Genomic DNA, 142,094 nt, shown 5'->3' on the forward strand with positions numbered 1-142,094 from the left:
AGCCAAATAAACCCCATCTAGCTGACCTGGGTGGCTGTGCTAGTGGCAGAGATTTCTGCATCAGGCCAAAGCAGGTCATTAAGAAGGATATTCAGGACCAGACTTAGTCCCTGGCAGGTGGATCATATATTGGTATGTATGGGAGAGCGTCCATCTGCGTGATGGGCAGGTCGGAGAGCGGGGTCATTGGTACCACTATCCTCACGTCCGAGATGCTCGTGCAGTCCCCTGATCACAGCCCCTCGCTGCTGATACATAGCTTTCTAAGCCAAATGGGGTGACCTACCCTCCCCTGCTCTTTTATTCAGCAGCCATGATGCCTTTTTTTTTTTTTTCTGTAAGCTATTGTTTCCAGCTCTCTGGTGGCTTCCCAGAAGCCTATGCATGCAACCTGCAGCTAATGACAATCCATGAAGCCACACATCCTTCCAAAAGTTTCCATGAAAGGAGAAGTCCAGGCATCGTGTGAACTATGCTCAGGTTTCTCTCTTATCCAAAAAATGAGAAAGCTTAAACAAAATAGCCCCTTGGCATTGTTCCTAGGAAACCACTCACCAGGCAGTCTGAAATAATCATACAGATAATTTACTTGAACGCTGCCGATATGCACATTTTAGACTTCTCTTTCCATTTCAAAAGAAATTGGAAAGAGGGGCAGTGTTACTGTCTTTTGAGAAATAATGGAGGCAGAGGGTTACATAGGCAGCAATTCTTCAATTTCTTTTGTGGTATTAAGAAAAAATTGCAGAAACTTCAAGTAGCAGTAAGCAAGTAAATTCTGTTTTTCTTTTTCTTTTCTTTTTTTTTTTTTTTTCTTTTTTCTTTTATACATAAGAACAAAGTTAATTGATACTTTTTTTTTCTCTGTAAAAGTGTCCAAAGGGTATTTGAAGTTCAAATGAGAAATCTTATTAGGCTCTTGTTTTGTAGAGGGATTAACAGAGAAGTTTAGGTGAGAAGCAGATTTTGGCTGACACGGCTGCATTGTTGCAGTCTTTGCCCCCCCACACTTCCAAAGTTTTCATCTTCCAAAACTACAGATTTTAATTAAAAAAAAAAAAAAAGTGTGGGGGGGAATTCTCGGCCTTTCAGCTCGGCAGCACATACAGACAAATAAATTAAAAAGTGGGAGAAGTGGAACTAACCCAATAATCCGTGAAAACCTAATTTCCCTCACAAGCGTCGCTGACGCAAGCATCTCCCCTCTCCCTTCCCATTCTCCAGTTCAGGGGCAGTGATTGGAGAAATTGGCTAACAAGATCAGAAAATTTAATTACCGTTCTGCCTCCCCTTCCCAAGAAATTGGATGTCACACTTCCTTGTAGCCTGTTTTTAAGATCCGCTATAGCTGATTTTCATGGCCTGAACCTGACTCCCTACCCTTTTCCCTCACCTTCCTCCCCCTGTTCCCCAGGGGAATGTCCATCGCATGGTACAGCTAATCCTCAGTCCTGAAGTGCAGTTAGAGCCCATGGCCCTGTTTAAAGCCATGCTAAAGCTCTCCGTGGCCTAACCGAGCCAGCCTTCGTTCCCGGTGTTGGAAGGAGCATTGAAGGGAGAGGGGAGGCTTTAGGTTGCTTCGCACCACGGAGCAGCAGCCTCAGGTGTTCCTGGTCCCTCTGCTTCATGGTGATATGCAGTGATGTTGCGTTATCGATGCTATTGTCTGTCTGGTCTGGGGATCTCTCTCAAGCCCGGGGCTCAGTTGTGTTGCAGCCTGTGAAAGGAGATGGGACTGCTGCCTGCAATGGCTTAAAGTTGTATCTGACTAATGCTACCTGCTGAAAGGAGTTCAGGAGTCCCAGACCCAGCTTACGTGGATTTTGCTTGGCAGATATTGGCACTAACAGAAAGAAGAGAGACTGGAAGGTCCCCAGTAGTGCTATGTCCCCAAACTTGGTCCGAGTGTGCCAGCTGGCAGTCATAGAGTGTCTGCGCTGCCCTGAATGCTCCTCCTCAGCAGCCCCGCACCTCCCGGGGGTCTGTCCCCCCATGCCCGGCCTCGGGTGCTCTGCTCATTTGCTCTTTCTTTGGCTCTTTGATCAGTACAGCTGTATCAAGGCAAAAGGAGACGCCAGGGTGAGGGAGGGCTTTGGATTAGCATTATTCTTGCTCCTCTGATTTTATGCCTGGGCCACAAACTAGCACATGGAAGAGTTTCCCTGCCTATTCAAAATGCAGGTCTCAGACCTAAGCTCCTTCTTTTTCCTCCTCGCTCCCAGGCTTTTGTGGGAGCCCTGTGGATATAGAAGAGCTGAGGCTGTTACTGCTTGGCTGTTGCAAGGGTCTGGGCAGGGCAGAGATGAATGCAGCGCAGAGGAGAAGAAACATGGCTTGCTTTGTAATGTCACTTCTATCATCGGAAGGGATCTCAGACACGTAATTAACTAAAAAGGAGGCTGTTCTGCATAACACAAGCCCGTTGTATCCAGCTCAGCAGGCCTGGTGACCCAGGCTTTGGTCTCATGGCTGGCGATGTCACCAGAATCCCCTGGTAGCAGAGCAGCCTCACTGGAGACAGCTGCTCTATTTATTTTTCGATTTGTATTCCCAGCATGTCCTGTTCTGTGCGAACTGTAAGCTGGTTTAGAAATTCAGTGCAAGCGCCTTATCAGATAATGAATAATGATTTATTGAACATATGGGTAAACAGCATAGATAAGGTATAAATACACTTCGGAAATGCAGTTGCATTTGTTAGAATGTATACTGAACCAGCCCCGTGGCTCTCGGCACTCATTGCAGCTGCCACAAAGGCATCTCTTGCATGGGCTGCCACGCGTCGCTGCGGGGCCCCGTCTCTGCCCGCATCTGCACCAGGAGACACCTTGGGGTGCTGCGTGAGGGCGAAGTCACCTGCAGTGAGCCCAGGCGTGAGGTTGGATGGGATGTGAATAGAACTGAAGATGTTCATCCTCTGTAAATGAGCCAACGCTGTGGGAGCAGTGGGGTTTATGCTGGCTGGGTCTGGGCTTAAGCTACGGAGCGTGGTGCAGGGACCCCAAAATTAGCATTTGGGGACAGCGTAAGGGCTGGTGCTGCCTTGTGGCCAACAGCCTCGTGTCACACAGCCCGTTCACATGCACCAACCAGCTTGCTGGGGTACGTGGCCACGCTGTGCCTCAGGTGCCCCCAGCAGCAAGCTTAGCTCTCCGAGCACGATGTGTAGGTACCCGACTTTTGTCTGTAGTGCTGTGACTGCCTCTGGAGGACAGAAGGTAGGATTCCACTGTTAAACACAGGGTTATGTCTACAAACATGGTGACTAGGTTTGTTTGCGATGCCCTGTGCGTGGAATAGCTGACTTTCCCTTTGAGGTAACTCCTCCTCAGCAAACAGCAGCTTGCAGGCCCTGCTCCCTAAGCTAACAGCTGTCTGTGCTGCCTGTAGTCTGCTGCATGCTTTCTGCTGAATTGGCAGCTCCCGTTGGTGAAAAAACCTGCTGGAGATCCAGCATGCTCCTGGTGCTTCAGGAGTGGTCCAAGACTTGTTGTGATGCTCTGCCACCACTCCTCTGCCATCCTCAGGTATGTGCCATCCTCCCCTCTGTGCTTTCTCCTGCGTCTCAGCGGCAGCCTCTGCCTGTGGCTGAAAACCCAGTCGTGCCGAGATGCCTCCAGCCCCAGGAGGCGGTCAGGCTGCCCCCCTTTGTTATTCTCACTGCGGCCCTTCAGAGCGGATCCGCCACTTTCTGGCCAGGAGCTCTGCTGTTAAATGAGCCCGCATTATTTGCAGCCCCCTTGAGGTCCCAGATAAGCGATAGCCATGCCTCTCCCTCTGCTCTAATCAGCAGTCACCAAAGGCCGTGGCACTGAAATATGTTGAGAGGAAAGTCAAAGCTCATGGAGCTGGTTGTTAGGTGTCTGAACCACGAGCGGCAGGGGTGTGAAAGACCTGGCTAACCTGGGGTTATTGCAGAACAGGACTCGGCGTTTTGATGGTTGTGATACCACCTCTCAGAGTTGGGAGAGATAGAGGTGACACAGGTATTTTGAGGTTAATATGAGAAACTCCTTTAAGACACAGAGGGGACACAGTTCGGGGCTCCTCTGAGATCACCTTTTGCGTGCAGGAGGGCTGTGTGGTGAACGGGTCTGAGCATACAGCTGGGGTGGGTTCTCCAGCTTCGGCTCTGCCTGTGGAAAAATGTTTTTCATGTGCTGCGTAGCAGTGATTGTGGCGTTGCTTTCCCTGAGGGTCTTGTGGAGAACTGGGGAATTGTTTCTTTTTTGACTTTAAGATTTTTTCAGCGTCTTACAGCATGAATGTGCTCCTCTCACTTTCCCTGGTTTGTGCTCATCAGCCCCTTGTTTTTCCCCAGCAGGCCTCGTTCACTGTTGTGTGACTTCTGGGCTAAAAGGTAAATTTCAAATGCCCTGGGACTGAGAGCTTGATAAAGCTTTGTGATCCAATCTGTTGGCGAATATAGCCACAGAGAGAATTCGATTTGCATACATTTCCTACCCTGAATTCCTCCGGTGCTATTAGGAGTCACCATAGCTAACACAATCTCTGAACTGTGGGGCTTATGTGCGTGCCGAAGCACACCTATTTGCCTTCTTGGAAAGAGATTTACTGAAGCGTTTTTCATGTTATTGTCCACCCCTCCACCCCCCTTTCTCCCCATCAGAGGATTTCGTGCTGCTGTAGAGACTCTTTGATCTGAGTTAATTCTTTGATGAAGCTCCACGGGACAATGGAGGAGCTGAGCACGCTCTGGGGAGAATGCTTCCCTCTCAGAAGGAGTAGCTGATAGTGGTGCGAGGTGGTGTGGCCCCAGGGCAAAGAGCCCCTCTGCTGCTATTTCATGGCCGGACACCAAGCTGTGAGTACTGGGCAGGGGGGAGATGGGGAAAGAGTCCTCGCCTGAGGGCTGGTGGTGTAAACGTGGCGGGGAAGTGGGGCGTGTGGTTATTGAAGTGACACTGGGGAGCTGCCGGGGCTGAGCAATGGGGGCTGTGTGTGCCGTCCTTGCTGGAAGGGTTTTAGAGATCCTGGTGGTATGAGGGCCAGGAGGACAGCCTTGCTGTCTCTGGTAGGTTTGGGGGAGACCCCTTCTCTTTCAGCTGACCCAGGCACGTCTTGAAGTTTCCAAGCCGAGCTCTTTTTCCAAGCCTGTGTGCGAGAGCAGGGCGCAGGGTGAGAGGGAGGGCTCTAGGCTTTCACATACAAATCAGAGTGGATGCAGTCATGGATTCGGGTCCTGCCACATCAGACTCCTCCTAGCTGATCTTCCCCTTGGTGAAGCTGCCACGAAACAAAGCTATGTGCCGGCGCGTGAGTCGTGTGCGCTGCGGGATCAGCTCCCGTGGGAAAGTTACCAAGCTGCATCTCGTTGGCTGTGGTCGTTCCTCCTTCCTCTGCTTGTCTGGCTGCCCCGTTAATTGATTACTCCACTGTTCTGCTGTTGCTTCTGGAGCTGAATGCGTTGAGTTAAACTGAGAGAGCAGAGAAAGGGAACAGTGATTGTGAGTGCCAGGCTTGCATCTGAAAGATTACGGCACAATCTAATGAGCTCATTAATTTCATTTCATTAACCAAACAGTGCTTGTGGAGAATGGCAAATATTTAAAGAAGCCCAGCAGGGTCAGAAACACATTTAATTAATGTTGTCACATGATACTGAGAACAGGAGGGGGGAATAAATCCTGATGCTATATATTAACATCCATGCTGACTTCTCTTTTGCGTTTTATGTGCTTCTTGGGTGAAAGTCCTCCCTCTCTTGTCTGGCCCCTATTGTGGCAGTGCCTGAGCACCTCCCAGGCTTGAATGCATTTCCCCTTCCTCCAGGCTCCCCGTGGGAGTGAGGCAGTGCCATTATCCCCTGTTTATAGGTAAACACTCGAGGCGAGAGCAGGAGAGATGACGGTTATGCCAAGGGTCAGTAGCAGACGATCCTGGTTTCCCTCTATTTCCTCTCTTTGGTGGCCCTGCTCATCCCTTGGGACTGAGACTTGGATGTTGAACGAGTTCACCACAGAGAAGAGATGACCTCCTGTGCTGGGCAGGTATTGGTTCCTTCAGAAACGCACCCTTTGCCTTGCAGAAAAATAACACCCCTAGCTGCGTGTACCATGGCAAGCACTTGAAGCCCCTGTCTAGACAAGGACTTGGTGATGCTGGGTGACTACACTGTGTGATTATCCCAGTAAATTAGTCTGAGCTCATCAGCTTCTTGTTTGTCCAGCTGGGTGCCCTAGATGCCACAGCATGAGCAAAATCTGAAATGCACACAAACTGGGAAGAGAGGGTCAACCCCTTTTTCAAACCCTTCCAAGTCTGGTGCATTGGCTTGGCTATTTGTAGAGGCTGGTGTGTGTCACAGCAACGTGGGATCTCATCTGATTCTCCCCCATGTCGGAGGCAATTTGGACTGGGGATTATGTAATCAATGAGCTGTGAAATTATTAATCTCCATTGTTGAGGTGGGCTTTACTAAAAGTTTGTTTTGATTTGGGGGAGGCTATATTCCTTCGTAGTTCAGCAGCTGGATCTGCTGTGAGGCGTGTTGCTTTCTGGTTGTCCTGGTACGCTCTGCTTCTTTGTGAAAATTGAGTCCTGATGGATACCTGTAACACACCTGAAGGTCTGACTTTCTCATGGGCAAATTATTTCTGTGGTTTCTGGGTCAAGAAAAATCCCAGCTCAAATAATCCCAGAGGGTGTAGAACTGTTTTTTACCCCAAAGTCTCCCGGTGCTCCTGTGTTTGTGTACGTATGACTTGGTGGCATATTAGTATATTTGTAGTTGTGGTGAGGCACCCCACTGTTGAGAGGAGGAGAAGTTGGCTCAGATTTAGGGCAAATGGTCACCTGAGTCTGCCTGGAAGATTGCTAGGGCCAAGCCCCTGCAGTACCATGCAAACGAGCTTGTCCAAGGCACTGCAAAACCAAGTCAGCTTTGCTGCTAATGGCAGGTTTGCAGCGTGCTAGGAAGAAGTCCTGGCCTCCCGGGACAAAGCTGGCGGAGGGGGGGCTGTGCCTGCACAAACGGGGAACGCTTTTTCCATCAGCATTTGCTTCTTATGGCAAATGTGCTGTATGTGGCAATATTCCTGAGCGGTGATTATAGCAGAGTTAAAGAAGTGTGCGCTGTTAATGCGGTATTGATAATGTGAGGGGTTCAGAGGAGCCGTGCCTGCTGGCTGAGCAGGTAGAGAGCCGGGGGGGTGAGCGGGCTGCTGTCATTAATTGCCGCAGCTGGAGGAAGCAACCGGCTGGAAGGCTGAGCGTAAATCGTGAAGTGCCTATGAATTAGTCCTCTGGTGACAGCTCTCGGTGTGGTCTGGCACTTCCGCAGGCACTGCAAGCGGCTGGGGAGCGGCGGAGGGCACCGGGCAGGAGGAGAGGGTCTTCCTTCACCCTGCTCTGTGGCACTTTGCCCATTACCCCGTCACTCACCCCTCAGTTTCTCACGGTGTGATTCTGCTTTATTGCAATAAGATGAAGCTGCACTTGGGGCTGGTGAGTTCATCCTCCATCACGGAGCACTAACTCTGTGCTCTCGGCCAGAGGGAGCCTCACAGGGCAAAGCCTGCTGCTACTGCTGGGGGTGCCCCTGGGGAGAGGGGCCTGGCACCAAGGGGTCTTGGCACTGCTCTGGAAGCACTCAGCACCCCAGCAGGAGGCTGTGCTGGCAGCAGGAGGGATTTTTCCCCTGTGCCAGGGGTTTAGCAGTGCTGGTGGCCTGGGTGAAGTCCCTTGGGATGCTAAGGGACCTAGCAGAGAGGAGGGCGCAGTGCTCATAGTCGCATTAAGACTAAGGAGAATCGTCTGATGTAAGTACCTGCTGGTTGTCTGGTGGTGACCTGAGTGTCCCTTTTTGTTGGCCTAGATGGAAAGTCACTGAAACGAAGCAGTGGGGCCTGTGTCCTTGGCAGGCAGGCGTTGTCCACAGGGAGCCCTGGGGCTTGTGCCGGATGCGTTGGATTAGTGTCCGAGAGGCAGATCGCAATGATTTCCACAGTGAGTTGGTTGGCTTGTCCTTCACGTTTCTGCCATATGGGCCTTGGGCAGGTCCAGCTCCTGCCTTGTCCTTGGGTGGATGGGCATGGTATCAGCACAGCGTGGGAAGAGGCAAAATCCCTCCCTGCTGCGATGACCTGACCATGCATCGGGATGAGCAATAGTGCAACGTGACCTGGGGAGAGGTCCTGCAGGTCTGGCCCAGCCGTGGGGCAGGAGAGGTTCTTGTCGGGGCTGAAGCCGTGGCCCAGAGCAGGAGGTGCGAGCAGCAGGAGATCTGGCAGGGCTGAGCCTGGCCTGGGGGCTCTTGCCAAGCACTTGCGGTGCTGAGAGGCTGATAGCATTTCTGTTGTCTCGGTGACATGCGCTGCCCTTTCTCAGGAGGCTCCGTTTTTGTCCGTTCTTTGTTCGCCAGCTCCAAAGTCTGTGCGTGGGCTTTCTCTCCCACCCTGTGGAGTGGCCGCCCACAGCATCCTGTTGAACCACTTGTGCATGGGAAAAAGAAAAACGTGTCCTCGTGCATGAAATCACAGGGACGAAATCTCCAGTGCCTGAGGAAACCGCTGTGCCTTTAGTCGCTTCTTTGCAGCCACGCTGCCTCCAGGATGGCAGTTTGCTTTATGGCAGTCACACATATTAAAGCAGTGCTTCCCCGTCGCTTCCCCACTCCCTGAGAGTCAGGTCACACCAGGGATGTGACAGATTGGCTGGTGACCTGGAAGGACATCAAATGGAAGGATTTAGTTTCTGGAGGGGGCTTGTCCAGGGAACTCGTGGGTGGAAAAACAAAAAGCTTTCCAATTCCAATGCTGTCTGTCCTGCTGTTTCTCAGAGGAAGAAACTGGAGTGAAAGGAGCACCTGACAACAAAATGCTCCCTGAACTGCAGCCATTTCATACAATTCCCATTCCCGGTCTCTTTGAGTAAGTGTTTGGCCACCTTTGAAGGTGTTTTCTAGTTTGCTGGTGTCATCCTTGAATAGATTTTCTGGCCCTACTCTCTGAAATTTGGACCGTGACCGGAAAATTGCTTATCCCTTTTACACTCAAGGTGTTTGAATCTTTGTCAATCAACCAGCTTGCGAAAGTGGAACAAACTTTTCCTCTAAACCTTTCCAGCCATACCACAAAAACAGAATATTTATTATAGGATCAAGAAAACCCAGAGTTGCCAGTAGAAATCTGAAAGGTAGAACATAAAAACAAAATTGTGGGTTTCAACAGAACTTAAAACAATACTGTTACATTTTTATTATTGTTGTTGGTTTGTTGTTGTTGTGTTTTTCTGTTTTTTTTTTTTTTTTTTTTTTTTTTTTTTTTAGATGGAGGTTCCCTTCTCACAAGCTGAAAGGCAAAGATTTTTTCCCAGCTCTAGCAGTTGCACCTTCTGCTGTCAGAATTGATAGCTTAGATTCTCAAGATACTTCAGGCTTCAATAGTTATGCTCCCTTAACTGAGGTATTACAGATACTATGGATTTTCTGAGCACATCCTTTACTTTTTGTTGCTTTCTATGGTTCAATGGTTGCCTCTGTGGGCGAACTTGGAGCATGATCCAGAAGGTAAACAGAAATCCTTAAAATAAACAAATAAATAGAAGAAAGTGAGTCTAAATATAAGTCTGTCAAAATCAGGCTCTTCTCTGCAGCAGCATTAAAGTAGACCAATTGATTGCTGGTGTCTGTGTCCAAAGTGCTGAATGAGCGAGCCAGGGGGAATATCCTCCTGGTGGCTGTCAGCATCGCGCTTGGCAGCTGAGGTGCCGGGTGTCCATCGTGGACCTGGAGACAGATCAATGAGCTGCACAAGTGAGGTTCTGGCTCTGCTGAACTCTGGGGCAAAAAATCTCACAGGCTTCCATGGACTTCATGCTTGGGGGAAGAAAAGAAAAGGAAAAAAAAAAAAAAAAAAAAAAGCATGTACTTTATCTCAAAATTTGACCTAAGCATTTACTTATCTTCCAGCTCAAGTTATTGGTTGTCAGCAGTTTTCAGTTCTAGAAGAGGCCTTGTACCTTCCTCCAGAAAACCAAGCTGCTTTACTCCTTGTAGATGTGCACCCAAAGGCACTAACAACTTTTGAAAGTCTTGACCTTGCAGGAACCCACAGGAAATGGTAACTTTTGTTAGCCTGACTCTGCTTCCCTGCTTCGATTCTCCCGTTGCAGTTCTGCTTAGGCACTCTGGCAGTCATCTGAATTCACAATATGTTGGGTTGTGGCTGAAATATTTTAGTTTCCACTTTTCTTCCCTGGTAAAAAAAAAAAAAAAAAAAAAAAAAAAAAAAAAAATCTTATGGAAAAGTTTAGACAAAAAGATTTTTTTTTTTTTTTTTTTGTTAGAAATTCTCAAGGGAAAGGACTAGGAGACAAATCCTATTTTCTGAATAACTCTTCTTTCAAATACCAACGCAAAATCTTTTATAAGCCCTTTTAGAGGAGTGGTTGTAAACAGAATTGTCCATGAAAATGGAATATGTCTTGCACATCCTGAAAAGCACTGGGACGTTGTTGTATAGGGGCTGCTACTGCTCCATCTCCTTCTGGCTGAGATGGAGGCAGCAACACTCTACATTTAAGCACAGCCTTCAGGCAAGCTTTCCATATTCATAAGACAATGGCTTTATCAGAAAGGGAGGCATTTTGGGGAAATGTCAATATAAGTATTACAATCTCTTTATATTGTCCCCTAAATCGTCAAAGTGAGGTTGTAGGAGATAATGTGCGATTATGCTGTCACTGGAGTTTGTGGATCCATACAGGAGCTTTTGAGAGAAATCCTTTCAGGCGTAGAGGGACCGCGTGCTCCAGTTTTCGTCTTCTCTCTGCTGTGCTTCAAAATGGGCTGAAAACTGCATTTCAGTGCATGTGAGAGACTGGCTGGTATTTGAGAGCGAGGTGTTCCCACTGTCCTGTTTGGTGATGACAGTGTGAGTGGCACTGGGATTAGGGGATTCCAGAGGACCAGCGGTGGCTGCAGATGAGGAGATGCTGATATCTCACGTGCCCACCTTCAGGAATGTCCTCGAGTCTTGGGTTTCCTAGCAGTCCCAGCCTTCGATGCCATCCTAAGGGCACAGTAACAGTGCTCCTGCTCCCTTAGCTGGTGTGTGCTGTCTTTGCATGGACAGAAAGCTGGGCATCCCATCCTGCCTGGCTCCTCCTTGCACAGGGGTCAGATCTGGGAGAGCTCGGAGGGGACAGGCTTGGGGAGAGGAGCTTCAGAACTCAGGAAGGAGGGATAAAATCACCCTGGAAGACAGATTTTGGGCATCTTGATTGATTTCTGATGGAGGTCTTTCTCTCATCAAAGGCTGCGTTCCTTGTTTTAAGTTTCCGACAGGTTCTGTGGAGTGTTACCCCTGCTGAGTAGAGGAACTGAAGGCACAAGGCAGAATTTTGGCTGCAGTGACTCACCGGCTCCCAGAGGCAATTCTCTGAGTGGTGAGATGGGGCCGTGCCTGCCCTGCCTGCCAGCACGTCGCAGCAGGATGGCACCGCATGCTCGGGGAGTGGAGGTAAGGCTGGCACCTAGTGCTGTGGAGTGTTACGGCCCTGGGGACAGGCTCCTCTCACCTCTCCTTTCTGCAAGTGATGTCTCCATTTAGTGATAAATTTTATTTTTTCATTGTATTTATTATTCATTTCCCCCATTTAATATTTAAACACGCGCAATCTGTAAATCACGTATCCTGTAATGACAGGAGCTAGGAAAGCTGGAGCGCTGGAGGCGGCATCGATACAACACAAACATAGCCAGAGGGTGTGGGAGAGCACTTGAGGGATTGGGTTTAACTGCCCTGTTGCTGATGGGGTGGGCTAACCTCTTGTTACTAGATAAGCCAAAGTGTCCTGACGAGTATTCCCTGGGCCTGGTTCCAGCCCTGTAGGGTGCTGAGGGCATGGTGCAGCCAGCAGGGCAGCGTTTGGTTTGTGTCCATGTGGAATTGCACAAGGCATTGCTTGCTGCAGCAAGGACCTGGTGTTGCTGACCCAGGAGGTCTCCCCCACCTCTTCATTTCCCCCCTCTGAGAAGGCAAAATCCATTTATTCTTGACAGGCCCATTTGTACAGCAGCATGGAGCCCAGCTAATGCGTAGTGGGGATCGTTCAGGTCTGAGATGAAGTGTCTCCAGGGCTGTGCAGTCTCCCAGGGCCTGGGAGACTTTGCATCAAGGAACTCGTCTGCCTTATGTGGGGCTTGAAAGCTCCTGGCTGGCATGCTGGGGCCATGTTGAAGTGTCCTGTGAGAGGGGTGATCTGCTCATGAACTTGGTGCGTGGGGCAAAGGCTGCAGGCGCTGCCTCCTGGTAGCCAAGATGAAGCTGCTGTGCCTGAGCGAGAGAAAGTGAAGGAGCCCAGAGGAGCAGTGGGTAAGAAAAGCCTTCTGCTGCCAAGTGGAGGAGTTTTATTGCACGTCTTAACGGTATTTACTGTGTTTTCCTAGAGCCCCAGAGCCAGATTTCATGCAGTTCAGCTGTCACTAAAAAGCAAATGTACATTTCTAGCCCTCCTGGCCTTGTTGACATGATGGAAAATACGATTCCTGCATGTGGAAAAGCCAGCAGGCAAATACCTGCTCCCTGAAGCATACTGTCCTCTGATCCCACAGCGAAGCCTCGCAGGTTGGGAGGCACGCTGCCCTACGCTTGGGTTCATCAATACTGAACATCTGTCCGAATTCTCCCTGGCTTGTTCAGGCTGTCTCCAAGACCCACAAGGCCTGGCCTGAAAATGTATTATTCAATAAAATTGATCTGGGTGGTAGTGAGCTGTTTTATTTAATTGCTCTCTCTTTGTTTCCTTGGGCGTTTTCGTTCGTTCTTTGAAATGCAAGTCTGTCCTTGCCGGTTTAACCTTACAGAGAGGAACCCAGGGGAATCCTCCTTGCTGGGATGTGGCCAGGGAGCGTGGTGGGGGCTGCGTGATGGGGACGGGTCGTGTCCTGCAGCCCTCCCAGCATCCCAGGACCAGGGAGCTGCTGCTGGCTTGCAGGACCTGGAGGAGGTCGGGGAGCAGCAGCGTGGGTGCAGGCGGGCAGCTCGGCTGAGAAAAGTATCTGCTTTCCCTCAGCCTCTTCTGTTGTTCCTGCCCCCCAGCCCCCCCCCCCCCCCCCCACGCCCAACCCCTCCAATTCCCATTAAGATAATTAAGTCAGAGGTTATGATCGCGGGTGGGGGAAGGAGAAGTGTCAGACCGCCCTCCCTGGGTGGGGTCCCTGTACCTTCCTTCCTCCCACAGTGCCACCTTTGAACAGGCGTCCGGTCTTTTTTCCTTTTTTTTTTTTTCTTTTCTTTTCTTTTTTCTTTATTTATGAATAAATAACTGCTTCAGCACAGAATAAATCAAAAGTCTCTCACTGCACTGATGCTTTCGGCGAGCTGGTTCCTCTCCCTTTATCCAGCTCCGGGTGATGCCTGGCAGAGCCTGCAGCCGCAGCGCGCTCCCCGCTGCTCGCCCTTGTCCTCCCGGCCCCGTGCCCCCTGCAGCAGGTGCTGCCCCCGGCCACACAAGTGGCAGGGTTTTCGAGGCTGAGCAGCAGTTCCTGAGGCGAGGCGGGTGGTGGAAGCAGCACAGAGGAGCCGTTTGTTGTTCCTTACGGAGCTGGTCACTTGGTGCAGTTTGGGGAATTTGCTCCGGGATGGTTTTGTGTTTTCCTTGCGGTGCGTGGAGCAGGTTGAAACGTGTGGGGTGCACAAAGTGGGACTGGGGTGGGGGGGAAGCTTTGCAGCATGTGATGGGGCTTCAGGAAAAGCAGGTGTAGATGGGTTGTGAAGAGGTCAACGCGCTCTGTCCTTGTTCCCCAAAAGCTAGCAGGTATTTGCAGGAAAAGATTCCCTGCTATTTGGTATCAATTAAAAATAAAATTAGATAAAATAAGAGCTGTTGTGCTGGGCATGTGCTAGTTTGAGGAAGCTTTTGTCGATGTAAACATGCCTTCTGACAGCACTTGTGCAAACAGCGAGGAGCAAAACTTTTTTCTGACCTGTGTCTGCACAGAGGTGAGCGGGTGGGCGTGAGGATGGCAGGAACGGACCAGTGCAGCGGGGACTCAGGTGAGGACTGTCTGTGTTTCTCAGCCTGCCTGTGGGTCTGGATCTTGCTTTGGGCAGAGATTTTCGGTGCCCTGTGTCCCCAGCACCACCTGCCCTGCAAAACGCTGAGCAGGCTTCTCCCAAGGCCCAGCACCAGCACCTCTCCTTTGTACATTTGGATTTTTCACCGCAGGGCACTGGTGTCAGGGTGTCCCTTAGGCAGCAGAGGTTTTACAGTGGAGGGATTTTGTGTTTTGTAGCCTTCCTTCTGGCCACCTCTCCCTTCGGTCTGGGGTATTGCGTAGGACCAATAAGTAATGCTGTGAGACCCAGGAGCTGAGAGGGGGCTGCTTGGCTCCAGCATGCTGCAAGAGGCCACCTCGTGCCAAGCCAGGCGCGTGCTGCTGGCTGCCCTTCCCGGGGCAGCATCCCAAATGGGCTAGCCATCGGCCAGCAGCTGCTAAATGAAGTGTAGGTGCATAAATCTCTGTTTGTGGGTACTCAGCAGCTGACCCCAACAAGGAACAGGTCTCTCTGAAACCTGGGCAAGCTCCTAAAGCTGTCACACAGCTACCTGACAGGCTGGAGCAGTCGGCTGTGGATTATGTGGGGCTTGAGTCGTCGGTGGCTTGTGGGTCAAGCCAAATCTGGGCCTTAGCATTCTACCCTGTTGCATGTTTCCACGGGGTGGTGGTGGTGGTGTGAGATTCTTGTCTCAAATCTCTATTTTGCTCAAGGGCTTTGCATCTAATTTTGCAGTTCTGTGTAAACTTTGATATCATATGATGGGTTCTCAGGGAGTTGCATCTAAATCTAGAAACAATCTGTTTTTTAAACATTGCTCCAATCAATTTTGGGTTAAGTTCTTAGCTGTGTTAGTCTTCAGCTTCAGGAAGCATGACAAACATGTGATGTCATCAGTTGTGTACTATCACATGCTTCTAAAATGCCGTCAGACTTGCTAAATATTCAGTGTATATTTTCTGTCTCAGCAGACTGTGTTGGCTGAAACTGCTTATGCAAATGAAAAGCTGTACCTCTTCAATAGGTTATTATGAGCTGATCCTGAATAATTGGTGTTGAACTGAGCAGTAGGTGGGAGAAGTCAGCAGAGGCAATAATTAATCAAGTGGCTTCATGTCTAGCCTAGATGCGGATCCTAGAAAACCTTCTCTGAAGACAGAATGGGCTCCTTGGAGCCTTGTGTTCGTGCCTAACCATTGCAAACTCCTTGCAATAACATCTCTCCCATGTGCAGCTCGAGTTCTGTGAAAAACTCGTTTAGGTTTTGCCCAGCGACTCCCAAGGGAAGCTTGTCAAAAAGTCTTTCTGCTCTGAGCCTCTTAGCATGTATTTCTAAATTCCAGCTTATATTAATTCACAGCTGCTTTGTTCCCATTTGTTCTTCGACTGAAATGGCTTTTTTTCACCCTTGTTTCCTCTCCCTTTTTTCTCTCCAGTTCTCCATATATTTCTAGACCACAGCCATGTTTCTTCTTGGCTTTTGTTTTGCTAGACTAAGTGAGCGGAGCTCTTTTCATCTCCTCTCAAAAGGCAAAGCTCTCCATTTCCTGTATTACCCTTTATTTTGCAGCTTTTTCCAATCTGAATTGGACCCAGCCGCCTAAATCACAGCTCTGAAAGACAACAGGGCTTTCCATTGAGCCTGAGCAAGTGAGAGCTAGGAGCCCACTTTCTGGCCATGAAGAGCAAGCCCCAGAGGGAGGTAGCAGCACTACCAAAAAAAAAAGAAAATTAAAGAAAGAAAAACCCAACAGCAAGGAGTTCACGCTCAGGCAAGTTCACTGCTAAAGGAAGAATCTTTTCTGTTGTAAAACAAGGTCTATGCAAAAAAGAAAACGTGGAATTGATTTATCTTGGTGGCCTGTTAAGAGTTAATCGATAAAATAACAGTTGCTACCTTATTACGAGAAACTAGCTGATTAGAAACTTGATTAATGGGATGATTTTTCATCACTATAATTAAAGCACTGCATGGCTTCTCTTATAATTGATATTTAATGTTTACAGGGAAGGCTGGTTGCCTATAAGAAACAGATCTTTTTTTTTTTTCTCTAATTGTTCACCTGTGGGTCAGGCAGAGAAGGCCAAGTGGCTCCTTTAGCAGTGGGGAAGAAAGGAGAAGAAGATGGGATGCAGTTGGTCAGGATCAAAAAGCAGCCTTTCTATTACTAGAGAAATGGAAGATCAGTGTTTCATAGGCTAGGATACAGCTGGATTACAGTCTATAAACAGGAGAGAGTTGTTGTTTTGTTTGTTTTTCTGACAGCGGAGGTCTTGGTAGTCCAAGTTGCAAAGACCCAATAGAAAATCCAAACCAGAAATAAGATCCCACCTTTTACCAGAAGATACAAGAAGGGCTCTGCCTGCTAAAGCCCGGGAGTCATCCATCCAGTATCATCTCTTGGACACCAGAAAGCAGTACACGTTAGCAGATAGTGAAAAGTTAGAGGAAACATGGTAAAGGGGCTGTGGTGCTTCTCCTCGTATCCTATTCCAGCTCCAGCATCAATGTCAGAGAGGCTTCATCAGCCAGAGGTGGTACTTCTGCGTTTAATTGTCCTGGAGGAACTTTCTTCATTGACTTTGTCCACAAAAGTTTGGGCCACTTCCCAAGAGAGGCAGTGGAATCTGCCACATTGGATGCTTTTTCTGAAAGATCTGCCCCAGTCCCTCCAGCCTGTGTTCCCTGGGCATCAGCCCGTAATGTCAGTCATCTTTCCTGGCCTTGATGTCTGTTAACTCTTCAGCTAAAACTAATGCATTGGATTGCAAGGATGCAAGTCCTTCTGCCTAACAGATCCTTCAGCAGTGCTCATGCCCAGTGTGATAAAGGCCTGACCCAAAGTCTGTGTCAGATTCTGCGCCAACTTTAGCTGCTTTGGGGCAGGACTGCAGGACATAGATATGTGTTGGAGATACAGAGCTATGCCAAGTTTGCATACAAGTATTTAGACCATAGTTCATACCATGTTACCTGATCTAAATTAGATTACTGGGACATACTATATGCATTTTCTCCACTGAAGAGCGGCTGTTAAGTCCTAACCACCACATTCTGTCTCTTTTAATTACCAGCATTAATCCATTTTTTTGCCTCTAACAGAAGACTTCAGCCCTCGCTACAAAGAAACTGTCAGTGATCGTGCCAGCATATGAGCACCAGACTTGCTCCTGCGTAAAAGCAAGTCTCAAAGTCTCTGCGCATCCCAGGTCCTGTCTTTGTGTCGGCCAGCATGGGTGGCAGCTGTGATGGCAGATTGGGGATGGGCCAAGGTTAAGCAGCGAGGCCGCCGGCACTGTTCCAGCTCTCAGTCTGGCATCCTTCATGCGGGGAGGTCGTGCTCGCTCCTGTCCCCTGTTGAGTGCTGGGCTCCTCTCTTCCGCATCAATCCGCCCGTCGCTGTCAGGATGGCGGCTTGCTTGGGGTGGCTATGTATGCAACGAACGTCACACCACCCCGAGCGAATCTGCAAATCTAATAATCAAAACCATCGCTGATGCATTATTAAAATTGTTTTGTTTTTCTTTCCTGCGAGCAAGAACTGGAGTATTTGGAGGTGGGTAGATAGTGCTAAATTGTGTTTATTGCACGTCTGTTGAATATATAACACGTCTCTGCGACCTCCCTGAAGAGTTATACAAGCCTTTGCACAACATAATAATTCTTAAACACTTAGAAATGCATACAAATACCCTGGTGCGACGACAGGAATCTTAGACCTCACATGCTGGGTGACGGATGCTGCTGGGGGGGCCACAGCTGCCCAGATCCACAGAAGACCTCTCTTGCTGTCCAGGAGCAAATTGTTAATGCATTCTCCAGGAGCGACAGAGGAATCAGCGGTTGGTTTTAAAGCTGATAGCCCCAATTGCTTTTGAGAGAGATGCTCTGGAAACTCTTGATGGCACCAGCCAGTCTGCAGACTCTTTTACCTTGTAATCAGCCAAACAGTAAGAAATCTTCATCATAGAAAGTTTTCTTGTCAGTTTTATTTTGAAAGTAACGTAATGGAATGTGTGGGCTATGCCAGATCTGATTTGTTAGGATTCCATTAAAAATTCATTTTTTAAATCTGGGAGTGCGTACAAATTTTTATTTTTTAACTTTAAAACACAAATGCTTTTACTCTGGCTTCAGATGACATTTTTTCTTTAAACAAATTAACTGAACCCCACCAAACAACATTTTATCCTGAAGTATTGGCTCAGAGTGCTGACTTTTTATTTTGGTGGAAAATATTTCATTGTCTCACTGCGAGTTAGGAGATGGCAGAATTTTTCAGGGTTATGATGATTGATCCAGATTCAGAAAGGAGGCTAAATCCAACATGTGTGTTTCTGGGAAGGGATGGAGCCTGGGGCAGAATTCTCTTCTCTTAATAGCTCCTGCAACTCTTTTCATGGGCAAACTGGGGTGTGAAGCTTTACTATACTGTAATTGTATATAGCATGCACTTAACCCTGATGTTAAACTGTGTTAAGCCCCAGAGACAGTTAGACCCCTTGGACCAAAATCAGTAAGAGTCAATGATACAACTTTTGGCAAATTGAGTTTGCATATACCTGCGGTTATTTGGTTACATTCATCATCTCTCTCTGGCTGGCAGCTCGTGTTTACTGAAGTTGGCTGACTGAGAGTCCACTTCCATATCACGGAGTTTGCTCCTTGGCTAATCTTATTTGGATAGCTGGCAGATAGATATGCTGCAGGCTGTCATTGCCTCTGTTTGCTTTGCTAATATCAGAACAGTTTCAATATTACTTGCTCTGGAATGTGTGTTTTGACAAGATCAGAGTGCAGCTTGCTGTCGAAATGGGTCAGATTCCCACATCTCCCAAATTTTGGCTTGGGAAGGCTGTTTCACAAAAGAAGAATTTGGCTGAAATAGCCATGAATATAAACCCAGTTGTGTATGTATGTGTCGCCTGTAAAACAAGCCACCAGCACGTATTGCCACGTATGGTGGGTAGAGATCTCTCTCCTGGGGTGGTGGCTGGTGTCTACCCGCCAGAGCTCTGACTGGAGAAACACAATGCAATGGAAAACCTTACTGGTCTGAGCCTTCTGCCAAATATCAAGTAATTAGTGATGAGAAACAGGTTTGGAAGTGTCCCTGAAATACTTACCATGGGCTTATGTCTCCCACAGAAACCCGGGATGCTGCAGGTGGACTGTATCTCAGCAGAATTTTGGTGAGTAGGCTAAACTGGTTGTCTAGACTCCTGCTTGCCATGTTTACTGATGTGGTCTCCTTGAGAATGTGCTTGCTACTGGGAGAAAGGGAGTTGTTAAAGTCCTCTGAGGGAGAGCAGAGAAACCAGAGAGCTTAGAAGGCTTGTACAAAGCAGGACTTGGAATCTGTCTCCAAGATGTGGTTTATGGCTCTTGCAATGAGCTTCCCTGTGGTTGTTGCTTACCTTGACCATATTTGCCTAGCATTTCCCCTTCATTTTTGGGTTCAGCGTACAGATATGAGCGTCCATAAGTTGGAGAGCACTCTGACTTTGCTGGGAGGGCTTGTCCAGGTACTTGTATTACCTCATTACAATAAATTACCACGAAGCACTCATTGCATCCCCCCGTATTTCCATTGCAAACGGGAGGTTTTTCAGCATTGTAGGATTGTCAGTGGTTATGGCCAAACTGCTCCTGTATGCCTGTACTCCAGGAAAGCGTGTGTACATGAACAGTGAGAGCAGTTTGTGGGGCCAGCTCGGAACGGCTCGGGCATGTGTTCAGTTGTCCTTCCAGGAGCTGTGACAGCCAGAGGAGCGTGGCGGGGACAGGACACCCTGCGGCAGCCTGCCTGGCTTTGCCCTTTCAGCACAGCCGCGTTCTCCCTCTTTGGCAGTGCGAGAGAAATTTCTGGCTGATCACAAAAGGGCGGGAGGGAAGAATAAATTAATTTAAAAAATTTAGAAAAAAAAAGCCCAGCTACTTTTCATTTTCCAAAGTACCCATTTTCTTAACTATTCCTCCAAATTATCATCTCATTAGATTTATTCTGTTTCCTTGATGTTGTTGTTATTCTGTTTATCCCACGTCACTCAGCAAATGTCTCCCGTCTCCTTCCAGCCAACTTGCACAATACATTACAATTACATAATTACGCCATTGTAATCAAATAATTAAGTTGCACATTAAACACGCATTAGAGCTCACAAAGGAAGGAGCTTCAGACATGGGCATGGAATAGGAGGGAGTGAGCCAGTCAGTGTTGGCACTAATTGCATCTTGCTTTTAATGACTCAAGGACTCCTGTTTTTTGGTCTCAGGTGGCAAAATGGGAGTGTGTTGAGGCTGCTGAGTTTTAAATAAGCAAGCAGGTTTAGTGAGCAGACTCCCCTGTGGAGAGAAACAAGGCTCAGTGACCAAACACACACAGAAAGAAAAAGGGAATAATTGTGAAGCCTACTGCCTTCAGGTCTATTGAAATCTGCTTTAATTGAGGCTCCAAATCAGCTCTCCCAGGAGAAAAAGAAAACCTGTCTGTTGCTGTCATGGGACACAGCCAGTCTAGCAGGAGAAGGACGTGGTTTCTTTGGGATGTGGTTATTTTAGCAGCGGTAGGGGAAGAGTGAATGAGTCTGTGGGTTAGTCGTGTGTGTTTTTTTCCCTTTTTGTGTTCATTGATTTGGGTAAAATAATGCCAAGCAGATCCAGAGCTGTTGTTTGGCCTCATCCTTACTCCTTTGCTCACCACAGAGACACAAGGAGGGAGTGTTTGGGATTCACTGTTTGGTGTAGGTCCTAGAGGCAAAACTGTGGGGTCACTGCTCTTCATTCAGACCCTGTAGGCTGAGCTCTGGGAGAAAACCTGGCCCTGGTCTCATCATGCCACAACCGAAGAGTTGCAATCTGTTCTTTGAAACAATTTTCGGTCATCCTTTTGAAGGCTCCTGTGTGAGTTTGGGGCAATAAAACTCCCCTGAATCCTCTGTCTCACAGGTGATGCCTACCAAAGCCAGGGAGTGAGCAGCACAGGACGCTGAGGTGACATGGCTGCTGCTTGCCAGGTTTCGGAGGTGGGATGGAGAACAATGTGCAGACTTTGCCTACATCTCTACACCCGTGGTTCTGGGCTATGGATATTAGAGGTCAAATTCAGATAGAAATTGCAGACATGGAGGAAGGAACCTCTGGAGAATGACAGCAAATGCGTGGCCAGTTTGATACAGGGAACTAAAAGGGTTTATCTGGTAGGCTTTTGCAAGTAGGCTCATGGTCCTCTCCTAAAACCTTTGGTTAATTAGTCTCTAAGATATATTTGTAATGATATCTTTAAACTTGTTATTAAAAGCCTTAGAATTAGCCAAGGTATTTGCTTTCTAAGTACGTGTGGATGTGTGGTGGAAGGTAAGATCTCTGTGTGAATAAGCAATATGGGGGAAAAAGCGTTTATAAATCAGGAAGCAGTGAGTTGCAGCAGCCTGTGAGGCTCCCTTCTTCTCAGTGACCCGAAGGACAGCGTGCCAGCCGTGTCCTCTTGGGAAGTCAAAGTGGCTGAAAGCTGCAGAAGCCAGCTGAGAAGTGAGGAGCAGTGAAGTACTCTTCAGAGGTCCACCGTGCTGCCTGCCATTGCTCTGGTACCATGCTCACCATGCTACAGTAGCTTTTCGGGTGCTGGAAGACATGCAGAGCTCTTCTGGGTTTCTCGCTGTGCCACAGCTGACTTACACACCTCTTCTAGAGAATCGGACTGCACTGTGGCCCTTTTTCCCATTCAGAGGTGCCCATGTGGCATCAGATAAGCCATGCCTATCCCAGGCAGCCTCTTTCCTCAGGGAGGAGAAAGGTTGCAGCAGGATCTCTGCTGCATGGGTCGTGAAGTGGAGAAGGAGACATGGTGGCAAAATCAGAGAATTTCAGACTCCACCCAGCCACAATTTAGCCCCATGTTTTTCCCTAAATCTCAAGGAAAAGAATGTGATTCAAAACAGCTTTCACAAATCTCAACTTTAAGCGCAAATATGCACGCTTAAGTAAAAGATTGTTGAGCTTTAGATAAGAGCTCTTTGCTCCATTAAATTCGATTTACTGGGTTCCTGTACCACGTACAGACTTGACAAAATGCAAATTGTGCAGATTAGATAAGATGGTGTTTAAAAGGGGTGGGGGAGGGGGGGATAGGGGGGGGGGAAAGTCTGGCTATTGAAAGAAGATGTGATTCGATTAGCAGAACCAAGGCTGTAAGTGGAGATCGAATGGGCTATAAACAATTTAAGGCTTGGGAGGAGGCCAGCACTGGCTGGGTATTCATTTATGGTCCAATGTGCTGGCTCTCTAATCCACTAGGAGAAAGCAAGCCAGAATGGGAAAAATATTCTGGGTAGAGTGATCTTTCACATTGAGAGGCCATCATGTCACCTTCAAAGATTTCTGAGCATGTCCATCTAATATTGTATACGTACTTAAAATACTAGAGCCGTATATTTCTTCAGCCCTTCTACACCTATCGGCCCTGTGTGTGTATCTGTCTTGTTTCAATCTCATTCTTTCTATTGCACCCACATCTAGGTGAACTGTTGGAGATACCTGGGTGAACTATCAGCGTGCCTCGCAGTGTTATGGTTTAAGTGTGGCTTTAATAGCAATGTTTCCACCAGCTGCTTGCTTATTTCATTGACCTGCTTCTGGAATGCTATTTTGCATGCAGTGACAGAGTTTACTTAAAAAAAAAAAAAAAATTAAAAAAAAAATTGAGGTTGTGCTACTTGAGATTTTTTACTGGGTGCACGAATACACTGCATTGCTCCTTTGAGCTTCCTGTGCTGCTGACCGGAGAGGCATGCTAGTGGCTCTTACGAGAATTAATATTTTCTTACAGCCCGGTTTCTGGGAATTGACTGTTTATATAGCTTGCGCTAAAGGAAAAAAAAAGTTGCTGAGAAAAAAGCCTGGGAGGTGAAAGTTGGATGTACTCTGAGGCTGAGAAATTAGGCCAACACCCCACCCCCAGGCTTTTTGGATGCTAAGCAGTGGGACTGCATTCCCCCCTGAGTGACTTACCTTGGGGAATAAATACTGAGGTTGTCTGCAGGACCCTCATGCTGAATATCACTTATTCAGGAGTGATAGGAACTGTTGTTCCTCCTTTCCTCTATTTTCTAGACAAACAAGCAAGCAAAAAGGGGGTTACATATGGCTCTTTGAAGGTTAGATTTTGACATGAGCTGGTCAGTGATATTTTTTCAGAAGTTTTCCTTTGGGAAATTTCTTTTGGAATGGAAATGTGGCTAAAATTTTGTTGTGAAGGGAGCATTCTGACAATATTGAAATACCCTCTTTTGATATTTTTCAGAGCGGAATATGTTATGTGTATCCTTTCATAGTGACTGCCTTTTACAATGTTTTAATTGTGTTGAAGTCAAAGGAATGCTGTTTCCCCAGGCACTTTATTACGGGGAAAGTTTTGGGTTTTGCTTAACAGCACCTACAAATTTGAAATACCAAAATCCTTTGCAGAGCAGAATTTCTGGTTGCTTGAATGCTTTTGATCCACTCTGTAAATCTGTCTGGACAGACATTTCTCTTCCCTGTTCTTTATTTTCCACCCTGATTTCTAACCTGTCTTCTAATTTGTTTTATGTTCCTGTCCTTCCCTGGTGATGGCAACACCTCCTAATATAGCTTGGTCTGCCAATTCTATTATTTGCTCTTTACTTCTTTTTCCAGCTCGTTAATGTAGAGGTGACAAAAGATGGGTCTAACAGTGATCTCTGCCGAACCCCACCAGGTACATCTCCCCATCTTGACAAGTTGCTGTTTATCATTTTGCTTGGTTTATGGTTTCTTACCCACTTTCTGAAGCACACAACATCTCTCATGTCCTAGCAGATTTGAATGGCTTCTCGGAGTGATCTTTCATAGGTTGATGGATCAAATGTCTTCGTAAGGTTGAAATACAGTTTTTACTCTGGCTCTGGGATGGAGAGGTGAGAAGTTGACCGGGTAGAGGCTGAAAAATCAGTGGTGTTATTTAAAGCAGCATAAGTATTGATAGAGGTAAGAAGTGCTTCTCCACAATGTCCCGATAGCAGGGAACGGGCTGTCCAGGTGGAGTGGTAGTGATAGACATGAGGCACAATGTGGAGAAGTTGCAGACCTTTGAGAAAACAAATCGAGGAGGTAAGGTTATAACACAGTGCTACCCACCCATCATATCCCAACTGTGAGCTTCCTTTCGTGAGGGAACTGGTCTCTGGCCACCTCATTCCTTGATAGGCCCTTTCAGGGTGCGGTCGTCATCACTGGGGCAAGAGAAAGGCAATAAATCCCATACGACATGCTTCAACCAGAAGTGTGCGTTGACTTTCGTTGACTTTCCTCCCCTCCCTTGCCTGGGACAAGGCTTGGGCACTGTGAGGAGGTCTTGGCCTGGCCCTTCTCAGACCCACTGGGATATCCCCGCCTGACTGTGCTCCAGAATGGCCTCTGCTCATAGGTTGGCACAGCCAGGACGTACCTTATGGCATCTGATTATTTTTTCCTCCTCCCTAATTGGTTCCGTTAATTTATTGTGGACAGGAGCTTGCTCTGCCAAGTACTAATTACAAAGGTTATTGTTTCTGCCCTTTTTAAAGCGCAGCAGGAAAACCTACAATTCCATCACATGAAAAACAAGACAAAAAAGGCAAAAAGTTTTTGGACTGCATGTAACCCCCCTCCAGTATGTGCTGCTCGGCCACTGCCTTCCAGTCACAGAAGGAAGCCTCCTGTCTCTGGGACGCAGGCTTGGGGTTTTCACCCTTTTCCCTGCTGTAAAGCCCCATCAGCTTGAAACATGCCCTTGAGTAGAGGTATACTTGATCCTCAGAGCTCTGGATTTTGGAGGCAGGATGGGTGCATTTGAAAGCTGGCTGGTGATGAAGTGGTGCAGTGGCTGATGTTGCTGTCCTTCCTGTCCCTGTGCACGCTGCAGCCTCTGGCCAAGGAACAAGCCTGGGCTCACACAGCGTAGTGGCAGCCTGTCCCCAGCTCCTGTTCAGTGTGCTGTCTGACATTGCCTTCTCTGCTCTGTTAATGATGCTCACATTGTTCTTAGGCTGGCTGAGATGACTGTAGTCCATCCCCTTCCTGGCGAAGGGAACTAGACATACTTTGCCCCATGGAGCTGCTCAGGAATGTTTTTCCTCTTTTCCTGGCTGGAGAAGTTGGGTGCCTTGGCTGAAGAGGAAATTCTACAAAGCCAGGCTTTTGCCTAGCACGTGAGAGGAGGAACAGTTACTTCTTGGCTGGCTTTTCTGGAGCCACCATTTGCTGACAGAGCCGCAGCATCTGCCTGGATTAACCTGGATTTTATTGTCAGCTGAAGCCATCTAGACCAAGTACCCAGCCTTGCAGTTCTGTTGTATTTTGAAGGTGACAATCCCCTTTTTTGCTATTTTGCTTTTTTGTTATAGTAACATTGCTATGTTGCTCTAAAATGTGGCTTGGTTCTCCACATTGACAAACCTAGTGTTGCAGCCCTCAAGGCTGCAGCTGAGTTCTAACCTTTGCTTGACAGTAGGTGTTCACACCATGCACGAGAGTGTGCTTCGCTCGTGTTTTGTGTGGTATCTGTCCCTTGTGGCTCTGTATTTGCTATCCCAGGCTTTGTTCCCACTGCAGTATTTGCTCTGGCTTGTTTCCTGTTTATCACATATCATGGCTGGAGTTTGTTTTTGTTCAGCAGCTCAGAAGCCTTTGGAAATGAGTGTTTATAAACAGAGGGATGTTTGGGACCACAGTTATGTCCACCATAAATCAGCAAACTTCAGCATTGTTTTATACTGATTATGAATATGACTTTGTACTGTTCCTTTTCTACTCCAGCCTCTGGCACAATATCATTCTCATTCAGTCTTTTCTCTTTTATAATACTCAGCCCCACTCACTGGGCAGCTTTGTACCAGAGTATGTACTGGAGTACCAGATAAATTAAACATACGGGCAGTACTTAGTTTCCTCTGGGTGGCAAGTCTGGATGGCATCTGTGGGCAGTACTTTCATGTGAAGGAAGCACAGTTAAAATCTAGATTCGAAGGGAAGGAGAGTGTATATCATATTTAAAAGAGCTTTTGAGCTTACCATATGAAGGAGAGTTATGTTTTATACTGTAATTTTAATAGTTGAGAAGCTGTATCTCATAGTGCTTTACGAAGCAATGAGGTAGATAGTGATAGTTCAAGCAATGTGTAGGAAAATGTGCCAGCCATATGTGTAGCCATATCTCACATGCAGCCTTGGAAATCATTTATTTTTATTGAAGGGATGAATTTGCCAGAATGTCAAGGCTGTCTTCTGCACTTTTGAAGAAGTGCCATGTTCTCTTTAATCTACAAAGGCTGGAGATGAGAGGGGAGCAAGCATTGCCTCACCAGGTATCTCCTTTTTCCAAAATGTTCCTGCATGTTGGTGAACAGAGACCAGGCTCAGCTTCAGCACATGGCCTTTCTGCTGTTTAATGAAGATTCCTTTTTTTCCCGTCAGACTTCTTTCTTTCTGTCCATCCTTCCTTCCACTTGTCCTTCTGCCGAGCCATCCTTCCTCACAAAATCGCGTATCTGTTTTCCTCTTCTTCCCATATCTTGGCTGCATTTCACTGCATCCTGTGATGTGTGCTCTCATAAGGCTTAATAACACCTGGCCAAGACAAAAGTTTGACCACGTGCAGCTGCCTGTGAGAGCCAAAGGGTGCAGCAATTTCACCATGTTGGCCAGAAGACACATCCATGTGCAGATCTTTCAGGTGTCCCAAGACTTGTTCTAGGACTCTTAATATATTTGCCAAAAGCCAACTGTAAAAGAAAAGCAGCTCCATGTGGTGCATTAAATGTTTCATTTTATGTGCCTCAAATTGAGCAAAAAAGTTGGAAGTCAAAAATTCTATCACAAAGAAATCTTTCTTAGTTATCCAATTTGTGCAATATCATATTATAGGGAAAAACAACTGCTATCTGCCTCATAAAGGTTAATATAATAATAAGCAGATACTGACTTCTATTGAGATGAACATGATGATTTATTGACCCAAGAGGTAAATATTCAGTGAAGCGAGCCAGGGTCAATATTTACCACGAGGAGAATAAATTCTTATATTCCTATGGTATGGAAACCATACAAACCAGTCACCAGTAAAATGTCAGCTGCTTTTATGGTGATTGTTGCCATTTGCAAGGAGACAGCTAAGTATGGCAGACTACTGCCAGGTGCTTCACCTCATACTTTTGTAGCAAAAGTCAATTTAAAAGCATTTTATTTCCATACTTTTAAATACTTAAGAAAGTATTATTAAGAATAAAAATACTTCCCTAAAATCAAACAAACAAAAATGCAACTCTAAAGGGGTACAGTGGTTTGGAATAACTGGGTGTATTTCTTGAATAACTGTTATAATTTTATTGTGTTTTATTTTACTTTATTAGAGAAATATTCAGCTTCCAATTTATAAGCCTGGCAACTTTCAACCAAACTGGAGATTTTCTGCACACGTATTCATTTTGATTGCAAAGCCATTTTTCATTTAAGAAATGCTTCAACACATAAATGTCAAGCATCTCTTGTAGTTACCATGGATAAAGACAGGCTCTGAATGTTGGCACCTGCTCCAGTGCTCTGTTCCCTGGGCAGGATTATCTTTTTCAGACATCAAAATCAAGGGGAAAGGGTATAGCATCGTTGTCATTGTCACCACACCAAGGGCCCTAAATTGTCCCATCGGGAGAGATGGGAAGAATTTGGGCCATTGAGGAACATGGGGCAGATTTGGTAGCACAAAGGATCCTCTGGCAAGAGAGCTGTGATGCGTCCTGGAAAAGCAATAAATTTGTGTAGGCTTTTTCTCTTTGTTCCCAGGGCTGTCAGAGCAAGGCTGGTGGGACGTGGGCTGTGTCATTTACACCCTGCCCTGTCCTGTTCTCTGCTGGTGCTGTGTGGTGAAGAGCGACCTTTTGCAGAGTCTGGCCTGGGGTAAGGCATCGGGGTTTGTTCCTGCCCCTAGCTTTATGGTCTTGGGTCAACTGCACCCTTCTGCATGACTGTTATTCTAGGAGAAAATGTGTGTTCACCTGTGTGCAACCTGCAGCCTGTCTGGCTAATGCAGTCCTTCACCTCCACGTAATCGGTCTCTGAGAGCACAAATGGCAGAAGGACAGTGGCTTCAGCTGGTGGCATCCTGGTTTTGCTGCTGCAGTAGGCTCTGCTGGTTCTGGGTAAGTTTTGTGAACAGGGAGATGTAGCAGGCCTGTGTGCAGACAACTCATGTTTGTCTGGGCCATGGCGTTAGCACCCTTCTGCAAGAAGCCTCAGGCGTGTTCTTCAGTCTGCCAGGCAATGTGCTTGGGATCACAACCGTTTCCTCACGGATGCCCACAAAACGTCGTCATGCGAGATGATATCTGTCAGCTGCTCTCACCTGGGTGAGAAATGTGAATTATTGTGTACTCTGCCTGCCTTGTAACACATCAAGGTCTTGTTTCACTAGTGATGTGAATGGTAGAAACCATAAATATACTTCATGGGGGGGAGAGGGAGGAATTGCACCATCTATTATCCAACTTGAGCAAAGTGACATGAACAAGGATATTATTTTAGAAAGTTTATCTCTTTTGTATCTATGGTGACAAGATCCTTATCGGAGCAAGACAGACTCACAGGCTTTCTGCTCCTTGTTATCTCAGTGTAGGATGACAGTATAAGTATCATGGCTAGAAATGTTATCTATCCTTTATTATTTCACTTGTGAGGGGCTAACAAGAGTGTTATCAGGGTGTTTACAATCAAAACACGTGCAGCTCAAGTGATAAAAGGGAGAACAGACATCTGATCTCCAAGGATATGAAGACAATACAGCCTTGAGCAGGAGGAGATGGATCTTATTATTGAAAATGGTTTGGCAGGCTGGGAATGGACAAACAAGCCCAGGCGACTGCTCACATCATAAGTTTGAGAGACAGGGTGGGGAGAGAAGCACACATACGCGCGCACATACTCTTGCAGAAAATGAAAAGGCGATCGTATCAACAGCACTCTCAGCTGAAAGAGAAATATTTTCCAATAATTTTGTTATGATTTTTTTCTGTACTCTCCTCTCACTTGGAGCGGTAATGTGGCAAGCTGTCAGGACCAGCAAGTGCAGTGGAGTTGCTTCAAGTGAGTCAGAATCTGAGAAAGCTTACCCAGGCTCGGAGGGTGGAGAACAGACAGCTGCCAAGATTACTTGTCAGGGGTTTCATTCAGATTAGCATGGCGCTGACCCGAGTTTCTGCAAGGTAAGGAATTAATTTAGGGGTGCACAGACACAGGGTTAGTGGTGACCGTAAACATTATCCTAGATCTCCTCAGGGTCAGAGAGGCTAAATCCCTAACGGACAGAAGTCTGACCCTGGGATGCTTCTATTACGGATCACTGAAAGGAGTTCAAAGATGTCCTAGAGAGCAGATTCTCATTAGTCTACAGTGCGAGCAAACCAGGTGCAAGATGGTGTCAAATTCTGATTTTCTTACTTGACATGAATTACCCTCAGCTGCTAAGGATGGGGCTGGGCAGTGCAGCACTCCATCCAAATCCAGGCCTTGATCCTGGAGGTGGCTGTGTGCTCAGGTCGAGTTCACTGGCTGTTTTTTGCTTCTGTTGGAGAGGTTATGGCAGGGATGATTCCTGTCTTTGTTCCCCTTTTGGTATTAAAATTTTCTTAAGCCAAGCAGAGGGCTTTTGTCCTGCAAAATTAATGTTTTTCCATCATCTTTTCTCACTTATCTGTCCCATGGCACACAAGGGCACAGAAGCTTATGCCCTGGGAAATAGCAGGATCTGTAGGCAGGAGAGGACCCAAGCTGAGGGCACAAACACCAGTGCCAGGTTTCTCCCTCTCCCGTTGGGAAGGAGGTGGGGAGGGTGGCGTGCGTCTTAGTGGGATGTAGATGGCATCAGGCATTGGGAGGGACAAAGGTGGGGCAATTTGTGGGCTGCTAGCGACAGCCCCATCTCTGAACATCTCAGTTTGACTGTATGGCTGGCTGAAAATGGAAAGTAGGTAGCTTTTTTGGATAATGGGTACGGAATGAGCATGAACATCTTACAAGCAGCATTATTCTGCATTAGCCTGTCTGCTTAACTCCATATTCATCTTGATTTAGGTATCAGATAAAGCGAGCTGCTTGCGACCTGTCTAAATGACTCTCACATCACTCTCTAATGGCTGTCAACTCCAGGTAACCCTCCTTCACCCGTGGGTACTGGCAGCAACACCTCTGCCTTGTTTATGAGAAATAATCTCTGGTTGTAATACACGTAGTGTTTTTATTTGAACCCCTAGCTTTGGAGGGCCAGTGGGGCCATTTTGTATGGTAATGTATGACCCATCACTTCTCTCCTGCCCTTCATCTCTCACACCTTTAATTGCACTTGTGTTTCTGAAGCATATGGAATTCATTATTCAACAAACAGCGTCCTTTGCAATATCAGCCTTAATTAACTGTTCCCCTCTGCATTTTCATGCTCTTATCCTCTCCAAATCTACACACTGAGACAGGCTGATGGCCCCCCACATGCATCAGTGCCAGCCACTGAGCCATGACCAGATAAGAAGAAATGGAATTCCTTATCTCTTTTTTCTTTTTAAAATACATATACACACAAACACGCAAACCTGGAAAAGGTCAAGGTTGCTGGGAAGGGAGAAGGCCCTTCAAGACAACAAAACCCCCTTCTCTTTTAAGTCTCCATAGCAACTTGATGGAGCATCATGGGATGTCAGGATGAGAGAGGCCTATTCTTTCCGTGCAACACTCTTTCCACTTCATTAGACTCTTTATCAAGTATCTCTGCACTGGGCTGAGTATATTTTTTTGTGTCAGGGAGCAGTGCAGATGACTCAAAAGCATGCTGACCTTTTCAGTGGGACCTGGGAGTTCCTTGTGGGAGTCGCATCCTCTCCCCTCGCCTTCCTCCCCCACAGCCCCCTTGTCTCCAGTTCACATGACCCCGGTCTGCATGGCCTTCTAATCAAAACCCTGTGGCTGGTGAGGTATGAAGGGTTTCTTTATAAAGAGAAAGGAACTAAAAAGCAAAAAGAAGAGTATGAGAATGTCCTTCACTGGCACTGGAGGTGTCAAGACCCTAGCTGTCAGAGCTGTGCGTCTATGGGGAAGATTAATGACTCTGCTCAGAGAAAATCCAAATAAAATGGAAGAGAATAAATACCAAGCAACTGTGTGGAGGATGAAGGGAAGGGTGAGGAAGGAGTGAGGGAGTGTGATGGGGCAGAGGTATTTCTCAGTCTCGGAAGTGTTTTAACTCCCCAGGGAGGAACAAGTTAGCATAGGAATAGCATAGGAAAGCTCTTTGGATTTAGTCCTGTGGTCTTGAAGGGATGTTTCCGTCTGTGGGTATTGATCATTGAGTGTGCTTACAGAGTGCTGGTTGTGGTAAGGCGCAAACACTGAATATTGTTATCTTAGCTTCCCTGGAAAAAGTACCCACTGTAGAGAAGCCTTTTGTTTTAAGCTTCTCACCACACTAGCCTGTTTCATCCTCAAGGTACCTTGAATTGCTTTGCAAATCAATGCACTGGTTGGTCCTTGGAAGCAAAGTGCTGGTTTTATGCCAGGCAGTAGCACAAAGTGCAGCCCAGGGAGCTGCAGGTCTGGCTCTGCAGGGGTTATCAAGTGATCAGGACCTTGCTATGGGTGATGGGATTGTATTAGCTTGCACCGCAGATGCAGTAGGACCTTGGAACCAGCCTTTTTGGGCTTACCAAGACACCACAACTACATTTAGTTTTTAAGATGATTCTTTGGATTTTTACTTCTTCCAGGGAGCCATTGCGTGACAGTTTGCAGCTTAATTTGAACAGACTTCACACTACGAGAACCCAGCTGAGCTTCTTACCACAACAGCTCACGGTGTGAAACTCCGTATGGTTGGAACCATATGAATTGGGCAAGGAGAGGGGCTTGTTAGTATGGATGACTGACAAGGCCAAAGTCATTTAAGCAAGTGTTTGTAAAGAGCCTTGAACCTGGGCATGCTTACACCGTGTGCTCCTGAGCTAGATGATTTACATGGGTGTTTTTAGGGGGAAAAACCGTAAAATAAAATGCTCTGCACTTACAGAAGGAGTCAGGGTTATGAATATCCCAGTCCAACTGCTTCAGTCCTCAAAGGAGTAATTTTGAAGTGGGAAATCCCATTAATTCATAATAGGACTCTTAAGTAGTTCCCTCTGATGAATTTGTGGCACTCTGCAAGTCCCATAATTCCCAATATACAGATGAGGAAACTGAGGTTAAGTGACTTAGCCAAGGTCACGTAGGAAATCAATAACCACTCCAGCCCGGGTAGGCAGCACCTCTCACTGACTTCACGCGACTTCGACTCCCGTGAGCGAGCTGTCAGCGCTGACCAAGTGGGAATACCATCCCCACTGTCCTCCTGGTCCCAGTGAAGGAAACATGGGATGAACACTGTGTGATGTTACTAACCAGGTGCACCCCTGTTCTGGCACAGCCGGGCTGTGGGAGCACGGTTACGGTGTTTATTTGAGCTTTACAGCTCTAATGAATGTCCCCAGGCCTCAGAGGAGGCCTAGCCATGCAGAGCAGGGTGGTCGGTGGTCTCCAACCCCAACCAGAGCAACGCTGCTTAACCGTCCCTGACAGATGGATGTTGTCTTGCTCGCAGGATCCTCAAATATGGAGACTCTGCAGTCTCCTGGTCCCCTGCTGTCCCAGTTTATCCCAGTGCCCTCTGCCATCTGTCTTAGCACCGTTGCTTTCCCATGGCACGGCAGGCAGGAGCCTGAATCCCATACGCTCCATCTGTGTAAGGTGCTCTGGTTGTGCTTCACAGTGTGTTTCTTGTCATCTGCGGTTTGCATCTGAAAATGCAGCAAGAGCATCTCTCCTGCAGGTGATGCGATCCTGGGGCAAGATTGTCTTCTGGCAGGTTAGGGCCTCATGCGGGACCTGCCTGCAATGGTGAGTGTCTCTGCTGGCATCTGTGGGAGGCCTGTCAGCTGGTGCTCCGTCCTTCCTGCTCACCAAGTCTCTTTGCTCCTGTTTCACCTTCCTCTGCTTGCCGCTTTTGTCTTGGGCTCGTTGTGGGGATTGTTCTGATTTAGGGGTGTTTCAGGAGTGGGGGGATATGTGTGTTTGATCTAACTTCCTTCCCATGTGTGGCTGGTCCTGCAGAAAGGGGCTGTTTGTCCCAGAGAAGGCAGGCAGGCTGGCTGTAATCCTGTGATCCTTAGCTTGCTCATCGCAGCAACACCGACGATCACCTACGTGTTGTCTTTATCTCTTGCCCTCTTACCAGCACTGCTAGCTGGAGTCACATGGGAGCAAGAGGTGCTAGTCTGGATGCAGACTTCTAGCATGGCTCAAGTCTCCAGAAGGAGTCCTTCTCTGTCCAGCAGTGGCTTGCTGCCCTGCTCTTTTCTTCTGCAGCTTTTCTTTAGTTAATTCATAGCTATTTGAATTGCTGATTCTGCTCTTGCTGTTACTGTAGCCCAGTGCTAATGATCTGGCTCTATTTCCTTCCCAGGTAAATGATACAAAAGCACAGCAAGCAACCTGGAGCCCGCTGTCTGAACAAGCATGTGTTGGGATTAACCTGTTGCCAAACAGCTTCACTGTATTTTTTGTAGTGCTTCCTGCAGCCGCACCTGACAGTTCTCCAGAAGGCCGACGAGAAGCAGTTAATGCTAAGGTGTTGTTCTTGATGCCAGGCTCCTTCCTACTTTGCTCTAAGGTCTCTCGAGGATGGTGTGCACTTCATATTTGCCTCTTTTCTGATCAGCATTTCGACACTCATTTGTCACTTTCCAGACCTCCGACATACTCTCTCCTCTGTAACTTAACCTGCAGAAAAGCAGAAACTCTCAGGAAGGGTGCAGGTGGACTTGGGGGTCTCTGGATGAAGGCTGAAATGCTCATCTGGGCAGGAAGGTGGGTGGGAGCCCCTGCAGAAGAAAGCTTGGCCTCATGTAGCTCCTGGAGGCTGTCCAAGCCTGGCATTGAAGCTGGCTAGCTTGCTTGATACTTTTCTTGTCTTTGGGCAGTTTTCTGAACTTCTGTCAGGGCTGGGATCACAGCAGCCCCTGCTGATGCTGGGAGAATGCTAGGGGAGAGACGCAGCCTTGAGGACATTCCCCCATTCTGCAGCACATGGCAAAGTAGTGGTATTTCAGATTCAGTGGGTGGCAAAGGAAATATTTTGGACTGCAGACTGTAGCTTTAAAAAAAAAAAAAAACACTCTGCATTTGTTTGCGGTTTCCTTCCTGAAGCCTTTACTGACTCTGAATATATATATATATATATACACACACACACACACACACACACACATTGCATCCTTTTTTACATGCAGGTTTTAAGGCAAGACGGACTTATTCCATCGATTATTATGACTGCAGGTATTAGCTGCTTTTTTTGAATGAGGGATAGCTTAGGTCCCCATTCTCTGCCACTGGTTTGATTTCACCTTCATTCTTATTATGGCATTTCTGAGAAAGCTTCTTGTTTTATATAGCAGCTCTGTTGTCTTAATGCAGCTGTAATGTGTGTTTGTCCAGGCATTGCCTTTGGGGGACAGCAGGACTAGGAAGATGTTTTATTAGATCATTCACAAGTCCTAATAATCTCTGAGTCTCTGTAATATCTCTGGATGTCAGCTGTGCGGCTTTCACTGTGTGGTATGGGGTTGTAACCTGGAGATGGGAAATCGCTTGTGTATGATCCTGTATCAGTTTCATCTTGGTTTTAGCTCTCCCCTCCTGGCTGTTTCCAGCAATCAAAGAGGAGTTAGTCCTTGTATGCCAGATCTTAAACCGTATGTTGGCAGTTCACACATAGAGCGGCGTAGCAGCATCAGAGAGGATCCTAATCGCTTGGAGCCTGGCTTGTGCAACTTGCTGGTGACACAGAAGATCTTCCCCTGCAGACTGGATCCTGGACAGCATTCCCATCCCTGCACCTCCAACTGCCAGTGTCTAGGCTATGGTAAGGCTGCGGCTTCCCTGGTGCTGAAGTGTGTGTCTTGTGTGTGCTCTGCTTCCAGAGCTAGACTTTGCCAAATTCTATTGCTTCTGCCATAAGAATTAGTATTTCCACAGCCAGTTGTATTTGGATGGGAGCTCTCTGACCAGTGGTGAATTTGCTCACTCGCATACAAATCCATTATTTGCTAGGCTCCATTGCCTTGCAGCTTATCCAGTGTGGGGGAGTTCTCTAGACCAGAAATGTCTATTGCACTAATGATGATTTTCTTTTTATTTTTTTTTTCTTAATGTAGTGCATCCCCTCTATATATTGCTCTCATAAAGTATTGCTATATTGCTCTCCTCTCACTGAGTTCTGGTTGTAGTGTGCTTGAGAGCCATCCCTCTCCTTCAAATACCATTTGATGTTTTCTCTTGCAGAGATGTTGGGGGGACTGTGGAGGTCATTCTTGCTTTGTTTCTGGTTGCTTGTGTGTCTGTCATATATTCATTTGCTACAGCTTTTGCATCACAGCTTTGTGGATTAAATTGTGTTTTAGGCTAATGTAGTAGTTCTGCACTGACTGTGCTTGGAGTTTCAGTCTCCGTAGTCTCCCTTAGTATTCAGTTATGACTTGTATTGTCTTTGTGGTATTGTGACTGGTAGAGTCATTTTAATTTGTCTCTATTTTGTTGTCTTTGTGTCTCCTTCTTTGCGGAGCACTGTTGCTGTCCAGCATGGTCACTGATGTTTTACTTTTTTACCATCTTTTTGTCTGCTTGTTTGTGAGCTGCTGGTTTCATAAAACACAGCCTAGAAATGGATGCACACCATAGCCATTGGCTATTCCAGTCTGTGTTTGTGGCTGTTTGGTGTGTTGTGTGGAGAGAAGGGCTAAATAGTCAGCGGGAGGCAGAGGAAGTCTTGTTAAAACTGCTTCAAAGCACTGTGAAAGGGGGAGAGGCTGGTCAAGGCCGGAGTCTCGAGAAACGAGTAGGAACAGGAGAGTGGCCCTGCATGTGATGGCTTCTGCTCCTGCCCTTCTTGAGTGTAACATCCATGAATGCAGACACTTCTCGTGGCTGCCTTTGCTCAGGGATGTGACTTTGCTTTAGCACAAGAAGCTTGCTTGCTTTCCTTGAGCTGCTGCCTAAGGCAGCTGTGTCTGCTGCAGCCATGTGCAGCTTAGACTTCAGCTGGACGTGCATCTTGGTGGCAGTTTTGGGGTCTTCCCTTTGTGGGTTTTACATATTTTTTGTCTATTATATGTGAAACAGATCAATATCTCTTTTGATTTTTTATTTTTTTTCCTGTGGTGGGTTCATTATGCTGTTTTGCAACAAAAAGGCACATTTAGCATTATGTCTACAAGGGCTGAGATGATACTTTTTGCATTTAAGGTTTGTGTGGGCCAAAATGGCTTTGTAGAGCCTATCCAAGATTTTATTTTATTTTTTCCTCAGCTTGCTGCTGACACAATCAGAAGCTCTTGCAGCATAAAGCAGCCTTTCCCTGCTGCACCTTAGCAGTGTGCGTGCTGTTGCTTTTTCTCCTATATCCAGCCCCTCTTGTAATTGCCTCGTTTTCCCATAGTGAGCTAAAGAGCACCCTATTGCTGAAAACAACTCCTTTCAAGGCAACCTGCTTAGGAACAGGGTTTGGGGCTAGTGGTTTCCTCTCTTTGTTTGGGTTTTCTGTCTTGCCACATTCGTATCTTTCGGCTTTCAAGTACCTGCAGGAGCCAACTTGCTTCCGACTCCAAGTTCAGTCTCCAAACATAAAAGAAGAGAAAGTCAGGACAGAAAGACATTTAGTCTTTCTTCCTTCCTCCACACCTGCTGTTCTCACTCGTCAAGCACTTCCTAAGGGTAGAGTTCTCCAAGTTCCTAGTCATTACCCTTTATATAAGCATAATATAGTACTGTAACACTCCCTGTGGGGAAGCTATCTATTGTAGCAATCTGTAAAACAAAAGCTGGATTGATCCTTCTCCCATTGCTCCCCCAAAAAGCTGCATGCTGTTCCTCAAATGGAAAGTCTGAAAGCCTTCATCAGAGGGTAGTTCATTTTTACACGACATTTTTACACTCAAGCAAAACTGAAAGCAAGGCATAATTTGAAACAGCTAAGCTAGCCGTTAGAGCAGAACCACGCAAATAAAATGCCTAGGATGATGTAGTTGAATATGTTGCAGTTAGAAAAATGACAGTGTACAAGGAACAAGAACAACTAGGCAGATGAATGTGAATTAGTAAGGAGCAGACTTCCAAAGCAGACAAATCAAATTGAGTATGTAGAGCATTATATTCAAAGGAATCAGGTAAGAAGTACGCTAGATTGTACCTTAATCAACAAAACAGGTGCCTCTGCATCCAGAGAGTGATAGAGTTGTGGGTGGGACCTGTGGGACCTGGCTCCCCTTGTCTTTGCCATAAGGCTTCGTGACCTTGCTCAGATCATCATACCTCCTGCTGCATTAGCTTCTGGGCCTGCAAATTAGGGCACACACCTGACACAGAAGATGCTTTTTAAGATCTGAAAATGAACCTTGCTCTGAAAGAGCTACCTGATACTTCTTTTTGAATGGACCATCTTAGCACTTGTCATCTTCTGGGACATTGCTGATTCTTTTGCTCCTTTTTTTTTTTTTTTTCCAGAAGACAAACACATGTATGAGATGTGAAGGGTTGTTTTCACTGATGTTGAAGTTTAAAAAATTGTCATGATTATACCCAAAAAACATATCCAACAAACCCAAGAAATACTCTTTGCAGTTGTGAGAAAACGTGTGGTTTTGGACCTGCACAGGAAAATCTAAGCTGGAGGAATTTGTGTATTCACAGAATCACAGAATTTCTAGGTTGGAAGAGACCTCAAGATCATCGAGTCCAACCTCTGACCTAACGCTAACAGTCCCCACTAAACCATATCCCTAAGCTCTACATCTAAACATCTTTTGAAGTATTGTTGAAGTCAAATCCATATTTTTCTTGAACAACCTTTCAGGTCACTCTGTAACTTGTAACTTAAGGTCACACTTCTTGAGATGATTATGAAATGCCCCAGATGCTCAGTGTGATAGTCTAGACAAGGCTGCTGAGAGAGAGATGCAGAAAGTGGTTCCTCTGACTGGTACAGACATGAAAAGCCCTTGAAATGGACAGCTTGCAGGCAGAGCTTCCCTTTGATGCTTACACTTCTCCATTCTTGTAAAGAAAAGACTGATCCCAGTTGAGTCCTACCTAAGGACCAACTTGTGGTCACAGGTGAACTACCCTCTTCAAATCCTGTTGGGTTAATTTCCCCAGTCCCACATCTGAGGTTGAAATTTCACTAGTTCTGACAGAGAGAGATCCCTTACACTATAATATCTGAGCAATTTTTGCTCAGATGCTTCAGCAAATGTATTATAGACCAGTCTTGGCTGTGTGTATTATCTGAATTGTAAAGAAAAGTTCTCCAGCAGTAGCTGAAATGTACAACCTCTTGATGGGAATGTAAGCCAACACATCCTTTACAAAAGGCAAAATTGATCCAATAGTTCCTGTAAGAATCATATTATGATTCTTATGTTATTGGTATAAAATTGAAGGAAATGCATTATCTGTTTTTCCAGGTTTGGATACAAAAACACGAGCAACAACTGACCTGAGCATGGAAATCATAAAGTATGTCCTTTTAATCAATTGTGTCATGTTTGTTATTGTTTAAAAGTAAGCACGTGGGTGGTTACTGTGATTTAGCTGGGATATAGTAACTCGTTATCTAGGTGAAACGTGTTGGAGCTTGACTGAATTCAAGATTAACTACTATAACCAAATACAACATATGCTGCATGCTGTTTCTTACACCATCGCCAATAAGGTGTGAATTTGGGTACTTTTTAATCATTAGGAAAAAACAAACAAAGCTAAACTTGTAAAGAAATATAATTAATTCATCTTCTCATTGATGTAATTAAAATAGAGAACACCAGTATTAAAAGCTTCCTCGGGGCCTCCCCAGGGCTTCCCTCCCTTGCTCACAGGCTGTGGTTAAGGTCAGGCTCCTGCTCTGGGCTGTGTCTGAGCCATGCTGTGGCCACCTGCCTGCCTGGCTGGGTGCCCCCGGCAGTAAGCAGGGAGCACTGCGAACCAGATCAGAAATTGAGTGAGGTCTGCAATGGCCATTTCTGCACAGGCTAAAAGGAGCCGGGGCATTCTGACTTGCCCACAGAATTTAGCTTTCAGCTGCTGTTCTGGTCCAGTTCCTCCAGAGATAAATATTTGAGCTGGGTGTGGGTGGATTGAGTTTCATCCTAACAAGTAACTTGCTAACTGTTTTTATATATATATATATATATATATATATATTTTTTTTTTTTTTTTTCCCCTGTTACATTGAGACTTCACTAAGCCTTCACTTTGCTTTGTTTATCTCCATCAGATAGACGTGGATGAGGTGAGTGGGCTGAGAGGTAGCGGGGAAACACAGGGAGAGCCTGAGGTGGTGATTCACAGACTCAGAGCAAAAGTGCTCGAGGTATAGCTACATGGGGAGGAACAGCTTTAGTGTTCATCAAAAGAGATGAAAGCCTCTGAATCTAAAGGGGTGAGATACCAGTGGAAAACCAGGGTGCTCAGCATCTTAGCAGAGGTACTGCTTGATGCTGCAGGTTGTTGCATTAAGTAGAGAGTGGGAAAAATCTCAGAGCTTGGGTGTAGAATGGAGGTAGTGCTGCAGCTAGGGCTTTGGTTGTGATTTTCCAGCTGCATGGTTAGGAGATGCTCTTACTTTGTTGGTCTTTATGGCGAATCTCATGTTTGGTGCTTGGTGAATGCTGTAAATGCTTTGTGTCTTCCAGACATCCTTATTTTTGAATGTATTTTAAATCTGTGTGGAACTGTAGAGTCCTGGTTGTCCTCGATATGCTTGCAGGGTGAAAAACCACCTCACCCTCTACTGCAGTCACTTGGGTTGCCTTTCTTTCACTGGCTTGACTCTTGGGTTTTCCATAGTGCTGGAGGATTTTTCTTCTCCTTTTCTTTTTTTTAATAAATACTATGATTTTTATCAAAGGCTTTATTGCTGAAGACTTTCAGCATGCTCAGGGACTTCCACTTCACCACCTCCTAGATTTAAATGTGGTATTGCCTCCATCACAACTCGTTTACCACGAAAGATGTTACAGTGTCTGTTTGGGCAAATCAGTCTATGATGTGGCTCCATACAGCAGTTCTTAAGAAAATCTATTTGTTTTTTCCCTTTTTCTATTATTAACCCTTGTTCATCCATAACAAGTGCTCTGGCTGCTGTTAATGTTTGGTAAGCTTGTACCAAGTGGTTAGTGTTTTACACTCATCTCTATCAGCAGGTGTTTTGTTTTGTGTTTTTGTGTTTTTTCTTTTTCTTTTTCTTTTTTTTTTTTTTTTTTTTCTGTCTCCAGTGATGCTTGTGGATGCATTTCCTGTTGTGTCCTCTAACTATATTTTACTCTTCGGTCATTTTCTTTGTGACAGTTTGCTGCTGGTTTTTGGAAGTGATTTTCAGTGAATTAACTTGGCAGTTAATACCAACCTGCTTCCTCAGCTTCAACAGCTGCTCGAACCCTGGCTCATCCCGATTTGAAAACGAATGCTGTAATGAATTTTCTGTCAGCCTTTTGCGGTCGATATTTTTGGCTTTTGCTGTATGTCATTCACTCCTGGCATAAGCTCCCCTGTGGCATTCTGCGAGGGAGCTGAAGCACGCATCCACCCCAGGGGCTGGTTCAAGTCCTGCTGGGGGCTCCTGCGACCCAGCGAGTGGCAGAGGTCTGGCCTCCCTCCTTAGCAGAGGACGGGCTGCATGGAGAAGACCTGAACCCACGGGGCTTGCCCGGGACAGTGCTAGCTACAAACCCATGTTTTTTAATTTTTGAGTGCTCCTCGGAGACCACTTCACCTTTTGCAGAATGATTTAGGAGGGTGTGCGTGGTACAGCGCTGTTCAAACAGGATTCCTGTGCGAGTGTTATTTATTACTTCTGTAGTGTCTTCCAGGCTGCTTTCTTCGGTGTCATGTTGATTCTCTGGGGACAAAGGAAACAAAGGAAGGAAAGCGCTTGCAGGAGTGATAAAACAGGAGTATGACTAATATCTTTTTTTTCCTCTCTCTCTCCACAGTGTTTTTTCACAGATCAAAAATCAATTAAGGGTGAATTTCTCTGGGAACTCTTTAAACAATGTAATATTTCATTAGAGATTATTGCAAACTCTTTCACATTTGTAGCCCAGGTGTGAATTGCAAAATTAGCCCCGTTTTAATAATTTTCTCAGAGGTAACATTTCTCTGGGCACCTTGTGTTTGGTGCAGGCTGTGTGGCAGCTGCTAGAAAAGGCGCATTTGTCATCCTTCCCCACCCAGAGGTAGAGGACTGAAGGAATGGGCAGCCCGGTCAGTCACAACATTATGGTCTGAAAAGAGGCAAAAACTGCAGAAAGCAAGAGGCTAGGTTCTGCTGTTATGGGAGAGCAAAACAGTGACTTTAGTATGAAAAGGTTTGTTTTGTTTTCTGAGCCCTCCTTGAGCCATCTGGCTAGCTGTCTGGCCCAAGCCTCTACCTCATGTCCCACTGTTGGGAAATGTCCCCATTTCTGTAACTTGTGACCTCTGTCCTCTATTTCTGGATCCATCCCTCCTGTCTGAACCCCATAGAACTGAGATAGGAGGACTCTGGCAGGCATCTGGATTTCTAACTGTGTTTCAGTCCTCTGGACACAGATCTCCTTCCAAAATCTTCCCTTCCTGAAGTCCTGAAAAGCTGAGCAGCAAGGCTTCCTCTGCTCCGCTGCAAACTCCCCCTCTCAATCATTTGTCCTCGCTAGAGTTTGCCCTTTTCAGGATCCATTTGCTGCATGATGCATCTTTCCTTATTCCACCTGATTATCGATTCCTATTTGGGTATCATCTGTCTTACTGAGACTCGGGGAGTCGAGGCTGGGAGGGAGAGGTAGCATCTGTTACTAGGTCAAGTGTGGTGGAGTTGGGGCAGGGAGGGAGATGAGCTTTGGGATGCTCAAGGCCCATTTCAGATTTTTTTGCTGACTTGATAAAGGGTTTTTGTACGTCTAGGAGGCTGACTGCTTTCCCTGCCTGAGCAGGTGACTTACTTGAAGAAGTTCCCTTTCTCTGTAAACTTCACCTTGCTCTTCTAGCACCATCATGGCTACAACAGCACAACTGCAAATGCTCAGCCCTCTTCTCCCTCTCATTGGAAGTCAGTTAGACCCGGATTAGAGTCATAAGAGCCACCTATACAACGTTCATCTGTTTGCCTCTCAGTCTACCTCCCTTTTTCTCATTTCTTGTTCCCTGCCATCAGGTGGTTTCTCTGTGTCTTTTTCTTTCGCACAGTTCTCCCCTTCTCCAGGAGAGTTGTGGGGGTTAGCTGGGTCAGGTTGGTGCCTGGCACTACATGGAGGACCCAGCAAAGGCAGATTGCTTTAAAAATAGAAAATAATAAAAGAATTAACTCTCCAGAAACCCACTGACCATAATTGCTTTGCTGAAGAACAGTGAGAAGAGGCAAGCAGCTATGATACTTCCCTTGAGTACTCTCTTGGGCTCTAATTATTTTCAGCTCAGGATATTTGCTGTGTCTGATAAGACTCCTCTGTCTAATAATCCTTGCTGGCTCTCCCTTCCAAGCACTGGCCCAGTCTTGCCTCGAACCCCTGTAAACTTTCTGCACCCACAGCATCTCACAAGCATCTGCTGCCTGTTATACGATGAACCATCTCCTTTCACTTGCTGTGAACCTGTTTCTGATTACTTTCCTCTGATACTCCTAGTTTGTGGGTTGGATGGGATGATTAACAGGCAATCCCCACCCACCCCTCCAGTCAGCTTGGGATTTTGTAGACCTCTGTTAAATTGTCCTGATCCTTTTTTTTTCTAGGCTGAAACATCCCAACGCATTTGGTTGTTCCTTATATAGAAGCTGTTCCAGACCTTACATTGCACTTATCCTTCTGTGAACCTTTCCCAGCTGTATTGCTTCTGCTTTGCACTTCTGTAGCTATGTGGTGACACTATCCATGTAACTACCTGGCTGCTTAAAGGGAATTTATGGGCACTGTGTGTTGCTGCAGTGACCAGAATTAGCTGCATGTTTTGGAGAAGCTGGCCCTTATTTGCAAAGGCTTTTATTACATGAACCTTTTCAGTGAAACTGCAATTATTATGAATCCTGAAAGAGGACTCTCTGCAGCTTCCAATTACAATTCTGGCTGCATCCAATTTGAATGTCATTTGCTATTTAGGGAACATTTGAAAATGCATTTTGGGAGGTGTCTTTCATTTCATTTATGGAGGCTAACATTACTTCTAATGCTAAAGGAAATTAAAAAGTGCTTCCTGCTTAGAATCAATTAGTTTTAATGAAAAAAAAAAAAAGTTGGTTGCTGTATGGTGGCCACATGGCAGCTTCTCTGTAGAGAGGAAACCAAGGTGGCTGGATGCAGTGCCAGGGTTGTGTCTGTGCTGCTTTGCAAGTTCATCTGCACCCAGAACCACCTATTATAGCTTTGTTGGCTTCTGAAACAGGAGACACGAGTGCTTGCTGCAAACCAAGCTGGGTCTGCAGTGAGGAACCACCTAGGAATGGTTCAATAGCCGACACCTGATGCGAAAGCAGGTAATTTAGTTCAGATGGGCCAGTTCGGTCATGTGCCACTTCTTGTCTTCACCTGGTGGGAATTCAACAATGTGAAGGGGTAATGACCCAAGAGAATTTGGTCTGGGGAGCTGTGGTGTCAGGGTCAGGGAATTTCTGGTTAACCCGGTCACATGCATTTCATTCAGATCGGGTGCTGACGTGTTGATTCGCCTTTGCTGGATTATCCACATCTCGTGCTGCAGGATGTATGTTGGCCAAGGGAAGGAGCTGACCTGATATGAAACCTGCTGCTACGTGGTCTGAGCAGACTTGAGCCACCAGTGAGAGTGAACTGGGTCAGCACTGTGCACCCCGCATGAGAAACAGGATTCACAGTGTCATCTAACGATGCCTGAGAGTGCTTTCTTGTGCTTGTGTTTGTATTCACTCCTTCCTACCTGGAAACAAGCACAAGTAGATTAAAAAAGCTGCTTAGTGGATTCTTGCATTTAGTCAAGTGACTATTGGCTTTTTTCAAGGGTTCACCAAACTCCACTAAAAAGCAGGTTGTTATGTGTTAGTCTGGAGCCCTTTTGTTCAGCCTTAGATGTTTTTTATTCCCTTTAGGGTATTTACTGAAAGAACAAGAAGAAAATAACTCAAGGTGGCACCATGCAAAAATTGTATGTTAAGAATGAGAGTGCTACATTTTGGCTTTTCCTGGAACACAAGTGTGATACCTTGCCCCCTTTTAAGTCAAGTATCAGTTTAGAAGGAAAGAAAGAAAGAAAAGGAATGATACCCTACCTCAAAATCCCACTAAAAGAAAGCATTTCAATGCACATTTTTCCTTCTCTGTTTGGGGGGAGAGGTGGCAAGAGGAGATTGGGTCAGCAGGATGTGAGGAAAGGCAGCACATATGACAAATGTTAGTCATGTTGTTGGACACTCAGCCTGCACTCACGTGGCATCAGTGAGGATGAGGAGATGTAGGAATGTAAACAAAACTGTAAATAATCATAAATGAACTCATTCATCCAATCCAGTATTACCTGATTATGCAACAGAAGTGCTTATATATTTTTTTATTTTTTTTTTTTAAATTTAAGATGCATATTATTAAGGAATAAAGTAAAACATTTATTTAATCTCTGGGTAATATTCATAACTTAGTTTGCAACTCAGAATCCCAAAAGCTTCTTGGCTGGACAACTCCAGAAATATTTGAATCTGTTCTTAACTGTATGTCCTGGACCTTTGCTTGATTGGGATGATGTATTTAAGCCAAGGGGAGACTCACACAAGCCTGGCCATGTGTTATGTACAATGGATTTTGCAGGTAGAGTGTTAATAAGAGAGATTCGTTATGTTTTGTTCAATGGTGCTGTTATCCATATGCTGCTTTTCAAAGCCACTGTGCTTCCTGAAAGCATCTCAGCATACTTTCAGGCTTGGCTGGTGTTTTGATTTTGCTTGAAAATGGAGGGCAGAGTTAAGGTTATTTATGTTATTTAACTCTGACCATAGCATCTCATTTGTTTTCCTGACTTTTTTTTTTTTTTCAGCACTACCTCGTTACTGAATCTTCTGGTTTTCAAGATGAGAGTATACTGCTTTATTTAAGGACATCTTTTAGGTGAGTCAAACATATCTATAAAGCATTCATCTGATAATATGTGCACAAACCAAAATTTTGTTCCTTTTCACCCCAAACTGAGTGACCGATTAGTTAAAGCTTTCATGAGTGCAGCCATGCATAGTTAAAATGAACTGAAATCTAGACCTTGTGGAGGTGATTAAGAAGATTTAATCAGGCACTGCGTTATGCTACATCATCCTAGTCCTGGCATCTGAACTTGAGGAATGAGAGCCCTTGGTCTGGGCTGTCCAGCAGCAGTGGAAGATCAGGGATGGGGTTGGGTACAGGGAGGGGCTGGGCTGGTGGCCTCCAGGCAGGGCCACGAGGTGAGCTTGTTTCCACATTGTTCTATCTCAGCAGCAATTTGGTGATATACGAAAAGCCAGCACCACGGTGAGTCTGTACCTGCCAGCTGTGTGAAGCGTGCTTTAAAAGGGCACGGCGACAGCGTGTCTCTACCATTTGTTAAGGTCTGGGTGTGCAAAAAGAAGCACACCTCTGGCTAAAAACGGGCCTTGCTGCAGTCTGGTGTGTACAAGGGAAGTGCTGCTGAGAGGACTCTCTAACAAGCAGGAATGCAGGAGCCTGGCACAGGCACATGAGCCCTTTCCTGTGATGGAGCCATGGAGTGTGCAGCAACCTGGTGCCCAGGAGCTGGAACGCCCCACTTAGCCCTGGGGATGCAGTTTGTTTCTGTGTTCTGGCCTTCCTTCCCCCTTGCTTGTTTAAACACTGATAATCTCTTTGGTACAGTGGGTATTTGTTATTGGACTTAGCTGTAAAGCTTCTGCAAAGCTCAGGGGAAGGCAGGGAGCAGCTGGAGACATTCCTCCGATGGACTCAGTTAGCCCTCTGCACCTCGTGTTCTTGTCCCCCCTCACCTCTTTATTTTGCCTACCCTCTTTTCACTGCTGTCTGTATTCCACTTCATCTTCACTTTTCTATTCCTGGAACCTGCCACATGGCTTGCAGGGTTCCCATTGCCCAGGAGCCTTTAAGATACCACCCTGATGGGATGTCCCTGCCCGGAAAAAATATAATTTCCTGTTTTTTTTTTGTTTTTTTTTTTTTTGTTTTTTTTTAATTTTTATTTCAGACTTCTGATAGTCAAAATGGATGGCAAAGCTCATTTCTTCTCCATCTCTTCACTAAGTGAAGAGGAAGAGCAAGGATCAGCTTGTCCAGCCCTTGTGCCCACTCCCCCCAGGGGGAATGCTTCACCCGTGGCCATCGTGGGGAGATCCTTAGAAAAATCCTGCTGGATCTAAACTCATTCCTACATAAAAGCATGTGGCCTTCTGTTGCAAATTCACAGCTGCTTGTGGCACGTGCCTCTCTCTGAGCTGGAGGGAGCCTGAGCAGGAGCCCGCTGGGATGCTGCATATTCACACTGACTCCAGTCAAGATACTCACCACCTTTCTCCGCTCTAGTCAGGTGGCAACGTTAAATATGACCACAGGCAGCTATCTGAAAGATTTAAGCACATCAGGCTTTTGCCAGCCATACAGGTGAATGAAATCTTCCCTCCCTCTCCAGCTCTCCATAGAGACCAGCTCCCTGCTGCCTGGGTTGCCAGCCAGCCACACGCTAATTGGGGCTGTCATCAAAAGAAATGAGTTTCCAGGCGAGCTGAGTTCAAGCAGGTCTGGATCTGAAGTGTGCAGCTGCCCACTCCCTTTTGTCTCCCTTCCCCTTCTGTCTTTCCTTTTTCTTCTGTCTCCTCTGTTTCTTTTTATTTTTTACTCTTTTTTTTTTTTTTTTTGAGGTTATTAATGTAAATGTCCCCCTGTTATTAATTTTATTATTAATTAATGTAAAATGCCCCCTGACCAGGAGGGGTGAAGTTGAGCACACAGGTACCTCCAGAAAGGCATGCAGGCGGTGCAGTGCGGGGCAGGGCTCTGCTCTCTGAGGTGTGGGTGTAAGGCTGGGTACGGGGACATGGTTTATGGCACAGAGCATCCCTAGAAAAGCAGCCACCTAGAAAAGGATGGGGAGGAGAAGCCCGATGGGGTGATCTTGGGCATGTGGTTAAGACATGACACAGCTGGTGCACTTCTCTGGGCTGGGTACAGGGTCACAGAGGCGTTGGTCATGCCAGAAGCTGTCAGCATCACTCATAGCCAGGCTGAGGTGAGGACGCATCCCTGGTGCTGCAGGAATTGACTTCTCCTCCAGCCTGCATCTCCAAATCCCTCCGGGTAATCTCTGACTGCTCACTTAAAGATGCTCTTTAAAGCTGTGCCCCAAACCGGATGGGTTTGGCCCCTCCATCAGGAGACTGCGACTCCTAGTTGCAGGAGACTGAACTCTTAGTCGGTCCTCAAAGGCATCAGACTTGCACATTGATCTTTTGTACCATCTTGGTCACACAGGCCACGTTGCATCCCCTTTCTGTGCTGGCAGTACCGCTAATGGAGCTGGGCTCAAGCTGGATTTCTTCAGCATTTCATCTTACTTTGTTCGGCTTTAATGGCTGGGCTTTGCTGCTGCCCTGGAGTGACCAGCACTGATCATTCCTCTTTCAGGCTCCCTTCTCAATGCAGTGCAAATGTAATTTTTGTCCTCGGAGCATTACCAGTTTTAATAGCACTCTTAATGCTCTGTTGTCTCGTTGTTCTGTGGCTACAGTAAGGGTGGCAGTATGATGGGGCCTTCTGTGTTGCGCCCGTAAGGAATTTGGGAATTTTTCATTTCCATCACGGAGAACACTGAGCTGTGCCTTTCCAAATGCCTGTCCCCTCTGGGCTTGTCTGGGACATACGAGATATCTGGGTCCTCATGTTCCTGAGAGACTGAACTGCGCAAAAACTCATCAGAGACATGAATTTTGGCTGCAGCTCTGGTACCTCTTCTGAGATACCCTCCCTGATACCACCCTCAGGGACCAAAGCCACAAAAGGCTGAGGGAGGGAGCAGAGAGAGGCAGGACTGATGGAGAGACTGCTCTGCGTAGCTAGAGAGACCACGATTGCTTACCGGTCAGCTCGGAGGGTGGTGCTCCAGCTTTTGCAAATGGTGTTTTGCTCCAGAGCAGGTGCTGAGAGAGCACCGGCATCAGGGGCATGGGATTTATGTGGGGAGGAAGGGTGAGAAAGATGAGGGTGGATCGCACCCCAGCAAAAACATGACGACATTCACTTAGTCCTGTGCTGACGGCCGTGCGGTTAATGGAGTGAGAGGAGATGAAGGGTGGCTGATTGGAGGTGCGGAATGACACTGGTGGCTCAGAGCTGTGAACGTGATCTTCCTGTGAACATTTTTACCCTGCACATCACTGCATTTCTGAGTGCTGGACTAGGGAATCACTGGAAGCCATCTCCCCCAAAGCCCAGTTTTGCAGGGCAGGAGCTTCTCGGGGAGCCTCATCCACCACTGGGCGTTTCTTCTAGCCCACAAAATTCATAGTTTGGGAGGTCACGAAGCCAAATGCTACCAATGGGTTCCATAAAGGGTTGGCTGATTTTATGGCCAATAATAACATTTGTAGTTATACATGCTACAGTAAGATAAGGCTAATCAATTCTCATGCTTCAGGTCAGCAGCTGATTGCTGCAGGGGTCAGGAAGGAATTATTTCCTCACCATTTACAGCTTTATTTAATTGGCCAGATGCATTAAGAACCTTTTAATTATTTTTTTCTCTTCTGTCCTCTGAAGCATATGGAATTAAGCACTTCCAGAGACAACGTTCTGCATTGGTAGGGCACCGCTGCTCTTGTCTGGTCAGGCAAATCTTGCCTGTATTAATGAACCCTTTTAATGCTGGGATTTTTGCTGGAAGTTAGCAGCCTGTTTTTATTCATAAAAGGATATTTCATTAGTGCTTCCTGATAACTCGGAGGAAAATTTGTTTGTTTCTTGTAAGTGAATGCTGTGTGCAGGACCTGCTCTCAATTTGGTTCCAGAACTGGATGGAAATTTTCTGCCCTAGTGCTAGTTACACGGGCATAGCAACTTATGTAATTTTTGATTTCTATCTTACACTTGAAAAAATAAATTAAAAAAAAAAAAAAATCCAACTGGGGCAAATCCAAATTGAAGAGCTTTGTTTTGAGTTGAGTCAAATTGTTTGCTTTAAATGAACCGAAGCCTGCAGCTAGGAGCAAATGCAACACTAGAGAGCTTCTGCCAGAACTGATTTGGGGGAACTGTAATTGAGATGCTCGGTTCCTTGGCGCGGACTGTCCTCTTCAGGGTGAGCTCATCTCCACTGCACTCTGCTGTCCTACCTGCACCCAGAGGAAAGCAGTCTGATAATCCCAAACTACCACTCCTATGGCTCCACATGGCTTTGCCAAAATGCACACTAGTCATGTCTGCCTCTGAAATGACCTTCATCATGCTAATTAGGATTAAAAACCTTTTATTCGTGATTCTGTTCTGAACCTCACTTTGGGGGAAACTCCATTACATCAGTCTGCAGTGGTTAAGCAAGCAGGGGAGTGCTGCACAGCTTCCTCACTCCATTTCCTCGCTGCTGGTTGGAGCTGCATAGGTTATAGTCTGCCCCCAGGCCAGCTCAGGATTTGTCCAGAAGCACCATTCTCTTTTATCACGAAAGAAGACAGATGCAATCCATTTGAACTAAAAAATGTAAAGCCTTTGTCTCTTTAGATGAAGCCTGCAAAAGAATTTTTCATTTTGGAAGCTTTGCACTGAAACCTTTTTTCGCAGGGAGTATTTTAAAAAATTAATATTCTCATTTGATTAAAAAGAAAAAGAAAGCAAATCTGGGATGCTTGAAATATTCTCTTTTAAATTAAAGTTCCAATTGCTCTGTGAGACTTCCAGATGAGCTGAAGTTTGCCCTGTTTCAGACTGAGCCACCGTTATCTTTGGATCTGAGTCTTTCCTGGAGTCTTTTTGTTTTCTTGTTTTGGCAAATTTTAGGAATTGCTGAAATTTTGTCTAACTTTGGGGAGGGAAAACTATCAAATGTCTCCCCTGCTCCTGCAGGACAGCAGCAGTATGCCCTTCCCTACAGTAACCTGACGTGTTTCTTTTAATGTGTATGCAAAGGAAAGCTCCTGCTTTCATCCTGGCTGCAGTCAAAGAAAGATGAAATGCGAAATTCATGCCCCATGGGCTGGATTTGTTTGGACATGGGTGACAGGGGTTAGGAGAGGTGAGGAAATGCAGGGACTGCCTGGGATGGGGTGATGGAGCAGGCTGTCACCCTAAAGCTGTCGGTGCTGCTGGGCCACGTCGTGATCTGTAGCAGTCACACCTCTCTTTTGCACCTATTGAGAGATAATAATAAATTAATTGAGGCTTATTAGTTAGATTAATTGTAAAACTGAGGTGAATTGCCCCCTTCTTTCTCCATCTGTATTCACTAGCCTTCCACAATCAATTAGATGCTGCCCATCGATATTTCAGCCTTTTTCAATAACGAGGCGGCAGTACTATGGTTCCTGCATTGAGCTGGAATGGTGTAGACCAAAAAATCATTATTGTCATTGCTTTAACATAGATTGGGAAGAGTGGGGTTCACCTGCTACAGCCTGAACCTCTGAAAAATGCAAGGAAAAAAAAATCATCAATTGCTTTACTGCTTTTCATGGTGGTTTGCCACCTGCCGTGCAGCGAGGGCTGAAGGGATGTGTCTGTCTGCTCGCTGGTCAGAGCCTCCAGAAAGGCTGTCAGGGCCTGCTGGGGAGGTGCTGGCCCTGTTTCCACCTCTGCAGCCTCAGTTCTGTCCCAGCTTTGGATGCAGTGTTCAAGTTACAGCCAAGTTCCCTCTCGGTGGAGCTGCGCAGAAGAGATGGAGATTTACACCTGTTCTCCCAACTGGAAAAAGATCTGCTTTTACAGTTAAATGTTGAAACTTTAAAAATGCAGGTTACTTCTTCATTTTGATACTGCATAGCATACTGTACAAATGGGAGAAGCAATATAACTAGTAATTGCAGACAAATTCTCTATTTCCTTTAATTGTTTCCGTAACTTGATTTACTTTTGAAATACTCTGTGGATGCCTTGCTTGTTTACCACCTCTTTGTGTTGCTATCACTTCTTCTGCCTTGACTGATGAAGCGCATTCATCATTTCTTTTCATTTGCTGTAGACAGACACAGTTGCTCTTAACAGCAGCTTGCTCAGAAAAGGAGCTTCTGGTAAAAATGGTTAATATCAGTCTAGAACACAACAAGGGATTTGTAGGGAAAAGGCAGAAATAGCATGCATCTGAAGAAAGCAATGTCTGAGCATCGTTTCAAGAGCACTGAGGAAAATGTAAGCAGGATGAAGCAAGTCTGTGGGTAGGGGAAGGGATGTAGCTGGGGAAACTTGAGGAGTTGTTCCTGAGAGCACATCTTGCCTAGGTCCTTGGACCATGTCCATGGCATCCAAGAGAGGTTGATGCCCTCCTGGGTATCCCCCTGCTTCCCCTCCCCATTGCTGCCTTTCCCCTCCTGGCTCTCCGCTCCAAGGATGTGACTCTTACCTAAACTGACCTGGTTTGGGCCAAGTTCTGTGTCCCACGTACCACTGGTTGTAATGGTTTGTCTCCAGGCAGTTTTTGTCCCTTGTGTGGGGTCGTTCTCCTGGTGGAATTCATGGATATTTGTTAGTTTGCCTGGGGGATGCGTCTTGTGAAACTGAGCCTTCTGGACAGGCACCTCACTTCTCCTTTACTGTGCTTTTTGTGCCTCCTGTGCAGGCCACTTCTGCTGCAGTGCTACTGGGTTCCCATCTCCTTCCCCTGCTCTTCCTCATCCCCTGAAAATGTTAAAATGATCAGGGCAGGGAGCTGCCTTGTCCCTGCTGCCTGCAGTGCCGGGCGTGCTTGCTTATGGTGCTCTCTGCAATAAGCACCACAAATAACCCAGAGGCTCACCTTGGTCTTTTCCAGCTTCAAGCACTGGGCTCTCTTGCAGAACCGTGCCTCCTCTCACCTACTCTTCTGCCCTGGGAATCCTGAATTTGCTTCTGTGCAGAGGTTTGGCTTTGAGTGAAAGAGCAGACAGCTATCAGCCTGCTGAGACTGGTTGGTAGCTGCGAAACAGGGTGTTTTCCTGGGAGCTTTGGTGGGGGGGAGAGCAGGGGAGACATGAATTACATCCCTGCAGGCTGTGGAGGTATCTGATGCAGGATTCCCACACCTCCAGTGGTTCTGAGTGAAGTTGTTCCTGTTTCAATCAGTGCAACCCTTTTTGTGTGATGCCAGGCTCGGAAAGCCTGATCGGCTGTAACTGGCAGGTAGGTGAAGAAGTGACTGTGTAATTTTGCCTCTACAGAATTTTAGAGCCTGTTTCTTGGTATGAAAACTCGGGTGTCTGCAAGCCGCTGCCCATCTTGTGGGCTAGTGTGCCTCATGTCCATCAAAGCTGTATTTTTTTAAGATCTTTGCTTGGATTTTGCCCTGTATGCTAGCCTTCATTTCTCTCTCTTGTTGGTGTTTGGAGACTTCTTGAGATTTAGGATGGCTCAACCCTTCCAGGATGGGAGTGTGAGCAGCTGGCTAGAGCACGGCTGAGCTTCTACATGTGCTGGTAAATCCCCTAAACTTCTTCTAAGTGTGTTTTTGGTGTCTGTGTGCTCAGTGACTGTGCCAGAAATGAAGAAGAGGAAGGATGCGACCTGGAAGATATGTCCATAATGTGGTTCTTTGAAGATTTCACAACTACCCTGGCACCGTGTGTGGTTTAAAGAGGGAGGTAAGATTTCTGAAGGGGGTTATTTCCATGGAGCAGTGTTTGCACAACACGTGCCAGAAGTTGCTGCTGTTTTCTGGGGACAGCTGAGTGCCTATCTCCGCAAAGCTGTCTGCATGCAGCAAAGGCTGTCTGGGGATGCTGGCTGATTGCTTTTAATTTTGCTGTGAAAATAACCTAAACTGACTGAAAAAAAGCATTTCAAAGATGACTTCCTGATTGTAAGCCAAAGCTGGGGGCTGCTGTATATAGATGTTTCCTAAGCATTTTCTTTGGCAATAATCAGCCCAAAAGCTGGTCTCAGAGGAGGGTCACACATGAGAGTTATTAACAGAGGTTTTTACGAACATGAGACTCGCACTCAAATTTCAATTCAGATAAAATATGCCAATTGAAGTGTATCTTCCCCTGTCGCTTTTGTAGAGGGAGATTTTATTAACACCGATTGCATGGAAACGGAGGTCGGCCATGCTGCCCCCACGCAGATAAAAAGACATTAATGCACTTAGGCTGTGACAGCAAAGAGCAGCTGGTTTTATTTTATGTTCCTTTTGACTTCAGTGGGAGTTTCGCATGAGTAGTGCAGGACTTTTGGGACTGGGTTCAATGACAGATCCCGCTGGTGAGCATATCTGGAGGAAGGGCTGTGAAGGAGCAGCCTGCTGTCAGCCCGTGGTGTGGAGCAGTGATGGCAGGATATAGGGTGACCCCCAGCACTGCGATGGCACGGATAGATGGTGAGGACCTCAGGAATGCTGGAAATGGAGGAGTTGTGGGATGTGCAGGTGCTCCCAGGTTGATGAGGTGTGGATGCTCAGCCCAGGCATGCTGAGTGCTGGTGCACCTTGCTTCAAAGGGCTGGGGACGTGTGTGGGGTCATTCCTGCTGCTCGCCCCACACGGCTCGAGCCACGGCCGCTTGCTTGCCTTAGCTTGTGCATCCTGGTCTTCTTCGTGCAACAAATTCATTTCTCAATGCCTCAAAATAGAAATGGAGAGATGAGCTTTCGTGTGGCCCAGGCAGCAGACATGGAAAGCTGTGGGAAAGGACTGTGCCTGATGTGGGGACACCTGCCCAAATCCAGCCATGAGCCTGGTCCTGTGCTGTGGGCTGGTGCTGTTCAAGAGGGTGAGGAATTAAAGCCCCGCACGCGCCGCTCCCGCCTGGCGCAGCCAGCTGTGATGATGGATGTATCTCTCAGTCCTCGGCAGGAATTGTACAACACCTCATGACTGCGCTGCCCGATCGATTAGTACATCTCCTTCAATCAAGCAGACTATTTTGTGCGAGCCTGAAGCTGGCTTTCCAAGACGTGGGCTCCAACCTGTCTGCGCATTTTGCAGCTTGTAGACCACCTCCCTGCTGGAGGGGCGGGATTTGCTTGGGCAAAAGCTTTCTTCTTCTAGGTCATCTAATTCGGAGCTTTCTGATAAATAGGCTGCTCGACATTTTTTGATATAAAGGTCAACATCCTCTGATAGACTCGAGGATTTTAAGATAAGTGGAGGAAATGGCATTGGTAGGCTGATTTTGATAATGATACTAATCTTGTGTCTGATCTTTGATAATGATACTAACCCTATCGGTGTGCCGCTCATATCTCTGAAAATGTGACTGGTATTTTTTTTGGCAGAACCAATGCTGGTTAGCACAGAATAGCTTTACTGGAGACTCTAACTTGTGCATGGGCTGCTGTATAAAATGCAGAAAAGGAACCTTGAATTGTTTTTAGGGCAGATTCAGTCAGAGTAATTGTTTTTGGCTGCATATGGTCACAACCTCCTGAGTCAGCTTTCCCAAAGCCGTGACGTATTTGCTAATTAATTATTGCAGTGATGAGTACACATTTGATATAACAATTGAAATGCACTTCTGGGGACAGACTCTCTTTTTTTGCAGAACAGTTCCAAGTGCTAGAAATCCTTTTATTCAGGCAGAGGACAGGGACTGCCCTTTATCAGTAGTACTGAGGAAGGCAAGAGGGCCAAGAGAGTCATGGTGAGCTCTGTGCTTTGGGAAGCCTGAGAAGTGCCTGGGATGTGGAGATGTGGGTTTAGACCTTCTTGGGCTCAACAGCACTGGGACCTCAGTCTCTGTGGCTGGATGCTCACTGTTAAAACAAGGTTGTGCAGTGAACAGAAGTGGCAAGCTTTCCTCCCCAGAGCTGCTCGGCCAGTCTGGTTGTGGTTGTGCTTCTGTGGGGCTGAGCATCGTCCCCTCTTGTAGGAACTTTCTCCTGGTGTAAGAAGCAGAGAAGGTGGGTTACGGAGGAACTGCTGTCACCTTTGGAGACCACGGCAGAGGCTGTGTGAGCACCAGACTGTGCAGCACACAGACCGGTGTGTTTCTATTCCTTAGACTCACCCAGCAAAGGTCTGAGGGTTCCTGGGGACATCAGGGCTGGCGAGGTCTGGTTTCCAGCATATCTGTGCACCTGGAGGGTTTTGGTGCCTCTTGTGAATGCTAATTAAAATTTTCTCGAGGTAGGGTGATATATAAACAGCCCTCTGTTTTTAACATGATTTATAGTATCAGTTTTGAGGTATTCTTAGAACCAGGTAATTTGCATTTTTTTTGTCTTCTCTTTAAACATCTGTTTTTCCCAAATCTGTAAGGACATAATTATCCCTGATGCTGTCACCTCTCTATTGAATCTTGGTTGAAATAAGCCAATCGCTTCAAAAGTTACCAGGGATGCACACCACCGCACTCCTGTGCAGCCCAAGTGTTTCCCTCAGAAATGAGGCTGAAGAGGTAAGATGGGCTCACAGTAATGCACAGTCTCTTTTTTTTTTTTTTTTTATTATTTATTTTTGTGTGGTCCTCCAAAGAGCATCCAAGTGGCACGCTGCCGTACTCGCCTCTTTACAGAAGTGCTGCATCAGCAGAAACGTAATGGATCTCTCTCCTTTGGTAACGTTTAGTGCAGAGAAAATGCTGCTCCCAAGGGGAACGGCTCATGCAAACCCTAACATGGCATAACCTGGCCTGGCATGGGAGCCGAGCAAGAGGGATACCCTCAGGGTCTGTGCAGTACATGTGGCCAGAGCCTGTGCTGAGAGGGCACCTGCCTCTGCCCGGGCTGGTAAACTCCCTCCAGAGCTGCAAAACACAAACCTTTCCCTCTCCCCAGCTGTCTCATGAGAATGCTGATGCTTACGTTACCCTTGTCGGCATCCTTGGGATTGTCTCCTCGGTTAATTGCCTAATTGGTTTGAGTCGTTCATTTGTAATTTTGCTGTCTTGGCCACTAATGCATGGAGAAACATCCCGCCTGCATTGTCCTCTCTTCATTTTGACATTGGTGGTTTTTTCCTCTCAACAGCTTCGTGTCCAGCATTAGAACATGGCTCATGAGGGGCTGCTCTCTGCCTTGCACCCTGTGTCTCTGTGCATTGCCACCTCCCACAGCCCCTGCAGCATTCGTCCCTGCAGCATATGGCCTACCACGGGCATGCGTCGAAATCTGACGAGCATCCCCCATCAGGTGGGGCAGTGCTGCTCTGAGCCTGGCTCTCACCAAGGGCCTGTAGACATTCAATTTCTTTTACAAGGTGCGCAAGTGACTTTCTGGTGTCTGAGCCAGAACACCGGAGTAAATGCTTTTCCCATCTCCCACCACAGTAGACTGAAATCCCAGTAGAAGCAACTTATTCCTGCTACTCGACTGTTGCTGCCAGGAGTTATCTGTCCTAGTGGAAGGGAGTTTGCTTTGTGTGTTTGTTAGGCTCTTGCAATTGCTTGCTCCCTGTAGAGAGAGGTATAAAACTCCTTCCAGGTGACATTTGCAGAAAAAAAATCAATTGTTTATCAACATCCCAGCAATCAATAAGTGCAGTGATAGGTGCAACTGTCTCTATTGGAGCTTGGCCTTGATTGCTAAGTAGTCAGCTTTTTGCTAAAGCCACCTGTGGCTGGAGCTTGGACGTTCCTGTGGGACCAAAGGATGGATCTTGGAGGATCTTAGAGTAGAGACCTGAGGGGCGCCTTGTGCTGCCCAAGCCCACCCCTTCCACTAGGTGGTGGTGGTTATTGCTTGGGGCTCATTCTCTTTGGCCTGCTGGTGTCTGCTGTCTGGCAGACTTCAGGAGATGCTTGGGTACGTGTGGACAGATAGCCAGCGTGTCTGGTCTCTGGGAATTTCCACACCAAGCTGCAGTTTCACAGTGAAGAAGGGAAACACGGGACCAGAGACAAACCCTAGTTCCTCAGTCCCAGAGGAATCCACCATCCATTTCTGAAGTCTAAAGTGAAGCTGTGCCCACTTGGCCATCTAACTTGAAGTCCCCAGGGTCTTCTTGCTGCATCTGAAGTGCCCCCATGCCTGTATCACTTTTCCCTCCCTGATTTCCTCAGCAGCCTTGGCTTAGCACTGGAGCAGATGGGATGGATGAGGACCTGATACGAGGTTTGGGTTCCTGCTGGTGGGGCAGATGATGGTGCTTGCTTTCAGCACCCTGTGCCAGCGTCTCCAGGCATCCTTCTCCTTCCTTCAGTGCTGCTGGTGCCCAGCGGGTGCTGGTTGTGCCCGGTGCTGCTCCCTCTGCTCGGGACACCTGCGGGCGTTCACACTTGCTTGCAGCTGACTTGGTATCTCACCAAATGAGGGAATTCAGGTGGCCCTACCTGCACAGGGTTCCTGTGCCTGAGCTTTCCCTTCTAACCAACTCTGAGTTCTTCCAGTGACTGCCGACAAGGCCAAGATACCCTCTTACAAAAGATGCAGCACAGGAGTAGGGCTGGAAGAGTTAACACTGGCAGCTCGCAGACACGCTGGAGAGTTACATCATGTTGCTGTGGAAACTAACTTTCTGAAACCACAGTGATGTATGGTAAAGCTTTGGGTCAGCGGGTAATAAATTCTGTTTAAAAAGTGATTTTTTCCCCATCTGCTGATGTAAACATCATTAAGAGAAATGACGGCTGAGAGATGGATTTCTTTTTATATCAATTTTCAGACAAAGAAAATAATTTTTTTTTTATAATAAAAAAAGTTGCTGGAAATCAGAGTGTGCTATAAATAATAAAATAAAGAAAAAGCACCGGTGATGGAACAGAAATTTTCCCTGGTGATTGGTTTACAGCTTTCTGTGATTTAATGGTAACTTGCAGTTGCCTGTGGGAAGAAGCTGCAGCAAAGCCCTGGATGTGTTCCGTGAGCCGGCAGCCCGGCTGGCCTTAGAGGAGGCTTTTCCACTGCTGTCAGCCCAGGGTGAGTGGTGTTTGCAGCAATGCCTGAGCCCTGTCTTTTTCCTCGGGCTGCTCTGCTTGGCTCTGGCTGTGCAGGGCCTCTCCTGCTAGACCTGCTCGTGTCTTGGTAGGACACCGCGAGCTGCCCTTGCTGAGGATGTAGCCTGGGTGAGTCTCCTCAGCATCCTGGTTGCTCCGTTCGTTGCTGGTCAGCCTGGTCTGATGCTGGATTTGCAAACTGCTGCCTAAATCCCAAGCTTTGAGGACTTCAGAACATCGCTGCAATACAGTTCCTCTGTGCCGTGCATTTTCTTGCCCTGCCCATTGCCACTGAAGGGTATGTTTCCTACTGCCTGCCCTGCTGCTCTTGGGATACTCTGTAACACATGGGTTGATTTCTATTTGTTGTTATTACTGTTAATTATTTTGTTCTGTTTTGTTTTCTTTTTACCCTTTACCCAGGAGGGTCTGGAGCAGGGGAGCAAAGCTCACTCCGTTTACACAAAGCAATGTGACAGTCCCAGCTAACTGCAAGTGTGCCTCTGGGAATGCAGACAAAGGTGTCACCGTGATTAATGGGGTAATTAATAAGCAATTAATGTGCTTTAGAGCATGGCTATGCCTTTTATCCCAGCCATCCACTAAGTACTGATGCACTTTCTCTGGTGACCATCAGAGTTCAGAGCAGCTTGGGCTGATGAAGATGATGCTTGCAGACCATGATGCCACCAAGAGCTCCTCGGTGCCACTCTGCACTGACACAATGGGAAGTCTGCTTTGGAGGGAGGGAAAGAAAATGTGTGGGTTTTCTTCCTTTTTTTTTTTTTTCTTCTTTGTTTTTTAGCTAATTGATGGGATTAAAAATATTACAGTGGAATGCCCTTGAAATGCATGCTCTGAAATTTCCTTCTCTGGCGGTTCTTCCATTCACATCCCTGAGCTCTGAAAGCTGGCCTACGTGCAGACACCCCACCTGGCGTCACAAATTCACATTCCCCTGGCCAACAGCGCTGCTCTTGGCTGGTCCTTCTGCCTCTTTGCTCTCCCAGCTCAGCCTGCATTTTCACGTCCCCTCTCACAGCCCACATAAGCCCAGGGCTCTGTCGCGCCTGGGTGGGTTCCCTCAATCATACTCAATCCCATCGAGGTGCTATGTTAATGTCTGGAGCTGAGCAAGAAGCATATTTTCCATTTCATGGCAAAATTGCAGAGTTTAATTTAAACGTATTTTTTGTTCTGAATTGTCCCTGTGAAACCATTTAAAAATTGTTTACATATTTTGAGTCAATTTTTTTGGCATTTAAAAGCAATTGGAATGTAAAAAAAGCTTCTAAGTGCAAACTTGTTTTAAAATGAAAATCAAACTATTCCATGCCCTCAAAATAATGAAACATAATGTTTTGATGTTATCAAAACACCTGGGTCAGATTTTTGTCTGGAATCAGGAGCGTGTTGATACCGACGTGTCCAGGTGAACCATTTCCTTTGCCAGAACTCAGCGCGCTCCGGACGGGAAATCCCCAGGCAGCTCTGGCAGTAGCAGCCAAACCTGGCCTGCTTGTGTGATGTCATCCTTTCAACTCCTCAGCCTCAAAGCTTGTGCTCTATGAGGCATCCCAAAGGTGATAATTAACCAGCAAAGCTACTTCGTAGAAAAAGAGGAAAGATGATAGGAAAAAAAAAAAAAAAAAAAAAAAAAACCACATTCATGAGCAATGGTGTAGCCAAGGAGGTGAATGAGGGCTTGCTGAAGCACCCACGTATCTTAGAATGTGAATGTTATAATGCAGTGTGATAAAAAAAGAAATGAATGGGATAAAAAAATGTTGCCCAGGTCCAAGCATGTATGTGGCTTTGAGCTGTCTGGTGTGCTCTCTTGGCTCGCAGACACTCCAGTGCCTCCAGGAATGCAGGTCCTGTCTCTTCCCTGTGCTTGGATTTTGCAGGCTTTCTTCCCCTGGCTCAGTGTGAACCCATCTCAGTAACGGATGGAAGGAATTCAGGGGAAGGAGGTGAAAGATAACACAGCTTTGACGTGGCAGAGATGAGAAATTTTGCACTTTGTCATCGACTAATGGGAACAATAGCAGGAATGAAAGCTGACTGCTTGCTTTTGGAAAGCAGAGGAGAGAAACAACCGACGTGCGAGATGACAAGAAACATCTTCCCCTGAAGGCCAATACGTGTGTCATTTGAGCTCGATGTTCTGGTCCCCTCAGTTATTTAGGTGGCCTCCAGTCATGAAGAGCTGGAGCATTGCTAGGGAGCTGCCCAGGTGCTGCGTGAGGACAAAGATGCTCAGCTGGGAAAACCCTTTTCTTAAGCACTTGCCTGAATTCCCTGTGGCTTGGACACGTGCAGCAGCACGGAGACCAGGTAGTCCAGGCCTGGGGCATTGGAGGGGGCTCCTTGCCCACTGCGTCCTTGTACACTGGCCTTCAGGAACTGGGTCACCCCTTTACACCCAGCAGCTCTCCCCGACCTGCCTGTTGCCTGTGGCATGCCTTGTAAGTGCACTTGTTTGTGTTTTTATTTCTCAGGTCCAGCCTGGCATGTGGATATTTGAAAGGCCATTTGTAGTCAGACCGTGTATCTGCCAACACAGCCTGCCTACTGTAACCAGCTCGCTCATGTCATCATTTACCGCTCCTCCAATATTTGTGTCAACTGTGATCTTTGCTGGCAGCAAGCTCATGTTTTGCCTTCCAGATCATGGAGAAAAATCTCCCAACAGCCCTGGGCGGAGAACAGAGCTTTGTCTGAACCTCACCATGCTCGCCTGAGCTTCTGAGGCACCGGTGGCCTCCCCTGCTTCGGAGGAGTCAGGATTTCTAGTCGAGATCCCCAGTTCATCCGCCTCCATTTTGCCTGCCGAGCAGAACAACAGGACATGCACTGGGGAAGTTGTTTTAGCCGCGGTCTTAGCTTGATAGCAGTGACGAGAGGGCAAATGATCTTTCTGTCAGTGTAGTGAAAGCCATTGCATGCTATTGATTTTTTTTAATCACAGCACCCCATTCAGAGTGGTGCAAAATGCTGCTTTAAATATTAATGCTTTTCCCACTGCTGTCTACCTTTGCCCCCACGTCCTCCCATTCCAGCACGGGTCCCAGGCTGTGGGGCAGCTGAGGGATGCTCACCGAATGAAGGAGGGCTGTACGTAAAGCACTCGGCAGTGCCCCTTTAACGCAGGAGCAACTTGACTTTTATTGCCAGTGCTGAGAGCATCTACAAACATAGATTTAGCATCAGCCCCCAGGCTTAAGATACAGCTGTTATATTTTTTCTTTCTCCCTTTAATTTTTTTTCTCTCTCCTTTGTACTAATGTAATGCTTATTTAGGAACTGCAGCCATCTGTGTCTGCTATGGATGGCACTGTTAAATTTGCTATTGCTTTCTTTCCCCTGGTTTGATGAGACTCCCAGTGCACAGAAAATTTCCCAGGACAGCAGAGACTTTCTTTGATTGCTTTTTTTGATTCCCTCCAAAAGAGAATGTTCACAGTGCTCTTTCTGTCCCGGAAAAAGGTCAGCAGCCAGAAAGCTGAGGATTCTGCCTTACGTCGGGTTAATGAGGTGAATTTATGAAGGGCTGGCCAGACAAGAATGTTGTTGAAAGTAGAGGTGGTGGTTTTATCTGCAAATAAAAAGGGAGGGAAGGAGGAAGGGCTGGGACCAGAGCCCTTCCCGTTCCTCCGAGCAGCTTGTGGCTGACGGTGAGACAGCTCACGTGGGAATTGGGACAGTTGCTGTACTCCAGGGAATTTTCAGTGTTTTTCAAGTGGAATAATTCTGACTCGACAGATGGACAGGGACCTATCCCAAGTTAACAATCTGGCGATCAGCGAGCGCAGCGGGAGGCTCAGGCACAGCTCCGTTCCAGCCAGGCAGAGCAATGATGGGTGTGTGGTTTCGCCATCAGGCACTTGGCTATTTTTGTCAGGCGAGGCAGAAGTTGATTTCTTCCTGTTTTGTCGCTGAGTTGCTTGCAAATGGCTCGTGTTCACCCTTGTGAGGGAAGGTAAATCTTAAAAATATCTCTGAAGGGAAGAAAAAATATCTTTTTCTTTTGGGCAAAGCCCTTGTAGAGTGAGTTGCTCCAGAGAAAGCCACCATTAAGTTATTTACATTTTAATCCCCTTCTCTTTGTTTTCATTTAGTGTTTTCTCTATCATGTGTTCCTTTCAACTCTTCCCCATAGAACCATAGCTTCTTTTTGCACCCCAGGCCACCTGCCTTGCTAATAGCCCTCTTTGCAGAAAGGTTAACAGCAAGTTTATATGAAAATACTTTACCATCTGATGGGGACCAGGTATCGGGTGGTGGAGGTGCTGCTTTATGGTTTGTAGGGGCTGAGGAACTGTCACTTTTCTTACCGCAAGCCCTTTGGCTGCATCTGTTTGGGCACTCAGGGCCGTTCCTTGTCCCCTGCCCATACTCTTCCTCCAAAGCAGTTTTTAAATTGCCTTGCCATCTCCCAGGATGGGACAAGGAGTCGTTTGAAATGGTTGCAAATGGCCCAGGGTTCAAAACCACAGTAGAGACTGTTGCAGTAATGTGATGGTGTAGGTGGTTAAGTTCCAAATATCAGGAATATTGGTTTGATTTTCTAGGGTGCCTGAAGTCACAGGCTCACTGGAAGCTGTCAGCTGCCCCTGGACTTTCATTGATGCCTCTCCATCCTTCAGATCCCGGTAGTTAAGAGCACACGGTCACCTCCTTACGCTGCTGCCATGCATCACAGAACTGTTCCCTGGGATTTGCTGCGAGGATCCCATGGAGCCTGTGGCACATTAGCTCCTGAGCTGGCAATTTGGACTCGTACCTGCAGTGCTGAAGGTGCATACACACACCACTAACACTTAAGAGCTTTGCAATATGGTTTTGCAGCTGTCAGCATGATGAATGGATGTTATGTTGTATTTCCTGCTTTATCAAATACTAATTATGTATATGATAATTCTAAGCATCGTGGTTACTTTTGGCTCATTTGTTTTTCAGTTTCCAGAGGCATAATGGGATATTTCGATACCCCCACTTCCATTCTTGAAATTCTGCTTTAATTGCTTCTCTTCGGCTTTTGCTTAAGGTTTCCAACTCTGATGGGTCAGTGTATTGATCCTGCACTTTGATAAGGTCAGTGGAGATCAGCTGTGACATTTCGAGGAGATTTGCTCCTCCCCTAATGGGCTTAGTCATCAAAGAGTTTTTCAGGGGACAGGGCAAGGGGGAGATTGAATTTAAACTCTTACATATGTTTATTTAGGCAGTCTTGTAAGGCTCTGAATGGTGATACCGGTTGAGAGCCCAGACTGTCTGCTGTGGAGGTAGAGAACTCTGCACAGCAGAGTTATTGAAGCTCTGTGTTTATGACCCTCGTTAGAGCAGGTGCTGTCTGGGTAACTGACCAGCTGAGATGACACAGACTGAACCCAAAAGGGTTCATGATAGAGCAAAACCAGTGGCCCTGCTCCCCAGTTCTGCAGAGGCAGCGCTGTGCCTCCAGTGTGGTGCCTCCAGCCACAGCTCATCTTGGATGATTCAGAGGAAGGTGAGAAAAAGAAATAGCAAGCAACATCTGTCTGGCCAAATGAGCCTGGAGGAGGAAAATAAATAAATGAATTCCTTCCTTATGTCTGCAGGCAACCAGCTGAGGTCTTGGAGAATGAGATTTGACTACAGCTATCGGCTCAGTGAGAAGCTTCAAGGCTTAGCAGCAGATAACGCAGAATTTCCTGTTCTTGTCATGGCTCGAGGAAGGAGGAAGCGAGCAGGGGCACGCATGGGTTCCCCGGGCCGGAGGTATGCCCTGCGCCATCCAGTCCCACTCCCTCTAACCCTGGGGCTTGGGCTTTCTCCCAGGAGCTGGAATAAAGCCTAGCTGCTCAGAAGTTATCTCCTGCTATGCTAAAGATGTCAAATGATGAGGGCCCACACCCTTGCAAGGTCCTCCAGTGTTCGGGTTCCCTCCCTGCTGGGAAATTGCACTGTATTTTGGGATTTATCTGACCTGAACTTCCAGGCATTGAATCTCACCACGTCTTTGTCAAAGGCCTGGGAAGTCCCCTGCAACCTAGGATATTTCCATGTTTAAGATGTCTAGACGTCTTGTGATCTCCTAAGCATCTCTCCAACAAACCGAGCTCAGCTGTTAGTTTTCCCAGCGTTCAGATATTTCGGTGGCCTCCAGTCGAAAGCCCCCTGGTGTTTCCCCCAGCTGGACACTGAGTGTTGGGGCACAGGCTGGGAGGGAGCAGGTGGTGGGAGAAGGTTAGTTGCTTGCACGTGGTGGCTCTGCAGCAGCCCCATGGGGTGTTGCTGTCACCCATGCATCCTGCTCGGCCAACCACGAGTTATTTCATGCATTTGTAGGGTTGAGCACTGGCATTGAGCCCAAACCTACAGATAACCTGCCCCAGCAGGCACACCTGCCCGCAGCCCCACAGCTCTCCTGGGAGGGGACATGTTGATGTGCTCTGTCTCCAAGTGGTTCACAAGGTTGCTGAAGTAGACACAGTTGTTTTTCCTGCCTAAGACATCCCCATATCCCCTAGAAAATCTCTGCAAATTCAGAGCTGTGCTACACTCCTGTTAAAGTCAGGCGTGTTGTTTTTTTCATAAGGAATCATGTAAATGGGGGTAAAAGAGGGAATTAAGGAGGGACAAAATGGGGAGTAAAGGAGGGAGCAGATGCAAATAGCCAGAGAAAACCTGGTTCCTGTCCCTGCTTGGATGAATATTCACTTATTCCATGAAAAGCATCTGCAGTCCTCAGCGGAGCTGGAGCTTTCTGAGGTAATCTCTCCCATTGTAAGTAGCTGTAATTTGCATGCGTTGTTCCCAGAGGCATCCTCTTGCATTTGGTTGCATCAGAACATATTTCTCCACGCGGCAGTAATGTAAGTAGGCGGTGTAGATTGGGGGTGACCAGCTTGTGGCTGAGGACACCGCTGAACAAATCTGCTTGTGTGTCACGTCATCTGCTTCGTCCACGTAGGGAGGTTTATCCTCTTGGATCTGCTTGGTCGCACAGATCAAGGGGCCGTTGATTGGGCCAGACTGACACCTGGTAGGTCAGGGAGATATAAATATATTTAGTGGTTCTCTAACAGGCTATGAATCCTGCCCCTTGTATCTGATCTCATTTACCCTCCTCTGCAACCTGCCCTGTCCTCATTACGTGACCTCGCTTTCTGCTGTCTATAAATGTTCGCAGCCAAGAGTATCACTCCAGCAAGTGGTGGATAAAATGCCAAATGGTGTGGACAGGGAGCAGTGTTGGCATTGATCTAAACTGCCTGGAGAACCCTGCCGATCTAAGAGCAAAAGCTTTTTGTTGGTGTTTTTGGACTATGAAGTGAGGCCATCAAGTTTTCAGGATATCCCTGGCAATGGCAGAGCAATTCAATCATGCTGTCTTATCAGATTCTCTTTGTCTGTCTTATCTTTCCCCTCTCCTCACCGTCAGGATAGGAAATGCTTTTTCTGAGGGGTTAGTTATGTGTTGCTACGATGGGCAGCTGCAGTCTTTAGCACAGTAAGCAGATACCAGACTATGAGGTAGCTTAAAAATTCAGCTGTGTATATGGCCAATGAAACATCTGGCCTCCAGGTCCACCCTGACTCATGTCCTGCACACCCTTGTGCCTTTTCAGCAAGGGGCTTGCTGTCAGATTCCCCCAGGAAGGGGAAGACGTGTTTGCTGAGATCGTTGCTGGAGGAATGATCCTCGCCATGGAGCCTTTCCAGGGCACTGCTCTCTGGAATGCTCCTGGCCCTTGCTCTTCTTGGAAGCTCTGCTGAGACATCTGTCAGCTCGAGCCCACAGAGGGAGGCCAAGGTAGGTCACTTTTTAGTCACTTCAGCTGACTTTTTCTCACGTGGATCTGAATAATCTCAAGGAACAGAACAGCTTTGGGTATTCTGGCCGTGGTCCCAGCCCTACCCCTGCAAATTCTGCACAGCTCTGTTAGGAGAGGGCAGTGTGAGGGAGCGGGGTCGGGCAGCTGGTCTCTGCCAGCTGGGATCTCACCAGATCGTGCGGATGGGTTTGGTTTTGTGACATACTTGGGTTAATGCTTTACAGACACTAATTCTGGACAAGAAGCAACAGATCCAACAGTGTTTAAGTTTAAAGATGGGATGAGATCTGTAGGCCTTGTTTTGCATGGAGCAGGACAGTGGAGTGCTCAGAAGTGGATTTAGGATATACAGCTGCCTTGTTTCTGGTTTTCTTGGGCTTAGAGCAGTCACAGGGCTCCCACGGTTCAGAATTTGTCCAAGGTGCTCCAATATCACCGAGCTGAAGGGTGCTGAGTGTGCCGTGGTGGTTGGAGCCCACTTGAGAGCCTTCCTGTGTGCTCCTGACTGCTGTGGCATGGCGCGGCTGCAGAGGGGAAGGAAAAGGGGTACAGGCCCTGAAATGCCTTGGTAAGCTGGTTTGCCAAATCTCAGTGTCAGCGGTGCTGTCAGCATCTCCCTGCCAAGAGAAGCAGGCAGGCAGCTGAGGTTTCCTCTTTTTTCCTTCCTTTTCTTTCACTCTAATGCTCCTGCTAAGCTCTCTTCACTGTGCTCACCGTAATGGTCCCTCGCTCGGTTTATGTCCTTCAAACTCTTCCCTTTAAACACTTAGTCATCACTTAGCTAAACTACTATATACAAATATAGCTCTTTTGATCTTCCTACGTAAATCAATACCTCCTGCCCTTTAATCTTCTTAGTGGCTTTCTCTGAACTCCCTCCAATTTACTATCTGTCTTTGAAAGTGAGTTGTCTTTTGGGCCTGATTCTCCACAATTTCAAACTTCCCCAAGTCCTGATACCTGCCCACAACAGGAGGACGTGGTGGCTCCCCACCACTCTGTTTATGTAGAAGGAATACAAAGACTTAGGTACCAAGCACCACTTGTCCCCTTCGCCAGAGCCGAAGGGTAATGCAGCCCAAGGCCGTGATCCCAAGGCAGGTCTTGCAGGATGCTGAAGGCCACAGCGAAAGCCAGCCTCAGTGCTTCTGTGCCATTTGGGGTGAAGGAGAGTTGTCCCACTTGAGTTATGGAGAAGTGTTTCTGTACTGATTGGTGGCATACCATCTTCTCTGCAGCAGTAGAGCCCACGGGTGCAAGCAAGCCCAAGAGAAATTAAGATTTGTCCCCTCAGAATGGGTAACAAAAGTGTCCCTTCCTGCATGGGGCAGCTCCCCCACCTGCCTGCTGGTGGGACCTCTCTGGCCATGGCTGGTGGGGTGAAACCACTAGGAAACTCAGCTCAGCAGGAACCCAGAGCTGGGAAACCCATCCGTGGTGTTGGTGGGCCGAGAGGCACTTGTCGTCGCTGCACAGGGAGGGATCGCCACGTCCGCTGTGTAGTAGCAACTGGAGCACTGGGAGGTCCTGCTGGCATATGGTGGGAGGTAACCTCATGCCTTGTGTCACATAGGGGGCAAAAATTAAGGCCCTCTGTGTCATAGAATCATAGCATGGCTCAGGTTGAAAGGAGCCCTAAAGATCATCTAGCTCCAGCCCTCCTGCCATGGGCAGTGATGCCGCCTACTAGATCAGGTTGGCCAAAGCCCCATCCAGCCTGGCCTTGGACAACTCCAGGGATGGGGAATCCATAACTTACCCTGGCAATCTATTCCAGTGCCTCACCACTTTTACAGTGAAGAATTTTCTCAAGAACTGTAAGTCTTGAAGAGACCATTGCACAATTCCTCCTCCTCTCCCAGCCTTGATGGTTTCTCCAGCCATCCCCTGAGCTCATACCACTCTTGAACTGGGAATGCTGTCCTTTTTTTTTTTGCCTTTCAAATAAAAGGTTTATAACAGCAATAATCCCCTTCTTTTAGCATCTCATTATGGGTCAAATGAAAGCTGATTGGAACATGAGATGGAGGATTTCACCTCTCTGCTCATCCCCACTGGATAAACGTAGTTGTGCTGCCGTGGGCCGTATAGCTTAATTAGTCACTATTCTCTGCTCTTCCTAAAAGGGAAGAAAAAAACCTTTGCAAAGCCTAGGCAGGCTGTCTGTGTCATATTTCCTGTGTTCTTAGAGGTGTTAATGAATTCATTAATCACTTAATGGCAAGGAGGGTCTTTGGGGACCAGCATCGCAATTTACTGCTCCCAGGAGGCAGACTCTCTGTCACTGATCTAAAGTTTCAGCTCTGCTAATTTGTGCCAGCAGAGCCGCCGAGCTCCTGCCTGCAGTCCTTGGAGCGTGTGCGAGCCTGCAAGCGTCGTGGCCACTGGGAACACCGCAGCAGCATGCAAAGCAGCGGGGCGATTTCACTGGGGAAGAAGAAGGTCTTGCGACGAGTGATGTTCTGTCTCTGAAGTGTTTGGAGTCTGCACAGAGCAAAGGAGACGTTCCCCCAGCCTTGCGGTTGTGCTGCTTTCATTCTTTTCACTGGGACAGGCTTCCTGAGGAACTACTGGGAGAAGCCCCCCCTTGCAACAGGCTGGGGAGTGCACCAGGAGCCTAAGAGGTTTCTTGCTGACTTACAGGAAATCTAAGCTATGGAATCGTGGCTGTATAATCTGGCCTGGGACCGCAGGCTATGCAGGGAAGGGAGTCTGTGAATCTCTTCTGATTGAAGAACGTCAGGGTGATGTATTTTGACTGAAACTGTCAGTTAAAATGTGAATTTGGATGTTTGCATTTCTGTTCTGCTGAAAATGTTGATTATTTCAGTCTCTCGCCCTTGTTGCAGAAGTGCAGCTCATGGCAAAGTTCCCTACAAAATGGCTCTTTTGGCTTAATTCTAATTGCACGGCAGTTCAGGGAGAGGAGGACGTGAGCAGAGCCCTCCTCTCTGCTAATTCCGTTCCACCAGCCTGTCATCACTTTGCAATTGCACCTTTTTAAAGGTTTTTCTCCCTGCTTTTCTGTGGCTGAGTTCTTCTCCTTAACTTCTGCTCTGATTTCTCTTCCCATCTTTCCCTGCAGTCTGCTGCTGTCACGGGCTGGGAGTCAGGGAAGGTGAGCTATGTCAGATGAGGGGCAGTGGGGAGGGCAGAGCCTCTGGATTGTGGCTGTCCCCATGCACATGCTTGCTCCCCATCCCTGGCACCCTCCTTGGAGCCATTTGCACACTCGTGTTCCTTGCTTGAGAGTTGCCATGGGGTGGAGTGAGCTGAGAGGAGGGACAGAAGCTACGCATCAGATTGAGGGAGAGGAGAAAGGAGGGAGAGAAAGCAGGAACACAAAACCACTTCATCGTAGAAAACACAAAGGGAGGCAATTTCAATAAATGCCAGATGGTCAAAATTAACCAGAGACATGTAGAGCCCTGCATGTCCAACTGTTTGCTTTGGCAGGCATTCTTCAGCTTTTCAAACGAGAGTCTCCCAGGCGCCCTTTTCTTCTCCTTGGCCTTCCTCTTCCCCTTCGCTCATCCTCTGGGCCCCACTTCTTAACCCCACCCTTCTCCTCCCTTGGGTCCTTTTCCAGCCCCTCATCTCTCACTGCTGCCCTTGATTGACGTTGCACTGCAGATGCTGACTTGGGTTATGACTAGGAGAGACCCATGCCTGGGAATCAGTTACTATCCTCCATGGTGAAGAAAGGTCCTCGCAGCCTTTATTTGTTGTTTCAGCCCAAAAGCCAGCAGGAGACCCTCATGGCTCGGCAAGTGGAGGATCCTGTGCCACTTACCCCGGTGGGGCAGGGGACATGGCAGTGCTAAATTTGAGCCCACAGGAGGACTCCTTCCTCCCGACAATGCAATCAGGAAGGCCCTTGTACGCCGCAGATGGAGCGCTCCAGCTAACGGCGAGCTCTTTTGTGCGCGCGTGTGCTCTCTGCATTTGAAACATTTATTATTCTAAATTGCCTTCTGCACATTTTACAATAATTACGACTAGTGTTTGCCTTGTTATCTCCACTGTTACTAACAAGAATGCCATCATTATTCCAGTCATTAGCAAAATGGATGTTGTTGTCCGGAGCTGCCGGCTGTGGGCCTGCTCTCAGAAGGAGTCTTGCGCTCTCCAACCCTGCTTGCTCCATCTCTCTTGCAGGGGAACATTGTTGTTCTCAGTAGGTTTGGACCTGAGGGGGCGGAGGGGGAATGGAGATTATGTGAAGAAGAATTGGTTTGAGGGAGTGCTGGTGGGTGTCGAGATTAGCAGCGGTGAGCGCTGGGAAGCTGCTAATGGCAACATCAGCAGGAATGAGAGGAAAGGCAGCCATTTCCTGCACTCCCTCAACCTTTGGTGTGTCTTAGGCCTGCTCCTGGCATTACAGTCCGGCAGCTCTCCCTGTAAGTGCATGTTGCCTGGATGGGAAGAGACACTTTTGCTCTGGCAATAGATCTTGCAGGTGAGGGAGGAAAGGCTGAAATTAAGCTGACAGCACTCAGCTGCTGTAAGGCGGGCCCAGTGCTGTGCAGTGCCACTGCCTGTGCAAGAAAGGCAACTCCAGGCTCCTGTCCCACTAGCAGTAGGATCCCCCAGCAGATATTTGGGTGGTGCTGGGTCTACTCTGACAAACTCAAAATAGGTTGGGGGGGGGGGTTGCATTTTTCAATGTGAGCACTTCTTCTGTGGGCTCCCTCCCAAGAATTTGACAACCCCGAAACATTCAGGAATTTGTTTGGATTTTGCCCATTTCAGGGAAGGAAAGAGGAAGGGTATTTTAACCAAAAAGATCCTGTTTGACCTTGAAGCCTTCCATTATGTATTCTAATTAAAATGGAGAACTTCAAGTTTCAAATCTCATGTACTTTTTTATGAAACCTGACAAAAATGTTTACAGAAGCTAGGTGACCAAATGAAGCATTTTGGTTTTAAGTTGAGTAATGTGTTTCATTCAAAGCCAAAAGATTTTTTTCTTTTTTACTAAAAAGAGTAAAACAATCTTTTAAAATTTTTCTTTGGTTGTTGAAATCTTGGCAAAACCAGAACTGATGCTTATATAGCTTACTATGAGACTCCAGAGGAAAGGTCTTATTTGCTTAGAGTGTAAAGACAATATGCACAAACGCAGAGAGGCAAATAGCAAGATTTTTTTTTTTTTATTTTTTATTTTTCCCCAAGTATACCGATCTTTTGGGCCACAGTGCAAAAATTGCAATGTTCTCCCATGGTCCGTCCTCACATGGCTTGATTTCTCACTAAAAACCCACTTTGCAGGACAGCCATGCCCTCAGTATTTATTAGCCACAGAATCACACTGTCTGTCCTTAGCTTTTATAGCAAGCAACAGAAAAATAATTATGGGCATATTTTCCTCCTTTCTAAATGCAAATTATCAATTCAGGGAAAGTTGTATAATTGTTTCCTGATAATGGTATTTTTAGGTGTGCTCACATCTGAATGCTAGCTAGCAGTCCTTTTTCTATTGCACTCTCGAAAGAAAAGCAAACTTCAATAGAATTGTATTTGTTGAATACTGATTAACTAAACAGAGTTTGGAGTTTATGTGGAAAGTAAGTCACTCATGTCATTTTCTACTTTACCGATTTAAACTATTTCCTGTATCTTAGAAAACTATCACCAGAGTAAACCATAACTGTGATTAAACATAACACAGTTGATAGAATAATGTTACTTATAATGAAAAGAGAACTTTTCGTGTTCTACCAAACCAGGAATACAGCAGAGCAAGTAATATACACATATAATGAATGACTCAGATCTGTGACAGAACAAGTCATGCATGTGTGCATTCTGTAACCCCCAACATGTGATATTAAAAGATGCTAAGGGTGGCATTCAAGTCTTGTGTAAAGTCAAAAGAAACAGTGATCTATGATTTCAGTGGAAGTCAGCTTGGCCCCTGAGATGATGAACTGAGACAAAATTTGAGCAGTTTCGGTGATCCTATAGCATATATTCTCAAAGGTGCCTATTTCTTGGTCCAAAACTTCAAGCCCTTCTAGTTTATGACATAATGTAGAAGACATGTAGATGACATTATGTAGAACATCAGGTTCCTCAGTAGTGTGGATTGCCACCAAGGAAACCTGTTCTGCTCCATTCCACCTCCCTTTCAATGTGTGTGACCTATATGGGGTTACCGATACTCATAGGTTGGTTTCGTTAGCCTGCTGCTGAGTTGCAACTGCTATGACCCAGACCCCACAGCTACTGCGACCACTGTGTGTCAGTGTCAGGCGTCTTTTGATGGCTGAAACTCAGATTAAGATGGGAGCTGGGGAAACTGATTTACATCTGTGGTTTTGAATGAGGACAAAGTGGATTAGGGGCAACACTGCAGAAAGGATTGGTTGGAACGAGTGCTCCAGAGCCTCCAGTGCTGTGCTGCACGGCTTCGCTCCTGCATGCAGTGCGTGGCCTGTGGCTTAGAAGCACTGAACACACCCTCTGAAGGGGATGGAGCTTGGTGACTTCAGCGTCCCCTGCCAACCCAGGGCCTTACTGCTCCAGTTAGAGCACTGGTAGCAGCCTCGCAGTGACCAAAGACCCAGGTCTTCTCATCCTGGACTCTCCATCTGCCTCTGTAAGAGCTGCTGCTAAGGCATTATGCTTAATTAAACAAGATAAAGAGGACAAGAGAAGCAGAGGGATTAAAACTAGGGATGAGTAGCTGGGAGTTGCCATTGCTCTTGTTTATGCTGAGCCTCTCCATGGGGGATGTTCTTCAGTTTGTCTCAGCATGCCGAGAGTCCTCTAAGTGAGAGGCAGCGGTTTACAGAGTCAACAGATTTAAGCAGGCTACGAATATTAATTATTAATTACTCTTGGAGAGTGCTATACGTTAGATTGGTGAAGTAGTTAACAGCTCTGCCTCCTCCTCCCCGCAGACACACTCTTGCTGTCAGATTTCTCTCCCCAGCTAAGACCCTGGTGCTAGAATTAGGCCAGAAACTATTTTCCAGTCGAGTGGCTTTTAATGGGCTCTCCAGACTTCTTCTTTTGCATCCTGTGAGTGACGAGATATGTAGAGAGGAGAGACGGTGGGATTGATTCGTACCGTAAGAAGTATGAGAATTTAGTTAAGTGGGGCTCAGCGCTGCTAGAGCTGCGTGAAGCCCCGCGGTGGTTGCATCTCGTACTCAAGAAGCACCCGCTAATTATCCACAGCAGCGGGCAGGGCTCTGGAGAAAGCCCATTTGCAGGAGTCCTCAGGGAAGCTGTATTTCTGATGGAAGGCAAGGCAATGATCTTTTGGATCTTCTCTTCTCCATCTTGAACGTTGTGCCAGGGTTCGGCACGTTTCTGGGCGTTCCTTGTCCACCTTAGTTATTGCAGAATGAGAGAAGTGGTGCTTTGTGTAATGAGCATGGTGGTTTGGAGATGGTGGCAAGTCCCAGTGCTCTGCAGATGTTGAGGGGGGATTTTAGTGTCTCTTACAGCCTTATTCAGGTACCGCTTCCCTCCGGGTTCTCTCCATGTGGCAGAGCGCGGGTTGGCTGGGGCGCATGGTCCCTTGTGATCACCTGCACCTTGCTGTGATCTGAAACTTCGCCCGCAGGGGAGGATGCCATGAGGGAAAGCCCTTTGGGATGATGTTGGTATGGTCTTCTGCTGACCTAAACCATTATACAGCTCTGCTGGCTTCAGGGCAAGCCTGAGTTGGGGCTGATGTTGTCTAGTAGAAGTGGATGGAAAAGATGCTCCAAAATTAAAAATAAGCCAACAGCGAGCTACATCTCCTCTCTGGCTGCCTTATTTCACGCTCTGTAGCTGCATGAGGAACTTGGCCCTGCTTCCCAGCCAGTTCCCCCTTCCTTCCTGCCTCTGCTCCCCAGCCAGGCATCGCAGAGCAGTGACCTCCATGGAGCCAGAGGCCAAGCAAAGCCCTGCAGGCTGGGCTGAGCAAGGGAGTGTCCCAAGCAAGGGATGAGCCCCGAGCTGCTGGGGAGATCCTGCTCCCCACTGTAGTAGTCGGGTTCCTCCACCTCCTGGGCTGAATCCCTGGCATGGCAATTTGGGTGTGAAGCACAGTCCTAATTTTGGAAGGCGCTCACGCAGCAACAAAAAGGGCAGCAGAGAGCAGGCTCGGGAGCTCTTTCTGTGAGAGGAAGGAATATTGTGATCTGTTAGCATCTGACTTGTTTCCAAACACCTACCACGCTTTGTTCGTGCACTGTATTAAATAGCCCGTGGAATTTAATTCCTCTGGGAAAACAAAACAAAACAAAACAACCTCCCCACCCCCAAAGTGCAGCGATTTTGTAATTGGACTGTGACAAAGCTGAATGCCTCCTGATCAGGGGGGTTATTGTTTTTAATTTCTGCATCATAACAGGGATGCGGCACAATCCTACATCTAGGCAGACAGTTTGGCATGGAAAGTCACAGCTGGGTGATTGCAGCTCCCCCAAGCAGGGGCTTTTAGAGTGAAAATGCTGACAGATCCATAGCAATAGCGGGCAGGACTCTCATAATTTATTTTTAATGCCATGCTGTCTTTAACTGTGCAATTTCCTCCGGGGTGTTTGCTTTGAGATTGCAAGATAATTACATCTCAGAAACCAGGCTAATTACAGTTAACAGCCTGAAAAGTGAAGGCCCCCATTTCCCGCCCCCCCTGCCCAGGTTTTTCCACCAGCTTTCCTCGCGGCCGCCTGCCCGAGCCGCGGCAGCAGGGTGAGGAAGTTGCCTTGGCACCGCGCTGGGACGCTCGCTTCCCGTCCTCGCCCCGCGGAGGTGATGGCCCCGTTGATTTGTGTTGGGTGGGGACGTGGCAGCCCCACCAGGAGCGTGATGGGGAGTTCGATAGTGGGGAGGTCAGCGCTGGTGCGGCGGGGAGGAGAAGCTGGGGCTGGTGGGGATGGCCAGAGAGGTGGGTGGCATGGTCAGTGTGTCAGTGCCCTCTGTTTGGTGCTGTGCTCAACCGTGCGCATCGCCATGCCAAAGGAGAGGGATCTTCCTTCAGCTAAATGGGGGGAAAAACATGAATTTTCCAAGCCTCACCATGCAGCATTTAAGTTCAGTACTGCATGCGAGCAGTTAGCTGGGGAGCGTGTTCTCTTGCCCCAGCCTGCATACCTGTCTCAGTCCATCCCTTCTCATTATCAGCCTCAGTTAATTACTCGTGGGTGCACGGGCAGCAAGCTGGGTGCTGGCAAGCCCATGCCTGGGGTCTCATGGCCAGGCCTGCCGCTGCCTTCCCTGTAAGGCAGTGGAAGTGCTTCCCCTGCCTGTCCCTCCACTTTTTTGTCTCTGTTTAACGTAGCTATTTATTCGTAGCAGTGGTGAGGTTATAACTGTAGTGATCTATGGCTTTTGTAGGTTAGTTAATGCATTTATTAGTACAAATGGGGAAAAGAAAAAGAAAGCCCACACCTGACAAGCTGTCTTGGCATCTCGTGAGATGGGCGTAGAGCACGCATCCAAGGTAAGTCCTTGTTTTTTTGTCTCTATCAGCTGGTCTAATAAAAGCCCCTAACGTTTCCTACAGGTCTTGCTGCCTTAATTTTTGAGTTTGTTGAGGGAGCTGGAGCCTGCTCGGCTGGGACACAGGGAGGCAGCTCTCCTTAGGAACCCCCCAGAAGCCCAGGGGTGGCAGGTTGTGGTTCCAGTCCCAGCGGTGCTTCTGCTCGCCATGCCCAGGCTGAACTCAGCACACTACAGCCAGGAGCTCCCGAACATCAGCTGCAATGCTCAGCTCAGCCCGTGCTCATTCGGAAATAACTCTGAAAGCTTAAAAGGCTCATCCTTGCTCTATCACAATGTGGTTGCCAGGCTCCTTGGAGAATGACAGCAAAGAGCTTCAAAGCAATACAAAAAAAAAAAAAAAAAAAAAAGCCTTCCTCCAGCAGCCTTAGATGCTGTCTGGCAGAGTATGCATACACTTGCTCTTCGTGTTTTTACACGATCTGGAAGGTTGGCCTCTAATTCTTACAGTCTTGAAAAATAATTCATTTTCTCTTCTGGGATTCCAGATCAGGGATTAATTTAATGATTTTTCTTTCCCATTGTTTGTTTTTAATGATTAAGGTGATAGTTATAAATTGTTAACAAGTTCTGGTAGAAATGTGATCCCTGGGAACTTTTTTTTACGCTGAATAAAATAACAGTGAGATTGATTTAGCAAAGCCGGGTGAGTTGCTGTGTCTTCAAAGATTATCTTGGTTCTGCATGAAGGGCCAGCTCTTTGAGAGGTATTTAGGCCTAACCGAAATCAGGTGCTTAAGCACCTTCCAAATAAGAGAGGCTTCTGTCTGTAGGGAGTGATAAAATTGTGTGCTAAATCAGCCAGCGCATTAGACCTTACTTTTTTGGCTGGGTAATTTTTTCAGGCGGATCGTTTCCTCTCCCAGACCGCTGAGCTGGCGCCGAGTGGTTATTTTATGGAAAACCTTCCTTTGCTGGAAGCAGCACGTGGCCCCGGGCTTGCTGGGGTGGCTGCGTGGCTGGGGCCATGCCCACGGGTTGGTGTTTCGGCATGACCGACTACCAGCCCGTGAGGACGCATGGAGCTGGAGGTGGTGGGGTGGCGTTGGCTTGTCTTGCTCCCCCAGTTTGCTTAGGTCTCTTTGTTTAGTGTTTGCTGATCTGTGAAATGTGTTCTGGCCCTTGTTCCCATGGGGCAGGGGCTTATCTGAAAGCGGCAAACAGAGGTTTCTGGAGAAGTGTCTTCCAAGGATGATCTTCTTCCGATAGAGGTTGTAATTGTTTAATGATTTTCCATATGGATTTCCGTGTGGGCTGCTACAGCACAGCCAGTGCTGGCTCGGCACTGGGGAGTTTCTGCCCGTGCTTGCTCTGGCTGCCCTCTCTTCCCCCAGCACTCGGTGGGGCTGGATGCAGCCTTTGGGCTGGCCAGCTGGCCTCTGTGCACTCTCACAGTCTTTTGATTTATATTTGCCTTGATTTTTTACTGCCCCGTGTCAGGCCCAAGTCTGAAAGTTGTCACGTTTTTCCAATTAAATCAGTTGACCTTGTACAAATGGATTGTCTCTCCCTGCACACCTCGCCTCTCCACCAGCCTCGGTCTGCATGGCTGCAGTAATGCTCCTTTAAAACAAACACTGTTTTTGCACTACCTCCAAGCCATTGCATCCTGCTCCCTGCTATTGCAGACAACCAAGCTTCTCTTCCCTTTCTTGGGCTGAAAAAAAACACCTTTTTTATTGCACTGGCTTTCCTCCTAATTGTTTGGACAGTGAAAAGCCTTATTCTAGTTTCTCACCTAAATTTATTCATGGATGGTTTGTGACCTTTTGCTGATGTTGTCCTTTCACCTTAAATAGCACTTTCTCTTCCTTCATGTTAAACCTCCCGATACATGAAGAGAGAACAATTTTATCACCTCTCCACCTTCATTTTCTTAAACTAACAAGTCAGGGCCTCCCAGCAGCTGACTCTTGTAAAAAGGCCACCTTTGCTCCGATGCTGCAGATAGCCTTCCTCTGAGCCAGTTCCAGCCTGAGCTCGCCATCCTTGACCCCAATTTTGGGTGACAAGGATTGCGTGGTGCTTCACACGGGGTCTTGCCAGGCTGTGTGCAGTGACTCTTGTCCCCCCGAAGCACACACAGGTACTTATGAGGCCCCAGTGTTTACACGGGGCTTCTGCAGGATGCGAGACCACTCTGTTTGAGGAATGGGTTTTTAAAAGGTTTGATCCCTTTCACAATGTAGTCACAGTTGAAATTCCCATCGATTGCTAAGGCGTGTGTCCAGGACTTAATAAGTCTTGTTGCTCTGTGCCAGAAGTGGTGAACTCCTCTGACATGATAAATCGTGTGCCAAAGGTGTTGATGCATCTGACCGAGGGGAGCAGGAGCTCCAGGATCGTGTGGTTCAAAGCAGGTGATGGCAGTGTGCAGCCAGGGATGGGTTCCCTCCTCCTGCCCCCCTTTGCTTTACTCAAGGAGCAAAGATCATGTAAATATTGTTAAATTGTGTTTTAAAAGAAAAAGATGCGAAATGGAACCCTTGGCACTCTGGTGGAGGAGAGAAGGATTTCAATGGATGGGAGCAGAGCCTGGGCAAGGCTGAGCAGGTGGAGAGGTTTCGGACACATCCAGAGCTGCGGGCTGTGTCTGAGATGGTTGAGCCCTACCCAGGTGGGAGTGCTGGCAGCAGACAATCGGGAGGGCAGTGCCACGAGGCACAGGAGGATCCTCCTTTCTAACCATCGCATGTGATGCTGGGAACCGCAGCTGAGTCCTGAGGCTGGCTGGAGATCAACCAGAGATCCTGCCTGATGGAAACAGAATCCTTCTGTTTCCTGATCTAAGCCCTGTAACACAAAGCAGATGTAAAGGTCCAGCTGAGATCAGGAAATCTTTTGTGTGCGAGGTGGAGGCAAAAAAAAAAAAAAAAAAAAAAAGCAAAAAAATAAATCACTGCCAGCCCACGGAGCCTGTGCAGGGGGCAAGCAGGTATGTGTGGGGCAGAGAGCTGGCTGAAGGGAAAGGGACGCTGCCTGCTGAAGCACAACCTGCCCTTCTGGAGTGATAACGATAAAAAGCAGTGCCACGGGAATGAAACAGAGGCAACCCAGCCCGCTTCCATTTCTGAACCTAATACCCTCAAAGCCCTGCTGCCTGGGCTTCCTGAGGCTGGGTGGAACCTGCCCTGCGCTGCCCTGCCTTGTCTTCTCTGCTTCCCACAGGGGCGTGTGGCCGAGCAAGGAGCACCTGGGTTAAATAACGCCTGTGGCATGACCTATGCCTTCTGCAGGACCAGGTGGGTGCCAGGCCGGATTCTGCGCTGCCAGCAGCACCCGTCGTCTGCCTCTCTGCACCATGGGGGTCCCAAATCCTGCGTGGCAGCCCCGCAAGTTGCTAAACAAAGCAAGGGAAAAATCAGGCGCAAGCTGTGCAATTTGCAGATGATCTGTGTACCTGCTAGTTTGTAACAGATGTTTTCCTTTGCGTGACCATTTGTGAGCAGCTTTCTTGTCACAGTCTGTAGTAGCTGCAGTGCTTGGGAGTGAGTGATACCTTGCACCTGCACAGAACAATATTCCTGAGCATAAACCAGGTTTACAATTCTGGAAAGCTGCTGTTGCGCAGAGTTTTATATCCAGTGCAAGCAACAGCAAAATAAAACTGTACAATATTTTTGAAACGTGTTAGAAAAAAAAAAAATAGAAGAGGAGAATTGCATGCATGGGATTGGGTCCATGCAGCTCTGTCCTCTCCAAGGGGTGGCCAGAAGCGGATGCTGCAAAGGGAGGTGCAGCAGAAGGCAGATCTGCCCTATGTTAGATACGCTTATCACCCCTAATAACGGGAGGCTGCCTTGCAATATCATTAGCACTGTCAACAGGGATGTTGCTATTTAGCTGTCGTAACTCTGGCTATTCTTGTTATCCGTATACATGCCTGCTTCCTTTCCGAAATGTCACAAATTCTTGGCCACGACAACTTCCCGTGGAAGTTAGCTCCATAGTTTAATTATGCATTGTGCAAGCGCAGTGTTTCCTTCTGCGAGGCCATGCCAGCTGGTGTCAGCAGCACAGAAAAGCCGGGTCAATTATTATAGGGTTGCTTCTGAACAGCGAAACATCAGCACAGCCTAACTAGCACAGGCACAGGTTATGCCAGGCATTTCAGACAAGCCTGTAACAGATAAAAGGACTGAAATTCCTCGTCTCCTGGGCGAGCTGGCAGGTGAATGGGAACGTAATACCTTCCTTTGGGTTACCCGCAAGGGGGAGAGGGGGTCTCTGGCTCAGAAAGGCAGATGAGTTTTCCTTGTTCCTTTTGAGCTGTGCCAGTGGACTGCGATTTTGGAAAATGCACAACAAAAAGAGGAATGAGCTGAGTCTTGCGCTGAAGAGACAAATTTTGCAGGGAGCTTTCTCCCTGGCATGTGGCACTCTCCCAGATAACAAAGGTCTTTCGGTCACCTGGGGCTTGGAGTGCATGGGTACGGGAGGAGGCTGCCCTGCCTGGAAAAGCAGTGCTTGCCCTGTGTCAGCATGCTCCCACAAACACCTTTCTCACCCTCCCAGCTGGTGGATGACGCTAAACCACCTGAAGTTTGCTCCTGTGCTCGTTTTGTGCCATGTTCCCATGTGGACTCACCTGCAGAGATCTGTGCAAAGCTGGATTCCCTGCGGGCGCTGCCGGAGCCTGCTGCAGTCTGTTGGGACCGGCCGCTTGCCATCTGCTGTGGGAACAGGCAGCAGAGAGCACGCACCGTGACAGGCTGAGCGAGGTACCCTACAGCACAGCAGCCTCCAGTGTAGCTCTGGTCAGAGCAGCAGGACCAGGCCTCTTGCAACCCTAAGCTGAAACCAGAATATAAATGTCTGTATGTACAAGAGAAAAGAAAACCCTATGCTCATAGAGGTTTGGTGGCAACTGGGAGATGTTGCTATGAATATGTGTATAAAGCTGGTTCAATGGCTAGAGCATGTTCTCAAACCCAGAATTTGAGGATTTTTTTTTTTTTTTTTTGAATGAATCAGACATGGACAAGGTTTGTTGTGCTGCCAGCCTGCTAGCACAAGCCTGGCTTGGTGGGGATGCTTAGACACCAGTTGGGTGAAATGGGAAATGTAGCTATGGGCAGTGGGGGGCATCCTGCCCCTCTCCCCCAGCTCAGTGCCTCCTCTCTTCACAGAGCAAACCAGCCTGCTGCGACAAGAAACTCAAGGGGACTGAAGATGGCACCTGTATTTTGGGACAGACAGAGGTGGGTGACATAGCTTTGGGGGTGAAGGACTCACTTTTGGGGGCTGCGATGAGGCGTGGTGCTGGCTGGGGGATTCTCGGGTGCTAGGAGCTGCAGATGCAGGGGGCCTTGGTTGATGCAGCCATGCTTTGAAAATAATGGCCTTGCAAGGCAGAACAAAAATGGGGAGGGGAAGGGAAGGCAGGGAATATCCCATGTCTTGGTGAAGGCAAGTGCTGGGGGTCTCTGCCAGCATTGCCCCTCTTTGGCTCTTTTGGTAGGGGGGAATTTTTCATTCCTTCCTGCTTGTTTTATCAGATTCATGACCAGCTAACCAACAAATCCATCTCTTCAGAGATCAATTACAGTGTCTGGCTGTGAAGCCTGGAAATCCAATTAACTCCCCCAATTTTTATTTTATTTTTTTTTTCTGTTAAAAAAAAAAAAAAGGAGGGAAGAAAGAGAGAGACAGAGAGAAATACATTGATGCGGGGGCATAAATCACCTCGAAAACATTCCAAACATTAAAATAAACAAGGACAGATTTCAACTTCATTTGTCTTTTTTTTTGAAACTCTGTCACTGATTTATTTTGCTGCTCTAAGCCTCATTTCTGTCTTTGCTCCTTTTCAGAGTCAGCTGCTGCCTCTGGAGCAGAGCTCCAGGGCCAGATGCCACCTGCAGTGATGCCAGGTCCCCTCACCTGAGATTTTAGGGTGTTAAACAGTTTCCTTCTGGTAGGGCATTTGGGGACTGATTAAAATGGATGCTCAGCTCTGTCTGGATGGGGCTGGTAGTGTGGCTGAGGAGCGTGACCCACCTGGCTTCCAAGGAGGAAATAACTCTGCTTCTCAATCACTGATTTCTGACTTTTTGCAGCCATCCAGAACTGTCTGTTCAAACTGAACCTCTCCATCCTGACATCACATCGTTGGTCTGTTATGGGACTCACTCCATTTCACCAACTCTGTCATGTCCTCAGGCCTACCAAGGGCTTAAAGGAAACCCTCCTCTACAAGGTGGTGAAGTAGTGTCCCTGTGGAAACACTGCATCCGTGCAAGTGCCTAGAGGTAAGCAGGGCCCAGGTGTGTCTCAGGCAGATGGTCTCACTGAGATATTAAGAGAAGCACTGGGACACATTGCAAGGAATGTAGAGGAAAGAAGTAGACTGACAGATTTGTGATGTTCCTGGATTCAGGAGCTGGCCAGCAAAGGCCCTAGCAAGTGACCAGTGATACAACTGTTTATTGAAACAAGGAGGCAGGAATGGTGGTCTAGAATGAACAGTGTGATGCTCATGTGAAATTGGTTAAAATAAATAAATAAATAAATAAATAAATAAATAAATAAATAAATAAATCCGTTTGGCAGGACTCTTTGCTGCCACCAAGCCTAATATTTTGTCTGGTGGCTTCAAAGTTTTTTTTTCCAGTATTTGGGAGAGGCTGCAGAGGGACACAGCAGCACTGCTGGTGTCTGTAGCTTGGTGTCATGGTGCCAAAGATGTGCATGGGTCATCAGGTGCAGGCGTAAGGGTAATGGATAACCTAGAGATCCTAACGAACCTTCCTTGTAAGGATCATACCTTAATTAGGAACTGGCACTGTCAGTCGTATCTGTTAACTTTGATCTTGGTTGCTGTCAGCCAGCGGAGTCAGTAGGAGTAGTAGGAGTCAGAAGAAACATTTTTGCCTAAATAAGAGGTTCTTCTGTCTCTCAAGTGCCTGCTATTTGGCTAATTTATCCTAAGGGAAGGTTATTTGTTAACTGCCTCTTAAGAGTTTCCAACAGAGCTGAAGGAGGGGTGACAACTCCTCTTCACAACCACCCCCGAGGGGAGGCAGGGCTGGCAGTGCAGGCACCTACCCAGGCTGGTTAGCACCGGCAGCAGGTACTGAGCATCTGCAGGGGAGCTGCAGATATGATTTAGCATCCTCGGTATGCTGGTGCCCATCTGGAGTGGCAGCAAGCTGGGAGGAGTACCCTTGGACAGCCCAAACAGAACGAGGTCCTTGTGTTTTGGCAACTGAATACCACCCATCTGTTTCTAAAGAGGGCTTTTTAATTCAGAGCACTCTGAGGAAGGAAGAGAATTGAATATGGTGCAGAAGGAGAGCAAGTGAGCCTCAAGTGCTGGGCAGTGACAGCAACTTCAGGGAGGGTCAGCCCTGGTTTCTAGGGCTGGAGAACCTCTGTCTCAGGCAACAGGGACTTGAACCTGCAGCATCTGTGCTGTGGTCTGTAGTCCCTGTACCCCTCTGTCAAGCTTTAGTTTTCATTCCAGAGGAGAATGAATAATCCTTGGGGGTGGCTGTGAAGAGGAATTGTCACCCTTCCTTCAGCTCTATCAGAAACTCTTCAAGAGGCAGTTAACAAATAACCTTCCCTTGGGATAAATTAGCTCTGAATCCCAATTCAATAGATGCTCATTTTAAGATGTCCTTGTTACCTTGTGTGAGTGGCTGATCTTCCTTTGAATCCTGCTGTGTTTTCAGACCCCGTGATTGCTGCGAGCAATCATGAGTTCCACATTAACAGCTCATGCACTGATTGCACTGAGCAGTCCCAACACAACCTTTTGTGAAAAGTTTTTGAAAGTTGAGCTCCATGCTATGCTATCAGAAAGCTACACAGATCTCACTCCATCACATATTCTGGCAACTGACTTCAAATGAGACCTGGTTTGCAGGGGCTGGTGTGCAGACAAGAACTGTGCTTCAGAGTCCAGCTTTTGAAAGAACATCTTTTAGGCATTGTCAAGGAAACCTGCTGATGACGCAGAGTTGGCCAACTGCGCCTCCAGGCAGCCTGGAGCAAAGGCTCTGAGATGTTCAAATAGTAACCCTAATGGATTTTTTTTCTCCTGCCAAACATTGTTCCAGAGTAGGAGAATGTCATTGGATAGCTACAAAGAAGAAAGAACTGCATCAGAAAGAAAACCCTCTTGCCATGTTATCTTGCCCAAACCTTCCAGTGAGGCAGCCTTTCAACTCGGAGTAGGACTATGTCTTGTGTACCAAAAGTATTGCCACTGTTTGCAAAAAGCAAGGCATCCTTATTAATAAGCCTCTCCAAAAACAATGAAATGAAACATGCAATCTTGCACAGATGCTCTAATATATAGCTTTGACTTTTGCGACAGTTGATAGATTTTTATGTCCCTCACACCAGTGGCAGCTGTAGTGTAAAGTATTGTGTCGATTAAAAATCTATTTAATCAAATGCTGTCAGGGGAAGAGTTCAAAACATTTGAAGAATGATTCCTAAAAGCTGTCCCTTGACTGTGAGTGAAGTCATCCAGAGATTGGCCTGGCAGGCTGGAGTGCAATACAAAATCTCTGCTCACCTTTATTTCTAAAGCAACCAACAAACTACAGTGATGAGTATTGAGAGGAACCTTTGTCCAGCAGAACAGTGTAGGCTGTGGTCACTTCTTTTCTGGGAGATACGCCCCAAGAAACCTTTGTTGTAGATAAAACCCATTACTCAATTTATCAATCCCTACTTACACTTCAAATTCCTATATCCCAAATCCATGGGATGGATTAGATATCTTAATGTGGAATGTAAAAGTAGGCTGGAAATCATTGCTGTGCAAATTGTGCAGAGGGTTTTTTCTTGTTCCATGCCTGAAATGGACTTCAAAAGAATAAATAAAATCCATTCTGTTAGCCCCCAGTGAGGAGTACACTTCCTTGCAGAAAGGGAAATAAAAACAAGCTCCCAATATTTTATTCAGCCCAGAATGAAATGTTTTGATATGGGGGAATTTAGCTAATTTTCTTACTTCTCAAAATAGGTCAACTTTGAAATAGAAAATGTCACATTGAAAAAAAAAAAAAAAAGCTGAATGGATTTGTTTAGAAAATGTAAGAATATATATACATATTTTTGGAAGTTTAACAAGCTTTTGAATAGAAAGAAAGCATCCAGGCAATTTCTAATTCAATTAGACTTGGATTTGGGACCAGCTTTCACTCTCCATAAACTGCATTTCTTTTTCATTTAGAAAATCCCCTTCCTCCATCAAAGCCCCTTCTAGCTATAGCTGGAAATAAATAGCTATAATGAAGCTGGAACGAGTGAGTATGGCCATACTGAGTCAACTAACCACTGTACTTTTCTTTCCCAAGGCTCTCCAAGCATCCAGGCGTGTTCACCAGAGTGTGTTGGCATTTGGGACTGTGTAGGGAAAACCAGGGTATGTGCTGCTGGGACTGTTATGGAGGAAGTTTTATCCCAGCAACCCTCTCCTGCAGGACTTCTCAAGGCTTGTCTCTTTTTCCTCTTAACACCAAATTTTTCGTTCATTACAATAAAAAGCTTACAAAATAGCTTTCTCTCTCTCTCTCTTTTCTTTTTTTCTTTTTTTCTTTTTTTCTTTTTTTCTTTTTTTCTTTTTTTCTTTTTTTCTTTTTTTCTTTTTTTCTTTTTTTCTTTTTTTCTTTTTTTCTTTTTTTCTTTTTTTCTTTTTTTCTTTTTTTCTTTTTTTCTTTTTTTCTTTTTTTCTTTTTTTCTTTTTTTCTTTTTTTTTTTTTTTCTTTTTTTTTTCTTTTTTTCTTTTTTTCTTTTTTTCTTTTTTTCTTTTTTTCTTTTTTTCTTTTTTTCCACCTTGGTAGCATTTCTGTCTTCCTATACCTTCTCTCTTTGCTCTATCATTTATGTATGTGTAAGTAGTAAGTTAGTTCCTATTCTCACTCTGGGGGGTTGGGTTCCAAACAGTTTATTGAGTAATAAAAAGAGAAAATTACAAGCCATTGCCCAGGGATAATGTGCTAATAATTTTATGACTGGACAAACGGTTGGAACAGCCCACAAATGGTGGTAAGCAGGAAACCTGGTATCTATTGCTGACAGAGCCACCCCCAAAGAGATAAAACCTCATTTCTGGTAATCAAAGTTGACGCAACAACTGTGATCTGTTAAAAATTACTTTGGGGATGGGTAGGATGATCCTTATTCCTTTTGGAGCAGGGGTAGCAGATATGCTTTGGAAAGTGTTTAGAAGTCAGTCCTACCCAGAGCGAGCTTAATGGACCACCATGCCTGCTCCCATCCACACGGCCCGCAGCTGCAGGCTGGGGATTCTTGGAAAAACAGAGATTAAAGGGTGTTAGTACTATCAAGCAAACATGAATCATCCCAGAGATAACAAAGGGTTTAGGTTTCTTTAGACACTGACTGTATGGCACTCAAGTGCACTAAGCAGAGCCCCAGCTTTGGTGCTGCAGAGCACGGAGCCAGAATCTGCTGCCACAGGTGACCCTTGGGTTGCACCCAGCCGTGTGGCAATATGCCCCTTACCTCTCACCCCAATACTTATGTTTTTAATGATTTTTACTTTTGAGCCCGTAGCTGTTCTGGTTCCTATCCAGTAAATCATCCATCCCCTCTGAGACTCCTGATAAGCCTCTGGCCTCCGTGTCACTGTGTGACAAGAGGTGACGCTGGCTGGCAGCAAAGTCTGCCTCTGACCACGGAATGTAATCAACAGGTGCCAGTTAAATGTTTCCCTCAGTTGCTGAAGACTTAGGAGTAAAAAGCACTACTCAGCTTGCCTGTCTTAAACCATTCTGGGACTGGGATGTCCCCAGTTGGCTGTCTCAAGGAGGATGTCCCCCTCCTGGGGACAGAGCATCACACCTGCACTAACCTTTTGGCTGATGTGGAGTTCAGTGGAGAAATGGGCAAGGAGGGCCTGTGAGCGGCCGCTCTGCCCGTCTCCCAGCAGGCAGGAGGAGCTGTACCCCTTCCAAACCCACAGCAGCTCCAGCCCTCGAAGTGGGCAGGAAGCCACGCGACGGGGAGTAGCTGCTTGCGGCTGCCAAGACCTCACATTTGTATGTTAGTGATGCAGATAGATTCCCATAAACCAGTCTCCATCCTGCTTTACTGCTGATTTAATGGTCGGAGGAAGAACTTGACTGTTTATTAAAACATTAGACAGTAAAGTTTAACAATAGACAGTAAAGGGTTTTGTTTTTCCATCCCTCTGCCTGTTAAAGCAACAACGCGTTGGGCTGGGGAGGGGCCTGCTCCTAACCTCCGAAGGCAGAACGCGAGGGGCCTGGGCAGCACTCCTCCGCCAGGCAGGATGAAGCATCTGGCATCACCTCCTCCATGTATGGCAAATCCAGCATCTGGAGCAGGAAATCTGAAGTAGGGCAGGGCCCTATCCCTGCTTGGTACAGCCCACAAGGCTGGCTAGATAGTGGCAGGGGGCTGCAGCAGCACAGCTGCCTCTGAAGCCCTCTACGCTTGCTAATTAGCAGCGCTAACTCCACCAAGCTTGCCAAAGGTATCTGCTTCATCACCCATTCTCCTTCCTCCCTGGCAGAAGGCATCTCTGCCAAGAGGCCCCGACGGGAGCCAAGTTGTGCTGCGTGGGCCTGGAGGACGGACGCTGTCCTCACAGCAGCGTCAGCTGGCTCAGACCCACGGACCCTCCGATGGATGAGGAGGGAGGGGAGCGAGCTGGTTTGTTAGGGAGCTACATCCAGAGACCTTAGGTGCAGCAGTACCAGACCCCCAAATGGGACAGGAGGGGAAGATGTGCCTTTGCTAGGCTTGGAGAGGGAGAGAGAGCAAGTGTACCCATTCGCTGGGAGGAAAAGGACGGGTCTGATTACTCATAGTCCTGGCAGTACTTGCTCAGAGCATTTTGGATGCTGAACTGCTTTTCTGAGTCCTCCAAAAGGGCTTTCAAAAGGAGATAAGGTTTAGGAGTGAAGTGAGAGGGGGGCCATCCCTTGGCTCTGTGGGCAGGAGTTATGTGTGAGGCACTCCGGGGATCAGTGGTAGGGCTCGTGCTGTCCAACATGCCCACAAACAGCCTGGCAGAGGGAGCAGACAGCAAACAGGATTTGTAAGGCAGCAGCAGCATTAATTCAGGAGAGTGCCAACAAAAGCTGACTGCGAAGAAGTGCAGAAGGATAGCAGCATGCAGGTGATAAAATGGCAGAGGAAATTCATTGTTGGTAACTGCACATGGAGAAAAATCAACAGTGGCTGTCCCTACACAGCGACACAGTCTAAATGAGCTATTACCTCTCTGTAAGGAGATTGTGGAGGCATTGCAGGCTGTTTCTGGAAATGTCAGCAGCAACCACAAAGGCAAGGGCGAAGCTAGGAGCTATGGGGAAAGAAATGGAGAATAAAGCAGTCTGTCCTCACACTGCTGCGTGCATCCATGGTACCTGTCCACCTCAAGTGCTGCCTGCAGTTCTGGGGGCAGTGCCCTGGGGGCCATGCCGGAGAGACAATGTGAAAAGGGTTGCAGAGTCCTTCACGGCAGGACCTTGAGAGCTCAGGAGTCCTTGGTCTGAAGAGAACAGGACTGAAGGAGCAAATGAGAGGAAGGAAGCCCCGGGTGCCTGGGAGGAGGTGGATGTGGGGCTGGTTGGTGCTGGTACTGTGCAGTAACCCCAGCCTTGGCTCTCCATTTGACATTTGGGACTGCTGAACTGGGCCAGCACCCAAAACACAGGTCAATGGAGGACCGCCAGCAAGAGGTGACACACCTGACCAAACCCATGTCACCATTGCCTTCTGTGACAGCAAGTCCTGCCTCGTCCCCTGTCCTTGCCCTGGCCACTGCTGTTCCAAACACTTCAGCAAGATGGGCAGCGCCTCGGGAGCCCCTCGGTGTGTACAGACCATGGGGAGGAGGGCTGGGGCAGGGCTGGGCTGTAGGTGCAGCCATGGAGCAAGAGCTCCCCGAGCAGAGACAGGCGGTAGGCAAGGTCCTTTGCTTTTCAACCACTGAAATGCTGTTGGTGTATTTTTGTTTGTGTATACGCAGCTGGGAGTGTGTTTGTGCACATATATTTACATACATATACATACATACTTACCTCCCCACGAGTACATGCACCAAAATGCGTATATTTCCCCAGTCTGTATCTTTCTGTAAACTGCAGAAATACAAAAGAATAAAATTAAGTCCCTTATCATTGCTAAGTCATCAGAAACTAATATTACATCTACTGGGCATTTTTTTTCCTGAACCATCCCCACTTCACGATCCTAATTTAGTGATTCTTTCTGTAGCTCTTTACATTCTATTATTTATAAGAAACAATATTCAGTCCTCCCTTGACAGTATTTGCAGGGCTGCGGAAAGCAGTGCGGCAGAAAGGTGGTAGAACAATTTTGGTTATGTTTCCATAGCTACCTAGCTGCTAAATGTGGTTTATTCCATTTTAAAGTCAACCAACACACACGCGCACCCGCACGCACACACAAATCACCAAATGAAGTATATTCAAACTAATCCCTGGTCTGCCTATTACAGCCTAATGTCCCTGCGATTTGTATATTTAAAGGGGTACTTGCTGCAGAAATAAATGGCAGGGCAGCGTTCTCGCTGGCTATAGCAGGATGATAAACATATTGTTTCTTTCTTGCTCTCCTCTCCAACGTGTGTGTTCCAGTCGGTCCCTGTAATATTATTATGGATATTTTTACTGAGTGCTGTGTGCTGAGGAAGTTGGAGGTAGGATGGTGTCCTCTCGTGGTAAACAGCATCTCTGCAGCCTCACACCAGCAGTGCCAAAGGAGAACTGGGGCCAGGGTGTCCTAGACCTGTGTGGGCATTAAAATGCAAACCTCTTTGGCTGGAGCTTACAGCTCTGTGACCACATGTGAGGCCAGCCCTGCAGCTCACGTCCCTTGGTGCACGCAAAGCCAAGCAGCCCTGCCCTTGCTCCTGGCATGTTGTTCCACGTAGCAGTGGCGGCTGCAGGTTGCACCAAGCCCATCCCTGGTTTAAGGTAGGTAGGAAAAAAATAAAGTCCTGGCAAGGGAGCTTTGGCTTTCCGAGCTTGCTCCAGCTTTTAAGCCCTTTGCCCCAGCTGTCCCCCGAGCAGTCCCAGTCCTGCTTTCCCACCCATGGTGGGAAACCATCACTCTCTGGATGTTTCCTTCCAGCAGCAGGAGGGTGCAGAGCCATGGGGCTGGCCCCAAGAGCTGGTGAGCATGGGCATGAGCTGCTCGCACCTCATGGCTTGGTTGCACGCCTTGGCATGCAATAGTGTATGTATGAAAATGCAGACCTGAACCCTTCCTTGTCAACTGCCCATGCCCAGGTCATTTTCAACCACTCAGGGAGATCCAGCAGTGGGCCAAGAGATGCTGCTATTAACATGTGTGACACAGGTGTAGACACATTTCTCGTTGACTTCCCCTCAACATTTCTGGGCATTTGTCAGCATTGCTTTCTCTTGGGCTTGTCCTAAATCGATTCCCAATGGCCATGGTGCTCTCCTGTGCCATCATTATGTGTGATTATAAGCAATAGCAATAATCATCGTGTCACTGCTTCCGAGACAGGCTTTGCTGTCTCTGTATTGGCACTCTTTCATCTCCAGCTCCCCAGCAGGCAGATGCTGGCAGGTCAGTGTGTTCTCTTGGGTCGGTGGTGACAGGTAATAATCTGAAGCTGGCAATGTCTTGAAGGATCGCGCTCCAGGCTGTTCTCTAGCAAGACGCAGGTACAGGAGCATTTCTTCCTGTCTTTTCTGCCCCTTTATCCAGCAGCTCTGGGCAGGGGACTTGGGGGCCCCAGCAGAACGCGGTGAGATGGATCCCCTTCCCGGTGAGATGGGTCCCCTTCCATTGCCAGGGAAATGGCAGAGTTTATGCAGAAAGCCTCCTCCATGCAGCAGCGACGCAGCTGGCTGAGACATTCATCCATCCCTCCTCTCTGGATTAAGAAGGGCTTATTATTATTATTATTATTATTATCAGTTCAATGTTTTACAGCTAAAATTCAAATAGCAGCTTAAGAGCTTAAAGAATGAAATATAAGGATGTGTTGGCATGGATGGGACATCTTTCCTCTTCCTGCCTGCTGAGCTCTGCTTGGTGTTAACCTAGGGAAAAAATACACGTGCCTCACCGTTAGCAGACAGCCCCTGTGAGGTGCAACCCTCCAGGCTCCTGGCTGGCTTGCTGGGAAGGTAGGGCACATGGGGAGACCTTCAGCTTCTCCACCAGGGTTCATCCCAGATGGGTTGTGCCATCTTGTGCCCAATCTGCCTGGCATCTCAGCCCTCTGCAGGGTTTCCCTTTCTCCACATGCCAATGTCTGGGGCTTTTTGGGAGGATGCTCGTTTGGGGAAAGCTGATGGACCAGATCATCACACTTAAGGGCCACCTGCTTCCTTGAACCTCCTGAGGCTCCTCAGAGCTGTGTATCCTAGTTGTAACGTTCCTTCCATTCTTGTCCATCCCTACCCAGGGCTATCGCTATCGCTGTTGCTTTCTCTTTTTATTTGTATGTGCTCAGTTGTCAGCCCGTAATATTCCCTAACAGGCAAGCACGCCTTCCTGATCACCTTCCTTCATTATGAAAACCTCATTTCAGCGCTGATGGAAAACAAATTGGGTGAAAGAAAACATGCCACCCTAAAACAACTAAAAGGTTTCTTGTTGGATTAAATATTAAAATTAATAATCCAGCACTGCATTCAGCCCTGTATTTATGTTAATATTTAATTCAATAAAAGCCCACATATTAGAACATTTTCCTATTTGCTCAAAGCTACAGATGAAATTGCGCTCGCTGCGTACCACAGAGCAACACGTGGCAGAGAGGAGGCATGGCAGCTCCCAAGCCTCCACCTGGAAGGGAGTGGAGGCTCCAGCAGTGGGAGAGGTTGGTAAGGCTGCCCGGGAGTGCAAATCCTGCTTGGCAGTGAGGAGAGAGGCTGTGGGTTGGGCAATGCAGTGCAAAGCCCAGGGACAACAAGTGCGGCTTCAAACCTCGTGTGCTGCATTGCACGGGGCCGAACCCCTGAAGCAGCCTGAGGGTTTTTGTCCCTGCAGAGGTTGGCTGCTGGGACGGCTGGTGAGGAGCCAGGTTCTGGGCTGGAGATGCATCCCGGCAGTCAGGGCTGGCATGCTTTGGGCTTGGAGTCTGTGGGCTTTGCTTTCAACTGATTTCCAGGGAGTAAGGCTATCAGGCACCTCCACTCAGACCAAGGGACACGTCTGGAGACCTGGCAGGTTCCCCGCTCTTCACAGCTGGGATGTCTTCTCCAGCAAACCTCACCTGCAGAGGAGTTGGTGGACGTGTGGCCACAAGAGGTTTGAGATGCAGGTGTGAGCTGGCATTGGACAAGGATGGGGCTGCTTGGGGCAGAGGCTTCATTCTCCTCCCACCCTCCTGAGACACCTGATTTCAGCCTGATGCCAGGCGAGTTGCTCTGACTGAGGCGCTCTACCAGGACAAGTTCATTCCCTTCTCCAGCGTTGGCTGAAGCAGACCCAAGGTGCTGCTGCAGTCCTGCTTCCAGCCTCAGCATCCTGGCACGAGGAGCATCCCTGGCCCCAGAGGTGTTGTATTCTAGTACAGAAAAACACCTGGGAAGGACGTCAGGAGCCCTGCTCGGTTGTTCGCATTTTCCAAGGGATCGGTGAGCAGAGCCCCTAGCAGAGGCTGCTGCTTGAATTTTGCCAATGGGGAGATATTACAAAAGCCATACAGATATTTTAAAAAAAAAAAAAGATACTTTCCCAGGATAGCTGCGATTGAAATACAGAATAATTATATTGCCTGACATCGCATGGAGAAGAACGTGGAGCACGTAGCAGTGATCAGTAAAAATTAAATGCTTAGGAGGTGGAGTACAAGTGAGTTTTCTGCAGCTCTGATACATACTCAAACTTCCTTGAACCTTTTGGGGCCTAATTATATTTGAGGGGATTTAAGCAAAATCTGCATAGAAGATAATACCTTTTTTTTTTTTTTTTTTTCTATTAAGAAACTGCTTAATAAAACAGATTATGTGTAAAATAGAAATGCAGACCCTGAGATGGAAGAGTAAAAAGACATTAATGAGCAATGTCTGCGTGTTAATGAATTGTATTAGCATGCCATTACCTGCAAATATTATAAATGGAGCGACCAGCTTTATGTTCCCTTCTCTCCCAAGAACTTCATGTCACTTCTGAAGGTGGCGTGATCTAGTGAGTCCTATTCTGTCGAAGGGGAAACTGAGGCAGAGGTGTGTCACCTGTACTCACCCTTCAAGCCTGTGGCGGAGGTGGAGATGAGCGCATTGGCTTTTCATTTCCACACTGCGTGCTTCTGCCTTTGGGCATTCAAAAGACACCAGGAATGCAGAGAAGGGGATTACTGGCTTTTATTTGGGCTTAGCATGTCCCTTTGGGAAGGTAGGTGTAACGGAGCCCGTGTGCTGGGGAAGGGCAGGTGGGGACGGGTAGCTGTGCCGAACCCACACCGGAGCACTCCCTCCTTGCAGCAGCACTCCCGTTGCAGTGATGGACACATCCAATAATAGTCCGGGTAAAGAAGCTGGGAGGAGACGCTGCTAATAATTGCGAGGGATGTCAGGAAGGAAGAACAAATGTATTTAAACATATGGCCTGGGATTCCTCTCACCTCACCAGGCATGTAAAAATTAGGTGCATGCTCATTTTGCTGCTCTCTGTAGTCGGTGCAGGAGCAGGTTCCGTGCAGAAGATGATTTGTCCTGGCCCAAAGGGTGCCCGTGGCAGATGGGTTCAGTTGTTCTCTGGAGGTTTCTCCTCCTGTTGACAATAGTGAGGGTGTAGACAAGTTTTAGACTCGATGTGTGCCTTTTAGTTGGTGTTGTTAGCAGAGACACACCATCTTTCCTCCTGGAAAAGGTACAAAAACCTGTAATTTCACAAAATTTCCTGTTAGTTAGTGTTCATTTTTTAAACGGCCCTAGCTGCCGGGAAAAGCTGATGTATTTGAGGATGATGTGCCATGGCTGTAAGGTGGGGAAGAAGCTGCTGCCCTGTGGCTGGCAGCGATGGCAGTGCAGATGTCCTGCTTTGGCTGTGGGGTCAGATCCTGACCTTGGGATTCCTGAGAGCATCGCTCCTCCCAGCGGGGGGCCAGGAGAGGAGACGCTCTCAGGTGTCTGTCTTTGCTGTGTTTTCCATGTCTTTGTGAACAGATGAGAGGGGAAAAGGCACGGATGACAATACTCTGCCTTCTTTTCCTACTGGAAACAGGGACGAGCAGATTTGCTTTACCAGATGTGTCTCTGCAGGCTCCTGGCAGGTTGTCCAGGAGCCACAGCTCGTGGTGGCAGTCCTGGGGGACTCTGCAGGTGGGGGAAAGGCTTCTGCTCCCCTTTTCTTACACACACAGCTTTGGGAAGTCTCCTTTGCAGTCACAGCCCTCCAAGGGCAGCTGGCCCCTTGTGTTGGGTCTGTCAGTAAAACCACCGCACCCCTGCAGCTGGGCAGAGCTGGGGATGACCCGGGGAGCTGCAGGCAGAACGTACCAAGGGTACCGAGGGGCTCTGGTGCTCACCCACCTCAATGCACCACACGTGGCTGTGTGATTTGGGGGCTGGTGGTCACATCTGGGCCAGGACATTCAGGCACCTGCATACGGACACTCCTGTTCACAGCAGCAAGGAGAGGTTACTGGCCGCCAGGTGAATACGACGGTGTTTGTGGTTCACTTCCCACCACATGGTGATAGCATCCATATCCTAAAGCATCCATAGAAGCCTAAAAAAACATACAGACCTAAAAAGCCCTGGATTCAGAGCAAGTAACATCCTCCCTCCTGCAGAGATGTAGCAGAATTGCAAATGCCCAAGCCCATGAGGATTTCGCTATGCATCCAGCAGCCCTGCGCTTTCTTTTTTTCTTTTTTTTTTTCCCACCTTAGGGGTTTCCACTGCACAGCGAGTCCAGTAATGAACTGTTACTCTGGAAAATAAGACTTTCATTAGGTTAGGATGCTGCCAGGGTACCGCGTCCCTTTATAATGAACCGTGATATTGTGCGAAGCGTGGTGTGGAGCCGCTGATTCTGCCTCCATCCAGCACCACGCCTGGACCCGAGGCAGAAGGTCTGCAGCTCTCTGAAGGTTTCCAGCCCATGGGGAAGCTTTTTGGGAGTTCCCATCCAAGTGCAGGTCAAGCCAGGTTTTAGCTGTTGGAAGTAGCCCTGGCTTCTTGTTACCCATGTCCTAAAAACAAATGCTGGTTATTTCTGCTTTATGTGTTCATTACTCATAACTAGCAGGTACTGAAATTGTACCGCGTTTCTCTTCTGGAATGAAAACATTAATAACTGCTTTGGCTAAGCACAGAGAGATCATCTATTTTACAAATATGCAGAAAATTCAGGCTGGCTGGGATTAAAGCCCAGCATTTCTTCGCAGGCGGTGGTTTCAGTGCTCTTTCACCCAGTGCTGGGTTCCTATGGTGCTGCTTCAGCCCCGATATCAGCTGGCCCCACACCTCCCCATCCCTCTGCCAGCCATCAGGTGCACTCATCCAGCCCCATCTCCATCGAGGACAAGGAGCAGTAAATTCCAGCAGTCTCCTAATTTTTATTTATTTTTTTTTTAAGACAAAATAGGAGCTTTAAAGGACATGAAAGTAAACAGCCGCCCTCCGCCCCCCTCCCTCGCAGCAGTCCTCATTTCAAGCTGCTTTGATTTCGTTGGCTTGGGGCTCCCTGCGGTGGTGCAGGGTGCTCAGCGCCACAGCCTGGTCCCCCGGCCTCGGGCTGCTTGCTGGTGGTGGTGCTGGTCCCAGTGGTGGCCGGCTTCAGGGACTGCTCCAGATGGGGCTGAGAGCTGGCCAGGAGAACAAAAGTGATGTCTTTTACCCCAAATATATTTCCTGAGATCAGCACTCGCAACCTCAGTGCAGTGCTGAGGGCTTCTGCCCATCCCTCCTTCCCAGGGGATCAGCACATCTGGGGGTGCTCATGCTGACATGCAATTTGAAGGCAATTCACGACTTGGGACTGAGAATTAAAGCAGGCACGCTGACTTTTAGGCAACCGAGTGAAAAGGGGGAGCCCCTAAAGTGCCTCAAAGAGGGTGAGAAGGCACCGCTGTCTCCCTTTGACATCATGGCCTCCTCCCTGCCCAGTTTCTCTGGCTGAGCACAAGCAAGCAAGCCATTAAAATGGAAAAAAAGAGCAATGATGACCTCTTCCCATTGAGCCCGCTCCTGCTTTTCATTTTGCAACTGGAAAGTACTTGCTGACTGGGGTCTTCCAGTTAGAGCTGGGCAAATGAGAAACTTCCCAGCTCACTGCCCGATCCTCCCAAAAAAAATTCAGCCAAGAAGTGGTTTGGATCAATGCAAAGTACAGACCCTTTGATTTTTTTTTCCTACCAAAATAAACCCTTCTCCTCCCACCCCAATTAATTTTAGATCAAATGAAATGTTTTATTCAATTTCAGCCTGCAATGTCACTTCAGTACATTAGCTGGAAGAATATTCCTTTTCGAAAAGTAGCAGAGCAGAAAAAGTTCACTGTTTTAAAACTTTTTTTTCTCCCCAGATGACTACAGGATTTATTTATTTTATTTATTTATTTGTTTTTGGAGGGGGTTGGTTTTGGTTTTGTGTGTGTGTTTGGTGTTGGTTTTATTTTTGATGCTGTTTCTCGTGGACATTGGTGCTGAGCACCCCAAGGCAGAGAAAGCCCCCAGGGTGCCCAAATCACTTTTCTTCCCCCTGAGCTCCCTCCTCCTTCTCTGCTGGTTCCTCTGTAATCAACTATTAAAAACCCAGCTTGGAGACTGTCCTTGCTTTCCAAAGCCTGAGGAGTTGAGAAAAAAATCAAAGAAAACAAGAGGAGAAGTCATTGGCCAGTGACTAATCTGTGCTGCTCCTGCCTGGAGAAGTGGGTCTGGGACAGAGGCGGACGGGGAGCTGTGGGGGCCTGAGCAATAATTTGATTTTCCTGGAGTATGAGGCCACATTTTTGCTGCGGCTACAACTCGCATCACTGGCAGATCTGGAGGCAGGGCTCCAAAGGGATTAGTAAAGATTTATTTTTCTTTTCTGGAGTGAGATGAAAGGGGGGAGGCGGGGGGAGAGACAAGCAAAGAGTCCTAGAGAAAGGAACTCATTATTTTTTATCTTTTCCAATGACCTTGTTTGTTTTAGTCTGACTTGAAAGCAGTTTCTTTCTTTGCGAAAGTTTGGCAATATCTGGAGATTGAGGCCAGTGAGAAAGGGAAAAGGGAGCAGGGCGAAGAGAAGCAGCATGGAAGAAAAAGAGAATAAATGTGAACTGAGCTGGAAGAACTGCTTCTGCGAGGAGAAACACCCGTCTGGGGCTGGACCGAGATAAAGTGCCATGTCTGGGAGATTTGATGGAGGACAGCTGCCCTTGGGCTGGATGGGGAATGTGCTGCCTCTTGCTGCTTGTGTGGGGAGCTCAGGACTGCACACATGTGCACGTGTGTGTGTGTGCACACGTGTGTGTGCACGCATGGGCACGATGGGCGCTGCAGCTCCAGGCAGGGCTGACAATCAAGCTGCTGTGCAGAAGATGCATGAGGACCATGTCTGCATTTGGGGGGCAAGGAGAGCCCCCCAAATACCCTGCCAGGGCCACCGTGACCCTTAAGGCCCCCCCCAGTGCTCCTCATAACCTCCACAGCCCCCAGGCCAGCTCTGCAGCTGGGCTTTGTCCTTGACTTGCAAAGACACAACGGCGTGTTCTTCCACGCAGTCATGCTAACAGCCTCTTCCTTTGCATTAAATTGGTGACATTTAACCTTTAACTCATACTGTGAAAAAATAAAAACTGAAAAGCAGACCTCCCCAAGGTGCAAGGACAGCTATTAACCTGGAGAAAAAGCCCTCTCACCAGCAGGCGGGGCAGCTAATTTTAGATAAAACCCAGCCCTGGCTTTCAGCTGGCAGCTTGGGTTGATCTCCTCCTGGTTACTCATAAATACTTATGAAAATGCTTCAAGTGCCCAATTTGCATAGCTATAAAGTCTCATAAATAATTCTAGGTACTAGTATTTAATTATCTGACCTATATTGTAGCAGCATTTTTACCTCGTTTATGGAAATCGGAGTCGTGCTGAATGGAAACCAGGGCATTAAGTGGTCACATTGAGTTGCTGCGTAAAGAAGAAAGGGATGGGGACCCAGCTCAAATGCTTACCTGCAGCGTCTTATCAATACTAGCACTAATTAGGGATAATTTAGCTTAACTAAAACTCTTATGGCTGCTATTGGGAGTCACATTTTAACCATCAGGAGCCCCTGAGCAGCCCATTTAGGAGCAGGGCTGTATTTCCCAGTAATGTGGTGCCAGGTACCTGCTGGAGTCACCTGCTACTTTGCTCTGCACGCTGGGGGACCCTGTTACCTCTGTACATCATGCTTGCAAGGAGGAGGACATAGCCCTTACACTGTGCAAAGCTCCGCATCTCCGAACCACAGCAGGGCTGAGGTGGGAAGGGACCTCTGGGGCCACCTCGTCCTGCCCTGCTCAAGCAGGGCGCCCAGGACCACCTCTAGGAGGCTTCTGAGCATCTCCAAGGAGAAGACTCCACCACCTCCCGGGGCAACCCGTGCCAGTGCTTGAGCTAGCAATGCTTGGAGAAACTGCAGCAAAACTATGGGATTTGGGGCTGGCTCCGACGAGCACTGAGCTCAGTGGGAAGTCTGCCCTGGCTGTAGCCTGTGGCCAGCTGTTTGAAGTCAGAGCGGCACCAGGCTGCTTGCAAAGCCCAGTGGTGAGAAGAGGAGCAAGGGCTGTGGAGCAGAGGGGGAGAGGGGGAAGTGGGGTGAGCAGGTCTGTGTAGTCCCTATGCTCCAGCGGATGGGGGCTGGTGTGCACCCATGGGGAGCAAATAATCCCAGCCCCTGAGCTGCCAGCCAGGCAGGTGTTTTGAAACAAATTAAAGCCCTGCACAGAAAATGTCTATTTTTTAATTTTTTTTTCTTCAAGGGGAGAAGTTCCCTGCCAGCATCCAACTTCCCCTGCTCTGCCTGTCTGCTAGTGCGAAGCCGTGAGGGCGTTATAAATAATTTATTCTCTGGGAGGGAGGGGAGGAAGAGAGAGTGAGCTTTTAATTAAAATTATATCTTACAGATCAAATAAATATGAATAAGATGCCAAAAACAACTGTACAAATCCCAAACATTCTCTTGTGTTTTAATTATTTGTGTTGATAAAACAAGAGCGAAGGCGTTTTGCTCTGCTTGGAGGGCGAGGAGGCAAAAGGTTATGCTGGCATTTTTTATGTTCTTTTCGAGGAACAAATGCTTCAGAAGCACAGATCTGACAAACTATAATTCATATCAGGAATTAAATTGGAATTTAGAGAACAATTGTTAATATTTCAAAGTAATTGTTTAAGAAATTATCATTTTGGTATCTGCCTCAAAAATAATTACCCACCACTAATTTTTCTTTTTCAAAGGCCGCTATTTGCTGGAATCGTGGAAAGATGAGGATTTTTGCTGTGGGCTATTTATGTAGTTCAAATGAGGAGATAAATAGGAAGGGACTTTTATGTTCCTAGGCAAATGAGTCTGACTAATGTACGGCTTCAAGCTCAAAAGCGGGCTCTGCATTTATTTGAAAATCCGGGCAAGTTTTTATGGATGGGATTTGCAAGTCACAGCAGGCAGGAGGAGAACCAAACCCTGCGCATGTTAATTAGGGCCTGAGCCCCAGAGAAAACCCCTGCCACGTGGAGAAACCCTGCCTGCGGCATGGGGGGGCAGCAGGAGGGGCTTCTCCTGCACATGTGGACCTGGCTGGGTGCAGCCCAATGAGGATCCCAGGGAAGCAGAACAGTTGTGCCTTTATCACACCACCCAATGCACGACCCCACAACCCTGTGGCCTCTGCAGCAGTTTGGGGTGGGAGGGGAATCACTAGCTCTGTTCTTTTGGATAGGCCACGTTGAGCTGTCTCCTGGGGTATTTGAGTTTTTGGAAGACCTTTGGAGGTCTTCTTCCTAAGGCAGCAGGAATCCTGAGCATCTCCTCCTGCCTCCTGCCATCTCAAGCTGGGGTTGTCCGGGCCTGGGGGCTCGCAGCCTGCCCCTAGCCTCTGCTGTGCTGCTCTGCTGTGTTCTTCTCTCCCTTCAAACGCGGTGTTTGCAAAGGAAGGAGACAAACTGCAGTGGTGACAGCACCGGGAAAGGTTCAGCAAATGACAGTTTAAAGGAATTGCTGTAAACTTCTCTGATCAGAGAAAGTATTAAAAGGGGAACTGTTTCTGTGAAAGCACGTTCAAAAGGAAGACCTCTTTTCTGGGTTTTGTTATGTGTAAATATATATATATATTTCTGCAAAATGATTAATCCATCTTTGTTAGGAACAATTCTCTAATGCGTTTTGAAATATCTCACTTACTGACACATGCTTTTTTTACCAGCTACTCTTTCTCTCAGCAACGCTGAAGTTGATGCTAATTTTTAAGATGCAGAGGGAGAAGCAGTGTTTTGCACCAAGTCTGCTGGGAAAGGCTATTTCTCCCTGCAGAAACCATTTTGCATGTGAACTTTTTAAAGCACCCCAATGCCAGGACACTCTCTGGCTTCCCTCCAGCTGTCCTGTAGGGCCGGCATTGCCCACCAGGCTGGGCCCTGCACCCTGTGAAGGACCAGATCTGTTGACAAAGCTGGCAAGCCACCTCCTGGAGGAAGATCCCACGGCTTTTGGGTTGTTAATGTGTCTCCCACCCCCCCTTCGTGCTATACCTCTCCCTTCCCTTAGGTCTCAAGGACTTCAGAGTCTCTTGAAGACGCTGGTCTGGAGGCTAATGAGGAATACACTTGACCTTTGCAGACGCCACGATCAAAGATTACTGCAGAATGTGGGGGAAGCAAAAAAGAAAAGCTCCTTTTGGCTTCATCCTCCCAGCTTTTTGCAAGCATCCCAATTACGAAGCAGATCACAGGGGCTGTGTTGGAAGACATTGGTATCAGCAAATTAGCAGGCTGCGGCGGGAGCAGTAATTAAGGCAGCTTTGTGTTTGCCCGGGTTTGGGGCTGTGGCTGCTGTTTGCATGCTGCTTGGATCCAGGGTCCCCTTGCACGCCTGGGGTTCGGGAGCCTGCTGTGCAACGTGGTGGCTTGCGTCGTCTATGCCGTGCTTTTTAAATAATTGCCGTGTTTTAGGAATTAATTGTAGTGATTGCAGGCAAAGGACAAAACACAGGCAAAGCGGTAATGGCTTGTGTGGTCCCACTGCTGCGGCTGCCCACAGAGACAGCGGTAAAATAACCGCCCGTCTGCGGGTGAGAAAAAACAGAGGAAAACAGCCTCTGCCTCTAGGTGCAAAAGGGAGGATGCAGGATCGTGCCCTCCCAGGATCCCAACTCTTTGAAGGCAGCAGGTAGGCCCCCCACTGCATGGGGGAGCTTGGAAAATTTGGGGAATCGATGGGCACCATCCGCTGCTGGGGCAGAGCTGCTCAGGGCGTGGGGTGTGGGGTCTGCAGCCCCCTGCCTTTGGGAGGTCGGTTTGTAGCACGGATCTGTTCTCAGCAGGTGCCTCTGCCAGAAAGTCTCCCCCTACTATTAAGCCAATATTTTCCTATTCTTAAATTAAGCCTATTTCCCTTGTTTTGCATCTGCGTGGAGGCATTAAAAAAAATCTCCCTTTCATGTTGTTTATCATCTCTAAATATCAGAGCTAACAGCCCAGGTTTCCTTTGCTCTTTACGGAGTGCCTCATAAATCACCCGCTGACTGCCAGGATCTCTTCAGATGCTCCTCCTGCTGTCTCCATCCAGGGAACGGGCCGCACGTCTCCACATGGATCTGGTCTGAATTGGTTGCCTTAACCCAGAGGTCAAGGGAATGGCGATCCCTCTCCTGCAAAGCACTTGTTTCACAAAGGCTGAACTGTGGGTTTGTCTTGTCTGATACAGCGCAGCAAGTCTTTATTATTATTATCATCTTATTTATCTATCTATTTATTTATTTATTTTGCAGTAAGGTTTATTATCAGAAAAAAACAGGGAGGGCAGTGCAGAGAATCCTGCCCTACCCTGTACACCCACGTGCCGGGGCTGGAGGCTGGCAGCCCCCCTGCGATTTCCTCGCTGTTGCTCCAGGAGTGCCCTGCTGGCTGTACTGACCGTGCCAGCAGGCCAAGCAGCTCCTTGGGGTTTTGAGGCAGGGTTTGGCCACTCAAAGGGCCTGGTGCTCTGTACACCAAGCCATTCCCCCAGGGAGCACAGCACTTGGTGGAAGATGTCTTCAGCAGCAGCCAGGGGCTGGGTTTCAAAGCACTCCTGTTTGCTGAAGGACGCTTGCAGGGCCAGCCGGGAGGATGCCAGGAGAAATGGCAGATGCCCAGATAACTTTTCACATTGATTTCCAACAGCCCAAATAGTCCATGAAATATGCTGCTGCTTCCCACCGATCTCTCCCTTGGAGCGTGCCTTAGCATAACAGCATAACCTGTTGGCTGAAGTTCTCACTTCCCTCTTTTTATTTCTTAAAGACTTTATAATAAATCAGCTTGTTTGATCTGGATTGGGCTAGGTCTGATAATCCACGAGCATCTGCAGCATCTTCAGTTCTGAAGAGAACAGCCACCCTGTCTGTATCCAAGGCAGGTCACCATGGGGAAGACAAGAAAATGGAAGAGTTCATCCATTGTGGGACATCTCAGGCGCACAGGACACATTGTCTACCCACTTATATATTCAGAAATGATGAATGTAAGCCATGGTTTCTCAGAAAATGTATCACAGGCACAGTGCATTTCATCGTAACAGTGGCAGGGCGCAGCCTGGGTGACCAAAAATACAAAGCTTAGGAAGTGCTAGTTTTTGAAGAAGGTTTTGAAGGAAAGCAGCAGAAGCTCTCAGACTGTCAGGAACGGATCAGCAAAGCTCCTCAGAGCAGTCACTGGGCATTTGGGGAGTGCTGGCTGATCTAGCAAGGCAGCAACTCTGGTCCAGCTGGGCAAAGCTGAGTGGAGAGCTGGGAAGTGTGGGCTGGTGGAGGTGAGAATAGACACAGCAAACAACATTATCCCTCCTGGGAAAGAGATGTATTTTCACCAAAGATGGCTTAGAACAGAGTTGTGTGCTCCTTTCTCAGAGCTGGTGATGCTGCAGGTCCCAGGAGGCTTTCTGGGTAGCAAAGGGGGGTGTCCATGCATTTTCACATGCAGGGGAGCTGCTCATAAGGAAAGCACTCTAATTAGAGGAAAATATTTGATCTCCATAGGCTTTTGGTGAAATATCTTAGAAAGGCAGCAGATGTTGCTGAAATCATTTTTTCAACCATTTCCCCCCCCCCCCTTTTTTTTTTATGTGGTGCATTGAATCATTGAATTTTAAATTAGATAGACAGCTCGTAGCTATTTACTGGGGGGTGCCATACACTTGCCCTAAATCAAAGCTGGTGCCTCATCCAAAGCAGAGCATGTGCCCCCACCCCAACATCCCTCTGCCTTACTTTTGAAAGCCACAAATTATCCAGTGTTCAGTTCACCCCAGGAACTGTAGGATCCCCAAAATCTGTCATAGCACAGCCAGCCCATATTGCTTCATTGGATCTATTGTCACCTCAGTAGGCACAGCATGCTGGTGGTGTGGCCATTCTGTACTGTTCTACCTTGTATCACTCTTTTGCCCAATAATTTACCTTCTGTGACAAGCTAGAAGGCTGCAAATCTGACTCCTCAATTCCAAAATAAAAGCAGCACAAATGTATGACTGCCTTAAGGCCATTCCAAAAAGCCTCATGGAGGTATCTGTCTTCTTCAGAGTGGCTTCAGATGAGGAAATTTTCAAGGCAGGAACCTGAATCCAGGTGTGAACTTTTCATTTTAAGGAGACTTGAGAGATGGAAAGCCCTATTTTTTGATTTTTAGCCCCATTGTAGAATGTTATATCAGTCCTGGCTGCCTTGGCCATGGTGGCACAAAACCAACTCTCAACTGATGTACAGTGAGAGTCAGCATAATCGCAAGATCCACAGAATGGGTGGAAAAGCAGCAAAGCTGTCCTCCTTGTGTGAGGAAATGAGACGTGTATGTGTGGTGGTCTACAGCAAAGGATGGGCGGAGGCCAAGAAACACAAAAAACAATATCATAGCTTCGTGGGCAGTTTTGCCTTTAATGCTAGAAGTAAGGGGATTTTCCCCAGAGAAGGGCTGTTGTTGCTGAACCCCAGCAGGCCACAGTGTGTGCTGCAAGCACAGGCATCACCATTTGAGCAGGGAATAATCACAGGCCTTTCTCCCTGAAATGCTGTTGTCCCAGGGTCTGTGAAGAACCAGCTGCACAGCCTGGACATCAGACACTGCCTCATATCAGAAACCCTGTGGGTTTTATTGTAGAGTCAAAACAAGCATCTATATGAGTTTGCTTGTCTTGTGTCACCCCAAAAGCATCTACAGGACACTGCATTCAACTCCACTGGACGGGTCAGTTAATTATGTTGAGAGAATCAATAGATTGATCAATTTATCAAATGATAAACAGAGTTTCTGCTTTCATCAGGGTAGTGAATATTAATTGATTTGACAGGCTGAAGCTTGGTAAAACAAGTAGAAGGGGCATCAGGGCATCACTGTATTAATTAGCCATGTTGAAGCTGCTTTTAGCTGCTTCCGAAGTTTAATCAATATGCTACATTTGAGTCCCAAAAGGCTTATGAAAACAGCCTTTGAAATCCTTTAAATTGTTGCCTCTGTGAGGTTTTAGACTCTGTGTATTCTTGTTCTGCTGTTTTTCTTCCTTTTTTTTCCCCCCTCCTGAAATCAATAGTGACCCATAAGGATTGGTAGGGGCGGGTTTTCTTATTTGTATCACAAATTTGCATTCACTGGGAACAGAAATAAAATGAAAAAGATCTTCTGTTTTAGTACAATAATAATAATAATCCTAGACATTAATGAGCTGCCCTCTGCCTTCCAGTTTCTATATGCAGTAAATTACCTCTATAGACTTAATCTGATGTGAATGGGCAAGGCACCAGTTAAATCATGTTTTCCTGAGCCCTCGCATAGTGCTCAGACTTTGATTTAATACAAAGTAAGGTTTGAGCTTGTTAAGACATTTTGCTGAGAGGGGGGTGGAGGAGAAGGCCGCCCTGCAGAGACACCCTGGCGGCTGCCTTCCTGCAGACTTCCTATGGCTTTGAGATAATCTCGGTGCTGAATTTGGGACACCCTCCTCTGCCAGGGGACTCCTTGACAGCTGAAGGCTTTGGTGTGTCCTTGGGACTCACGGTGTGCCGGGAAGAGGTGGTCCCACTGTGGGGCAGCGGATCCCCAGAAGAAGACCCCCTCATCAGGACCTCTGACCAATGCTCCAGCAAACCTGAGAATACACGGCGACCTGAAAGAAATTTTCTAAAACCACGAGTTTCTGACCTCGTAATTTGTTGCAGCTTTCTGCTAGTTTGAATTCTCATCCCTTTTCGGGACAAAACCTCCCCAGATGTGCCTGTAGAGGGCTTCCAGCACACTTCCTCTGTGCCTTCAGCGATTCCGCTCGTCTGGGCTCCCCAAGGTCTCCACTACAGATGTCACACCAGTGCAGTCAACACAGGACGACCAGCAATGCTCCAAGCAGTGCTCAGGGCCCCAGCATAATTACAACAATTACGGAGTCAGGCCCTGAGCTGCACTTTCCGATGCACACATCTGCCACGCAGACCTCACCGTGCACGCGGATCCTGTCCTTAATAATGGAAGATGCCCCAGTCTCTCCAGGGGCAACACTCCTTGCTACGGGCAAGGCACTAAATCACATTTGAAGTTTCTAGGCCAAAATATTTTATTTTAGACGAATAAAGTTCTGAAAAAGCGTGAGGCAAGTTTCCAGGCCTGGCTCATCAGGCCTACCTGGTGATGGGCAGGAAAGGAAGCAGCCTTGTGGGAGGTGGAAGCGAGGCCACATGGTAGAGATGGCCTAGAAGAGATCGGATGGATTCAGAGGAAAATGGGGCAGAAGAGCAGACAAGTGCGTGCCACTGTACCCCAAGGCAGAGCTAGCTCTTCCCCTATCACTTCCAACTCAGAGTCCCAGCAACATCTCAGCACCATACACGAAGACACCAGTGGTTTATTTCTCAGGTTTTGTACCTGACCACTCATCAGCCCTAAATGTACCGTGAGCCTTGGTGCCAGGAGAAGGAACAAAGGAGGCACCATCCAGCTCTGCCTGGGGTGTGGTGGCCCACTGGGTCCCCCCTTCCAGCTATTCCACCCCTTCTTGTCACACACACATCCTCGGATTCAGTGACACAGCCAAATCCCCTTTTCCATGAGGGATGGCAGTTTGGGAAGCTGATCTCAATGTGGGTTATGCATGCTGGTGACTTCTCTGAAATTGCTGCTCTCCTGAACATGTCTGTAGGTGCAGAACAGGCTGCACAGGGTCAGGACACCCTCCTGGGCCACACACAATGTCAGTAACGAACATTAACAGCTCCTGCTGAAGGGCTGGGTCTGAACACTGGGCAGACCAATTAGTCTGTGACTCCTTCATAGAGGCCTCCCGGAGAGGAGGACAAAAAGGCAGAGGTGTCAGGGCAGGGTGGAAAGGGACAGAGGAACAGAAAGGAACAAAAACATTCTGCAGCCAAGCGAGCCCCTTGTGCATGGGCTGCAGAAGGGTGGTCCGTGGCTGGGGCACCACGGCATGGGGAGCAATGAAGGGGACGTGTGATGGGAAGGTTCTGAGGGGGAGGCACTGGGCAGTGCCATGTGGGTGGGAGTCCAAAACAATGCCAATTGTATCCAGCACCACCATCCGGAGCAATGCTGCCTAAACCTGTCCCTGTGATTTTCCTCTGGAGGGCCTTAGAGGGTTGGCTTGTGCACTGGGGGAGGTTCTGGGACCCCAAAACAAGAAGCAAAAAAAAACCACCTGGCAATGCTGCAGGATAGCAGTGAAGCATCACCATCCATGGACCAGTTTTAATGTCTCCGTCACTCCTCCTGCTTGCAGGAAAACAGAGGGATGCCCAGCAGTGTGTGTCACCATTTATGACAATCAATAGCTGGGATTTGTCCAGAAAAAGAGCAGCCAAATGCATGGTCCTTCCCAGAGGTTTGTTCAAAGGAGTGGTGTCAGAGGAAAGCTTGGTGAATGTGTGTATATAAAAACACACACACACACATATATATATATATAAACGCATATACTCACCTGCTTTTGCATTGCTGTGCAGCAGCCAGTGCTCGCTGCCCCATCATCGGGGGGGGCATCTCCCTCCATCATTTCAGTGATGCCTACCCCAAGGGGCAGGTGTGATGTAGACCCACCTCCCCTGTGGGGTCAGCGCTTCCTCTCCTGCTCAAATACCTCCGTCAGGGGGAAGGCCCCTTGTTGAAGAGAAATAATACAAGCCTCATGTCACTGATAGTTTTAAGATTATAAAGGAAACCTTCCATCAGTGGTGGCACAATTACCTTCCCATTTTCCTGCTTCACCTCATTAAAAGGAAAATGTTACAATTAAGGCACGGGCAGGAGGAACAGATTAATGTTCTGTTTCTAATGCATTGATGAATCGGCACTTAGTCAAGGGACTTAAAAATATTAAATCCTCGCAAGAGCCATCCCAAAGGGGAGCGTTTCTTGCTGGAGGGGCTTTCTCAGCATGAACTAGTGGCTGTCACTTACGCTACGGTTGTGTTGTGCAGATGGGTTTGTGATGAGAGTGGGGTTTGCTCAGGTTTGCCTGCTGGTGCTCCACAGGGTGGTCGCACGCTCCATGGGAAATCTTCTCTAGGTGTTCGCCTTAACATACAGTAACTTATTTTGGTGTGCATGGGGTATTGTACATATAATTGGACATCATCTGTTCTTATTCTTGTTTTTCCATCTCATTTCTCTCTTTTTGGCATGTCTTCATTAGTATTATGGCTTTATTCTGCCAAATGCAAAATTGCTTCAGGTTTTTACTCCGTTTTTCAGGCCAGGTCACTGTCGCATGAAGGGAGCAGTGAGCAGGGGATGGGTCATTCCCAGTCCCTGACCCAGAGCTGTGTGGCCTCTGGGAGATCCCTCAGCCACCCCTGGAGCCACCTGGAGGAGCAGTGTACACCTTAATCAAATGACTTACTCTTCTAAAACTGCTTCAAGGTGGGGACATGAAAATCTGCACCCATATTCTACACTCATTTTCAACATATTTTAACACAGTTTCAAAGCCTTTTGGGGGCCTTGAGCTGAGACTTGGGGCCCGCCATGCCCACGTTCACTATACCGCTGGCAAGTCTCAGCCCTCCTATAATGAAAATGTCACTAATGATAAATATTTAAAGGGATGCTTATTTTTATATTTACTACCCTGACCTTTATCTATTTGGATTTTATTTTACATTTTATGTGGCTTGCCTTTGCTTTTCCATAACCATGCGGTGCCGCAGAGCAAGAAGCACTGCAACAGCTCCACGATCGCCGCCACGTTATAAATACGCGCACAGTACATACAATTACAGAACTTTAATGTCTGGTATAATTACTGTCTGCAGTTTGCATTAATGCTCAGGGTGATATAGTGAAGCAAGCCGCTCAGACACTGTGAGATGCACGTCCCGAGGGGCAAAGGAAAATCATCGCTTGCGATCCTACGATTAATTATTGTGCTGCGCGTGGAGAAGCTGAGGTTTTCCCAAGCACTTCTTGCGCCCATGGTTGATTGAAATGACTACACGAGAACAGCACTGCTGTGCATAGCCTGCAGGCAGGGCTGTGCTTTATCATCAAGCAAGGGTCCTCAATTTTATTCTTGTAATGCTGAAAGGGAAAATTGAGGAAAACGGCAGGAATAAGGAGGAGAAAGTGAGTGTAACAGGTTGCAGCATCTTAAAGTATGGTGTGTGTTAATTTGCAGCACTTCCCCCATGTATCGCCTGGCCCAGGACCTGGGAGGTGAGCTGGAAGATGCTGGGGGTTCATCCTGCTCCAGAATTTATCATTACTGAATCCCTGAATTGAATTATTGAATTATTGCTAAAGCTCAGCAGATCCACAGTGGCACCTGGATCGAAGCATCAGGGATGCTCCAGGCTGTGTGATGAACCCTGGGATATTCCTGTCCCTTCCATACCATGGGAGGATGAAGACAGGCAGTGCCAGAGGGCTGGGGACAGGATTTGGCTGAGGAAGCCAACAGCCATCCAGGAACGGAGGAGAAGGGAATTCCCCACAGTGCAGTGTCTGGCAGCCTTACCCGAGCCCTGTGGAAGGGAGGGACAATGGAAGAAATGAGAAATGGAAAAAAGGCTTGATTGGACCTTGATGAAAATCTGGGGGGAAAAAAAAAAAAAAGCGAAAAGAAAGTGCTGAGGCAGCTTTCTGTGTCTTTGAACTTTAGGCTTTGAAAAGTGGTGGGGAAAATCTTAAGGAATTAACGAGGACAACTGGGAAATTACTCAGGAGGAACTTTCAGTGCTTTCAGCTTGGAAAGAAATAGAAAAAACCCTTTATATATATACACCCGTACTGACATATCCACACATACACATATATAGATGCTTCAGCCAGCCATTAATCTTCACCTCTGATTTTCTCACTCTGTATTAACAAGGGGAGATATTGACAGGGCGGCTGGGGAGGGTGAGAGCTGTGCTCCCCCCGTGCTGGGGGCTGCAGAGGAGGCAGAGGCAGCGCTGCCGATACCTAGGGCTCCCTGGCAGCACTTGCTGAAGCTCAGCCTTGATCAGAATAAGTCTCCTTACAGGAAACATCAACTTTTTGTCAAAAAAGCCTGGAGATAAATATTCTTGGATGAAAACCTATAAAAAGCCCAGACTGACAAACTATTTTTTTAGGCACTTCTTTTTCTCCCAACAAGAATATATCTGTCAAGAGAAACAGATGTTCTCCATGAAAAATCTTCTTTAATTACAAGTCTGTCAAAAAAAAAAAAAAAAGGGAAGGTAGGTTGTTTTTTTTTTTTTTTCTTTCTCCGAGCCCATTAAAATGTATGTGAACGGCCAAGGTTTTAAAGCCACGGCTCCTTCCATAATACAGTATTTAAATGAAAAGTTTCTCTGTTGAGCAGGCTGAGCAGCAGCAAAGCCACAAGCCAAAATGTAGGGAGAGAGTCATGCAGCCAGCGGGGCCAGGTGAGCCGAATCCCCCCTCCAGAGCTTTGGACTTTGGCACATCATGCCAAATATCACAGAGCAAAACAAAAGCATTTAAGTTCCTGCGTTCCCAGGCATTTCACAGAGTCACAGAATCACAGAATTTTCTAGGTTGGAAGAGACCTCAAGGTCATTGAGTCCAACCTCTGACCTAACGCTAACAGCCCTCCACTAAACCATATCCCTAAGCTCTACATCTAAACGTCTTTTGAAGACTTCCAGGGATGGTGACTCCACCACTTCCCTGGGCTTTCTTTAAATGCTCCACTATATTTTCAATCCTTCCCTTCATGTGCCCAGTAAATACTTTAGTTAATACCTTTGAGCACTAACCTGTAGTCCTCACCTTTTCGGGGCTGGTCTGCTCGATAGGAGCCTGCAGACGAGGGCAATGTGACATAAATGTTAAAAGAGGTTTCTCCTGAGGCTGGCACACCACGTGTTATCCAGGGGAATAAAGTTCTGCAGGAAATAGGAGCGGGAACACAAGGTTGGTATTTCTTATTTATTGGTTCCAGTAATTGGCTAGAATATGTCTGAGCAGTTGGATGAAAATAATCAATAGTTCTTGTCCACTAATGAATGATTTTCCAGCAGTCGCTAGTGTAAATAGGTTTCATTAAAATAGCAAATCCTCCCAAACAAGAAAATTAACGAGAGCTTATGAAACCTATGAAATTGCATGGGTCTGAATTTCTGACAGCAGTGACAAATATCTGCTATTGTTATTTTTGGTAAACAGATTTTCTTTTCAATTCTCGGTCTTGTCACTTAAATAATAACAATACTTAGCAAATCCATTATTCCTTTCCCAGAAATGTTCAAGTGCTTCAGGCCTTAAGTCTGCAAATCATGTCAGCCGCCGGCCAGGAAAAGGCTCCTTTGCCAAGCATCCCCCGTGCCCGACCACTGCCCTTGGAAACGGCGGCGATCCGAGTTCAGCCTTCAGACAAACCTGCTCTGAATCAATGGAGCTGTTGCTTTTCCTGACTCCCGGGAATAACATGGTGTGGAAACAAACCACGGCCAGGTCCAGAAAAGAAGCCTGAAAAAAAATATTGGTTTTGGTCAACCTGGAACGTGTCTCTTTTTACCTTTACATTTTCCTAGAGCAAAGTGAAACTCTTCATCCACAGGTCCAAAAAGCCCTGAAGCCACTTGGTCAGACATCTCCTAACATGCTTTGTCAGTTTCTTAGTTATTGCTAGATGAATCAGAAGTTCTTCAGGGAGCAGTGAGGATGTTTTTGCAAGTGGCAAAGCCCAGGTTAAATCTCAGTGGCTGAAAAAGCTCAATTCCTGTATCTGCTCCTTGCTCCTTCTCCTTCTCCTTCTCCTTCTCCTTCTCCTTCTCCTTCTCCTTCTCCTTCTCCTTCTCCTTCTCCTTCTCCTTCTCCTTCTCCTCCTTCTCCTTCTCATTCTCTTCCCATTCTTCTTTCTCTTCCTTCTCCTCTTCTCCTTCTTTCTCCTTCTCTTCCAGCCTTTTCTTGTCTCCTCTTCCTTCTCCTCCTTCCCCCTAACTCACCATCTCCCCTTGGTCTCCCCTCCCTTTCCTTCTCCCCATCAGGTATCACATGGTGGATGCAGGAGGCTCTCAAAGGCAGGAGCAGGCTTTGGGCACCATTATCCACACCAGCAGCATTGACCAGAAACCAGGGTTTCAGCCAGGAAATCATGCTGGTAATCTCCTTTGAGGAGGTGTTCCCATTTTTCATGACGGTCAGTCCTTGCACGGGATGTGGATGAAAAGAGAAAGCATTTCATTTGCTCTTTGGAAGCTGGAGCTATAGATCAAGGCCCTGCTCATTCCCCTGAAGACTGGAAATGGTGTTTTGTTTTTTTTCAAGAATTGAGGCTATACTCTGTGAAAGCTAAAACAGTTATCTACACTTCCATCTAGAGGTCAGCAGTAGAGATTTTTCTCCAACAGCTGGATAAATCCAGGCTGTTAGTGCTGCTCCTTCCACTCTCCTCGGTTATTGCTTTTTATTACACGAAGGGTGAGGAACAAGCAAATACCTCCTCTTCCCATCTTTGCCCTTGCTTGTTTGCACAAAGCAGCCAAAGGTCTTCCTGCTGACACTCGGGACCCAAGCCCTTTTGGTGGCCATGCTGTTGCTCTTCGGATGCCACAGTCTGGATGCAGATGCTCAGGGCTGCTTATTCCTAGCGGGTGGCATACAAAGGTTATTTTCAGACATCAAGACACAGACTGGTGGAGATGTAGACCTTTCTCTACCGTGAAAGAGGCAGCCCTGCACCTTGTCCACCAGGATGGTGGGTTTTGCTTCTGCAGACCCTTTAGGGATGTCTTGTCACCAAGCCAGCATGTCTTCCTGCCATACATCTCTTGACCTCTGCTCACTGTGGCCTGGTCTGGGGAGACAGCGACCACTATATCAGTCACTTCCTGCTGAAAGAAAGCAGCTCCTGGTGTTTTATGGACACCTCTGAGGTGCTTCGTCCCGGGCCTGTAGCTGAGGACAAGTCCCTCAGCCCTTGAGATGTTCCCTGGGAGATGAGTGGCTCAGCCAGAGCCTCGTGGACTCCACTCTGCATCTTGGAGACTCAGCTTTGCCACCATGGACATCCCAGGCTGCTGAACCCCTCCCTGCCCCCACTCCTCTTGCCTGGCATGGGTGCCATGGGACTAGGCCACCTTTTGCTGCCTGATCTCAGATCTCTGGCAGGAGGGTTTCTGAAACCACGCTGCACTCCTGCATCTGTGAGCCTGCGGCTGTAAATCCTGTGTCTCTGCCATAAGCAGTGATTGAGCCTGTCTAGCTTAATTTATTCCTTCGGAGCCCATGCAGTTATGGCAGAGATGATTGCCTGCTCAAGGAGCAGCGCTTGGGATGAAATCTTTCCCTCTTGAGAGCTCTGCTGGAAAAACACCGCAGCATCTGTGAACCACCAGCATCCATACGTACCCCGTGTCCTTGCCTGGCCACTTCTCTGCGACGTCCTCATCCCTCCTGACCTCCCTTTCTCTCCCTTCCTTAATCCCTTTTACCTCTGCTTCATTTCTACCACTGTCCCCTCCTGTTTGGCCTCCTCATTAGGTGATGGAGCAAACCAGGACAGCGATGCTGCTGACTCAGTAGCTCCTTGGGATGCCACCCGTGCAGCTCGTGGCTGTCCCATGCAGGCACCCAGTTTCAGGCAGCAGAAGGGGAAAAGGAAAGCACAGTATAGGGTGCATCGAGCGGAGATTTCAACCCCACCTTGGGGTGATGAATTATGGAGCTTCAGTGGTCTCGCACCCCCGTGGACCTGCCCTTCCCAGCAGCTCCATCACCAAATAGCCCAAAGTCCCTACCTGAGACCCAGAGAAGGGCTCAACTTAAGCTGTGGGTGCTGAGCATGAAACATTTGTCCCTGGGGGAACCCCTCCTGTGCCCCTGGCCCCTGCCTCAGCATGGCTCTGTAGCCCAGCGAGAAGTGTGCTGCGTTGTTTGTCACCTGAAGCACTTGAAAAAATTACACAAATCCATCAAAGTAATGAATCTTCTCAGCAGTGGCAAATAGACAGAGACAGACAAGCACTCAGCTGAAACAAGTCATCTTTAAAAATTAATACAAAATAAACAGCTGGCCTTTTGCTCCATTTCCAGGTGACAGCTGCGTGGTTTGGGCGAGGGGACGGGCTGGGGACGGGTGATGGCTCTCAAGGGGACTGCATCCCTGGGGCAGGGACGTGTCTGCCTCCGTGTCCCTGTCACTGCCACGGTGTCACCTCCATCCTCAGCAGCATCTGGCTGCTGCGGGAGCGAAGGAGCAACGCAGCGGTCAATGCTGCATTATGCTGATGACTGCTTAAGAAATAACCAAATTTTTGGGAGCACCGAAGCCTCATCACCTTCCTACAGCCTTGTCGGGCTCCTGCCAGCCCTCGCAGCTCTCGAATCGGTTTGTCTGCCTCTGATGGAGCTGGTGTGCTCCTTAGGGGACAGACTGCGCTTGCTCTCACGCCTGCATGCTGCTTCTCACAGTGTGGGCTCAATAAATAATTAATAGCGGCGTTGCTGCCTCCTCCAAGCTTTCATTTCATTACCCAGGTATAACGTATCCATCTATAAATGTATGTATGTGTGCGTGCACATATACACACACCTCTCTAGGCATTCAGTGTATATATGACCAGCACATAGACCCAGAGGTGATGGGGGTCCAGTTCCTGCTCCCACCCCATCTCCTTGTGCTCTCTCTGCTCCAAAGCCTTGGTCCTCTTCTCGGCTGAGGCAGTGCAGCAGTGAAGCACATCGGGATGGGGGCTCCTGCTTCAAGCTGCAGGAAAAGCAGGGCGTACCTGGGGAGGTGCAGAAAACAAAAAAATGCCTCAAAATACCAAGGAGCTGACCAGAAAGTGGTGGGAAAAGATTTCCTGTACCCTTTGCAGCAAACAAGTCAGTTTTCATTTTCTCTCTTTTTCATTTTTTCAAAAAAAAAAAAAAAAAAAAAATCAGTGTGTGTGTGGGGGGGAATGAACCCAGCTCTCATTTGAATAAAAATCCAGAGAAATTTAGTCATTAGCTTACTGGCAGAATGAGTTTTAAGTGGGCTTCTGTACATTTTTACACTTTCATGTCACTGCTTGATCCCAGCATTGCTGCTTCTCCATCAGCCACAGTCCAGCCCCTCCGATAGTCCGAGAGGCAGGAAAGCAGCAGAAGGCAAACTGCTCTCGACCACAAGCATCCCTCTTCTGCTCCTGCCGCTCCCATCTTGAGGCTTTTTTATTTATTAGCCTGCAAACAGGCGGGCGCGCCGGTACCTGCGGGGCTGCCCTTGCCCTGCAGAGAGCGCGGGGCTGGAGAGCGCGGAGGAAGACGGATGGATCCTGAATTGAGTCGAATTTATGGGGCTCCGCGATTCCTGCTGCCGTACGTCTCCGGGAAATGACACCACCACTTCAGGAGCAGAGATTAATCTGAGCCGGCAGGAGAAGGACAAAACAAATCATCTACTGCAGGAATCTCATTTGATGCCTGTTAGTAAAAGCACTGGGATGAATGGCTTTTGTAAAGACCGCACCGCAACATGCTCTTTTTTCCCCCTTTCCTCCGTTGTTCTGCAAATTGAGGTCTATGGGGTGTGTGGTGGAGGCAATCCTGGGGTCACTTGCGGATGAGGTGCAGGACGAGGTGTTTCCAGGAGTTTTTGTGCTGAGGCTGGATGAAACGCAGTGCGTGGGATGTAAGAGCAAGAAAGGACCTGGATGCCAAGCTAGAGCTGGGATGCTATGAGTGCGCACAGGCTTGGGGGAGAGGTGGACACATCCTGCACCATGCCGTGTATCAAACCCGCTGCTTATAACCATAGGATCACCTGAAGGTCAAGGAGAAGCAGCAGGTCGTGAGGAAGGGGCTGCAGGTCTCCAGGGACAGCATGGCCTGTGTTCCCAGGGCATCACCTCCATGCGTCCAAGGAAGATGTCCTTTATCGAAAAAATAAATAAATAAAAGCATTAATTCTCAAGTTCTATAGAAGATGGGGTCAGGAACCCTGCAAATCCAGCCCCTACAAAACATCCCAGTGATGCTCCTTACCCTGCACAAGCAGCCCAGCTGGATGCAGCTCTGGGGCGACAGCGGTACCCAGCGCTGAGCACTGCTCCTGCACGATGCCTCGTGTGCCGGCTCGATACGGAATCAATTCAATTGATCTTTTTTTAAGGTGCAGCCTCACAACGGCTGAGACTGTGTAAGATGCAGCTAAGCATGCACTTCCACAAAATAATTTGTCAGGCCCCGCTGTAGAAACCTAATGACGGCTGTAATTTATTGCTGACAGATGATATTTATCACCACAGCATCCCCTCTTTCTCTTTCTCTGTCTCGTTAGGAATGGCATCAATAATGTTTATTGTAGCTTTTAATTTTTTATCGTTGGTATTCTTACCTGCACTGATGATGGCTGGCTGGAGATGAGAAAAGGCATTAAAGCAGACAGAGGCTTTGATATGTATTCGAGGGTGAATAATGAAGTTAGGAATTCTTCCTGCATGCTCACACTGGGTGTATGTACATGGTGGTGGAGCCCGCCCTAACAGCGAGGAAAAAAGTGGGGTGTTTCCCCCCCAAAACCTCACTCCCTGAGTCCTTCAACCTGTTCAAGGTCTTTAGGGATGCTCAGGGCTGGGAAAAGCAGTGGGATTGCGTCTAGTTTACCCCCAAACACCTCTCCCATGATGGTGCTGCAAGCAGGAGCATCCTCTGCAGTGCTTTCCACCTGCGCTTGTCTCACTGCTCAGTGCACAGCCTTGCAATCGAGAACACCTCCGAGTAAATGTTATTTACATGTTTTTTTCTGCCCAATTTGCCATTGCCCCACCACTAAACGAAGCTCGGCATTCTTCGATAGATGTTTGCATTTTGCACACAGCCGCTTTTCACACCTATTAAGTGATGCCCTGGTTAAGCTGAAACCTGCGCGTGTTGGCAGTTGCTTCGCTGCAGGGGGTTGCTCACTGCCTGTGCTTGAATTTTCAGGTGTTTGGACGGGCTGACAGCATGGTGCCCTCATGAAAAATGCTTCCATGCAGGCTGTACCGGGGCCTCGAGCTTGCACCGCTCCGATTATCCCACACCTGATGCCAAGAGGTCAGAGGACTCGTGTCCCTAAAAACAGCTGACCCCACCATGCCCCCAAAGTTTTCCCATTTCCCCATTTTCTTGCACTTTTTGCTAACTCTCGAGGAAATGTGTTGCACCAGGTTTTGATGCCCTCTGAACCAGCAGGACCAACGCTTCCCAAAGGGGATTTCTTCTTCCCTTCCCAAACATGAATAATTACCAACCTGGCAGTTATTTGAGCACCATTATAGGAGCCTCCCAGACTCGCTGGTCATTTACCAATTAGACAGACGTTGCTCACATTGTTCATAACTGATTACGGGATTGACAGTTTGGCTTTCACCCAAAATTTGGAGTTACAACTTAGCATAATTGGAAGTGAAAGGCGGAGCAGGCTGGGGGAAGGGGATAGTGCCTGCTGACAATTTAGCTAACGCTGGTTTTATTGATCCCTGAAAAGCCTCTGATGTTGCAGATCACTCTTTATAGGGCAATAAAGTTTATGGCTCAGGTTGTCTGGGGGGGAGTAACTTCTACGTGTCCCCAGTGGCTCTGGGTGGCAGAAGCCATCTCCTGCACGGTCCCCAGCCTCTGGGAAGGCAAAAACCATTCCAGAAATTTGGATTTGCTGATTTTCTACCTAGAATCCCCAACCCAAAGCTGAAATTTGGTATTTGTCTTGAAATCAAAATTCCAGAAAAGCAATGATGATGAAATTAGAAAGTAATTCCTCCTGTGTCACAGTGCAAGCTTTTCTGCTTACAGAAAATATTTTACATTATTCTACTTTGCGCTATCCCTTCCCATCCTTCTACCAAATTCTTTCTTAGTTTACCCCACAAAACTTTAGAATTTGTAATGCTTAATATATCCATTGCCTTCCCTGCATTTATTCTCACACCTCTCTGCTGCAGGCTGGGATTGGCACCCCCTAGGAGCACAAAATGATCCAGTGATTTGTCCACAGCAATAAAAATTACCCACGGCAGGAGCAAGACGGAGCTTCTGCATTCTCCACAGCCAGCACGAGCGATGCAGCAGGCGGCTCTCGGTCTGCAGCCTGAGGAATGTGAGTGATGGGGACAGTGAGTGGCCAGGGAGCACTTCGGGAGGGGGCTGAGGGTTTTTTCTCCTCCCAGCCCCTCCGCACCTTCCCTCTGACTGCTGCAGTCCCGATGTGCTGGTGGAGCTCTGGTTCCTGGCCCTGTGGCTTTGAGCTCATTTGTCAAACCCAGAGATCTTCATGAAGGGCTGTTAGCAGAGCATTTACTTCCCATCTCTCATCCTACCCTGTCATCACCTTCCTAGATTAATTAAGGAAAAAAGACAAGGCATCTTGCCTCCCTTTTGTTTCTCCTTTCCCTGCCTTTTTTTTTAACAGCCCCTTATTCTCCATTCATGCCCTGAACACCGCTGAAGAGCAAAACAAGCGACACTCAACATTTCCCTCTTCCCTCTCGTGGATAATATATCCTTTTTTCTTTTTCTTTTTTTTTTTTTTCCTACGTTTTTGTAAGTGGAATCAGTTTGGTGAGCTTTGTCCTGACCATCAATCCTCCCCAACAGCCTCAGCTGCTAAAGCTAAGCCAGGAAATCTCCCCAGGCCATTGACTTAGGGCTGCTGTAGAGCTCGTTCCAGACTTACAGCCCCAGAGCAGGGGCTGCTGCCTGGCCCTGCAGCACACCAAGGCTGCACGGTGCTGTGCGCCTCAGCCCCCACGTGACAAAAAATAGGATATGGCTCTAACCAAGAACAAGGTGTTTTCAGCCAGCAGGGACACCGGAAAGTTCTCTGTGAAGAACTTTATGAGGACCACCCTCTCCCCCGAACGGGCCTTACCCTCTGGAGCCCAAGGAGGCTTCGTGTTGGCTTCTGCTGAGCCTCTGGAGAGATGGGGACAGGTTTCCTGAGGGTTCGCTCAGGTGTGCTGGGGGTGGTCCAGGAGGGTGGTCAGCCAGACCCAGATGTACTCACATGGCTTGGTTTCAGCCCTACCTGCAGGCACAGGTAACTTCTGCAGGGTCCCTCCAGGCCCATCCTGGCTGCCTCCACGTGTGACTGACGCAGGAGAGGTTTCTCCTCGCAAGCAGGGGCCCGACCTGGCTCACCGCAGCCCATGATGGTTCTTGGAGATGTTGCATGAAGCCTTCAGTGGCAGTGGACATCACCCCCACGGCACAAGAGCTGCCATCGCTGTCACAAAGGCTGCCCTGGCTCCCTGCACCAAAACAGGAGCCTACAGTAGAGGGGGAAAACATCCCCCTTTTCCCTGCTCTCCAAACAACTCATCCCCAGCCCACTCGGAGCAATGGAAGTCTCTCCCTGACTTTGCTGGACTTCAGGACCAGCCTTGCCTTAGTTCAAGCTCGGTCCCATGGCTTTGTGAAGCCATCAATCTCCATCATCTCTGTAACCCCAAGCCACACACGGAATAAAGATGCGAAGCAGCAGGTCCTCAGCTGATGTACATCAATAAGGATCTCCCGTAGTCGGTGGAGTTAACTTACAACCAGCCGGGGAGGTAACCCAAAATGCTGCTCGGTGGAGCAAAAGAAATTTCTGCAGTAATTAGATCTGGAGCATGATTACCCAAAGGGAAACAAAAAACAAATGTGGGTGACAGATATTTCCAGGATAACTGCAGTTATTAATGCTTTTCTCTACCAGTGACAGGCACCAGGGATTAGTATTGCCTGAAAAAGTCTGGTTTAGTGTGGGAAAAAATGAGGGCTGGAAATGAAGCAAGTAGAAGGCCATATGCTGCTCGGTGTGCTCAGGGGGTCCTGGGAGGATAGCTTTAGCCAAAACAGCAAAAGGCAAGTATGTGAGGCATATGTGAGGAGAAACATGAACCTGTTGCCTATAAGTTACCAGTTTAAAAGAAAAAAAAAAAAAAAAAAAGGAACCTGCTATTCTCTATTGCACAAGTTCACCCTGAATTAGTGACCCTATTTGTGAGCGCCCATCCACTGCTGAGCAGTCCTGGGTGATGGAGCTGGGTCTTGGGATAAACATCTTCAGTTTGGCCTGAGCATGAAGCCGTGCCTGCCCTACTGCCTCGTGTTATTTGATATATTAGTATCAGCCTTCCATCACATACCACGGAGACTTTTCCTCCATGTTTGCTGCAAGAGGAGACATCCTTCCCAGCCTGGGAATGGTGGGAAAGGCATGGGAAGGGCTCGCATTCAAATGAGCTGGCCCATGGCCTTGCTGTGCAGCTTGGGCAAGCAACCATGAGCTCAAAATGTGAATAAAAGCACAGCTGAGAGCTGTGTGTGGGCTGCTGAGGGTATGGGAACAGCACGGGCTCAACCACCCTAGGGTTTGCTGTAGGGTGTGCACACTTGTAAATGTCTCCCTCCACTCCGAGAGCCTCAGTCAGCGCGGCTGGCTACTGAGAGCCATGTGGGCTCCCTGAAAATCATCAGGTCCTGTTTTAATAAAAGGTTTGGAAGCGAGTAGGGCTAAAACAACAACATAGGCTAAGCATTAAAATGAGGACAAGGACGCCTTTTTTTTTTTTCTTTCCCCTTTCAAATGTAAGGAGTGCTGACATTTGGGGAGTAATAAGATTAATCCCTAACACGGTGATTTGCCAGTAAGTGCAATTTGGAGCAAACTGTTTGTGTTCTGCTGTCTGCCCTGGCTCATCCCCAGGGGTGCTAGCAAGGGTCCAGCCTGGCAGGCAGAAGGTCCACCCAGCTCATCATCCGTCTCCTCCTGCAGCCGGATGCTTCAGGGAAAGCACAAGACCTTTACAGCGGGCAGCTGCGCGATAACCTGTCCACAATGGAGCTGAAATTTAAGCTTAAAATCAGATATTTAAAAGACCATCCAAAATACATAGCACCATCAGGGCTCCTAACCATAATTAGTCTTTTTGGCTGCTGAAAAGCCACTTTTATCTTAATTTCTCCTATGGATTTGATTGGATGGGCAGCACTTCAACTAGAGTATATGCATGGGGTAAGGCACAGTGGAAGCCCATCTGCAAAGTATCCCACCTGCATCACTGGAGGACCCACACCTGGCTGACAAGGTGACAAGAAAGGTGCAAGATGCTCCTGGGGAGGTGGGAACAGCCCTGGCTCAGGGCTTCAGTGCTTGGGATGCAGACAAAGGAAGGCAAATTTAAAAATGGGAGAGAGGAAACACCCCAGTGTTCTGGGCAGGGGGCAGCTGCCACCAAAAATACTTAAGCTGGATAGTTGTCACTGTCTGGCTTTTTGGGGTATTGCTAACCACCATAATTTGACCTTGTCCTTGGGCATTCCTTCATAGCAGTGCCATCACCCATAGCAGACAGCCCCATCTGCTACAATGTCTTATTCTGCAGGCTGCCTGGTTTATTCCAGCTTTTGAGGCATTTAATGGTGATTTGGCTTTTTTTTGTTTGTTTGTTTGTTTTATTTTTAAACAATGAGATCAGTTTGACACAAATTGACTTTTGCTGCTGATACTCTGTCTCTCCACAGGATACCTGGCTTGGAAATATGGGAAGACAGGACCGGTGTTTCCCACCTCGCAGCTGGGCTGGCTTTTGCAAGCTCTGGTAGATGAGAGTGTTTTTTAAAAGTGCCACTTACCTCCCTTCTGTACTTCCAATGTGCCTTGAAACATCCCTCCAGGTACTTAGGAAACACCAAAACCTGGGCCAAAAGAAAAGCACTCCTAACTCCTGCAAGACAGTCACCAAATCCAAACATCTCACGAAGAATAATCAGAAAGTCATATAAACACCAAAACTGCAATGCAGAGAAAGACAGAACTCGGTCTTCCTCACTCTGTGTACTGCTTTTGGTTTGGTCCTTGGTTGGAAAAATTCTCCCCCAGTTGCTACCTAGCAGAGCATTTCATTGAACAAGGGCATTCCTATCCTATTATCCTATCCTATCCTATCCCCCCCTTTAGAAAACTGTGATTTGCTATTTGACCTGAAAACTGAACATCTTTGGCTAAAAGATAACAAAATACAGAAGCTGGTGAGTGTAAACTGCTGTAACCCTGATCTGGTGTGGCTCTATTTAACCTTAAAAAAGGAAAGGAAAAATCCCACAGACAAACAAAAAAAATGCAATTCCTCCACATTTCTATCACCCGAGATGCGGATGAAGAAAACCCAGACAGCTGGAAAGCTGCATTGAGGTAGGAGCTCCTGGAGCTCTTCCCATGGGAAGGCAAGATATTTATTTAAAGACAGGACTGAATTCCAACAGACACAGGGAAATGTCAAAATATTGCACAAGCAGGAAGAGGAACGAATACAATTGTCTCTGCAGCCTGTGCATAATGAATAACTTATCACCCGGGCAAAGCAAAAGTCATAATAAAGCAAGTCAAAGGAAAGCACTGCTAAATCAAGTGTTTACAGAGGGGAATAGCACTTCGTTCCCTGGCCAAAATGTATTTAAGCAGATAGTGTAAACAGAGTGCTGCTAGGGCAGGTAGCAAAAAAAGCCCAACACAAGGAGGGACAGCAAGAACCGGGCAGGAGCCACTGAGGGAGCCACAGGAGGGGCTGGTGCTGCTGGTGCCAACCTCTCTCTGAATCACCAGGGAACTACAACAGCAAATTTAGGCTTAAAGCCTCAGTTTTGAATGGCTGAAGCTAGGTGAATGCCCACCCTCCCTCGTGCAGCGTGACTGATCCGCAGTAGAGCCGGCATATGATGAATTAAAGCCTTTGAAAATACCTGCTTGAAGCCATGTGAGAACTGCTTTCCAACAGAGATGCATTTTTGGGATGACAGCTGCATTCAGGATTTGTTTTGGAGATCACAACTGAAATCACCTAGAATTAAATTTTACTGCAGTGTAGAATGGTGTATTCCTACCCATTCCCATTACAGTGCCTTATACTTTGCCCTTATAAATTTATTTTCTAAGCATAAATTTTCAATGGGAAAAAGTTTTGTTCAGCTGGGTAAGATCTTCACTTTTCAAAATATTGAGAGGAGTGAAATCATTAAAAAAAACTTTTAAATTCTCTCGATTTTTACCAGTTACTTCAGAACTGGTCTAAAATAAAACAGAAGGAAAGAGATGATTTTTCACCCATTAACATATCTTTTTTTTTTTTTTTTTTTTTTTTTTGTGCAATTTTTGTTCTCCACACTGCACTTGCTTCTAAGTTTGCACGCAGCCTGCAAGTCTGTGCACTACACATGTTGCCTCTGGGGGTTTCTTGGCTAGGACCCTGCAGAGTGAAGCCCTTGCACAGGTGTCCCTCTCTGCTGGAAGCTTGTTTTGGGACGTGCAAATGGGAGAACAACTGGCTCATGGCGAACCACATCTGCCTTTCCGCAGAGTCATACTGTCTGAGTGCTGACGGCACGCTGTGGATATAACGAAGATGAATGCTGCTGCACGCAGCATAAGAACCCAAAATAGAGTTCGTGGGGGTGGAAGTGGAAGTTTTTTGACCCTTTGACTTCCATGATGGGGATGATAATGACAAGAGCAGCACTGGTCTCCGCTGATTCCCATCGGCTCCGCTCGGTGGAGAGGTTTCAGCTGGAGACTTCTCAGCTGCCTGGCATTTGGGAGGACTGCGGCGCTGATCGAGAAGGGATGAATTAAAGAGAAAAAGAGAAACCATGATGAATTAATCCTTCACCATGGCATTAGCACAACCCCGCACCTCTCCTCCTCGTCAGTGGTGAAAAATGCCTCCTCTCCGCCAACAATTACCTTGCTTCGGCTCAGCCCTTCCAGCGCCGGCCCGGCGGTGATGGATGAGCCCCGGCCCGGCCCCGCCGCTGCCACCATCTGCCACCCCCCCACCGACACCCTTGTTACTGCACCACGGATCAAGGGCGAGCAGGGGAAACAGTGGCAGTGATAAAAAGCGCCTGGAAAAGTGTGAATTAGCCAAGGGAAGAGAGGAGATGAATGAAAAGGAGCAGGGCAAGGGAAAAAAAAAAAAAAAAAAAGAGATGGAAAGGCAAAAGGGGATGAAGCTGGGGACAATCTGGTGCTCGTCCAGATCCCTTGCTGCACACAATGGGTCTTTGTGGTGAGCCAGGAGGTGAGCAATGCTTGTGTAGGCTCGAGGGTTTTGGGGATGAGGAGGTGTGTAGTCACTGCCAACCTCACCCAGGGACCAGCCTCCATGGTGCCTGCAGGATAAGGTGACGTCCCTGGTGACACAACCTTCCCACAGGCAGCTCCCCGTCTCCTCCTAGGAAAGGAAACCAAACCAGTTACTGTGAGTATCTGTTACCTTACAGCGAGGGATAAAAGCTCGTTCCTTTCTAAAGGACTTTGGATAACTGTAGGGTTTAACAGACTTGATATTTATCTTGGTAGCAGAAAGCCAAATGTGGATTCCTCTTGTTTTGTTCTCCAAATGGATGCGCTAGGATGTCAGTCGGGGGGGGGGAAGCTGGAGGAGCCTGGTAAATCTTTGCAAAACTCCCTTCTTCCCTAAGGAGAAGGAGATACAAGCCTCTGTGAAATCATGGTTTCGCTGAGGGAACTTTTCCAGGCTGGGTGGAGAGCTTCCACCTCCAAAGACAGCAGACTGGGACCTGGCTGTCCAGCCCCTCCCTGGTATTTTTCAGTCTCATCACGTCTCTAAGACCTGCAGCTTGGGAAACTCTGCCTTAAAGTGGAATCGCTTTGGAGGGTAGTTGGTTACTTGCACTAAAAGCTCCGGATTAAATTTATAAGGGTAATAAACCCATTTCACTTCACAGGTTTGATCCCAGATTTGCCCTGCGCTGCTCAGGTCAGAGGAAGCTTTATGTTTGAGCCAAAATCCTTCTGCAGTTGGGATTTACAAACAAAAATAATACAACAGAGGAGAGGCTGGGGCTTATAAAGATGCTCTGAAAATGCTCACGCAAGCAGAAAGGGACCCACAAGAATTATTCTCCCCACACCAGCTATGCCAATGCCCAGGGCACCGTCCTTGCCCCATCTGTCAGCCCAGCTCCTGAGACTGAACAAATCTCATTAATGGTCGTCAGATTTCGCCAGCGCTGTACAAGGGCCATAATACAGCGAGCCTCTTTAAAATCAGAGATAAACCATTCTCTGTTTCAAGACACCCTGGATGCAAGGAACATAAACAACAACAACTGCCCAGGGATGCTGGAGAAAGGGCAGGCCAGCAGCACACCAGTATCTTGCTTGAATTAACTGCTGGGATGAGCCCACGTGTGAGCAGCCAGTGGCAATAAATGATCATTTCTTAAGCATGGGGGGAGAAACAAGCTTTCCCCAACTTAAAGCAAACAGCAGCATTAATGCATTAATAATAAAGAGAAGATCCCAATTAACAGAGCTAGCCCTGTTTGCAGGCAGGACTAGCTGTGTTTACTTTTTGTCCCTTCCATTTAAAAGTGGCTTTGGCAATATTGCTGTGGAGGAGGCTTCCAGGCACATTTGGCAGTCCCCGCAAGGCCAGGACTGGTGGTGGCTTCAGGACATCCGAGGAAAAATCCCTGAGGAAGAAAAATGGGGGTTGGTCACAACCAGAATACACAGAGTGAGAGAATAGCAGAATGGCTGAGGTCGGAAGGGACCTCCAGAGGCCCACTGGATCCAAACCCCTGCTCAAGCAGGTACACCTAGAGCGGGTTGCCCAGGGAACATTTTTGCAGGAAGCATTAATTTAGGAATAGTGAATTAAGTGTCAGGAATTCTTCATTCCAAAAGCACGTTTTAGAAAAACTTCCTCTGAACATTGCACAGGTTCTGAGTAATTTTGTCTAGGAAGGATGTGTCTCAAATGAAAGTTTGGGAATTGACCAAAAGAAAACAGTGGGAACAAGGAGAGAACAAGTTTTGCACATGACTCTTGTTTTTAATGGCTCCTAATTTTGGCAAGCCACCTTAACACTTGTAAGCTAAAATATTAACTTTAAAATAGCAAAAACACTCTCCTCCTCCTTCCTCCTCTTCCCCCAGTCCCTTTCTCACACATTTTTTCACTAATAGAAAGAGCAGAATAATCTAATTTGACGTTTTGGGATATATTCCCTGCAGGAACTGTAGAAATGCCACCTGCTACCTGCATGCTGGATTTGATCACAAATCAACAGCACCCAGTGCTGCACAAGATCTCTTGATATTTTAATGGCTATGAAATACCTGGCCACTAATGACAACACATCCTGAACTGCACATATTTTTAAAATGCCAAATGCCACCTCACTACTTGTATCAGTCTTAATGGCACCTCCTTAATTATATGAATACAAATAATTATATTCAGTGAAACTGGCTCCAAAACCTTGCATTTGAGGCTTGGCTATCCTGCAAGTGCAGAATTAATCCTGGGATGGGCACTTAGTGGCTGTGTGCCCCAGCTCCACACCTTTCAGCTGCCCAAGGGAGGAGACTTGCTCGCTCACAACCTACTGACACCGCCTGCTGCAGTTGCTCCAACTGGGCAGGAGCAGCTCAAGCCTTCTGCTGGACCCAGGCACCTCTTTGACATGCCACGAGCCCCCAGGGAGGCTCTTCTGAGCACCTCAGTTGTTGAGTCATTGCTTCATGTCCTGTTCTTTTAGGCACACCTGACCAGCGGCCACAAATATGGAGGGTGGGAGAAAAAAAAGCACAAATTCACAGCTAAATACAGTGCCAAGACTGATGCTAGTACATCAGTGAATGTGACAATAGGGAAAGACAAAAAATCAGCCAGTGTGCCCATAAGAGACAGGAACTTGCTTCACTTGTATATTCTGCTGCTGAGATAAACAAGTTTGTGCTGTTTCGCTCAAGGAGCCATCACCTTCCTGCTCCTGGCTGCATGGCTGGAAGAAGACTGGGTACAGCTTCCAAGGGTTCAAACTAAGGAAAAAAAGAATGAATTTGGTACTATTGATTTCAACCCCAGTCTCAGACCTGGGAAATGCCATTCCACCCTGAGCAAGCACAGTCCTGTCTGGAAGCAAAGAGATGTCAAATGATGTGTTCAAGGGAGACACCGATTTCTGGGCTGCAGCATCGATCTGAAGAGATGCTCCCACACAGCACATCCACCACTACATCTTTGGATTGCGCTGACTTTCCATCACCCCACTTCTCCAAGGACCTGGGAGAAGCCCTGAAAGCAGCTTCCAGTGCCCTAGGCTCTTCTGACATTGGGAGAGGAACATCTCAACTGTCTTTGGGCCCAGCTGTATTATAAGCAGCGCCAGAACCATTCAAAAGCCTTCAAAGTTTCCACATGATTATGTGAGCAAATATTTGGACTGGAAGTGCTGTTAGTCATTATTTGCAGTTCATTTTCTCGTATTTGTTCTGTCTTCTAAATAATAAAAAAAAAAGAGAAAGCCAAGATGACAGCTCACAGCATTCACATCCAGCAGCAGAAACAACACCTGTTTTTTTCGGCAAACACCTTGGTTACACACAGGCAGCCTCTGCAGCTCCCTGGGTACTGCTGCAGCATGAGCAGCCTGTGCCAGGCAGGGATTTGCCCCCTTGCTCAGAGCCACTGGGTACCACAGCTCTGAAGGGTCCTGAGCATCCAGGGTGAAAACCCATGCTGCTGGCCTGACTTTGCTGACACACAGAGGTTTTTTGGATTTACACCCCAGGGCACAGAAACAAGAATTATTTTCCCTGGGTTGTTTTTTTTTGGCCTCACTGGGATTTGGGGGCTTTCTTGCTTCGTTGCTATTTGGCACCTCATTTGGAGGCCTGATCGTGGCAACAGCTGTTACTCAAGCTCGGGGCTTAGTGCTATTAATCATGTCAGGAGGCAGCAGCACTACCTACAGCAGGACATACTGCAGCTGGTGGCAGGCGTCTGCAGAACCAGCCCCTCGACTTGCTTGCCAAGGGAGGGCTTCCACCTGCCTGTGTAAGTGCAAGGCTCCCTGGGCACAGAGGCATGAGAGCAGCTATTCCACAGCGGAGGAGCTCCGTGGCTGTGCTGGCATCCAAACTACTCAGGCATCTTCATCTCAAAAAGCACCCCTCCCAAACACCTACAAATTACAACTCCAACAGCCTGTTTCTTCGCACCTCCGGCTGTGTTGAAAGCAATATGCCCTGAGACTGGCCAGCATCTACAGGCAAGCCAGCGCTTCAGCATAAGTAAGCTGCAAAGAAAGCCTGGTGTTACTCCTTTTGGCAAAGGTAGTGCCTGGGGGGAGCAGCGGAGCCAGGATGCAGGCCTGCATCTGGTACTGTCTGCACCAGAGTCATTACAGCCATCCTGACACCTTATTTCCAACATGAGCGGCTAATTTCTGGCTGCTTTCACAGGAATGGCTTGTTTAGTCCCAGAAAAATCTAGATGGAAGACATATTTGTGTCTAGCAAGCATTTCAATTCTAACAGAAACCCCCAAGGCAGAACAACTCCCCAAAAGGCACCTGCTCCCTTGGACTTGAGCCCACTGGGGCGATCTGTGACATAGGTGGCCACAGCACAACCCTCCCGAATGCCACCAAAGCCCTCCACCTACAAGGAGACTTTCAGGGCTTTCTGTGGTCGCTTGTAGAGATGGAGAAAGGATCTCTTGTATCTGAGGAAAGTGTAGACTTACTGCAAACGCTTGTGCTGAGAACAAATGGGGCTTTCTGCGGAAATGACTTCAAACATCCTTATTGACAAGGAAAGGAGAATAATCCCAAACTGGTGGAAATACGTGGCCCAACAGAAATAAAGTTAATGTAACATGGCAATATCCCAACCAGCCTCTATTTACCAGATAGTCTCTCCTCTGAGTCATGCATTGATGTGACTATTAATAATGCACTGTTATAAAAATCCATCCTTGTAGGAGGAAGGATGCTGTCAAGAGTCGAGCAATTTCTTGTTTTCAGTGAAATATGGGTAACATTTGTGTTGTGTTTTCAATCCCTCTTTTCAGGTTATTTTCCATTTCCACTTTAATAATAATCTTTAGGCCTAAAATAGCATCTTGCTTTTACAACCAGAGTGACCTTTTATGTTACGTGCTGATTAGCTGGAAACAAACAACTTGTTCAGTTTCAGGCTGACAATAGGTACTGCTGCTTTCGCCTCAGTGGGTTTCAGCAGGTTAAGTTGGTCTCCACTGCTTCCAGTCTGCTGATGGGGAAACCGAGGCAGGGGGCAGGAAAATCACCTGCTTGGCAGTGTCGGCCAGCCAGGAAGAGGTCTGGGAGCAGTGCTGGGGTGATTGCACTGGTTAGGGGATGCTGTCCTTGGGAAGAAAATATGAGAACCCTGATGAATGTAATTCACTTACTGGTGTTTTGGAAATTTCCCACCCCTTGCAAAATAGTGAAAATTGTAGGGTTCTTCCAAAAAAGGGAGGCTTCTCTCTCACAGAGAATTGTTCTCGGAGTACAAAAGTGCCTGTTCCTTCAAAAAATCCACAGGTTGCAATTAATGGACTTTGGTACAGCACCAACAGGACAATTTTTCCTCAGGTTTCATATTTGGTTCATGTATGATATTTCCTTTTCCAGCTGCCATAACAGTCCCTCTTAATTTTGTGCTTTCCAACAGTGTTTGAATTCAGTGGAGACTATGGCACCAGGTAACACTTGCCTTTAATATTAATAGCTACTTTTTATTCTGGAGTTACCTGGGTTAGTTCAGAGAAGAGATTCTCCATGGTAAAGCCCTCGTGCTTTGTTTCACAATGGACTCCTGGAATATTTCAATATTCCCATCTCCTTGGACTGCCTCTTCTAAGAACCCATATTAACATTGCCTGAAATATTATTGGAATTACATAGTAACTTCAGGCAGGCAGGATGATTTTTCTGCCCAGACGTAATAAACGCCCTGATGATTTCCCCCCTAAAAGTCAAAGCAGTGCCACATGAAATGCCCAAACCTTTTGAAGAAGAAATACCCCATTCACCCAACACACGCTTCAGGGCTGATACACAGGGAGAAAAGCACGCTCAGCATTACATCTACAACCTTAGTCAGCCTGTTGCTTCTTAGATACCAATCCACGCCTACAGGGAGCTCAGATTTTCTTGATAGAGAGTTCAGGACTATCCTTGAAGTAAATGATACCTGAAGAAGCTCTTGCCTCTTCTGAGCTGCAGCCAAACGCTGGAGAGGAACCCAATAATGACACTGCTGTACTGGAGCAAACAGATAAGCAGGTGACCTCAGCATGATGAGCTGCTGCTCCCAAGAGTTCAGAAATCTTCTGTGAAATCAGAAAAGCAGGCAGAGTAGCTTAAAAAAAAAAAAAAAAGTTATTAAAATAATAATTGAATGCTGCATTCTCCAAAGGACAAGAGGCCAAGGAACAAGACAGAGGGTTGACTCCTGCCAGTGGAGCGTGATGACCATGTTGATTGGACCTTTAACAACAACTTGGTCTGCTCAGGGTGCATTTTCCTGTAGGCATCCTGATTTAGCCAACAGGGCTTGGACAGGCAGCTGCAGCTCTTTGCCCACGGGGCTCAGCTGCGGACTCTGAGCTGACCAGCTGGGGCCCACAGGAGGCCCAAGCCCTCTGCACCCACATCCTGCAGCTCTTGGGGAGTAGAGGGCACTCCTCCATTACAAGAAGCAATCCAAGTTCTCTCAGTAAAGCCTTTCTCAGACACAAATGGGTTTAACAGCAAACAAAATGGAAGTTTTCAATCTCCTTTTTTCAATCTGCAAATTTTCTTGTCCATTGATGAAAGAAAATTCAACCCACCACACACCCTGAAATGGTTTTCCACCCCCTCAGCAAGTCCTTGGGCTGGAGACAGAGAGAGAAAAAGGACAGCTGGAGATAAACAGCTATTTGCAATGCATGGGCTGCCTGAGATGGGTTTTAGGACTAACAAGGTGATCTCAGCAGCCATGTGACTGCCAGACTCCCAGCCCTGCAGTGATGCAGGGCACATTTGGAAGTTTTCCCACCTGTCCCCCCCAAATTAGTCTCACTATTGCTCTTTTCCCTCTAGGTGTCCCCTCCCTTGCTTGTAGAAGTATGATGTGAAGGTGAGGGAGCCCACTCCTGGTACCCAGAAGGGCAAATCGAGCTCCACATGCAGACCTGGGGTGCATCCCTCGGACACAGCCACCCAGACACCATGAGAAAAACTGCACCAGGCCGCTCCTGCTCCTCCCTACTTCACACTTAGCCTCCAGCATGAGTTAGCAAAGTACGGATTTTTTGTTATTTAAACAAAAGTTTTGCAGCGAGTCAATAAAAAAAGAACATTGTACCAAGTGACCCTTGCATGCGTTTTAACTCCAGGAACATATCTGGAGAGAGTTAAGGAGCAGTCAGGTCAACATTTATGCCAGCAGGACTAAATCAGCAGTAAATTCTGATCAGGAGAGGGAGGTTGATGACACTGAGGAGCCAGCACCAGAGCAGAAACTGCTCAAACCAGATTAGCCAGCAGCAGGAGGGATTGCCTGCCTGCACGCCCAGCTCCAAGCAGCACCCTAGCTCAGATGAGTACGTACAGATCAATGCTGCATCGTGGAACTCTTATCTCTTGGCATGCATCCCCTGATGAACCAGCCTGAGGTCCTGAGCAGCACCCACTTGCACAGCATTGCTGTTGCTGCTTTGAAGGGCTGCCAGAAAGCCCTGGAGGTCTCCACACCCCACAGCTATGGTTAGCTGTGGTGACACCAGTGGATGGCAGTCACCTTCAATGACTGGATGCAAGACAGCCTTGCAGGGTGCAGCTGCAGTATCTTCTCATCCTCATCTAGCTTTCCATGCAGCAGGATCTAGCTTCTTATCTGCCTCTCTTTTGCAAACAGACCTATTTATTTTTTTTCCAAGTGAGAGCAAGAGCCAGCAGATGTCTATTTTCTTTCATGGTCAGCTTAGGTCTTCTCCCCTCTCAATAGGAGAGAACATGGCTGTCTCTCCTATTTCTCCATCTCCTTTGCAACAGCTTCATCCTGGCATCATGATTTCCTGCCAGCTTTGGGAAAAGCGCCCTGTGTCCCCTAAGCCTCCCCTGAGGAGTGTGCCTGGAGGGCCCTGAAGAGCTCCCAGGGACAAAGTGGTTTGTCCCACCTCAGCCTGTGGTCCCCCCGGCTGCTCCCAGTCCCACCCTGAAGCTGGAACAGAGCCGAGCCCACCCCAGAGCCAATTGCCTGCACTGATGCAAGTGTTAATTTTCACCTATGGTAAATGCTTCTTTGAATAATTTATTGGTTATTTATTCTGCCTGAGAGGAAGGTCGGACTGTGCATGTAAATGGAAACACTCTGCAAAAGCTACAGAACAGATTAACAATTAACTTCTCAGCCGGACAAAGTTTTAAAGACTGACTGATGGAGAAGATCTGACACGTGGCGTTCATCTCAGGTCAGACAAGCTTCACCTATGCTGCTTTGCAGAGGGTTTCCCAAAGCATGCCTGAAATGCATCCCATGTCCCTGAATAACCTGACATCAGCAGCGTCCCCTTCTCACCACCACTCCCATAGAGGTGGAGAGGGCTTCTCCACCCTTCAACAGACAGCTGACTTGCACAATGCTGAGGTTAAGCCATGTCAAGGGCTCTTTTCCCTCACCACAAGCTTGTGTGCCTCCCTGTTCTGAGCCAGGGATGCTGCCCTCTGTCACCATCTTCACAGAGGGGACAGCCCAAGCACTGCCCTGAATAGGCAGTGACAGAAGGGAAAGAAGGAGCAAGATGCTAAAAAAGTGACACAAACCAGACACAGTTGCAGTGAAGGACTAGCTAGCTTGCCCAGAGATGCTGTCACTAGAGAAGGTCCCCGGCATTGTGGTATGATGACAGCTAGGCAAGTAAGTGCCTCCTTGATTTTCCAACCATTCCTGACAAAAGTGAAAGGCCCCTCCAAACTCTGGTTCACTAAAAAGCAGCAGTCCTTTCTATTTCTCGAATAAGTAAGTTTTAATGCATTTTTGTTTACACAAAACTCCTGATATTATCAGTCACTTGGCAGGACAGTTGGGAAGACTGAGGTCCCTAAAACAATCCACCACTGATGATAATCATCTTTGTTACACTGAAAGTAAGATTTTTCAATCAAAAGAAGTTTTTTCCCTCTCTGGTTAAATCCTGCCAGCTCCACTCATGCTGACAATGCCAGCATGTACATCTGCAGCACAGATTTCTCCTGGGACTTTTGCAGAAAACCAGACTTGGGTGGGTTTGATCACTTTAAAAAATTGTTTGTTAAAGTTAATAGCATCTACTTTCCTCCCAGAATAATGTCTGCAGCAAAATGATCCAACTGGGGTCCATACGAAACAGCAGCACCATATAATTAACTGGGATACGGTAGAGATATTGGGGACTTTGGGTGATGATATTGCAGAACTGTTCTCTCATACAGACAAACAGATCACTACATTATAACAGGGAAGACACAAAGGATATTTATTATTATTGTCTTCAAGCAAAGCTTGGTTTAATACACAATAGTGGATGGAAAGCCACAAGTGAAATAAAAATCCTCTAATTCACATCCTCACTGTTAAAATTACAGATAAAACAGTGATCCTGCATGTACAGAAGCCCAGCAAAATAGCAGGAGAGATAAAAATAATATATATGTGGCTGAAATCCAAAGTACCTCAGACAAACCCTATTGGATGAAACAGTTTACCATGAAGGAGAGGGGGAGGCAGAATGAAGAGGCCACAGCAGAAGAGGATGAATGATTTTATGGGCTTTGATACTTAATGGTCCAACTGGAAATGATATGAAAGTCCCCGATTTTCAAGGTGACTGATTCGAGCTGCCTCAGACATCAGCTGCCTTGAACGTCAGTGGCCACTCCTGGAAGCCTCAGCTCGGCGCACTGAGGGTGTCTCCAGAGACCTGCTCAGCAAGAAGGCAGCCAGCCTCCAAATTTGGCCCCAACCCAAACTCTTTAAGCAACGGCTGATCTTGGCAAAGTTTCTGCTCTGTAGATTGAATTCAAAGAGCTTCTTCATGCTTCCCGACCTGGGATTAGAAACATTTTCATTCAAGAATTTAAAATTTATTACAATTTTAGTCCCAGCTCTGGGGTATCTGGTGCATTTTTTTTCTAACAAGGTTCTCTTTCCCCTTTTAACCCAAGATAAATCCTACTTCCTTGGGTGTCACGAAGCCACAGGCATGATCAAAGCCCATTCATACCTGACAGGAGGACGCCAGTCTCATGCTGTGATTGCCCACGTGGTGTCTACATATCTCAATTATTGGCTTGAATCCAATAGTTATTAGTGACTGCTGTCATTTATGTGCCTCTGACCTCCAGCAGTTTGTCCATCGCATCTGCCAGGGCTGGGGGGACAGGGACAGCCCAGCCACTTGCCACAAGACAGTCCCTGGACCCACTCTGACACCCGGCATGTGCCAGGCCACAAAGGGTCCCCACTTGGCCTCCTTGCTCCCAAGTGACCCCTGCTCCTTCGGGGGGAAGCTGAGGCACAGCACAGCCACCAATGGCCCTGATCACAGCCCTGCTTTGACCTGCTACCAGCCTGCCTCTGCCACAGACAGGCTGCCTTCAGCACTAAGCAGGGCTTGGACCTGGCCCACCCTCTCCTCATGAGGGTCCACCCTCACCTTCCTGCCCTGCACCTTCTCCTTACCAAGCAGCCTTCAGTTTTATACACCTCAAACCCTTGGGTGTCCAGGTATCCTTGAGCAAAGAACTCCTGGGCTGAACGAGCACAGCCAAAAGGCAAATAAAATCCCAGGTGGTGAAAATAAAATCCCAGGAAGTCACTGGAAGAGCTCTCCGGACTCCTCCAAGTGCCAATTGCCAGCAGTCCAATTACATTCATGTCTCCGATAGATTTAATTGCTGAGCTGCTGAAGGGAGAAGCGACCTATTATGGATCATTGTTTACAGTAAATTAGTCCAGAAATTCCCATCCTTCTGACTGTCATGCTCAGAGGGCAAACTCCCTGAGCTGTGCCAGCCAAGGGCTTTGCCGGCTCCAGCGAACACAAACTCATTCACAGGGAAGAGCTGAGCAAAGACACCCAGGGCAGGAACACAGCCTGGCTGCTCAACAGAAGAAAGGTCTGAGATGAAAAGGGTCTGACACAGAAAGCAACAGCTCAGATGAAAAAAAATCTCCAAGGAAAGAAGCTACAGAGGCTCTCTCTGCAGCAGCTGCTGGGGGACAGCTCAGGCACACCTACAGCATCACTCCGGTCAGGCCTGAAGGCTCAGATCTGAGATTAAACAGAGCTGGTGGAGCAGTGGGCTGGGTGGAGGGCCCAGGTGAGGCTGGTCAGGGCTATTGAGGCTGTCAGAGCTCTGACAGCTTTAGAGTGAGGGAGTCTGCTTCTTGAGGGTTCCTGAAAGAGGAGGGGAAAGTCACAGATCTCCAGGCTGTTTGAACTCTAGAAGTAAACAAAAGGAATGCCTTTGCAGGATGTGCACAGGGCTGGGCTGAAAAGGTATTGAGAAGGATGCTGGTTTTTTTTTTTTTGTTTGTTTGTTTCAAATGTATATTTCTGATGGCTCTAAAACTCCTTTCCAAGTCAAGGCAGGTAGACTGAAGGTAGGGCCAAGGGTAGACATCTCTGTCCCACTGCTGAAGTCTCCTGGTGGTGTAGCTCAGTGCAGTACTCCTACCAGAGCCCTTATGGTCTTCGAGAGACAGCACTGGGTAGTCACAGCCCCTAGGGGTGCAGCAAGGTTGCGTGCTGCTCCCTGGGCTTTGTTGCCATTGTGCATGGATAAATACAACATCAGGACCACATTATCTGGACTGTTAGCTAGAGATAAAAAGAATTAAAGCAGGGGAACACAAGAAGCTTAAAAACAGGCCTGCCCTTGACTTGCACAATATATTTCAACAGACCCATAAAAAGATCAGGGAATTCACTCAAGCATGAATAGTTACAAGCATAAAAGAATGGCGGTATTATATTTATTATTAAAGCCCTTTTAAAGCCCCCTTATTGCAGATGGATTCTAAGCCTCTGGGGAAAGTCAGGGACAGGATATTTAGCAAAAATGTTATTAAAAATAGAAATTGTTTCCCATGACTTAACCTTATTGCCTGGGGGGAAATCACTTAGGTGATGTTATTGGAGAGCATACAGCCAGGAGACTGATTGTTACGGAAGACTATGCAGAAGGTTTCTGGAATAGCTGCAGTGTTTCTGCTTCCAGGAAAGCAAATTTACCTGTGAACCCCCAAAAAAACTCCAGGAGACTTCTTCCTCAAGTCCACGTGCCTTTAGCCATCCTATAGTTGCTTCTGCAGCTCTCAACTGCTGCCTGAAGGTGCTTCTGAGGATGGGAGCATTCTACCTCATGTGGTGCAATAAGTAGAGGGCAGACAGGGCCATCAGCTGCTCAGGATAAACACAATTCATCACATCATCACCTGGCAATTTATCACAGAGATAACATTCACATGTGTCAAGTCCCCAGCCCCAGGATGCTCCAGTTCACCGCTCCTTCCTGGTCCAGAGGGACTTTGGGGTGGTGAAACAGGGGCATGCAGGATGGTGCCATGGTTTGCTTGCTGATCTAGTTCCAGCCTAATGTTACTAATAGAAAGCACTTTTTACTTTATTTTTATTTTTATTTTTCTGCCCAAGTTTCCTTTAGAAACTGCAAAAAGGTTCGATTATGACAAATACCTCCTCTGCCCTATAGCCGTGGCCAAAGGCTCCTTGTCAAAGCAGCATCAAGTGTGACCCTCCCCTGCAACGATGGCCTTAGGTTCTTTGAGAAATATGGCTTCAGAGGCCACAGAAATGCCAGCGGGACTGCTGAACTGATCAAGTTGTCTCCTGTCTTCCTCCTGGGATACATATCAAGCAAGATGGGCAGATATCAAACATTCATCACAAGCGCTTGTCCCTTCAACAGCTGACATTGGCGCAGCAAAACACTTTTTGATCACTTGAGCTTAATGTCACTGCAATCATTGCCTAGAATGTAATTTTGTCTTTAAAAAAAAAAAAAAAAAAAAGAAAGAAGGGAAGGGAAGGGAAAGAGGATAAAAAATGAGACTCAAAGGTCTCCACGCTTTAAAAAAGCTGGCTCTGAAGTTTTGCAGCAAGCATCAGATCTCAGCAAATTCTGTAAACTCCCCCCCCTCCCCACCCATATTTGGACATTTTCCTCCTGCCTAATGATATTCCATCCATTATATAACTTCACAGATACTAGAGAGCAGTATTAGGGAGTTCAGCTTCATTATTAGTACAGTTATTGTCCTTTGGAGACTGAGCTAATGGCCATTTGTCTTCTTCAATTCAATTAACAACAATCCTCACTGGACACCATGTAGGTTACACTCAGTGACACACCACTGCACCCCCTCCTCCAGCAGGACACGACCCCATCTCTGCAGACAAGATCTGGCTCCTTTCTAGCCAGCTGCACGCTATACGTTTTAGCAGTGCATCAGGAAATGGCACACTAAATTATCCAAGAACTCAACTGGGCAGGGCTTGAGCCAAGAAAATCCATTTATTGATGGTCATTCCCCCTCTGAAGTGCCTGAGAAGGTTGACAAGACAGAAACGTGCCTTTCCTGGTCAGCCAAGATGGCTCTTCCCGAGAAGGATAAGGTCACATCTTCACAAAGGATGAAGGGTAGGAGCTGGAGGTCAGGGCCAGATGGAGGAAGCGTCTCAGCTTTTTTTTTTTTTTTTTTTTTTTTAATTGGATGGAGCTTATAGCTGTGCACAGCTTCATTGCTCAGGTATGTCAGTGTGACTCTTCTGCACAACTGCAGGCCACAGTACATTTATTTCCCCCTTATCCTGGCCTCTGCTCCACAAATGCTCGTGTCACCAAGTTCAAGGAGCCTCATGTAGGAACTGTTCAGTGCAGGCATGCTCCTCTGTGATGTTCCTGCCTTCCAGCATGTGAGCAATCCTCACACACAGAGCAATGGCTTGTCTTTGCATCCTCAGCATGTTCCTGTTCCACTTCCAGCTCCACAAGGGCCAGCACCATCACCCAGAGGTCTGCAAGAACAGTGCTGCATGAGTTTTAGAGTGGTTTGACATCCCATTTGGAGTCAGGTCTGGGACTCTTCAGCTCCATGTGGTCACTGGGACACGAGCCACTGACCTGAGGGGCTTTCATGGCTGATGCCCAAAGCCTTGCAAGCAGAGGGAGACACGGAGGAGCACCACGCAGAGCTCCCCAGCAATGCTCAGCGAAGCTCTGCAGCGGCATGTGGCGCGCAGAGGTCGGAGGGCAGCCTGCTGTCATAAATAAGACACCCTCTGCTGCTGGCACGCGGCGGTTTCAATGGAAAGCATTAATTGCTGGCAAATCACCCTGGTAGCAATTCAGCCTGACAAATCCTTTATTAGATCAAAGCTTACACTGAAAAGGTGCAGGATCGGCTTGTAATTTATGGGCGCAGAGGATCATACTGGGAGCGGTCAGGAAAGGCACCAAATCTCCTAATTACTCCACAGCAGTTATTCCCTCCGCCTTCACCAGCTGGACAGTCAGCAAACCCCTCACAAAGAGAGCCCAAAATGTGGGGCTGTAGGTCTTTCCTTTGGGGGTCAAGCAGGCAGCTTGACCACGAGGCTGGTCTGGGGACCCAGCGATGACACCAGCAGCCTGGGCTCAGCCTCCCCAGGGCTTGCTCCCTGCACTAAAAACCACCAGCATTCATTTTGTCAACGTGTTTTCTGCTTTTCAAAAGCAAACTCCAGCCAGCTCATCTATTTATTTAGGGGCCAAGTGGAAGATCTGCTGTACCCAGCTAAGTGCAGGCTTGCCTGACCAGCTGTGGTGCAAGGCAAGCTCCAGGAGATGTAAGGACCTGCACTGAATACACCTCAGGGCTGACCTTCAAAAAACACTCCTGAATGACCGGGACACCTTCACCTGAAAGGCGAGGGCTGGGGCTGGACGGGGTGGCAAGGGTATGCTGGCAGAAGCCCCTCCAGCTTCCCTTCCAGCTCCAGGATCCAGGGGGAAGGAGCAAGCGCAGCCTTGCACCGCTGCGGCTGTAAGTAACAGTGATGGGATCACTGAGACGTAGCAAGATTTATCACTTTCTCCCGAAGAGCGATTGCCTGCTTGGTGTCCTCAGTAAATAATGCTCTGCCTGCATCATCTGGGGACATCATTAACCCAGGAGACAGTGACACCACTTAACCCCTCACAGGCTCACCCAGCTCTTGGAAGCTGCCTGTGATGTGTGGTTACTCACGGACAAGGTGAGGGGGCACTGCCAAAACTCACACCTGGGAGGAGGGAAGGCAACGCAGCCATCTGATACCACGCAGGAGGCAATGCAGTGCTAAAGGGCTCCTATGAGCAGCTCCGTCCTCCACCTGTACCTGCTGGGGTGCTAGCAGGAACGACCAGGCTACGTGGGCCACTTCGGCTTCAGTAAGGTCCTTGGGGCAGGGAGTCACACAGACCTCAGCCGCCAGGCACATCAGGCTGTCCCCCTGCTCCGGGTGGCCCTGCTAGAGGGGGCCTGGACCAGAGATGCCTTCCAACCCCACCAGCATCTTAATGGCTTTTCTCTGATCCTTTGCCAGAGAGAGATTTGTACTGTCAGCATCTGCAGCCAGGCTTCCCGCTGACCCCGAACCATAAGCTGAGCAGCCAGGGCAGGAAAATTGGGCGTGGGTGAGGAACTTGATACGTGGACACTGTCCAAGCTGGTGGGGAGCTGTCACACACTCATTTGAGTAAGAAGAAGTTGTACAAAAGCTTGCTAGTTAAAAAAGTGCTGTAGGAAAGGCTTGCAGGAGCACGGCACAGGGGTTCAGATGCTCCCAGGAGGTGGCAGGGTCCAGGCAGAGACCAAAGCTTGGGGGGACAAGCAGGGGACAGGAGCCAGCCTGGCTGCACACACCAGCCCTCTTGGTTTCAGGCTGATAGGGAAGAACCACGGTTATTTTTCCTCAGAGCCTTGTTCAGGCTGGTTCACAACCAATTACTCACAGTCTCTCCAGGAGGTGCCTTTTTGCAAGCCACATCTTTCCAGCTTGTAGTATTAGGGGCCAGCATAAAGACCTGTTTTTTCCTAGGAGTCAGTGACATTTTAATCAACTCTTCTGGATAGAGTTGCACATTTAAATGTTATGCTGTTTCCTTCAGATTTCCCCAGGCATTTCATGGTTTCAACATGGTTTCACTGCTTTCCGTGTCCCTCCAGTTCCAGACCTCATTTCAAACCAGCATTTACAACTGAGCCGCTCCAAGCTCATGAACGCTGTGAGAGCCTGCGGTCTTCAGCTCGGTGTTTAAATTGTTCCCCACCTCTGGGAGGAGCAGGGGTCGAACCCATTCCCTCCTCTCCCCCGCTCTGCGAAGGGTGGGGAGCTGTCGGCAGCTTCTCGGTCTATTACCCATGCTCTGTACATCCATACCTTCCACATGTGTTTCGCAGTGAAGTGTGCCCGCTGCCAGCTGCTCCCCAACTTGCTGCTTTCCCTGTCACACCAGCTGTTAGCGGTGCCATTTGCCTCCAGCCTCCTCTGGAAGGCACATCCCCACGGCACACGGCTGGGTCCCTGCCCTCGCCCCACGCAGCCCCATCCTTGCTGGATCGGAGCAGACGGACCTGGCGTGAAAATCCTTTCGGAGCAGAGAGCAGCAGATGCTAAATATTCATGCAGCTACTGGTTCGCAGCACAGTGCTGCATATGCAGGAGGCATTCAGGCTCCATCAACCTCTGGATGAGCGTCCCGTCCTCAGAAGCTCTGGGTCAGAGGCAGAAGCACCCCAAATAAGCAGTGCTGGCGCACATGTCGGCAGGAATTGCTGTAACCAAACATGCAGGTAGGAGGCTTGTTGCCACAGCAGGACACACATTAATCCTTTCTGATGTCTCCACCTATCCACACCCTGACTTCTCCTTGCTACAGACCCATGGTCGTCCCTTTCCATGCCCTAGATGCCCGGCATAACCCAGGCAGACTGCCTGATGCTCAGTAATTCCTCTTCTTCGCCCCCGAGATCGCTTCACTGCCTTAAGCTCTACTCTAAGGGACCTGGGAAGCAGCTTAAGCCCTGGTGCATGACTCAGTCCTCCCCCTTAGCTCTTAGCAAGGGAAATGTGAGTGTCATGCAACCTCCAGCAAGGTCTCTTGCATGGTCCTGCAGTGCCACAGCTCACTGCAGCATCCCAGGCTTTCTGCCCCTGTGCGATGCTACCTTGCTGCCACCTATGGTTTGCCAAGGCTGGGGCTGTGCTGAAAGCCCCCATCAGGACCGCTGGGGTGCTGCTCCTCTGGGAAGCACCTGAGCTGCAAGGAAGAGTTTCCAGAGCTGGGCTCAAGGTGCGCAGGGCCCAGCACCAGGAGATGCAGCCCAGCAGGCTGGGCAGAGAGGTTCCACACTCACCAAATCTTTTTGCTCTGAGCCCATCAAGCAGCCCTCCTGTGAAGTTTGGGGCACAGCCACTGCAAAGGTGCCAGAGAGGCTCACTGAAGAGCTTGCAAACAGGCTTGGGCTGTATTTCCAAAGCTCCCATGGTTTGCTTTGTAAGAAAAATCCCTCCCATGTGCTACTACAAGCATCTTGCCAGGTCCGGCACTGCCCCTGTTACCCTGGCAGGTGCCCGGTGAGACTAGGTGGACAGACATGGTGACAGCAGAGCAGCTTTTGGGAAAGTCAGACTCCTGGAAGAGAGGGTTTCAGAGGCCTTTTTTCCCCCTCGTTCCTCTGGACAAGATGGAGCGATCACTTCATGCCACTTGATTTCCTGGGCTGCTTCCACCATCCTCAGCCATGGAGAGCTGCTGCTGCCACACTGCCACCCCTCCACCTCACCCTCTGCAGTGTCCAGCCTCATTTATCGGCCTGAAACCAGACATGTGCTCCCTGCACGGCTGCTGTACCCCTGGACAGGACCAGGAACCCCTGCCTCCCGCAGCACCTCACATCTCACCATTAACAGCCACGGCCACAAGGGTGGCATTTCAAAGCCTCCATTTATTGCCCCCCGTCCTGCAGCCTCGCCAGGCACCACCACCCAGCGGTTTTTCTGATCCAATTTATCATCGGGCCGTTTTGCCCAAGTCAGCAGGAGCCCCTCTGCTCAGGTTACTGACGGATCGATCCACGGCGAGGCCTCCGAGTTTCGATTCCCCTCTTGACTCGGCGAGACGAGGGGAAGGAGAGGGCAGAGCCCAGGGGACCGGCAAGCGGCAGGGATGGCCCCGAGCCCTGCAGGGGCAGCAGGTCGGTGTCACAAAGGCAGCACCCGCCAGCTCCTGCACCCCTCGAGCAGCCTGCCCTCACCTGTGTGCTGCCAGCACGCGAGGTGCTGCGCTGCTGGGGACACCCAACTTGCTCAGCCCCCGGCACGCTCCATGTGAGGATGCCCAGGTTCGGTACTGCAACATCTGCCATGGCACAGAAAACCTGGGGGGTTCTGGGATTTAGCAGTCTGGCCCTGTAATGAGGACTTTTAGCACTTCTGCCCTTTGGGAGTGGGGCGCAGAAACATGCTAGGCGTTTCTGATGGGGGAAATACCTGGGGGTCGCAGCCCAGCAGTTTTCACACTCGGGGTCCTTAATGGATTTCTCCCCACCCCTTCATCCTCTGGTGCATGTGGTTTGTCCAGGCTCTATTTTCTCAACCCGCAAGTGTTTGCTGAATTCTCAATTAGGTACAAAACCTCTTAAGGAGTAAGACAAAGCTCCCAGAAGTGGTTTTATAGCATCCAAGGCACACAGCCCTCCTCCTCAGAAGCACTCTCCTCACAAATACTCATTCCCTGGCTGCCCAAGAGCATTTTCAAACCAAAGCCTCAGCTATGAGAGGCGACCTGGAGAGAAGGCTGGCCTTCTGCCCCACTTTGCTGTTCTCCTTGGAGAAGACCTTCAAGGAAACTAAAGGGAAATCTCTGTTTGCTCCCCCTGCCCACCATGAAAAGCTCTTAACTGCTGTGGAGGTGGCTACTACATAACTGGGAAAGCTTTCCGTGTCCTTACCAAGGGGGCAAAAGAACCAGCCCTAGCAGGCTTTGTCCCCCAGCTTTAGGGACGTGCTACTCCCCTCTGAATGAGAACGGCAGCAGCAAAGTGGCGCCAAGAGGACGAAAGCCAAAGCAATGTCATTGGAAGGACCGGGACAGACTGCATCAGACCCATGCCAGAGCTGCCACCTATCAGCAAAATCCGTTGAGA

The 142,094-nt window shown here is 47.8% G+C and overlaps 1 protein-coding gene and 2 long non-coding RNA genes across 4 annotated transcripts; 2 read left to right on the forward strand and 1 right to left on the reverse strand.

Annotated features, from left to right (window-relative positions):
- The first annotated feature begins 19,054 nt into the window (after positions 1-19,054).
- Positions 19,055-61,568, forward strand: LOC311441297 (uncharacterized protein). The gene is made up of 12 exons (XM_084529243.1): positions 19,055-19,078; positions 19,174-19,217; positions 32,918-32,985; positions 34,851-35,008; positions 38,604-38,655; positions 45,169-45,239; positions 52,790-52,903; positions 58,013-58,112; positions 58,222-58,427; positions 58,553-58,670; positions 60,037-60,466; positions 60,631-61,568. The coding sequence occupies exons 1-6, from the start codon at positions 19,063-19,065 to the stop codon at positions 45,224-45,226; spliced, it is 396 nt and encodes a 131-aa protein (XP_084385369.1). The 5' UTR covers positions 19,055-19,062; the 3' UTR covers positions 45,227-45,239; positions 52,790-52,903; positions 58,013-58,112; positions 58,222-58,427; positions 58,553-58,670; positions 60,037-60,466; positions 60,631-61,568.
- Positions 61,569-62,526: 958 nt separating this feature from the next.
- LOC311441298 lies at positions 62,527-84,984 on the forward strand. The gene is made up of 8 exons (XR_014695875.1): positions 62,527-62,929; positions 63,092-63,226; positions 63,474-63,641; positions 63,733-63,892; positions 75,292-75,397; positions 80,586-80,657; positions 81,270-81,707; positions 84,771-84,984. It is a non-coding gene; the product is annotated as an uncharacterized lncRNA (long non-coding RNA).
- Positions 84,985-127,777: 42,793 nt separating this feature from the next.
- On the reverse strand, positions 127,778-135,296 carry LOC311441154. 2 transcript variants are annotated; one of them, XR_014695832.1, is made up of 2 exons: positions 135,139-135,296; positions 127,778-129,207 (listed from the first exon to the last, which is right to left on the reverse strand). It is a non-coding gene; the product is annotated as an uncharacterized lncRNA (long non-coding RNA). The 2 variants fall into 2 exon arrangements; XR_014695833.1 differs by having other exon boundaries at positions 127,778-129,236.
- Between the last annotated feature and the right edge of the window lie 6,798 nt (positions 135,297-142,094).

The sequence above is a fragment of the Aythya ferina genome, assembly GCF_964211825.1.
Source record: "Aythya ferina genome assembly, chromosome: 9".
NCBI classification, from domain to species: Eukaryota; Metazoa; Chordata; class Aves; order Anseriformes; family Anatidae; genus Aythya; species Aythya ferina.

Bases quoted from the DNA above. Each gene is read 5' to 3' on its own strand.
- LOC311441297 (XM_084529243.1), top strand. The intron at 19,218-32,917 runs GTGAGTAGGCTA...TCTCTCCTGCAG, and splicing joins TGTATCTCAGCAGAATTTTG to GTGATGCGATCCTGGGGCAA. The intron at 32,986-34,850 runs GTGAGTGTCTCT...GTATGTTGGCAG, and splicing joins TGCGGGACCTGCCTGCAATG to TTCACACATAGAGCGGCGTA.